This window comes from Ailuropoda melanoleuca, chromosome 2, assembly GCF_002007445.2.
Source record: "Ailuropoda melanoleuca isolate Jingjing chromosome 2, ASM200744v2, whole genome shotgun sequence".
Taxonomy (NCBI): domain Eukaryota; kingdom Metazoa; phylum Chordata; class Mammalia; order Carnivora; family Ursidae; genus Ailuropoda; species Ailuropoda melanoleuca.
In genome coordinates, this window is record NC_048219.1 from 179,406,945 (window position 1) to 179,551,123 (window position 144,179).

Consider the following 144,179-nt stretch of genomic DNA (forward strand, 5'->3'; position numbering starts at 1 on the left):
TTTATCTTTTTTTTTAAATAATATTTTTTTATTATATTATGTTAGTCACCATACAGTACATCCCTGGTTTCTGATGTAAATTTCAATGATTCATTACTTCTGTATAACACCCAGTGCACCATGCAATACATGCCCTCCTTAATACCCATCACCGGCCTATCCCACTCCCCCACCGCCCTCCCCTCTGAAGCCCTCAGTTTACCTCCCAGAGTCCACAGTCTCCTGTCTATCTTTTGCTCAACTCCGACAATCTCCATGGTACTTGGGTTGAAAATGCAATACATACTGGTCAGAAGATGGAGCTGAATATATTTAAACCTCAACCACAGTGTAGAACAATCAAGAAGAAGATCTCTCTGTTCTTCCCCTTGGCATATAAGGGTTTATGATACAATGTACCCTGAAAGATGGTACATGATATCACCTAAGTTGTAGGCAGAAGACAAGAACTATGGGAGGCACACAGGTGTAGGGAGGAGAAACGGGCAAATTTACAAGAACTATAACTTCTCTAAATTCTTCGTAATAACTCTCAGAATGCTTTAATTCCTTAAAACTTTGAAGAGGGTCCTTCTAACTACTCTAGGTTGATAGGCCTATTCTAGGACTCCTGAAATTCGTGGTGGTTTGGATCCATCTCAACAGGTGGAAATTCAAAACCACATACTGATTGACTACCTGAGAAGCTGTGTGACAATTCTAATTGAAGATGCTTCCTAGTTTTCCTTTGGTACCATTTGGCACATGTTGAGATTGGGGGAACAGGTGCTTCTGCCACAACCTCATACCCTTCCTTCACATTCAGCCTTTCTCTTATGCTTCCCAGTTGAGATGAATATACTGCCTTGGCCTGTACTTTGGTAGGAAGTCTACTTTCACCAAAGTCCAAATATATGTGCCTGTATACATCCAGGTGCATACACTTGCAAATAAGCATAATCATCAGTAAGTGGTCTCACCTGGATTTTGCTCTCACTTTTGAATGAACAGAATTATAATTCCATGCTTTTATCTCTACTCCAGCTGGAAACTAATTGATACTTATGCTGGTTGGATTCCCTGTGCTTGTATAGATTGGAGTTAGAAGAGATTTCAAATTCGGTTTGGGGAATTGTAAGCAGTATTTGTATTCTAGACTGGAAAAGGGAATTTGATCATAGATCTATAATGCCTGCTTTCATTTGTTTTAGCAAGAACACAATTCATAAGCCTTAATATTTCAGACACTACGTGAGTACCCACCTCCTCTTCCAGAATTCCTACTTCCTAAGCCAGTGAAGTGTCACGATGTCGATGCTTTCAACTGATATTAAAGATTCCGGTCAGTAATGTGACTTGGATGCATCTCTAAACGATGTCTTTTTCCAAATATTCATTTACCTGGTATCCAATATCCAGAAAGCTGCTCTTCATTTTTTTTCTTTTCTTTTTTTCTTTTTTTTTTTTTTTGGTGAAAAAGAACTGTGTATTTCTGTTGAAGCAGTCTCTCACAGGAGGCCAAACTATTGAAGCAGGGGTTGGAATGTTTTCTGTTTTCATCTGATGTAGGAGGAAAGACCGTGAGAGGAAGGTGGTAAGGGAAGTCCTCAACCTGGCCCAGGTCTGGTGTCATTTTAGATAGAATAATTAGAGTTTGACAACTACACTGTGGACCATTGTTACTGTGTTGAGATCCAAGTCTTGGGGTGTGGAGGGTGTGGCTGTGGGGAGCCATGGAGTTTCCTGTGAAGGAGATAGACATTCCTACAGAATGATTTACTATTTTTACTTACACTAGTTCCCAAGGAACTAGTAGTAGCCCATTTAGGGAAATCAGATTCCTTACGGAGAGTTATGCATTCAGAAGCAGAACCAGACAGGCTAGGTCATAATCGTCTGGTGAGTTATCTCATAAGCTGAAGTCCCATTCCTTCTGTATCCTCAATTCTGCACTGAAACAAAATGGGCTCTTCTGGGTATGATTCATTTTTTTAAAAAAGATTTTATTTATTTATTTGACAGGGATAGAGACAGCCAGCGAGAGAGGGAACACAAGCAGGGGGAGTGGGAGAGGAAGAAGCAGGCTCATAGCGGAGGAGCCTGATGTGGGGCTCGATCCCATAACACCAGGATCATGCCCTGAGCCGAAGGCAGACGCTTAACCACTGAGCCACCCAGGCGCCCCTGGGTATGATTCATTTAACACAAAAAAGTAGAGCCTGTGTCAGAACACAAACCAAAGCTTACTTTCAACAAGCTTTCCATGTAGATAGCAGGACTCCAAACACGGTAAATAGAGGGCATAGCTCCTGTAGGTGTCCTTCCTTTGTTCAAAAGTACCTCCATAACAATTAGGGGATATTTGGGGTGGGAGGGAGAGAATTGATTAGTGAGGCCGTTTTCTACTCAGCGTACTCTATAAAGATTTGATCATCCCTGCACAAGAAATGGAATCAAAATGTTAACACACCTAAATTTTATGAAACAAATTTCTATCTATAATCACAATCTAGATACATGCCGTGTTCCGTTAGCAGAGATCCATCCATGTGTTCTGTATTCCATGAAAAGAGAGAAAACCATTGTATCTCTCCCCCTGCCTTCACGTGAGAGGGTAAGTGAGAGAGAGAGACAGAGACAAAGGATCAGTGATAAACCAGCTGCATTGATACTGAAGTATTTGAACAGCCATTAACAACGGAACATCTCTGCAGATAAATGTCAGCTTCTCCATGAAGGATGGGGCCGGGTTTCATTCATCCCACTCTCCTCCACAGTGCCTAACACAATGTATATTATATGCTGTTTAAACAGCTGCTCAGTAAATGTTGGGTGTTGAACGAAGTCTTCTAGGAACAAAAGTGGCTGTTTGGTGGGTGGGTGGAGAGGTGCTGGGAGAAGGGTATCAGTGAGTAGGCTGACATACTTAGAGGAAGGAGGGATAACAGGATGACATTTTAGCTTTTCCTTTCCCCTTCCCTGCATGTGCACTGCTTGCTTTGGTATTTTTATATAATTATACCCCTACTCCGTGTGCTGCTTTGTAGGGGATTCCCCCCCATACCTGTTTTCGAGGTTTTGCCATGCCTTCATAAAAATCTGTCTCATTCAAAAGAAAAAGCTACATTGCACTCTGGCTTATGGAGTTTTCATAACCTATTATTTCAGCAACAAGACCTTTCCCTTTTCATTCAAACTATCACAGGATACATCCTCTGCTGTTCTCTCCCTCATCTCATCTCTGCAGTGGGAGCTCTTAGGACAGGAAGGAAAGCTCAACAAGGAACCCAACAAAGCTGAGAAAGGTGGAGAGAACCACTGGAGCCTGCCTCATGGATTGAGAATGCTTCATCCATTTTCGTTTTCTGGTTAGAGTCCTCCAACGAAATACACCCCATACTTGTTGTATGTTTGCAATTGATCTTGCTCTCAACCCAGTCACGCGCTCCCTGGGGGCAAGGGGTGAAGTCTGCATTCACATCTAAAATGCATAACACCTAGCATCTCGCAAGCCCCTGACAGGTGAACAAAGTGCAAAGATGGGGCAGGTGCGTTTAATCAAAGGTTGTAGACGTGATGTAATTTGTGATCCTCTTTCTGGGGAAAGAAGCTGAAGTCAGTTTTTCTGGGATCAGGCTTAACATCTGGAGCAGAGGTGGAGGTCTTAGGGAGAGAAGAGGTATGTTAGTCAGAATAGAGGCCTTCCCCATTGCTCCCAGACAGTTCAAGGTCACATCAGAAACAGAATCTAAGATTGTGTCTCCAGGACAGTGGCTCTGAGTGTGAGTGTGCACAGAATCCCCTGGGAGTTGTGTTTAACCTAAAAAATCCTGGACCCTACCCACAGGGCTCCATCTGGTTGACTAGAGCTGGGGGGCGGGGGGGGGCGGCCTGGGACACTACACTCTGAAAGGTGCCCTGGGGGATTGTGATATGGGCAACGTATTTGTCACACTCTGAGAGTGTGTGAGAGCAGAGCGAGGACAGCCACCTCTTCTCTCTGTGGCAAACCACCCTTCACAGTCACCACATGATAAACCTTGTTCGTAGTCCCTTCCTGCCAATGGCTCCCTTTCTCACTCTTAGTTTTCCTGTAGCTGTAAGAATTAAATAGAGTCTCCAGGCAGGCAATGAGGATAGGCCAGGCAGCATAAAGAAGAGTGGGGAAGGGTGGGTGAGGACAGATACAAGGGCCAAAGGGAGGAGACAAGTCATGCATCTGGATTATTGGTTTGAAATGGGAAATTTGGATAAGAGGTGGTTGCCTCTTATCTGAAAGGGTGTAAGGGCCTCAGGCACTTAGAAGATGGAGTTCCAAGTTCCAAAATTATGCAATTGAAGCTGTTGGCTAAAACTTGTAGAATTAAATTGAAAAGGAAAAAAATACCCATTCTAAGGCTCTGGGCAGAAATACGGGCAGAATCAATGTCCCAGTCCCTGTGGTTGAGTGGAGGTCAGTCCGGTCCTGAGGCAGACAGGCAGAGAAATGATTACAGTAACAGGGGCTGACGTTTATTGAGCATGTACTGTATGCCAGATAGTGTTCCTAGCATTTACTCATTTAATTCTGACAATAACCCCTGGATGGGTATGATTTTTTTTTTAATCTCTCATTTTACAGATGAATAAAGCAAGGAGTAAAGAATTAGATAACTCTCCCAAATTATACAACTAAAGCAAGTTGCAAATCCAAGCCATCTGACTCCAGAGTTCATGACTTAATTACTAAGCCATTATGTTTTAATTAAACATATAAAATCCAGCGATAGAGTGACTATAAGGAGCAGAGAAAACAGAGATGTGGAAAGATCAGATGTGGTGAGGAATTAAAGAACAGGTGATGTCTCAGTTGGGTTTTGAAGAGTGAATAGGAGTTTTATGGGAAGAAACGAGGGGGTTCATGGCATTCCCTGGAAGAGGTAGGTTACAAACACCCAGAGATTGTGTTGGAGGAACCACAAAAGATGAGAATGAACACATAGCCCAAGAAAGACAGGAGAAGAGAGCTGAGATGGATAGGAGTAGGGAGGGGAATGGCAGGAGCAGAGGATAGAGGGTCTGTGCGTTGACTAAGTGCATGCGAATTGGGTTTAGGCAAAGTGAACCTGTGAACCGTTTTAAGTAGGGGAGTGAATGATGAGATTTGCTTTTAAAATTTGTTTGATGGAGTGGAGGAATGATTAGCTCAGGAAAAAGACTAGAAGCAAAGAACTGTTATGTAGTCTATATTGATGCTGACCAGGGCAAGCAGACCTCTGGGGAATGAAAGAAACCCAATAATGGGCCTTTCTTACTTCCTCGTTCTTTCTGAATTATCCAGTTTTATGCCTTAAGTGTTCCCTTCATTTAGTCATTGTAGACACAACCTGTGAGGTGACCTGTGGACATTCGGAAAGTATAAGAGCTCACACTCATCAGAGAGAACTCATTTTCAGGCTTGCTGCTTTCATTGACACTTAATGTCCCTGTGGGAGTAGGGGGTAAACCTTTTACATTTTGTGACAGGGAGTGATCAATAGTCATGCCTGTCTTTGCATCCTGAGCTCTTGGACTCAATTCTCTCTAACAGATACAGATCTAGGAAATGGGGATGCTGTCAATGGGAGAGGGAAATGGACCCTTTTCCTTGGGGACAAGAGAGGTGATCCTTTCCCTATGCCATGTCTGCTGTGTGTATAAGGCAGTGAGCTTCAGAGTTGTACAATAGCCACCTCCTGCATTTGTCTAATCAAGGTTTTATCATTTTAGAGAGAGTTCACATGCATGATCTCATCTGAGTTGGGTGGAAGTTGCCGTTCACACCTCTGTCATCAGGACCAAAATACCTTGTGACTTCACTCAGCAGCAGCTGGCTGAGGGGTGTGCGGAGCTCAGCCGCCCAGGTGGCTGGCAAAGTGGAGAGTAGGGAGGGGGCCCTGGAACTTTCTCTGTATTCTGGGAGGAGGAGGGGCAACTGTCATGAGTGAGTGGGAAAGAAGATGAGCAAAGCCTGGGAAACTGTCAAATGGAAAACTCGCGCAGCTTCTTAAACTGCTCACTTGGTGCACCTCTTTAAGTCATGTCCAATGGAGTTGGAAGGGGAAGGGGAGGCACTGCAGATCCCGGGGCTCCCTTGGGGAGCAAGTTGATTTTGCTTCCGTAAGGAGTTTTAATGCCTAACAAATTCACGGATTTTTTTTTTTTTTTTGCCTGATTTGACTTCCCCTGCTCTTATAATTCTAGTTTGATTTCTTCTTCAAGATAATATCCTTTGGGGGAAAAAAAAGTTGATTTCTCCCGAAACCCTTTCCTAAATAAATGTTCATATCTTATACCTTGTGGTTATATGTACAGACTAAGAACTGGAGATGAAAGTGAAGGACCAAAAGAGAGACAAGAATATGAACCCCTTGAGGTTAGGGAGGGTCCATAATCATCTTTGTACTCTTCACACAGAGTCTGGGACCTAGCACATTTTTGCTGAATGTATATATGTTAAATGGGAAGCGAATGAATGGAGAGAAACAGAGAAGTGGATCAGGGATGAGAGAACACAGACATTAATATTTAAGCTCATACTGCTTCTCTTTCCACAGTTTTTAACTAATTGGATTATCTCATCCATCACCCCACACCGAGATACTCTAAATGCCATCCACACAGTGCTGGAAACAAGAAAATAAGAAACCCAATACAACACAGCCCCACCTCTTAAGACCCAAAGCATGACGAGGAATCCAAATAAATACAAGCTTTCTTTGGCCTTTAGAAGTTGAAGGCCAATCCCTAGTGTGCCCACGTGCCTTCCTAGTGTGGGGGATGCACCACTGTCAAAAGGAACCTTTCCATATCTTGCAGCGGAGAGGAATTTATCCCCACGGACTCGAGTGTGGAATCAACATGGAAGGTTCTTCTCAGGGCAAGTCAGGACACAATTGAGGGAACGGGGGCATGCCCTTGAGGAAGTGACATCCCCCCCATGAGGGTGGAGGTGACACTCCAAGATCACTGGGACTTCTCCCATCTCTAGGTTCTGGTTTAGAATTCTTGGAGCACTGTCCTGAGAACCCCAGCAAGGCTTAAAACACCTCTAGGGACTCTTATTTTGCAAAGGACCCTCAAAATCCGAAACAAATTCCTTTGAATTTCTTTGCTAGTGGAATGTTTTCATACCTTTCAGGTGAGACTTCAGGGGAGAAAAGTCATTCAGAACCAAAGTTGATGAATAACATCAATGACTAAGCTGTGAGTAGCACTTTTGACCAAACACAGAGTGTGTGTGCATGCACACACACACGCACACTTATTTCATACTTTAGTGAAAGATTTTGAAAGTTTCCAAAACAAATTGCACCATACCACCATGGAAAAAATATGCGTAGAAATCCCCATGTGAAATAGAAGCACGATACTTATTTGGAACAACACGTTAAAAAAAGCCAAAGTAATCTCATAACCCGGTATAAGCACAAGGGAACAGTGGTGACTCCAGTATCAATTATTTTGCACACTTAGCACTGTTCATGCATGAATCTAGCTGCTTTCAAAATTTCACAACTGTGCTTGTCTTGAATGTGATTCAGTCCCTTCTTTCCCTGATATGATAATGTCTGTGAATATAAGCCTACCATCACTGAGCCTTTCCCTTCTTTGTGTTCCAAATACATATATACATTGAAAGTCATATACATATATATGCAAGTCCTAAAGAAAATATTAGGAATTTCCACTGGAAAGCTACAAGTATAATTTCTTCAACAGCATCTTTTCCCGACCCTCTTCATAACTCATTTTCTCTTCTCTGAGAAGTGCCAGAAAGGTTAGATTATTATTATATTAAATAATAATTCCTGACTCTCAATTCCTGCTTTATGATCATCTTGGATGTATAACTATGTTTGCTCTGGGAAAGTGGGTCACAGATCGCTAGACTAGCTTCTCACCGTGCAGTGGTTAAGAGCTGTTTGTTTTTCAAATACCTTAATTGTATGGTCTACCAGAAAAGAGCAGCCCTGGAAATTATACCTTTGGACTAAATGCAACCAGATGGACAAAAACAACAAGGCGTTTGAAAAGATAAATGCCCCTCAATCCCCCTGTGGTTGGTTTTATCGCCAGTTAATTTTATAATGGCTTCTTCTGGGGCAGGGGGATATTCCCCAGGGCTAGGAGTGGTCCTTCAGCAAAAATCAGGCGGCCTTCAGAGAGAAGGGTCCTCTTTGCTGCCTATTTGGGTACGACTGCAGTAAACGTTTTGGTCTGGGGCCTGGGGTAATGGGTGGAGCTGGTGGGAGGGTGGAATTCTAAGCACAAGAAGAGTAACACGTCCCTCTTTGTTTTCCATTTCTCCTTGATTTTTCATTCTGCAGTGCCTTTTGGTAGATATAAAGCACGAGTTTTAGTCCAGAGTTGGTGACTAGAGCTGAGGATGTGGGAAGCGTGGCATTAAATGACCTCATTGGTTATCTGCAGGTTAAAGTTTCAAAAGCTAGAGTTGCTACTGGAAAAATATCTCATGTTGGATGAGGGTCATGTGAACTCATCAACAGACTCAGGGTGAGGCTGACTTCTGGATCTTTGTTGCTCTTCCCAGGACCAAAGTGTCCAGGCTAAAATCTAGCCTTTGTGGATGTGCCTTAAAATCCAGGCAATCAGGCTGCCAGGCCATAAGTAATTATATACCGTTTCTTGTAGTATATAATAAGCACATTGGATTCATGGTTAGGCAGTGATGGAGATGTGGGGAGAAAATCCAGAAAGAAATGTAGATAGACGTCCTCATTGACCCCTTTCTCATGAAATGGTTGGGATTGTTGAAAAAAGTATCCCCTGTCCCACCCCATCTCCAACTCTGCCACCACTTCCACCAAATACAAGTTCTTAAAAATGGAGGACAAGGAATTTAACGTACTCCAAATATCTGTATTATAAAAGAGAAAAGAGATGAGTTTAAAGAGTGAGACCTGGGGTCTCCTGAGGCTTGAGTACTCTGATGGAGTTAAAATAAAAGCAGTTAACATTTCTTCCTCTCTCCTTCTAGAGAAGTTTCAGCTGTACCCTGTGGTCTCTGTGCCTGCGTAATTTAATATTAAGTCCCAGCCTCCCGTGATTACTTCATGTAAACTCTTTATTTCCTCATCAGATCTTTTGTTTCCCTGACATCTCCCTTGAAGTCCTTCATCATGAGTTCACCTCCACCAGAAAACATCAAATTATATACTTTAAATATCTTCACTTCAGTGTATGTCAATTAAATATTAATAAAGCTGTTAAAAATAAACCTCTGACTTTCCTGTTGGCTTTGGGTTGGATTGCAGTTATTTTAAAATAAAATATTAACTTAAAAAGTTGTGTAAAATTTACATACAATGAATTGCATAGCTCTTCACTATCAAATTTGATGAGTTTTGGTAAATGTATACATGCATCTGGTTATCATTACAGTCAATATTCAGAACATTTCAATCACCTTAAACATTTCCCTTACGCCCCTTCCAGTGAAACCCCACACCACATGTGTTAATTTTTCAGGAAAGTTTACTAATTATGTTTATTGTTTTCAGCTTGTCCTCTTTCATTCAGTTTAATGGTTGTTGAATTTATTCACATTACTGTAGTTAATTATTTTTTATTGCTGCATCACATACCACTGTATGACTATCTCATAATTTGCTTAGTCATTCTCCTGGTCATGGACTTTTGGATCAGTTCCGTTTTTGGATTATATGAACGAAGTGGACATGAACATTCTCACACAAGTCTTTTCGTAGATGTATGCTTTATTTTCCCTCAAATGATTTTATGACTGGAATTGCTGAGTCAAACTTAAGATATATGTTCAATTTTTTTTAATGAGATATAATTTACATACCTTAAAATTCACCCTTTCAAATTATTCAATTTTTACTATATTCACAAGACTGTGTAATGATCACCACTATCTAATTCAGAATATCTTTATTATCCCAAATAAGAAACCCTATACTTGGTCATTCCCTATTCCCCCCCATCTCAGTCCTTGACAACTACTAATCTACTTTCTAAACCTATCTATTTGACCTTTCTGGATATTTCATATAAATGGAATAATACAATATGTGAGGTTTTGTGTCTGGTTTCTTTCACTTCACAGGTTTTCAAGATTTACCCATGTTGTAATATGGATAAATATGTCATTCATTTAATGGCTGAATAATATTTCATTTCATGAATACACTGTATTTGTTTATCCAGTCGTCAGTTGATGAACATTTGTGTTGTGCCACTTTTTGGCTGTTAGGAAGTATACAGGAATGAATATTTATGTATGGTTAATCTATTTTTTCAGTTCTCTTGGATATATAACTCTGAGTGGAATTGTGGGTCATATGGCAAGTCTATATTTAACTTTTTGAGGAGATGCCAAACTGTTTTCCAAAGCAGCTGTACCAGTTTACATTCCTACCAGCAATGTATGAGGGCTCAAAAATTTTGGTTATAGCCAACCTAAAGGGTGTGAGTTGTATTTCATTATCCCTTTGATTTGCATTTCTCTAATGACTAATGACAAGCATTCTTTTATGTGCAAATTGGCCACTTATGTATCTTCTTTGGAGAAATGTGTGTGTCTCCAAATACTTTACCCTATTTTAATTAGGTTATTTGCCTTTTTATTGTTGAGTTGTAAAAGTTTGTTCCATATTCTGGATACTAGACCTTAATCAGATACATGATTTGTAAAAATTTCTCACAGTCTCTGGATTGTCATTGTATTTTGTTGATAGTGTACTAAGCACAAAAGTTTTGGGGCACCTGGGTGGCTCAGTGAGTTAAGCATCAGACTCTTGATTTCAGCTTGGCTCATGGTCTCAGGGTTGTGAGATCAAGTCCCATGTTGGGTTGAGTGAGGAGCCTGCTTAAGATTCTCTCTCTCTGGGTGCCTGGGTGGTTTAGTCTATTGAGCACCTTTCTTCAGCTCAGGTAGTGATCTCAGGGCCCTTGGATTGAGCCCCACCTCAGGCTCCCTGCTCAGCAGGGACTCTACTTCTCCCTCTCCCTCTGCCCCTCCCCCTGCTTCTGTCTCTCTCTCTCTCTCTCTCTCTCCCCCTCTCAAATAAATAAATAAAATCCTAAAAAAAACCCAAAAAGATTCCGCTTTCCCTCTGCCCCTCCCCCAACTTGTGCTCGCTCTCTCTCTCTCAAAAATAAATAAATAAATAAATAAATCACCAAAGTTTTCAATTTTCATGAAGTCTAATTTATGTTCTCTTTTGTTACCCATGCCTTTGGTGTCATATCTAAAAAATAATTGCCTAATCCAAGATTTTAAAGATTTATTCCTATGTTTTGTTCTAAGAGTTTTTAAAAATTATTTTTTAGCTCTTACATTTAAGTTTCTGATCTGTTTCGAGTTAATTTTTGGATATGTTGTGAAGAAGAGACCCAGTTTTATTCTTTCACATGTGGTTATCCAGTTGTTCCAACATTATTTGTTGAGAAGACTATTCTTTCTTCCATTGAATTGCTTTGGCATAGTTGCTGAATACCAGTTCATCACGTATGGTTTTATTTCTGGACTCTCAATTTATTTCATGATTTATATGCCTATCCTAATGCCAGTATCATACAGTCTTAATTACTGTAGCTATGTAGTAATTTTTGAAGTTGGGAACTGTGAGTCCTCCAACTTTGTTCTTTTTCAAGATTGTTTTGGCTATTCTGGGTCTCTTGTATTTTAATATGAATTTTATGATCATCTTGTTGATTTCAACAAAAAGGCAGCTGTGATTTTGATAAGAACTGCACTGAATCTGCAGATCAGTTTGGAGACTATTGCCATCTTAACAATATTAAGTTCTCCAACACATGAACATAAGTATCTTTTTACTAATTTAGATCTTTTTTTAATCTTTCAGTGATATTTTTGTAGTTTTTGAGTCTCACACTTTTTTATTAAATTTATTCCTATGAGACTTACTTTGTATCACAAATGGAATAACTTTCTTAGTTTTATTTTCAGATTATTTATTGCTAGTGTGCAGCAATACAGTGGATTTTATATATTGATCTTAGATCCTGCAACATTTGGGAATCCATTGATTATTCAAATCATTTTTTTCCTCTGTGTGTGTATTTTTTTTTTTAAAGATTCTTTTTTTTATTTATTTATGTGACAGAGAGACAGCCAGCGAGAGAGGGAACACAGCAGGGGAGTGGCAGAGGAAGAAGTAGGCTCCCAGCGGAGGAGCCCGATGTGGGACTCGATTCCAGAACGCCGGGATCACGCCCTGAACCGAAGGCAGACACTTAACGACTGCGCCACCCAGGCGCCCCTGTGTGTGTATTTTTTAAAAATATTCTGTGTATAAGATTATGCCATCCACAAATATAGATTGTTTTACTTCCTCCTCTCTGATGCGGCTGCATTTTATTTCTTTTACTTGATTAGTTCCCCTGGCTAGAACTCATGCTACAGTTTTGAACAGAGGTAGCAGCATTGTTACCTCTTGTCTTGTTTCTGATTTGAGAATAAAAGCTTTCATATTTCACTATTAGTGTAATGTAGTCTTTGGGTTTTTGTAGAGCTCTTGATCAGGTTAGGTTCCTTTTATCCCTAGTTTGTTAAGTGTTTTTCTTTAAATCATAAAAATGTGTTGGATCTTGTCAAATGATTTTTCATCTATTTACGTGATGTGAGGTTTTTGTTCTTTATTCTATTGATACCATGTGTTATATGGATTTTTATGTTCAATCAAGCTTGAATTCTTGGGATAAGTTCTCTCTCATCATGGTGTATGATCCTTCTCATATGTCTCTGGATTCAGTTTGCTAGTGTTTTGTCGAGTACTTTTGGTATCTATATTCATAAAGGGTAATGGTCTGTGCATTTCTTTCCTTGTGATGTCTTTGGTTGAGTTTGTATTAAGTTAACACTCACCTCATAACATATGTTGAGAAGTATTCTATTCTCTTCCATTTTTTTTGTGACAGATTAGTGTTAATTCTTTAAACATTGGGTAAAATTTACCAATTTACCAGTGAAACAATCTTGCTCTGGGCTTTTATTAGTGAAGAAATTTTCTTGGTTACTAATTATATCTCTTCACTTGTTATAAGTCTATTCAGATTTTCTATTTCTTCTTGAGTCAGTTTAGTAGTTTTCATATTTCCAGGAATTTTTCCATCTCATCTAGACTATCTAATTTGTTGGCATAAAATTGTCCATCTTGCTCACTTATAATTGATTTTATTTCTGCAAAGTTGACAGTAATGTCACCTCTTCCATTCCTGATTTTATCAATTTGACTCTTCTGTCTTTTTCTTAATCGGTGGAGCCACTGGCTTGTCAATTGCATTGATCTTTTCAAAGAATTAACTTTTGGTTTTGATAATTTTCTGTCTTGTATTATACCCTGTATTTCATTTATTTCCACTCAAGCATTTATTATTGCCTTCCTTCTGCTTGCTTTAGATCTAGTTTACTCTAATTTTTCTAGTTTCATATGTTGGAAGATTAGGTTACTGATTTAAGATTTTAGCAAAATGTACTTTTTAAGGTATTTGTCCATTTCTCATAAGTTGTAGAATTATTGACTTAAATTTGTTCATAATATTCTTATTGTCTAATATTTGTAATCTCCATAGGATGTTATCTCTTTCATTCCTGGTATAGCACTTTGTGTTTTCTCTCTTTATTTTCTTCAGTTTTGCCAAGGTTTACCAATTTCACAAATATCTTCAAAGAATAAGTTTTTTGCTCTAATAATTTTATCTATTGTTTATGATTTGTTTATGTCATTATATTTGCTCTTACTAAATGGAATGGGTCTCATATCAGTTGGTTAATTGTACGAACAACCCTAAATGAATTTCTAGGATTACTTTTGTTTTATTTAATGTAACTACACCTCAGTTTGTCATACTGAATTCTTTTTTTGTCTTTGCTAGCAATTTATTTATTTTCTTTTTTTAAATTATTAGTTTCAAGAGTAGAATTTAGTGATTCTTCAGTTGCATATAACATCCAACGCTCATTACATCAAGTGCCCTCCTTAATGCCCATCACCCAATCATCCCATCTCTCCACCCATCACCCCTCCAGCAACCCTGTTTGTTTCCTATAGTTTAGAGTCTTTTATGGTTTGCCTCCCTCTCTGTTTTCATTTTATTTTATTTTTCCCCTTCCCTTTCCTTATGTTCATCTGTTTTGTTTCTTTCTTTTCTTTTTTAACATTTTATTTATTTGTTTGACAGAGAGAAAGAGAAAGAAAGCACAAGCATGGGGAGCAGCAGGCAGAGGAAAAGGGTGAAGCAGGCTCCCCACCAAGCAGGGAGTCCAATTTGGGGCTCGAGCTCAGGACCTTGGGATCATGACATGAGCTGAAGGCAGACACTCAACTAACTGAGCCACCCAGGGGCCCCTGTTTTGTTTCTTAAATTCCACATAGGAGTGAAATCATATGGTATTTGTCTTTCTCTGACTTATTTTTCTTAGCATAATATCCTCTAGTTCCATCCATGTCATTACATATGACAAGATCTCATTCTTTTTGATGGCTGGGTAATATTCCATTACCTAAATATATACACCACATCTTTACCCATTCATCCGTCAGTGAGGAACTTCTCTGGCCCCTAAGGTCAACTATCACAGAATGACCACTATGTTCCAGCCTCTCCAGATAAATTTATGTAATCACTATTATCTTGTTTTAAATATAAATAAATTGAGGCTAAAGAAATGACAATTTTGAAATACTGGATCCAAGATCAGAGGACTTTCTACTATACCATATTGCCTCTCCATGTCCTGAGTCAAAGAAAGTGACAAGCAAAAAAGAATTCAGTATATATGATAAACTTGCTTCCTTATGTCCTAAACCAAAGAAGGTGATAAACAAAACAAAAAAAATGGATACTGAAGTTCCTCATTATCTATGTAGCTTATTGACCAATATCCTTTTTTAATTGAGGTATAATTGACATATAGTCTTATATCAATTTCAGATATACAACAAACATATTTGATATTTGTATACACTACAAAACGATCATTGCAGTAATTCTGGTTATCATCCATTACATACATAGTTACAAAAATGTTTTTTCTTGTGATGAGATATTTTAAGATATACTGTCTTAGAAACTTTCAAATATGCCATACAGTATTACTAACTAGTTGCTGTGCTGTATATTACAACTCCATGACTTATTTATTTTATAAATATTTTTATATTTATTTAGTTTATTCCTTTTGACCCCCTTTTACCATTTCACTCTCTCCCCAACCCCAGTAGATTTTATTTAATGTATAACCTGATCATACACATTTCAGATCTATCTAATCTATGATGGAAATAGTTCCCAAGTGGAAAGCTTCCCAAGGGTATTTAAAAATACTCTCACAAGTACTTATCTTTTTCTAAATGTCATCTGGAGGATGCTAAAGTAAACTATACTGAAAATTTAATAAACTACAGCCTGTAATTCAAAATTAAATTCTGCCTTTTTAAATTTAATTTTTGTGGTAATCTCTTGCCTTGGAAAAGCTGTAAGCTGGCTGTTTCAGTTAGCCTTTCACCTCCAAACTCAGTAGAATGAAACAATAAATATTTATTTAACTGAACTGCAGCTCAGCTGTTTAGGTTAAACTCAGCTAGGTGTTTTTTCTGCTGCTCTGAGCTGGGTTTACTATGGACTTCAGTCAGCTGTTAGCTTAGTTTTCTGTTTATCTATTAGTTAGTCTGTTTCTGGAGGATGGCTGATGATTGATTGGCGCAATGAAAAATTGCGCTATTTGCCTCTCACCTTCCGGCAGAATAACCCTTGTTATTTGGTGGCTTGTTTATATGGTGGCTTTGCATTCCAATACAGGGAGAAGGCAAGTTCCTATATACAAGGTCTTTCTAGCCTCTGCTTATATCACATTTGCTAAAGTCTCATCAATGAAAGAAAGTCACCTGGCCAATCCTAACTTAAAGGAGTGGAAAATGGATTCCACCATTTGATGGGAGTGAAGTGCAAAGGACATTGCCCATTTTTGTTATCTACTGAATTGGCTCTGGATGCAGTAAAAAGAATATGAGGCCAAGAAAGAGGTGCTCTCGTCAGTATCTCTAGGATATTAACAAAGGTATGCCCTGCGTCAGAAGGATGATTGGGACACACCCACATCACCACCCAGCTAAGGCTTTAATCTGTGAAGCGCTTTCCTGGCAAATGAACAAATGCATTCCACTTAGAGACTGCTAGAAAAGCATTTGATTCTCCAGATAGCAGCAATATAAACTTTTCTTTGTTATCTTTCCTGTGTTCTTCCTTTTTCCCTCAACCACCCTACTCTCCAATCCATTTGATATCTTTTATAAAAGCCTGCCACTGGCTGTCCTGGACTTGGTCCCTGTGAATGGTCAGGAAAAGTGCCAAATACCTGCTGCTTTATCTGAAATAGGGCATGAGGCTCATAAGCCCAGAAAATAGGATCAAAGGGATCTGACAGGCCAGGCTCAATTCTCAGATCCAATTTTAGATCCTTTTAGGTTGAACCCACAGCATGAGAGCAAGTGAACATACTTGAACATTCACCACACCTCTGGCTTTGAGTACCTTGAAACACACGCAAACTGAAACATTAATTTCAGCAAATATGCTGTCTGGAAGGTGGGGGGTGGACCAACAAGAGGGAAACAAAGGGAGATGTTTTCTCTAGTAGCACAATGTCACATTTCCTTCTCTCACAGAGACACTGAGGCAGCTGTCTTGCTAGCATTTGTGCCTACTCTCTTAATATTTCTCCCCCAAATTAACTCACCATTATCAGAAGGTTTATCAGTCAGCTATTGTTAAACACACCACACCAAAACCCAGTGGCTTAAAGCAACAAACATTTATCGTGTGTCATGACTCTGTGGGCTGGATGGGCATTTCTGTCGATCTGAGCCAGCTTCAGAAAGCTTCCTTGGACTCACTCATGGAATTATCACCTGCAGATCTCAAGGGGACTGGCTAGTCTAGGATGCCCCTGCTGGAAAAACTTAGCCTTCCTCCATACACCTTTCACATTTCTCCAGCCAGCTAGCTGAGGTTTATCCTCATATTCATGGCCCAGGAACAAATGGGGCAGGAAAGCAAACAGTAGTTGTTTTCAGGACTCTGCTTGGATCTTGTTTGCTCACTCCATTGGCCAAAGCAAGTCACACAGCTGAGCCCAGAGAGACGGAGTCAGTCAGAATATCTTGCCCGCAGTGGTTGTAGTGAAAAACTGGAGACATCAATGCAATCAATTTACCACCTTAGTTGTGTAAAAGTGTGGGAATTAAAAAAATAGTCACACTCAATTGTCATATATTGAATGGTCCGCAGTCCTAGCATTGTCCTTGTTGGTGTTCATCTGGTCCAGTCATTCCTGGAATTTTGTTTTGCTTTGTTGTGTTTTGTTTCAACATCTCAATATCGATGAGTTTTTCTCAGACTCAAGTCAACCTGGGTTGGTGGGAGATGGGAAGGAGAGAGGTAAATGTGACTGATAATCTGTTAGTATTCCCTTGTGCAGGGCCCAGTGTATGAGTCCTGCTTGATGTTGGTTCTGTGTCTTCTCTCCTTTGACCACATGACAGATTGTACCCCCAAGGACTCACTTATAGAAGAAAGGCTTTCTGTTTTTGAGCAGCAGAAAGAAGCCTTATGATTCACAGATTTCTTGATTCAGCCTAGGGTTTCCTTTCTCAGTGTCCAGTTTCCCTGTGTGGATAATAGAAAGAATTAGCTCCCAGAGAGAGCTTGAGATATGTACGTGTGTGGAGGGGGTGCTAACCTGAATATAAGATAGTGTGCTAAAAGTGTATAAGAATGAGTCACCCACTAAAATTTACCCTCTTAACTGGTTCTCCAACTTATCACTGGCTAAAAGACGTAGCTGTGACGTAATCAAGTATGGATGCAACAAGAAGGATTTAGATTTGATGGCAGAAATAATCTTGTGGTAAAAAATAAACAGTACAAAGTGATTCTCCTTTCCTCTTCCAAAGCACACAAAGCCTCCAGGGCCCCACTCCAGCCCTCACATCAACTGTGCAGCAGTTAAGATCCTCACACCCTCAGCCTGCCTCTGGAGTGAGGTCACAAGGTATTTCAGTCCTGTGACCGAGGTGTGAACCACAGCCAAAGGGGGGGAAGTGCTTCCAGAGCCTAAGTACCAAGGTGTGATAGGACTTCAAGGTTTTGCAAGTGTTTCGGGTTTTTTTCCTCCTATTTTTCTTTTTTTTATCTCTCTCTCTTTTGCTCATGTGAAAATAGTGGTCCTATTACTTTCAGGAAACTATTTCCTCCGGGAAGTATTAAAGTTTTAAATTGATCTTCATCTTTGAAATAAATGTGTTTCAAAAGTTTGCTGAGAGTGTAAGCATACCTTTCTCATCTTCTTGTACAATGGGCATAGGGAAGTGCTTAAGAGCATATTCTCTTTGGGACTCTTCAGTGTCCTGAGATAGAGATTTCATGACAACAGCCATCATCTATAAACAACACATAATTACCGAGCCTTTTATGGGTTCCATTTTCTGTTGGATTCCATGAGAGATACAGAGAAGGTCAATACATGGATGCCAAATCCACTGGATACATTATTGGACAGTGCAAAATACAATAAGGTCATAGGATTCTAGAGCTGAAAGGCATCTTTCAGAGTTCAAAGCACTCATTGTACAGATGAGGAAGCAGAGGCCCAGAAACACATTCTCCAAAAAGCTGATAAAATCCCAGCTGCAAATTCACCAATACGAGTTTAACGTAACTTAGACGAACAAATACAAAATGCTTCTCTCATTTATATCCAGGGAATAGATTATATTTTATATCCTGATATTGAGCTGTTGGATTTAACTTCAAATCTGCTCTCATATATCATCATGTAGAAGCAAATGTGGGTGCAGGTCTCATTATCCTATTTAAAGGAGTTGATACAATGATACCACAAAACAAGAGATGCAGCATTTCCATAGCGAAGAATTTTTCATTATGTATTTTATCTAGGGTTTCAGTGGGAATTCATGCGGTGTGGATACAGGATGGAGATGAGGATATTATTAAGAAGGCTTCAGTTTTGGAGTCAGACACAAAAGTCTTCATCCGAGGCCGAGCGCTGTCCGAGAGTTACGGCTACTCCATGGAGAGGAAACAATAAGACTCTGGGTAGCAAGGAGAGTCACCATGGAAATCTTTCCCTAATTTCATACATAGAAGGTTCTGTGCTGGACTCTATGCTAGGTCTTAACAGTGAGGACAGTTGATACAATTATAGGGCTTAGGAACATCATGGACACCTTGGCAGAATGGGCCCCCTACTCACTCTAGTCTGTACCTCCCCAGCTGATTTTCTAATCAAGGGATTACCATGAAAACATATGAATGTGACCAAATGTGGCCTCTAGGCCAGAGTGATTGGCTCAGAGGTGGACACATGAACCCAGTGCTTTCAGAGGCCCATTGGAACTGGAACTAAACATCCAGTTTATCTCCATCACACATTACTCAGATGTTGTTAGTTGGAAATATCTATATTTTGCTTTGTGGCTGAAAGGTGAGAAAAGTTCCACCAAGTGAAAGAATAAAGAAGCAGGTGTTTGGAGAAAAACAGAGACGAAGGACAGGGAGACAAACATATGCATTAAAGTTCTTGCTTTCGATTGTTTTTAATGCTTAACCATATTCTTATTTTCAGGGTTTTATGAGATACCCCAGTATATATATATGATAAATGACCTTTTATGCTTAAGCTGGTGTGAAGTGAGTTTCTAATATAAATAATGAATACATGGCAGTGAAAGATTATTGAATTCCACTGAGGTCTTAGATTAAATTAATACATTGTAGGAAACCAGGCAGTGAGGGTTAGCGTATGGGCCTAAAGCAGGTTAAGACATAAAAACCAGTTTGTTTCAATAAGCCTCAGCCAGACAAATACAGGGAGCCTTCCTGATGCTGTTAGTGTCCCTTGGAAGGGGGCAACTATGGCTTTGGATCCCTGAGCACCGAGGGAACTAGAAGATACTTTTCCACATGGTCACTGGGTCTGAAGCTGAGGACATCCATGCAAGGAAAATCCAAATCTAGAATGGTTCAGGTTAAAAGAAGTAAAGAAAGTCTTTCAAAAGGCTAGGGCCATCTTTATATGGAATGGAGGGTTGGAAGTTAGTGAGCTCTTGAAAATGGTGGTTGAGTCAAGCCAGGGCAGCCTCGTGGCAGGGCTACTATAGAAGTGATGGAAATATCGGTTGGGACACAAGAAAATAAGCTTCCACACTCCTTTTCCTCAAGATTTTTGCATTTTGCTTTAGACTCGAAGAGATAAGAGAGATGAGCTGGATGGGAAACTGGCCTCCAAAGGATCTGATTCCTCAGCTGGGACTAATCACATTTCATTTCCACAATCCCATATGACCACCCTCACTCCTTGTCCCTCTCCTGGCCCCTTCCTCTTCTCAGCTCCTCTGCTCCTCTCCAACAAAATCATCACCCTCTCCTCTCTGTAAGCTTTACTAGGCAGGCTACCATCCCCGAGACATTGCTCTTGTACGTTCTCCTTAAAAGGTCTAACCTCTGCCATTTTCCTAGCAACTTCCAAATAGAACCTTCTTCCACAAAATCTTTCTCCTAGGATGATCAGGGAAATAAAAGGCAACAAAATCCCCCCTTGCTCTTTCCTGTATGAATATACTATTCCTTCCTTAGTGTTCTATCCCATCTAAACCTAAACCATTGACTTAGACAACAGTGTAAGTAATCTGCTTTACCTACTTACAGATACGTTTAACTTGAGTTATATCATTGTCTGTCCTTGTGTGTTGAGGTTTTAGGGTCTCAGAGGCTTTTAGGATCATGTGACTTCAAGAAGAAACTGTTCTTTTGGACAATCCATGTGAATCCACCTTGGATGCTTCTGGGGACTGCCATATGCCATAAGATAGTTTCTGGTTCTAATGTAAACTCTAGTGATTTTACACACATAGTTGCTGTTTCTATCTGCCTGACACTTTGCTGGTTTCTACTGCAGGTCTCATGTTGTTTCAGAGAGTAATTAGATACACTAGATTAGAAAGCAGGTCCCTTGGCCACAGGCAAAAAGTAGGAGCAGTAGACCTTAAAGAGATTTAACAGGCTCTGTGTTTTATCTCAATGATGTATTTTTTAAAGTTTCCTTGAATTGTTTATTTGATATGATGTTCATTATAGAGCCTCATCAACCAGCTTCCAGTCTCCAGGAAATATCTTTAGTACTGCTTTTGAGTGTAGATTTCGATGTTTATGAGAGAGAGGATTTCATCAGTTAGTGATAATATACATGCCAACAATTTGGCTCATTCAAGAGTGTAGATTACAGGGACGCCTGGGTGGCACAGCGGTGAAGCGTCTGCCTTCGGCTCAGGGCGTGATCCCGGCGTTACGGGATCGAGCCCCACATCAGGCTCCTCCGCTAGGAGCCTGCTTCTCCCTCTCCCACTCCCCCTGCTTGTGTTCCCTTTCTCGCTGGCTGTCTCTCTGTCACATAAATAAATAAAATCTTTAAAAAAAAAAAAAAGAAAAAAAGAGTGTAGATTACAGTAGCTCATTCATTTCCTTTTTAGCAATTCACACACACACACAGACACACAATTTCATGACCACATAATTTTAGAGATTTCTTCCCACCTTAAATAAATGTCATTTTTTTCAATATCTAGCCAATATACTTTACCTGACACCTCCATAGAAGCTCTTATGAAACCCATATAGGCCTTATAACATAATCCATTAATTTTGCAGGAAAATCCCAGTGAACACAACTTGATAATGATTGTCAGATATACTGTCAAGATTCCTGTCACCTCTTCAATTGGCTTTTGAGCAAGTAAGAGTGAAATACTCATAGTCATTCTTTTCACATCTATTGTATTAGCAGAAATTCTAGAAATAAATTATACAAACATATTTAGGAAATATTTAATTTCACTAAGATAGAATAGAGATTGATTTCTTTTCAGCAGTAATAATTTTATAATTATGAGTCTGTAGCTCTTCAAGATAAATATTTGTTAATAAAATTTACCCAATATCTATATTGATAAAATCCAGATCTTTTTAACAGTGTGATAATACACATTCTGCGAAACCTGATAAAATCCGAGCCACAAATTCACCAACACATTTTAATGTAACTGAAACAAGTAAAAAATCCCTCTCTCATTTATAGCCAAGGAATATTTTATATTCTGTTGATATTAAGTTGTTGGACCTAATAAACTTCAAACCTGCTTTCATATATCATCATGTAGGATAAGAGAAACAAATGTGGATGCAGATCTCATTATCCCATTTGAAGGAGCTGATACAATGACACCACAAGCCAGGAGTTGCAATATTTTCACAGTGAAATATTTTTCATTGTGTATTTTACCTAGGATTTTGATGGGAATTTATGTGGTGTGGATATAGGATGGGTATGGGGGATGTTATTAAGAAGACTGATGATGGACGAAAGGAAGTAACTGACTAGCTTTGCCTAAAGACTCCAAGGCTTCCAAATGCTCTCCCCGACAGAAGAGAATAGCCATCTGTTCTTCTTGTCCACTGGGGACTGAGCAAGGGGATATTGGTTAATAACGTGGCTAAGGAGATTCAGGGTACACAATGAATTTCACAACTGACAAGTTTCTTGGACACTGGACCCATTGACCAAGTGCTCTGTGAGCGGGGTGGAATGCCCTTCTCTGGAGGCCATCAGACACATCTGTCTGGCAGAATATAAATGCGGAACTCCCGGAGGGTTAAGAATGGACAGTTGATGGCTGGATTCCTGCATTCCAGCCTGGCAATATTTATTTTAAATCCCATTTCTGTTCTTAGGATGAGATCTAGATTTCCCACCATGATTCTGAAGATGTCTTCTCTTTTTGCTTTACTCTGAAAAAAAGAGAAAAATGGAGGAACTTCTTAGAGAAGAACATGTGATTTCTTTATAGAAAAGGACATGTGGCTTGTACTCTGGCTATTCACGTGAACACCATGTATTTAAAGATATGAACATTCATCTGGTAATGAACAGCTATCTTTGTTCTTTCCTCTCATAAATTGTGTGTGATGAAGAGAGTTTTGAGTTTTCTCTTGACACATTTTAGTGATGACCTAAGAAAACAGATTTAATGATACTTAACTCAGAGCCATAGCCTGGAATGACTTGAAAGCATCTCTCTCTCTCTCCTTTTCTCTATTTTTTTAAGATTTCATTTTTAAAGTAATTTCTACACCCAACATGGGGCTTGAACTCTCCACCCCAAGATCAAGAGTTGCACGCTCCACCGACTAAGCCAGCCAGGCACCCCTGAAAACATCTTGAAATTTATAAGGTGGATATGAAACTAAGTCACAGAAATATGGAATAAACTGAGAGTCACAAGAATGGTTCAAGTTTGGTGGAAAGGCATTAATAAGGGAAAAACTTAACTGTTTTTATTCAGGGTGAGGAAGAGTAGTAGAGAAGTCTAGTCTCAGAGGAAGAGTTAAACTGCTAACTTGAAAGGAACAAAAGGGATAAATGGTTTTCGAGGCAGGCAGTGACTTGCAAACACAGCGGACATAATTTCCCAATCAAAGATGCAAGATGGATAGCGAAGGAGTGATAGGAACAATTAAGTCATGTGCCACTTACAATTGGTAGATGGCATCTCTTTGATCAAGACAGACCCACGCAGCCTCTGTTTCTTTGGGAAATGATCATGGTTACATCATTATGTGCAAATTTAACTCCAAAGCTGGGGGTAAAAAGTAACTGTTACAGCACACTGGTCTCTGATCTCTTATGAAGAGACTCTCCAGATGATTTTCTTTGCTACTTTTACTTTACACCTTTTTTTTTTTTTTAATGACAGCAAAAGTTTCACAACTACACTAGTTCCCCTTATCTGTAGGGACACGTTCCAAGAATCCCAGTGGTTGCCTGAAACTGTGGATAGTACCAAACCCTATACAGATGGCCCCAGACTTAAATTGTTCCACTTATATATATTTTTTTGACTTTGCAATGGTGCAAAAGCGATATGCTTTCAGTAGAAACTGTACTTCGAAGTTTGAATTTGGATCTTTTCCTGGGCTGGTGATATTCAGTAGATACTGTCTCATGATACTGGCAGCTCCCTGTCAGCTACATGCTCATGAGGGTAAACAACCAATACCCTAGACACCCATTCTGTACCCAGACAATTATGCTGGTTTACACTTCCAATATTCAACCGATTACATGAGATACTCAACACTTTATTACAAAATAAACATTGTATTAGATGATTTTGCAATGTAGGCTAATGTAAGCATTCTGAGCACGTTTAAGATAAGCTGGCCTAAGCTATGGTGTTTGGTAAGTTAGCTGTATTAAATGCATTTTTGACTTAATATTGTCAATTTATGTGAGTTTATTGGAATGTAACCCTATCGTAAGTCAAGGAAGATCTGTGCATACTGTTTTTTTTTTCCTATACATACATCACTATGATAAAGTTTAATTTATAAATTAGGCACAATAAGAGGTTAATAATAACTAACAATAAAATAGAACAATTACAACAATATACTTTCATAAAAGTTACGTGAATGTGGTCTCTGTCCTCCTTGTGTTGATGTGAGATGACATGCCTCCATGATGAGATGAAGTTTGGTGAGTGACATAGGCTTTATGACATAGCATTAGGCTACCAGTGGACTTCTGACCTTATGTCAGAGGAGGAAGTAGTGGTTGACTGTGAGTAAATGAAACCTCAGGAAGTGAAATCTCAGATAAAGGGGGAAACCTGCAAACTTTTTAAAGCCTGTGCAGGATATGATTTCACTCCAATAGCTAATTTCTCCAACGGAACTGNCGATGCGGGGTTCTATCCCGCAACGCCGGGATCACGCCCCGAGCCGAAGGCAGACGCCCAAGCGCTGTGCCACCCAGGCGCCCCTACCCAGTGGACTTCTGACCTTATGTCAGAGGAGGAAGTAGTGGTTGACTGTGAGTAAATGAAACCTCAGGAAGTGAAATCTCAGATAAAGGGGGAAACCTGCAAACTTTTTAAAGCCTGTGCAGGATATGATTTCACTCCAATAGCTAATTTCTCCAACGGAACTGATTGCCAAATAGCCAACACCAATCCGTTCAATATAAAATTAAAACAAGAAATTATTTCTACTTAAAAAATCTCTAGTCTGCCCACTATATTCAAAGGGCTACACTGAGGATATTAGTCTGTGTTGACTGGTGTTCTGATTTGTATTTGACAATAAGGCACCCCCTTGCCTAGTGAGGGGCACCAGCTCATTACTGGATCTCAGCTGTAGCATAGACAGCACCTGAAACTCTTTCTGTGATGTGATGGCTGAAGACTCAGGAGATCTGGCCTCCAGGCCAGGCTCAATCATCAACCCCTTGTGTGATTCAGGCAAACAATTAACCTGAAGAAGGGCTTCTCTTTGCCTACCCACCATCTAAAAAGAATCTTCACGCATTTTGAAAAAGCTCTAGCTGATTATTAGAGCCCTCTATTAGAGGCCACTTTAGGGCCCATTCAACTTTGGTTTCTAAGAATCTGGGTGATTTAAGATTCGAATGCAAAGCAAAACCAGAGGCTGTGTAGCAATACTGGTCAGGGAATAAGCTTTGCAATCAGATCTTCCTTTTGTCACTAACTAGCTGTGCTACTGAGGGTAAAGGTTTTATTCCCTTTAAGCCAATTTCCTTTTTTTTTTCTTAATAGTAATTTTTTATTATGTTATGTTAGTCACCATACAGTATATCCTTAGTTTTTGATGTAATGTTCCATGATTCATTATTTGTGTACCTTAACTGTAACTTGGAATAGTAATCTCTCTTCACTGATTTGATGTATGTTTTAACTGAGATCTTGTTTAAAAAGTGCTTAGCATAAAGTCTAGCATGTTGTAAATGTCCAGTAAAGTTTTGGTATTATTCTGATAGTTAACTGATAGATAGAAGTATATTACTGCAATGCCCCCCTAGTGTCCATTCTCAATACAACAACAGCCTTTAAAACATGATTCAGGCCAGTCAAGCCTCTGAACCAGTTCACAGGAAGCTGTGAGGACAGAGAAGCAAGCTAAACAGCACTACACATACGCAAACAAGAACATCCAGACTAGGAGAAACTATAGGTCAAATGCCTGGGACCTTAACAGACAAATGATAAAGGAAGGAAGAGGGGGAGGGTTAAAAGAGACAAGACACTTTGAATTGTGAAAAGCACCAAGTGTGAGTCTGGATCATAATGTTCAGCGATGCTCTTTGCATGATGAAACTATAAGGAAACATAGATGTGATTGTTATGAAATCAGTTGGTGGTCACTTGGTTGGGGGAGGCAGTTGTGACTGAGGTGGACACATAGAGGGGTTGCTGGATGATTGGCAGTGTTCTATTTTTCACCTGGATGGTGGTTACAGGGGTGACATCTCATAAAATGCACTAAGTCATACATGGGTTTTCTGTGTCTACGTTTTGTTTTGCAATGAAAGTAATTTTGAAATTAAAAAAAAACGTAATTCAGGTCATATTGGTCCTTAGATCAGATCTCTCCAACAAGTCTCCATCTCATGGTGGAAACCAAAATCCTTACAAAAGCCTCTCACTCCCTTTCTGTCCTCTGAGCACATGTCCTACCTCCTTCTCTTTGGGTCCTTGCATTCCACCTACCTTGACCTCATTACTTCTGGTCCTTCTCCCCCTCCTGGACATCTTTCACCAGATATCTTCAAGGGCATTACCCTCAATCCTGTCAGGAATCAGTTTAAAAGTCTAATTATCAGTGAGGTCATTAATAAGCCCTTGTAAAATAGCAGGACTTATCTATTCTAGCACTCTTTATCCCCTTATCCTGTTTATCTTTCTCTAAATTACTTATCACCATCTAAAATATTCTATCTTATCTATTTTGTTTCTGGTCTCCTCAGCTTAAAAGTAACTCTATAAGGACACTCACTTTATTCACTGCTGTATTCCCAGTGCCTTGAACATGCCTGATATATTCTGGCCATTCCATATATTTTTTTACAAAGAGTATTAAGTGATTTTTCTAGCAGGAGTGTGGTCCATCCTTGCCTCAAGACTTTGAAAGGCTGATATCCAACTTACTTCTGAGGAGATACCACCCCCAACACTCCTGCCTAGCAGTTGTGATAACTCAAAGTGCTAGAGGGAAAGAAAGGGGGGCCATAAATACCTAGTCTGTAAGCTGTGATGGGGAGAGGAAAAGTGTCCGATAGCTGTCACATAAGACTCACTCTTCTCCATCTCCCTGTCACCTGTGACTTTTAACATCATTTGCCTTGTCTATTTTTTTAATGTTTTTTTATTATATTATGTTAGTCACCATACAGTACATCCCTGGTTTCTGATGCAAAGTTCGATGATTCATTAGTTGCGTATAACGCCCAGTGCACCATGCAATATTACACCAGGCCCTTATTGGTCTCCATTCTGTCCTTGCTTGAATCCACCCTGCGTACTACCCTTGGATTTCCTTTTTTAAACCGTTTTATTACTTCTCTCCTCTGTCTGAGAGTTGCAGTTCCTCCCTATTGCTTACAGCTTCATATCCAGACTTCATGCTATATTCATGAACCTTCTCTGCCAGCTTCTGTGATGTCCTACACACACACACACACACACACACACAATATGTATTTTATATTTTATATATATTTAATAAATATATGTCATACAAATAACTATTTATTTATTTTAGTTATATTAATCTTGCAAAACAGGAATTATTTTTCCCATTTTGTAGATTAAAATCTAAAAGTCAGCAATGCAATTGAATAAAAAAAATTAAAAAAAAACTTCCAATAACAAAAAAAGTCCAGGACCAGACATCTTCACAAGTGAGCTCTACCAAACATTTAAAGAAGAGCTAGTACCTATTCTTTTCAAACTATTAAAAAAAGTAATAAAAGAGGAAGAAAATCTTCCATTCATTCTGAGACCAGCATTACCTTGATACTAAAACTAGATAAAGCACTACAAAAAAAAAAAAAAAAAGAAAGAAAGAAAAGAAAAGAAAGAGAGAGAGAGAGAGAACTACAGGCCACTATCTCTGATGATCGTAGATGTAAAAATCCTCACCAAAATATTAACAAACCAAATCCAACAATATATTTTAAAAAATCATCCACCATGATCAAGTAGGATTTATTCCTGAAATGCAAGAGTTGTTCAGTATTTTTAAGTCAATTGCTATAACACATCACATCAACGAGAGAAAGGATAAGAACCATATGATCACATCAATAGATGCAGAAAAGCCATTTAAAAAAATACAACATCCATTCATAATAAAAACTCTCAACAAAGGAGATTTAGAGGGAACATACCTCAACATAATAAAGACCATATATAAAAAACCCATAACTAACATCATATTTGGTTTTTTTCCTTACATGCACTTTATTTTTTTAATAATAATATTTTTTATTATATTATGTTAGTCATCCTACAGTACATCATATCTGATGGTGAGAAACTGAGAGATTTTCTCCTAAGATCAAGAATAAGACAAAGATGTCTACTCTCACCATTTTTATTCAACATAGTATTGGAATCAGACAACAAAAAGAAATAAAAGGCATCCAGACTGGTAATAAAGAAGTAAAACTTTCACTATTTGGAGATTACATGATACTATATTTAGAAAACCCTAAAGACCACCAAAAAACTACTAGAACTGATAAATGAATTCACTAAGGTCATAGGATACAAAATCAATATACAGAAATCTGTTGCATTTCCTTTTTTTAAAAAATATTTTATTTATCTTTTTGAGAGAGAGAGAGAATGCATGAGAGAGAGGGAGAGAGAGAGCATGAGTAGGGGGAGGGAGAGGGAGAAGCAGACTTCCTGCTAAGCAGGAAGACCAATGTGGGACTTGATCCCAGGACCCTGGGGTCATGACCTTAGGTGAAGGCAGAAACTCAACCAACTGAGCCATCTAGGAACCCAAATCCATTGCATTTCTATACACTGATAATGAAGTAGCAGAAAGGGAAATTAAGAAAATAATCCCATTTATAATTGCACAAAAAATAACAAAATACCTAGGAATAAATTTAACCAAGGAATTGAAAGACATATACTCTGAAACTAAAACATTGATGAAGGAAATTGAAGGTGACAGCAACAAGTGGAAATATATTTCATGCTCATGGATTGGAGAACAAATACTGTCAAAATGACCACACTACACAAAGTAATCTACAGATTTAATGCAATCCCTATCAAAATACGAATATTTTTCACAGAACTAGAACAAATAATAAAATTTGTATGGAACCACAAAAGACCCCTAATAGCCAAAGCAATCTTGAAAAAGAACAAAACTAGAGAAATCACAATGCCAGATTTCAATATATACTACAAAGTTATAGTAATCAAAACAGCACAGTACAGCATAAAAATAGACACATAGTTTAACAGAACAGAATAGAAAGCCCAGAAAAATAAACTCACTATTATATGTCAATTAATCTTTGACAAAGGAACAAGCATATGCAATGGAACAAAGACAGTCTCTTCAACAAATATATTGGTAAAACTGGACAGCTACATGCAGAAGAATGAAACTGGACTGCCTTCCTACCCTTTACATACAAAAAAATAAGCTCAAAATGGATTAAGGACCTAAATGTGAGACCTGAAGCCATAAAAATCCTAGAAGAGAACATAGGCAGTAATTTCTCTGACACTGGCCATAGCAACATTTGTCTAACTATGTCTCCTGAAGCAAGGGAAGCAAAAGCAAAAATAAACTATTGGGACTGCATCAAAATAAAAAAGTTTCCACACAGAAAAAACAAAACAAAACAAAAAACAAACAAACAAACAAAAAACAACCAACAAAACTAAAAGACAACTTACTGCAGGGAAGAAGGTATTTCAAATGACATATCCAATAAAGGGTTAGTATCCAAAATACACAAAGAACTTATACAACTGAACACCAAACCAAACCAAACAAATAATCCAAATTAAAAATGGGCAGAAGACATGAACAGACATTTCTCCAAAGAAGACATACCAACGGCCAGCAGACACAGGAAAAGATGCTCATCACTCATCATCAGGGAAATGCAAATCAAAACCACAGTGATATATCACCTCACACATGTCAGAATGGCTAAAATAAAAAATACAAGAAACAACAAATGTTAGCAAGGATGTGGAGAAAAAGGAACCCTTGTGCACTGTTGGTGGAAATGTGAACTAGAGAAGCTACTGTGGAAAAGAGTATAAAGGTTTCTCAAAAAATTAAAAATAATATTACCATATGATCCAATAATTCCACTACTGAGTATTTACCCAAAGAATATAAAAACACTAATTTGAAAAGATATATGCACACCCATGTTTATAGCAGCATTATTTTCAATAGCCAAATTATAGAAGCAGCCCAAGTGGTCATCAATAGATGAATGGATAGAGAAGATATATACCTAAACACAATGGAATATTACTCAGCCATCAAATGAATGAAATCTTGCCATTTGCATCAACATGGATGGATTTAGAGAGTATGATGCTAAGTGAATAAGTCAATCAGAGAAAGACAAATACCATGATTTCACTCATATGTGGAACTTAAGAAACAAAAAAATAAACAAAGAACAAAAGAGTCAAACCAAAAAACAGACTCTTAACTATAAAGAACGAACTGATGGCTACCAGAGGGGAGGTGGGTGGGGGATGGATGAAATAAGTGAAGGGAATTAAGAGTGATGAGCACTGAATAATGTATAAAAATACTGAATCACTATATTGTACACCTGAAACTAATATAACTCTGTATGTTAACTATACTGAAATTAAAATTTAAAAACCCCAAAATAATAAATAAAAAATAACTCATAGTGGTTAAGTAGTTTCTCCCAAATCATATTGTTAGCAAATATTAGAGCCAAGATTCAAATCCCAATATGCCTTATTATGTTATGCTGTCTTTTTTCCCCCTCATATATGTGTAAACTCTTGGGAGAATTAGCAAACTCAAAGAAAATGAAAACATTAATTTGAAAAGATATATGCACCCCTAAAGAAGAAAATATCCAGTCAAGAAATGGGCAGAAGACATGAACAGACATTTCTCCAAGGAAGACCTACAAATGGCCAACAGACACATGAAAAGATGCTAAACATCACTCAGCATCAGTGAACTACAAACCAAAACCACAATGAGATACCGCCTCACACCAGTCAGAATGGCTAACGTTAACAAGTCAGGAAATGACAGATACTGGTGAGGATACAGAGAAAGGGGAACACTCTTACGTTGTTGGTGGAAATGCAAACTGGTGCAGCCACTCTGGAAAACAGTATGGAGTTTCCTCAAAAAGCTAAAAATAGAACTACCCTACAATCCAGCAATTGAACTACTAGGTATTTATCCTAAGGATACAAAAATAGTGATTTGGAGGGGCACATGTGCCCCAATGTTTATAGCAGCAATGTCCACGGTAGCCAAAATATGGAAGAAGCCCAGGTGCTCTTCAACTGATGAATGGATAAAGAAGATGTGCCATATATATAGATATATATCTATATATATATATAGATATATATCTATATATATGGAAATCTATCCATATCTATCTATCTATCTATCTATCTATCTATCTATCTATCTATCATCGTGGAATATTACTCAGCCATCAAAAAGAATGCAATCTTGCCATTTGCCACTATGTGGATGGAACTAGAGTGTATTATGCTAAGCGAAATAAGTCAGTCAGATAAAGACAGTTACCGTATGATTCACTCCTATGTGGAATTTAAGAAACAAAACAGATGAACATATGGGAAGGGAAGGAAAAAATAAAATAAGATGAAAACAGAGAGGGAGGCAAATCATAAGAGACTCTTAACTATAGGAAACACACAGGGTTGCTGGAGGGGAGGTGGGTCAAGAGATAGGGCAACTGGGTGATGGGCCTAAAGGAGGGCATGGGATATAATGAGCAGTGGGTGTTATATTTAACTGATGAATCACTAAATTCCACTCCTGAAATTAATAATACACTATATGTTAACTAACTTGAATGTAAATGAAATTTTAAAATTTTAAAATTAAAAAAAAAGAAAAGATGTATGTACTCCTATGTTTATTGCAGCATTATTTACAATAGCCAAGATATGGAAGCAGCCTGATGTGTATCGATAGACAAATAGATAAGGAAGATGTGGTAGACATATACAATGGAACAGCATGCAGCCATAACAAAAGGTGAGACCTTGCCATTTGTGACAAAATGTTTGGACCTAGAGGGTATTATGCTAAATGAAACAAGTCAGACACAGAAAGACATATACCATATGATTTTACTCATATGTGGACTCCAAAAATGAATGAATGAATAAACAAACAAAAAGCAGAATCAAGTTTATAATACAGAGAACAAGCTAATGTTTGCTCAAGGGAGGGGGCAGGAGGTGAGCCAAATAGGTGAAGGGGAGTGGGGGATCCAGGTTTCCAGTTATGGAATGAATAAATCGTGGGAATAAAAGGCACAGCATAAGGAATACAGTCAGTGATATTATAATAGCGTTGTGCGGCGACGGATGGTAGCTATGCTTGGGGTGAGCACAGCGTAACGTATAAACTTGTTGAATCACTATGCTGTACACCTGAAACTAATGTAACATTACACATCAATTATACTCAAATAAAAAAAAAGGAAAAAGAAGAAAGTGCATATAATATACCTAACCGGACATTATAGCTTAGCTTAGCCTACCTTCAACATGTTCAGAGCATTCACCTTAGCCTACAGTTGAGCAAAATCATCAGGAAGCCTATTTTATAAAAAGTGTTGAATATTTCAAGTTAAAAAAAAAAAAAAAGCAGCACTCCCTTTCCCTCACTTCTTCCTTTCTTCTGTGCCAGAGGAGATAATGGCTCCAGAACAATGAGGTCAAGGCTGTTTCAAGCCTCAGAAGAGGAAGATGTATTCTCTAGACCCTGTTTCTTTTTTTTTAAATTAATTAACACACAATGTTACACTAATTTCAGGTGTCCATCATCTTGATTTGGCAATGCTGTATGTTACTCAGTGTTCCCCACAGTTAAGTGTGGTCACCCTCTGTCACCATACAACCTTATTACAATATTGACTATATTCCCTGTGCTATACTTTTCATCTTTGTGACTTATTTATTTTCTAATTGAAACTTTGTACCTCTTAATCCCCTTCTGTCCAAAAACTGTAAAACACACATTCTTTCCAAGCACACATGGAACTTTCTCCAATATAAATCACACGTTAGGTCACAAAATGAGTCTCAGTAAATTTAAGAAGATTGAAATCATATCAATCCTCTTTTCTGCCCACAATGCTATGAAACCAGAAATCAATCACAAGAAAAAATATGGAAAGAACACAAATACATGGAGGCTAACCAATTGCTACTAAAAAATGAATGGGTCAACCAAAGGAAATAAACCAATACAAGGAGACAAATGAAAATGAACACACGAGTCCAAAATCTTTGGGTCGCAGCAAAAACAGTTCCAAAAGGGATGTTTGTAATAATACAAGCCGACCTCAAGAAACAAGAAAAACCTCAAATGAACGACCTAATGCCACACCTACACAAACCTCTTTTCCTTTCCAAGAGCCTGGCTTTGCACTCCCCCTTCCGTGGCTATGTCCAAGGTCCAGGTCAGCTACGTCATTGCCACCTCGGACTGAGAGCTTTCCAGGCAGCCCCGGGCTTGCTGAGGTTACCAGTAACATACTTTTGGACTCCAAGCCAAGAGATGGAAGACAGACACCTGGTGGAAAGAAGAGCAGGGCAGAGCATGCCAGGGTGTGTCCGAGCTGCCCTTCCCCAGCAGGCTTTCACCCCATGTCCTGAGGCTTCAGAAGGAGCTGACGCATTGTAGCACATTGTCAGGCGTCGTGTGAGACGCTTCCCACACAATGTCTCTTTCCCAAATCCTCACCACACAACGGACCTGCGCCCACTGACTCTTCTGTGGAATGAAAATATTAGATCACATCCTACTCACAGTCACTCAGACAAGACAGGAGATTCTAATACAGGCTCGTCCTCCTCTGGAGTCCACGGGCTTTCAACTGCGCCATACTACCTGCCTGTCCTAGGAGCCAAGAGACTGGGGTCTCTATTCTAGCTCAGCACACCTCATCTTGGGAACCTTCAGTGTCTCTCACAATCAGATGCATATGCAAAGCCACCCCACCACGTCCAGTTCCTTCCCGCCTCACATTCCTTTTGAACTGTGTGTACCTTAATGTGCAAATGCATCAAACATTTCATGGGAACAAGTCTTGAGAGAAAGTATTGCTATTTTTCTGTTCATGTGTCTGCACGTTTTCATCTTATTTCCTCAACTACCCTAAGACTGTTGAGGTAGAGACCTTATGTTTACAAGTGTTCATGGTGCTCTTTTTATCACCTACAAGTAAATCTCTTACAGCTTGAGGAATACAGGAGGTGCTCAATAAAACCAAAGATGTAGCATACTCAGAGTAAGGTGGAGGGTAGAGGTCTTTCAGACCAACCTCCTCTTCTTGGAAATCAATGTTCAGTGTGGCCCAGAGCAGCCAGGCTCGGGTCAGAGTCCTTGTCTACTGTCTCTCAGTAAAGGGCTCTGCGTACAACCATATTTGTCTGTAGAGTTTTCCAGATAGCAGAAGCCAAGGTGTGTAGGGATACAGCTAATGTCAGGTGTGGGCTGGTTTGTTGCTCTCAGCCAACAAATCTTTCATTTTATAAATTTTTGTAATACTTACTACTATTTTTGTAATATTTTATAACATAGTACCAGTTAAGATGTCCAAGGAATATTGGTAAGGAAGCCAAATAAAACCAAATACCTTTATCTTGTTGTTGAAATTCCAATCCATCTTGGCCCAAAAAGTTAAAGTTAACTAAGGTCTGATAAGATGATGATCATACTTTGAACACTGGAGTATTTTTTAACATCATGAGGTGATTTGTAGAGTATTAATTTGCTCTTTCCCGCTGCATAGGGCATGGAGTATCTTCATTTCACAGATAAATATCCCCAGGCTCAGACAGTGGTGTAGCCCCCCACACATGGCAGGCCTGTCTTCTGATCTCCAGCCCAGGTCCTCAGGCAGGCAGCAGAACAGGCCAGGTAGGGCTTGGTGGGGGCAGATCAGAGAATGTGGGTAGGATGTACCGGAGAAAATATGGGAGTGCTACAGTGTGAATGCTGCAGGCCAGCCAGGACTCCTGCTCTGCGTGAGCCACATCCCAGGACCTCTCTGTCCCAGTCTGCTCGTCTGCTTTGAGCTGAGTGCAGAAGGATTCTGCTGGCTTCCAAGCTGGCCCTTTCTACTGGTGGGGATTAGGTGCCAGCGTTTTCTGCTGCTGACTGCTCTTTCCTGATACTCTCTTGTGGTATCATATTTTCTCAGCTTGTTCTTAAATTGATCTTCCTGACCCTCCCAGTCCTCACTGACCCTTTCTCAGGTCACGGAAAGTGAGTTCACGGAGGGACTTCAATTCCTCCTTGCCTATGCATCTCACTGGAGAGGGAAGCTTCTTGTCTGGTTCATGCCCACACCCGTCTTTGGAAAAGAGACTCAGTTCTGGACATCCAGCACCTTTCACACCCCCTCACATGCCCCTTCTATATACTGGGCCTCATCAGAATAGCCAGGACTGTCTATTCACCATAACTTCAGGTCCTAGTTCTGTAACCAAATCAACTTTGTAGGTTGATTTGGCCCATACTCCTACATCTTACAGCTGAAGTATCAGAGACTTGGGGATTTCTGCCCAAGTTCTAACAGTCAGTCAGTGGTTGAGCTAGTAGAGAACCACTCAGCTCCCACATTAGTTCTCTCACCGTGACCCCTCCCTCCCCCCACCACTGTCACCATCCTCTCCTCTGTCTTGGTTCAGGTCCTCATCCTTTCTCAGTAGGACCTCAGTGAAATCCTCCTAATGTTGCCCTACTTCTGGGTTCACCCCCTTTCAAATGATTCCACTGGGAAGCGTGACTGGATCACATTTGAGATCAAGACACATCATTCTATATCAAACTTCTTAAACATGCCCTGTGGACCACAGGATAGGGTGGTCCTGACTTACAGCCTGACTTACAAGACACGCCCTCCCCATGCCTTCCTGTCCCTGTGCATGTACAGCTCCATCTCATGCCACTTCCCATCATGTGTCTGGAGCCCCAGCCATGCCAGCTTCTTTGTGAGAGCGCCTGGTGTATCCCGGATATGATATTCCCAGTGCCTTTGCACACTTCCTTCTCGGCCTGGAATGTCCTTCTCCATATCTTCTTCATAGAAAATTCCTGCTTAAAAATTAGTCTGGCACCACAGCTTCTCTGAAGTCTTCACTTACAGGCAGAATCCTGCGAATGTCTCTAGCTTTTTAGTGCGTACTTTTTGTTGCACATGTAACATTTTATCATAGTGCATTTTGTGCAGGGTTGGCTTATGTCTCATTACATTATAAGCACCTTGAAGGCAGATTTTGCATTCTTTTTTCTTCTTTATGTCCCCCACTGTGTCTAGGTCAAGGTTACACTAATGTTAGGAGCTCCAGATATACTGCTAAGGCTGGGCAAGGCACAGAGGCTGCACAGTAGCCAGTCTCTGCACAGTTCCAGAGACTTTCCATTAAAGGAAGAAAATTCACTCATGACCAAAGCTTTCATCCTTATCCTATTAAGAATATTCTATTTACTACTTACCTTAGTAGTTAACACACAACAACTGCAAATGACATATAGGAAAATCACTCCAGTGTGCGTTCTATCAATTAGCAAATTTAATTCAATAATCACTGTTTGGTATAGTGTAAGTAATTTTGTATAATAACAATTGTATTTATTATATTATATAACAGTCATATTTATTGGACTCTTTCTAAGAAATATGTAGGTGTGATTTCATTACGGCAACCACTTTGCAAGATAAAAGCTATTATCCTTTTTTTATTATGCAATTTTAGTTACTATACAGTACATCATTGTTTTTTGATGCAGCGTTCCATGCTTCATTGTTTGCGTATAACACCCAGTGCTCCATGCAATACTTACTTTATAGTTGAAGGAACTGGGGCTCAAGAAATACAGGCAAATTCGGAGAGACATAGCTGAACTATAAGGAACTGGCCAATAATTTTACCCAAGACTCTGGGGCTCTGAGTGAACAGATCAGGTTATTAGCTCCCCTTACCATATACTGCCCCAAAAGGGCTCACTTCTGTTATCTATGCAATGTTCTATGAGCAGCACACTTACAGCATTTTATTTAATTATTTACTATTCCCAAATAGAGATGAATTTTGTTGATTATAAAAGTAGCACATGTTCGCTGTAAAGTATCCCAACAATACGGGAAAGTAGAAAGAGGATTGCTATATAATGATTTCAACACTTTGAGAAAACCACTGTTAATATTATGAGGAGTGTCCATTCAGACTTTTTCCAGTGCATGTGTACTTATGCACATGACACACATTTTCCTTAAGTAGAGTAGTACTACACATGTTTTATGCCCTTTTCTCTTTTTTCTTAATATATGGCAGCCATATTTCCATTGTTAAGCCATACAGATCCATATAATCATTTTTGAATAGATGGTAGTATTCCAATACGTGAGTATACCATAATAAGGCATATGTGTTATTTCCATGTCCCATGTTCTATGATTATAACAATGCTATGACGAAAATATTTTGAAAATTTATCTTTTCCCTTTTGACCAGGCTCTGAAGTAACCATGAGAGCCTATGTTTTCATTTGTATTTCTTTGACCATTAACAAGGTTGAGTATTTGTTCATAAGTTCTGACCTGATGTAGTATTTCTTTTGTAAATTATTTCTTTTTATTCCCTTGTCTATTTCCTCATTTGGGTGTTTCCCATTTTCTTCTTGGTTTCTAGGAGCAATTTAAATGAAATAGTCATCTTTGTTCTGTCACATATGTTACAAAACATGGGTAGAAGTAACCCCAGACATATTTTTGTGTAACCCTCCCATTGTACAGATTAAACTGTCTAGAGAAAAGAAGTGATTCATCGTGGTCTCATGGTTCTATTCCCAATTTTTCCAGTGACTCAGTAAGATTTATTGACTCAGATTAGTTATATTTCTATTAAACCACCCAGCCTTTCTTTAGAAAGTAAAATACATTTCCAAATTCACCATTATTTGATATCATAGAGAGCTTCCTTGAAAAAATGATAATAAAAAACAGCATTTCAGCTCATTTTTTGGTCTACTCTGCCTTGTGCCCTTTTCTACTCAAGGATTCTTTTTACTAGAGAACAGTTGAAGAAGACACTAGGGAGGAGATACCAGTGTCACAAATATTGCTGTTTGGAGAAAGAGAAATAGAGAAATAGATGCAGTGCCCTCCGGTAGTCTTTGTAAACCTGATGGAAATTTCTTAAATTTCACAATTCCTTTTTATTTAATTTTTAAAAAATTGACTTTCTTTGTGCACTTATGTAGATGGTTTCTTGGCTACCATTTTTCAGCAGTGGATCCACCTCCAAGAAGGTGCTAATTGCACAGCGCCCCTGGGTGGGAGGATATTTGAGGGCTGCTATCTTGAAGTGTTGCATACTTGTGTCTGTTTTTTATGCCTTTCCAGAATGGGATCCCATTTGCTTCCCTTTCCTTAGGGGGAGGGAAATGGCAGAACCCTAAATTAAGAATCACGATAAATAAAATGAACTCTTGCCTATCAGATTTTTCCGGTCGACTTCTTATGCCTCATATATCTTGGGGGAAGAATATTATTAGTGTAGAGCAAAAAAGCTGGGTTGAAGAAGCAGTCATAATGATCAGTTGGAAGAGGAGGGAGAAAAAAAAAAACAACAACGAATAAAGTAAGGGATAAGGAAGCCATTGAAGTGCATCATTTGCTAATAGATGGTTCCAGACTTCCTCTCTTAAGGAAAATTGGGACATGTGGAAAATTTGCTTGTCCATTTGTTCACTGCAGAAAGGGGGTAGGAGGGGACTCCCTAAACGGAAAGAAATCAGGGAAGTGAAGCAGGTGTTTCCTGCTACTTGTGTCTCAGAGGAAAGCTCAGAGCCCTTGGAGGGAGGTTTCCACAATGGCCCAAATCAGAGGAAGCCATACTTCTCCATCAGCCTTAACTCAGGTGTCAGACGCATCAGCCGGCACCTCGCAGACTTCCTCTCCCTGTCTCTCAATCTCTGACAGAGTGTCCCTCTTCTCAAACTAGTGGAAAGTTAATACATATGTACCATATAGGTTTTTGTAGGATCAATTCTTTCTACCTTCCTTTCTCAGCTTATCTGCTCTTTTGTTTATCTGTATCCATCTTTTTTTCTTTCTCTATCTGTCATTAATGGGAGTGTTGCTACTAGTGCTTAACATGCTTCATTTTTTTCTCCTAAATTAAAATTAAAAAAATAAAGTAAAATATACAAGTGAAATATTACCTTGAACTTGTACACTATGACACTAAAAGATACTTTGTCATTTAGCTCTAAAAAGAGGTCATTTACTTCTCTACAAAATTCGTTTGAAGGGGCGCCTGTGTGGTTCAGTTGTTAAGCGTCTGCCTTCGGCCCAGGGCGTGGTCCCAGGGTCCTGGGCTCGAGCCCCACATCGGGCTCCCTGCTCCCTGGGAGCCTGCTTCTTCCTCTCCCACTCCCCCTGCTTGTGTTCTCTTTCTCGCTGGCTGTCTCTTTCTCTGTCAAATAAATAAATAAAATATTTAAAAAAAATTAGTTTGAAAACCAAAACATACGTGGGAAGCAAATTTAAATATGCTAATATATCAGCTACATCTTTTTTAATGTTTCTCTTGCCCTTCTCTCTTCTTGTTTTTGTAGCTCTCTCTCTTTTTCTCTTTAGCAGTGAAGTATCCAGGGGAAGAAGAAGAAAGCTGATGTGTGTGGGTGTGCATGTGGGTGTGTGTATGTGTGCACATCCCATGCACCCAAATACTGGAAAGCAATGAAAAGATTTAAAAATATATATTTTCATATTTTAGATTAAGAGAAAGTAAAACGGGAAGAAGAAAAGGGAAGCAGAAGGATAAAGGGAGTGAAGAAGGGAGAAAACGAGAGAGGGAGAGAGGAAGGGAAGGAGAAAGGAAGAGCAAGACGGATGAGTTGGGACACTCGCTACAAAGAGAAAATGCCATATATCATCCAGATGTTTTGTCTACAGCAGACCAAACATCAGGCTTTCGGGAAACATTTGGAAGATACAATGCTCCTTTCACTGCGCAGACAACTGTTGACAGTCCTATCGCCTCTTTCTCTGTGTGTATGTGTCTATCCCTTTCAAGCCTTTTTGTGGTCAAATTATAAAGGCCTGTTTAGTGGGTGGGTGACGTCACACTGACCACAAAAGCTTATATTTCCTGCTACTAAATACACAGCCCCTGCTGACGAAGTAATCATTACAGAGCGAGCTTGTTCTGCGAGGTCACCCCAAGTGGGGATAAAGGCACTGGGGGAGGGGCCCTGGTTGAGAGAGCAGAGCCATTATTCCCAAGTGTGTCTGTCTGCCTGCTGATCCTCATCTTGTTAGAGCCGAACGGTGAAAATAGAAGGCCCTTTGTGCTTCCTTCAGACCTTTGTCTCTAGGGATGCTGGGGTATACTGGGACTCAACATGGCGGGGAGAGAAGAACAGAGGAAATCCAGGTCTGATTCCAATCTTCCCATTTATATGCTGAGTGATTTTTACCTCTCCTGGCCTAATCATTATAATCGCCATTTTGCTAAAGAAGAAAGAGCCCCATGTAGGGAACAAATGAGATCATGCATTTTAAAATGATTGATTTCATTTTTAGGGTGTTACTCAAATCTTAATATCATTTCTTTGTGCTCCCACCCCCTTCCTTTGTGATGAGTAGGAACTGCACTTCTCGATTTTGAGAGGAGACAGTATAAGGTAGGTTTTATTTTTGCAAATTCCTTTTTATCTTACTTTTTATTTTTGCAGAGGTCTCTAGGAAAGAAAAAGAAAAAAAAATTTTGAATGAAGAGAAATAAATGAACTTAAATGATAAGAAGAAGGGTTGTCCAGTGGAACACAGGCAGCCACACCACCTACCAGACAACTACAAGGTAAGAGGAGAGGACCCAGGTGAGATCTCCTGGAAGAAATACCATTTGGGTTGGGTCTAGGGCCTGACGGGTCATGCTCACGAACTCCTAGGTACCACCCAGCATTAAACTGCACTGATCTAAGGGCTTATACCGTACGTCTTCGGCACCACAAACCTCAGATGACACGAAACCATGTGATGGTGCTTTGTGAGCATTTCATGCAGTCAGGTTCATTTCAACATTGAGAGAAGTGGAAAACCACTGCTTAGCCAAGATCATACAGAATTTTTCTACTCTCAGTTCTGAGATTTTGACAAAGCAGGATTCAAATTCCCTACATTTTTCTTTCTTTCTTTTTTTCCCCTTCTGGTGAAAGACTATTACACATAGTGCCTCAAACCCAAAAAGCACTTTGGAATGAGTCCACGTGACATTCAGCAAAAGGAAACGTTTGCTATTATCCATATAATTTAGGTGGTCTGGACAAACAGTCAGAATATTCCAGCTGCTGACAAATTCCTGTAGGCCAGGGTTGACTAGGTTGGTTCTCTATATAAAGCAAAAAATCAGAAAATTGCCATGTTCCTTTGGGCCATGTGTGCCCACCAGGCCCTTACTGGGGCAACCTTTCAGCCAGAGCTACTGGCTAACTTAAGGCCTCCGGTAGGCCCAAAGCCAGTTCTGTTCACCTGATCCGAGGCTATGGTGGAGTTGGCGCGTCTCAGTTATTCCCCACAAGCTGCCGCCCCCTGGCTCAGGCATAAAGCCTTAGCTCCATTAATCATCCTTTTCCTGGAGCACGTTAGACGAACTCCTGGCTAGAAGTAGAACTATCATTTTCATTTCCTAATTTTAAAAAGTGTGTGTTTGGTAACAGAGGGAAGACAGGCCAGAAAGGCAGTTTCAAAGTCCCGCCATATGGAAAAAAATGCAGAGAGAAGGTTCTGGACCACTTTCCTCTGAATTCACCTCTCCTCTAGTGTTGGGGAGCATGCCAGAAGATGAGGTCTGTGCTGGGAGGGGAGTCTGAACTTGCAAAGACGACGGCCACCGTCACTTTGGGGTAGGTTTAGCTGTTAAAATTAGAGCTCTGAAAACAGAACTGAAGGAGTCAAGATAGAAGTTCAAGGGCAGGGGCGCCTGGGTGGCACAGCAGTTAAGCATCTGCCTTTGGCTCAGGGCGTGATCCCAGTGCTCTGGGATTGAGCCCCACATCGGGCTCCTCTGCTATGAGCCTGCTTCTTCCTCTCCCACTCCCCCTGCTTGTGTCCTCTCTCGCTGGCTGTCTCTATCTCTGTCAAATAAATAAAATCTTTAAAAAAAAAAAAAAAAAAGAAGTTCAAGGGCAGTGTTAAGCTAAAGAAAGGAGTAAAACAAAAAACAAAAAAACCCCAAAAAACAAAAAACAGAATTTGCAGAAATTGGTGGCCAGAATTTAGGAAAACAGAAAATCATGAGAAAAAGAAATGTCACTTAAAAGATAGCAGCCAAGCAAGCAAGTTGATCAAAGCCAACTCAAGTAGTCAAGATATCTTTAACAGGCTCAATATATCTAACATTAAAAAGGACCTAAAAATGGAGGCAATGTCATATATAGATCAATTCTAGGAAAAGCAACATTTCTGAGGAGAAAGGTCAGGATGGAGTCAGAAAGCAGAAGGTGAGGGCTCTGTTTGGTCCACGATAGAGGAAAGGAACCACAGGGCAATGCTTGGTGAAATGGTAGAAGCAGAGTGGAAGCAAAAGGATCAAAATCAGGAAGGTTCTGACACAGTACGAAAATGAAAGTCATCAATCCAGAACTAAGAATATAGGTAAATTAGCAAGAGAGTAGGAGGAAGAGAACATCCTCCGTGATTTCAGCTGGCTTTGCAAATCCACTTCCATGACTAGAGAGACTTCTTTCACAGGGACTAATTGCTGGGGGGTGGGAGGGTGGAGTTCAATGCCACCAAGGAGCTAAATGCTACTGCAGAAAAATGACCCTCTCCTGTCTTTCCTGTTGCAGCAAGCACCTCTGCCTTAACCAAGCAAGTAACTCATTTCTATGAGACTCAATCTGAGTTATTCTCTTTATCTATCTACACTCTATCAATTATCTATCTATCTTTCTATTTATCTACCTAGTTATTTTTATGGATAAGTATATTCCATACACAGTTATGATACCAAAACAGTCCTTTCCTACAAAATATTCAACATAATTTTTACAAGTGAAAATCTCACGTCTTCCATCTAGGGTTTAATGTCCATGATTCCAAGCAACCTGTTTGACTGATTATTTTTTCCTTTTTTGATTCACATTTGGCTGAATTAACTCAATTGACTGTTTGGCATTATGTGTAGACACTTCTTCCCTGACACACACACTCTGTTGGTTGGTGTTTTTCAGATTAACCTACAACGTGATCGGCTGACTTTTTTGTCTCTTTCCCATGGTGTGATGACATTGTGTAGGCTCGTATTTGTGAGAGGTTCTTCGGTGTATTTTATTTAGCCTGAGACTAGTTTTCCTGGAACCTTAAGTACAGAGAACTTCAGGAGCAGAGACAATATCTTGGGTGATGCCCAATGTAAATCTCATGGTCCAGAGACAATCTTGTGGCCAAACATGAGCCTCATCAGATGTCAGGCTTTCCAAAAGTAGATGCAGAAGGCTCCCATCTGTCTAACTCCTGCTGTCTGTCCCTGACAATCACCATGGCGCCCGTGTTGTTTTCAGAACTCACAGCCTAAAGATCCACCTTACTTTTTCTTAAAACTTGGGAAGCAGACCTTACTCCTTTTCATTTTTCAAATTGCATGTGAATTCTACTGTATTTAGCATAACCCAAGCTTAGCATCTGAATACATGTTTCATAGCCAATAGCTCCGTATATCATCCATGATTACATACTGTATCTCAGACATAGGCTTAGGACATACAACCCATGTGGCCATCTAGTATTGTCAGTCAATGTAACCTCAATAGTGACCCTTGCTTTGTGCTTTGGGTGAGAAGTAGAGCTAGGTCCATGTAGTAGTCTAGCGCCCTCTTGTGGCTTTCAAACCAAGAGTCTTAAGCTCCTTTGTAGAATCAGAGTGGTTGTTAGAATCACAGGCTTGAGAAGGGCATCTTGAAGTTAACTCTTATCATCTGCCTTCTTTCTCTCAGTAATACTACCCTCCTCCTGCAAAGTATAGTAATTAATGGTAGACCCATTCTACTCTGATCTTAGAAGAGCCCTTTGGAGTGTGGGGATTAGGTCAGGGCGTTGGACTTCTAAAGGGACCTTTAGAACTTGGTACACTATGGACACATACTACGTGACCAGTAAATGTTAGTTGAGATCTCTTTACCAACCTGCCAGTTTTTCCACTTACCCATACACTTATTCACTTCAAATAATGTAGTATGCTTAATCTGAAATCCAAAGAATTATGAAGGATATAACAAGTGACCCAAAAGTCTGAAGATTTGTCATGGTAACAAATCAGATATTCTCCATAGCTCCAGAGGGGCAAAAGTGAAAATTATAGATACTGATTTAATATAAGGAAGGATCTTTTAATGATTGCAACTGTATGACACCGGATCATGTCTTGGGATGTGTTTCCATCCCTTGAAACAGTCTAGCAAGTGTGGGTTAATTTGATATGGAAATTTTACAAGAGAATTTCTCCACTGGACTAAAAATCTTAGATTTTTAGAATCTGAAAAGTCCACATCTATATCCAAGAAAGAATACAGCTTCCTTCAACTACTCAATTAAATCATTCTCATAGGTAAAATTCCTTTAATGTTCAATATGGAACCTTCCCAATATAGTGCAAGTTTGTATCTACCATCACCATTTCTAGGAAATCAAAATGTGTATGTATGTTTGTATGCACACATATGTGGGCTTATCCAATCTTGTTTTCATAACCTACCTGGTTCTCATTATCTAGAATGTAGTAAGACCTTTGGTATTTTCTTCCAAACCTAACAAGCTGTCACCTGCTTTCTGTTTTAAGCAAACTTTTTATATTTGTGCCTAATTGCATATGATGGCAATTTACATATTAGAGAAAAATAGGCACATTTGTTTGATACTAGTTATGTGCCATATGACAGGTATATTAATACATATTAATTATGTATGAATTAATTAATACATATTAAAGCAATTATTCATAGCATAACAAAAAGAGGAGTCAAAAATTTAATTTGACAAAATTACTCATGAAATACAGGCATTTAATTTTGGCATCACAAATTGCAGGGACAATGAACGTTACCAGCCTTCCCTAGTTCATACTGGCTTAAACTAGAGGACAGAAAAGATGACTTACATTTCTTTCCAACATAATTTCTTCCTCTTTTAAAAAAGTAGAATTATTTTAGAGGTGCTGATTGATTTGGACTTCTTTTGCTGCTATTGTTTTGATTATATTTCATATTTAGTCTATGCAATCTTCCCTATACTTTTTTTTTCCTGTACCCTAAACATCAGAGAGGGGAAACAGCTAATCCATCCCAACTTGCCAAAATGAGGTTAACACTAGAAGCCACTGAGTGGTAATCCCTTGGACCCACAGTTTAAAGCTAGGACACAGAGCTGCCTCCCCCTTGTTCCTTCTCTCCCCCAAAGACCTCATCACAGTTACTAGATTGAAATTGGATGGGAAGGGTTTTGAGGGTTTTCTAGGGTAAGAGGCAGATCTCCCCTTGTCAAGACAAAACTTCAAAAATCTTGAGGTTCAAGGAAAATTCAGGCCCAGGCCTCAAGTTGGTTTGAGATTTTTCTTCCCTTCTTCCTCACAGTGGTTTGTCCACCCTTTGTCTTGACAGAAGAGCCAATGGTCCATGTCACAGACTTTGCTAACAGTCCTAGGTTATAGGGAAGAATTCTCTCCCCTCTTCATCTCCATGGGAGAGACACACTGGATCGTCACTAGCCTGTGAAATAAACCACCCGCCTGGTTCATGGAACCATTTCAAGGCCAGAAGAACCAGTGTTACTCAGCTGTGCCATATGGGAGAGAAGAAGTGGTGTTTCTCTCCATATGGATTTGTCACACATTAATAAGAGGCATTTGCTCTTTGTCTCAGCCAAATGCCTTGATTCCTAAAACACATGAGAAGACGTGCTTGGCTTAACTTGCCAGGGAATTAGATACGTACTTCATAAAGCGAATCAAAACTAAAACCGTGTTGGGCCATTCTGTCCCTACCTCATTGGAGAGACATCCCTGCAAATGGACAGCTAATCCTTTTAATGAGCAAAATACCTGAAGGCTTTTCTGGGGAGAAGCCAGTGTTTAACCACTTCTTGCCACACAGCTACAGAATACAGAATTTTTGAGCCAGGAAGAATTTTAGAGATCATCAAATCCCTCTCCCCAACTTCATTTAGCATGGGAGAACTGAGGCCCAGAGAGGGGAGGTGACTTATACAAGACTGCTTAACCGTGTTGTGACATACTAGACTCATGTCCAGGTCCTTCACTCTTAACTCTCTTCTCACATGTCACGGTTCCTTTCATCCTTTCTTCTAAAAACCCCTTATAGTGCACTTACCGCTGTTTCCTTTCCAGACTCTGACCCATTGTTAACAAATTCAGTGGATAAAGGATTATGATTTTCTTACTACCTTTCCATTAGTGATAAAATTTGTATTGATGTCTCTGTTCTTCTCTTAGCTACCACCATTTTTATTCACCACCATGAAACTAGAGTACAAGACAATGAGACAAAGCTCAGTATCAGTAGTAAAGGCCTGTGTCCTGGCCCCTGATTTTTCACCAAATGATGTAAGAAGGCCCCATCCTTTGACCAACAGAAAGAACAAATTTCCAGGTTGGGCACCGCATCCTACATTCTTTTCTTTGTGTCATATAGGCATGGGAAAGTATTATATCCATCCAAAAGTCATGCTAAAAGTACAAAATGACTCAAGGCCTCCATAGCTATGGTTTTCTCAAGGAAACAAGATAGAATTTTCCAAAAGTCCCTATCAGGTGTGGTCTCTAAATACCAGTCTGAGCATTCTCCTTTGGCATCAGAGGCTGCCATATTTGGCCATGCTCCTGAGGCAGTGTCCATACGGAGGAGACAGCCCATGGATCCACCATAAAAACCCCTGACTTGAATCTATTGTGCTGTATGAGCCTGTCTTTATTTGTAGAATAAGAATAATAGTATCTACTTCTTAAGGTAGTTGTGATTAAAGCAATTATAATATATAAAATGATCAGCACAGAGTAACTGCTCAAAAGAGGTTATCTACCATCTTTTTCTTCTTTCTAGAGTAATCTAAGCTTAGTGACTGCACTGCTGAGGCAGTTTCCTTTGCTAAGGGACCCCAAAGAAATTATCTCATAAGACTAGTGGAAAAGAGGGGCACCTGGGTGGCTCTGTCGCTTAAGTGTCTGCCTTTGGCTCAGGTCATGATCTCCAAGTCATGGGAGATGGAGCCCTGCATCAGGCTTCCTGCTCAACAGGGAGCCTGCTTCTCTCTCTCTCTGTCTCTCCCTCTGCCCCTCCCCACCACTTGTTCTCTCTCTCTCAAATAAATAAAATCTTTAAAAAAAAGACTAGTGGAAAAGAGGGCTGAATGCCAATGAATTGCCCCAGAGAGTTCATTATCTCTAGAATTATTATGATTATTATATTAATCCAGAATTCCTACAGTAACTCCTATAAGCAGGTTAGTGGAAGGGAGAAGTAAGCTATGAAGGCAGAAAGAGAGCCATAGCAGTAAAGGGAACTATTTCCCATAAAAATTAGGGCTGCCCACTGACAGGTTGTGTATGTATGTGTGTGTGTGTGTTGTGTGTGTGTGTGTGTGTGTGTGTGTGTGTTGCACATACATGAGTATAGGTAGCTGTGTATATGTGAGTGTTTCTCATCTGCCCCTCTTAAACCTGCTCTCAGAAAGAATCATTTTTTTTTCTCTTTCATTGTAACATATTTGACTTATACTAAATCAGAGGTAGTGGCCGTATTCAGCCTCTAGAAAGAGTTGGAAAGGTTAAGTAGTTAAATACAAATGTAAAGTCTTAGATGTCCAGTTAGTCAAGAATCTAAAATTAAAAGGCAAAAGACGCAGAACGGGACATGAAGCTTAATCTTTGGAAGCATGACCGGATGCATTAGCTCTCCACTTTACTCAGAAATGCTTCGGTCTGTGATCTCAGAGAACCTCTAGTACCCAGATTCCTCCTCACTCCTACTCCTACCAAGTGTGCCAACAGGAGAGCAAAATGGATTCCTGGATCAAGCTTTGAGGTGCAGTACAGAATCTCTAGTTTTTTTGTTTCGTTTTGTTTTGTTTATTAATAATTTTTATTTTGTTACATTAGTCGCCATAGAGTACATCCCCAGTTTTTGATGCAATGTTCCATGAATCTCTAGTTTTATAAATCAATCTATCCTGAAAGGGACATCATTTTCTGCTATATGTCCCCCATGATAGGAAAGACTGAGTTAAAGGAGAGAGCTAAAAGAAAGAGAGAAATTCAGCATAATTGTTGAGGTGACACCTTTAATTTTCTTATTTTTATCCACATTCTTTTCAGGTACTGAGGACATAGCTGAGGCTGTGCACGTGCCCCTACTAATGCAGTTGGTAGATGAAGGTGGATGGATGAAGTACACCCAGGAGCTGGGGTCCATCTATGGTGTTCCAATTAGCTGATTGTAGTTGTGCTGGAAATTGAGCCCTCCCGCAAGTGATGTTTTAATTTTGAAATAATGACAATTCTGTATTGGAGTTTTGTCTTGGAAATAGAAGAATGATAACATTCCAATGCCTCACATTTCAAGTTATCTCTGTATTTCTCACTTCTAAAAATGAAACTGGGAGAGGGGTGCCTGGGTAGCTTGGTTGATTAAGCATCCAACTCTTGGTTTTGGCTGAGGTCATGATCTCAGGGTTGTGAGATCAAGCCCCCTGTGGGATTCTTCTCTGCCTCTCCCTAAGCATCTCTCCCCCCCCCACCCCTGGTCATGCTCCCTCTTTCTCTCAAATAAATAAATAGATCTTTTAAAAAAATGAAGCTGGGAGAGGTTAAGTGAGTAACTTGTCCAAGGTCACACCACTAGTACGGAGCCATCTGTCAGCATCCAGAGCTGTCTTTACTACTTACAAAGAAGCTGAGTTGTCAATCAATGTAAAAATAGAACTAGAATTGAGTCAGGATAGTATATAGTTTAGGCATCAAGTAGAATAGGAGAGATAATTTGTTTGGAATCTGGTTTGTGTCATTTCCCCCAAAATTCAGGGAAAAAACTTTAGAAGAACATGGTCTAAAACATTGCTTCTCAAATGTTAAGGTATGTAGAAATCAGCTGTAGATTCTGATTCAGTAGTTTTAGAATAAGGCCTGAAAGTTGCATTCCCAACAAGCTCCCAAGTCATGCTGAAGTTACCAGTCTACACTGCACACTTTGAGTAGCAAGAGTCTAAGAGACATCTCAGGGGCATAGAGGAGACTGCTCAGAATCGCAGGAGAGTAAACCATTTCTGGAGTTCTGGCAATATTTCAAACCAATTCAGCTTGTTGTTTAGCTACCTAGACTTGTGGGTAGGGTGGCATGTAGTCCCTCTCACCTGTTTCTCCCTTTGCCTCAGCTCCAAGGCCTTGGTTCTGGAATCTAGAGAATCAGCCAGCAAAAGCTGAAGAAAGGGCATGTTTCTCCTTCAGGGAACTTGATCAGGACTTTTTTTTTTAAGGTGATAGTTGGGAGAATATCAGTGAAAATACACTTGGTTCCATTGTTTTATGTTTTAGGAGAGCAACAGCTGCAACCATGATGAGAAGTGACCTATTGGCCTCATGTATATCAAACATCAGCAAAGTGGAGAACATGGTGAGAAGTGGAGAACGTGGTGAGCTCCTTTTGTCCACAGTACCTGAAAGACAGGGTTGTGAGCACACCTGAGACTTTGCAGCACTCCCAATTAACCTCTGAGTCAATGGATGGGAGTTGATCAGTTCTGATGTATCTCAGGTGACATAGAAAGTAGTAGATGGAAAAAAAGGTTGGCAAACATATTAAAATGCTAATAATGAGTATGTTTGAATGGGGCCATTATGCATGGGTCTTTTTTGTTGTTGTTCATGAACTTTTACTGAGTTGTCATTATTTCTTACATATAATGATTGCACTTTTTTTTTAAATTTAAAAACCACTTGGGTATTCCCATAAGCAGCGTTTTATATGCTACATAATGTTCTATCAAATGAATATATCCAAACTGTCTAGCAAAAGGAAATTCATTAACTAATGATTTGTTTCCAATTTTTTGCTCTTAAAATCAACATTGCAATGAATATCTTTGTGCAAGACACTTTGCAGGTCCCAGGGGTGGGATTGATGGGGTTTAAAGAAGGACTCAAATATTTACCTCCATGTTGCTTTCCTTTACTGGTGGCAATGTAAGCTGATGTATGCCATTTGGAAAAGATGTCCTGTTTTATCACACCCACTCTTTCAAATCAAAAGTTCTAAGTGGTTGTCTTATTTGAGGTCTCACTTTACTCGTCATGAGTGTAAGGCCCAGGAAGTTGGAGATACCCAGCTGGATGGTGACAGAGCTGCAACCTGAATCTGTTTGAGCCCCTGCGCTTGTTTTTGGAAACTACAAATCAACACCTATCAATGGTTGAAGGTCCCTTGGGTTTTGGAGCCCTGAGAATAATATGATGCCCACTTTTTTTGTTTTCCTGCCATCATTACTAGTATCTCTTACTAAGTTCCAGGTTGAAGGATGCAGTGAAATGTGCAAGATCAGAAATATACAAAAGATAATACCAGCTCCATTTAATTCTACCTGCAAGAACTTGAACATGTCGCTTAATGTCTCAGAGTTCATTGGATTTATTTGTAAAAATGATGCTACCCTCCTTGCAGAATGCTCATGAGGAATAAATGAAATAGAGAATTTGGCTCTGTCTGGCACAGTTACTGGCTGCATAAAATGTAGATGACATAGCACTCATAATAAAGAATGTTCTTGAAAATTGAATGGCAACATGCTTAAAGAGCTAAATATTGCCTTCTTTGTCTTCTTCTTACTACTATAGCTATTTTTCCCACTGATTTTTCTACACCCCAGGTTTCTTCTTGTTTGTTCGCACACATCTTCATTATAAATAAACTAACATAAAAATTCAATGAGAGACTATGGACTCTGGGAAACAAACAGGGCTTCATAGGGAAGGGAGTGGGGGAATGGGATAGGCTGGTGACGGGTAGTAAGGAGGGCACGTATTGCATGGTGCACTGGGTGTTATACGCAAGTAATGAATCATCGAACTTTGCATCGAAAACTAGGAATGTACTGTGTGGTGACTAACATAATATAAAAGAAATAAATAAATAAATAGTAAAAAAATAATTCAGTGAAACAGCAAAATCACTAAAATCCATGCATTCATGGTCAGAAAATCAAACTGTAAGGAAACCAAACTGTTATCTTACGGTTTGGTTTTTTAAGGATATTTAATAGTGGTATTTGATAAGGACACTTTATTTTTTTTTTAACTTAGATGTTTCTTACCTATGTCATCCCAAATAGACTCTGGCAAAACTTCACCATATTTTTTTCTTATTATTTGAGCTTTCCTAACAAAGGTGATACTGGAACTGATCCGTAAAAAGCCCACATAAAGTACAATAGACAAGCAATAAAAAGTTTTGCTTTTGTGGTCATGTCCTTATCTGTAAAATAAAGAAAACAGCAGCCTATAGGATTATCGTCAGCTTTAAAAGATGTGCTATGAATGAAGTACTTTGCATGGGGCCCAGCACATAATAAGCATTGCATCAAAACCAGTCATTATTAATACTGTTTTGCTCCTATGTCTTCTCTTTCTTCAGATGTCTAAGACTTTGGAGGTTGTAATTCAAAATTGCATAGTTTTTTTTAAAAAAGATTTATTTATTTACTTGAGAGAGAGAGAGCATGAGCAGGGGGAGGGGCAAAGGAAGAGAGAGAATCCTCAGTTAGAGTCCCTGCTGAGGGCAGAGTCCAATGTGGGGCTTGATCCCATGACCCTGAAATCATGAGCTGGGCTGAAATCAAGAGTCCGATTGCTTATCTGACTGAACCATACCCAGGCACCCCCAAAACTGCATGTTTTTTAAACTACTTCATTGCAGTATAATTGATACCCAAAAAATTGTATGTATTTGATGCATACAATTTGACTAGTTTGAACATATTACATACATTCCTTAAACCATCATTACAATTGAAGTAATAAAATATACATTTCGTCCAAAAGCCTCCTCCTGTTTCCTCCTTTTTGGTAGTAAGAACACTTAACTTGAGATATACTCTCTTAAATTTTTCAATGTACAATGTAGTATTGTTAACTATAGGCACTATATTGCATGGAAGATCTCTAGAACTTACTCATCTTGCATAACTGAAACTTTATACCAATTGAATGATCCTCTTTTTTCCTTATCCACCCCTTGATAACCACTATTCTTCTCTCTGTTTCTATGAATTTGATTATTCAAAAAACCTCAAATAAGAGGGATTATGGAGTATTCATCTTCTGTGACTGGTTTATTTCACTTAGCATAATGTCCTCCAGGTTCGTGCATGTTGTTGCATACGCAAGGATTTCTTTTTTTTTTAGTACTTTTTTCTCCCAGTTTTATTGAGAAATAATGGATATACATCACTGTATAAACTTAAGGTGTATAGCTTGATTTGCATATATTATGAAATGATTACCACCATGGGTTTAGTTAACATCCATCATCTCATATAGACCATTGTATGGTATTTGCCAGTTTTTTTAATCAGTCAATGAACGTTTAGGTTGTTTCCATATCTTGGCTATTATGAAAAATACTGTAATGAACATGGGAGTATATTTCTTCAAGATCCTGACTTCAGTTCTTTTGGATATATATCCAAAGTGGGACTTCAGGATCACATGGTAGTTCTATTTTTAATTTTTTTTGAGGAAACTTTGTAATAAACATTTCTCTAAAGAAGACATACAAATGGCCAACAGGTATATGGAAAGGTGCTCAACATCACTGATCATAAGGGAAATGCAAATCAAACCTGCAGTGAGATTATCCTCTCAGTTCCTGAGATGGCTATTTTCAAAATAAAAGAGAACAAGTGTTGGAGAGGATATGGAGAAATTTGAATCCTTGAATGCTATTGGTAGGAATGCATGGTGTGTGTGTGTGTGTGTGTGTGTGTACATGTGTACATGTGACTGCAGAGCTTATAGTTTTATGTAGTTATTTAGGGGGAAAACACCTTGATTTAGGCTCATTTGAATTGCCACAATGTTAAAACCCAAGATGCAAGGATGTCTGTTTCTTTTTTATTTTTTTTAAATAATAATTTTTTATTATGTTATGTTAGTCACCATACAGTACATCCATAGTTTTTGATGTAAAGTTCCATGATTCATTACTTGCGTATAACACCCAGTGCACCGTGCAATACGTGCCCTCCTTACTGCCCATCACCAGCCTATCCCATTCCCCCACCCCCCTCCCCTCTGAAGCCTTCAGTTTGTTTCCCAGAGTCCATAGTCTGTCATGGTTCATTCCCCCTTCTGTTTACCCCCCCTTCATTGTCTGTTTCTTTAAATTGATGATTGATGCATATTCCCAATTTACTTCTGTTCTCGTTGGGAGAGTGCTCCCATCTTTGCTGTCAATTTTGTCACAAGGAGTTTCTGTGACAACACTGTGTCCATCAAACCTTTGGAAGGTTTCTGGTTTCTCTGCTTCTTTTTCATTATCTGGTGTATTTTCATTTCTTAAAAACCTACTTTTTAAACCATCTGTTTTTAATTACTGACTTATGTTCCAGTTGAAATATACTTATTTTTTTAATTTTTTGATTTTTTTTTTTACTTTTTAAGGACAGATGAATTATGATAGCAAAATGACTAAGAGTGTTCCATACATTTGGGTAATCAAGGAAATCACCAGGTCAGGGAAAGCAAATATACATAGGCATATGTCTACAAGCAACATATTAAATCAAGTATGATGCTGGCAGGAAGCTGAAATGATTTGTGGAAGCCAATAGTATTATTTTGTACTCAAAAGTAAAGAAAAACAATTCTGGTTTATAAGGTGAAAAATCCAAAATGTGCACAAACACGCACATACAATGAGGTAAGCAGCTGTATCGGCTAGGTTTTAGTACATAACAAAACACCCCCAAACAGTGGTTTAAAACAGCAATTGTTTGTTTAGCTTGTGATTCTGATTTGAGCTGGGCTCAATGAGACAGTACTGCTGATCTTGCTTGGGGTCTCTCATGAGGTTACAGTCAAATGGAAGCTTAACTGAGACATTGAGGATTCTCTCCCTCTTCATCTGGCCTCTCCACATGGTTTTTCCACATTGTCTCCCCAGCAGCAGGTAGTCGAATCTCTGACATGCAGGCTCAGGGTTCAACAAATTGTGACAATGGATGCTACCATGGCTTCTTCATGGCAGGACTCAGAAGTCCTGCATGGTCACTTCTGCTGCATTCCACTGATTAATGCAAATTACAGGCCACCTCAAGTTCAATGTGGGGGGAGGAGGTGCTATATAAGGGCATGGATACCGACAGGCATGGCTCATCTCAGCGGGGCCATTTTTGGATACTAGCAGTCACATTCCCCATTTTGAGTTAAAATCTGTTTCTTTTTCCTTTGATTCTGTTCTACATTCTATGCAACACAGAATAAGTCCATTTTATATGACAGGCATTAAGATGATTTGAAACAGCTATTATGCTTCCCTTCACTCCCAAATTTCTAGGGAAAATGTTCCCAGCTTCTTCCAACACTCCTCACATGATACAATTTTGAATTTTTTAACCACTGTGGTCACTTTCCCATAGATCTGCCCCAGATTACCAAGGGTGGCACTCAGCACTGAGCAGAACAGTTCAAATAAGAGGATACTATAATGGCCCCCTAAAGGTGCCCATGCCCCAATCCTCAATACTCTGAATATGCTACCTTATTATGTGGCAAAGGGACATTAGATGTATCTAAGGTGACAGACCTTAATATGAGGTGATTACCCTGGATTATCCAGGAAGGCCCAATCTGATAGCACGAGTCCTTAAAAGCAGAGAATCTTTCCTGGTGGTACAAAAAGAAATGCAATGATGGAAGAAAGGTCAGAGAGATGTGGCATGCGAAAGATTCAACTTGCCATCGCTGGCTGTGAAAATGGAGGAAGGGGGTCATGAGCCAAGGAATGTGGTGGCCTCTAGCAGCTAGGGGTGGCCCTCAGCTTACAGCCAGCAAAAGAACAGGGACGTTGGTCCTTCAAACCCAGGAAACAGAATTCCACCAACAGTCTGAACAAATAGGAAGTGGGTTCTCCCATAGAGCCCCAGAAAACAATGTAGTCTGCCAATGCCTGGATTTCAGTCTGGTGAGAACTATTACTAGCGTTCAGACCTTCAGAACTATAAAAAAATAACTTTGTAAAAAATAAAAATAATAATTTGTGTTGTTTTAAGCCTCTAAGTTTGTGGCAATTTATTATGGTGGCAATAGAAAACTAATACAGTCTATTATGATAACTTTTGAACAAAAAGGTAAAGTCATCCTGTATGTTTGGAGAGAAATATGACCTAGGCGTACCTCAGCTTTTTTGACAATGCTATGTTGATTCATATGTAGCTTACATTCAACAAAAACAAGAGGGTTTTTTTTCCCATAAGCAATGGTGATTGTGAACATTTTCCCCTTTAATAATTAAATATAAAATGGTACATTTAGTCCAGTTCATTTCCATCATGTTAGATTCAATCTATCGTTCTAGCCTGCCAAGATATTTTGCACCTAGTTTCTGTCAGTGAATATTTCAACCATACCCTCCCAGTTCTGTCATTTCAATGACTGATCAGCCCTATGGGTGAACAGGTCTTGCAGATTGCTTCTGCCACCCTGGGTTGATACTGTTCTGTCCATTATAGTGCTCATACTTAGATTCCCATTGTTTTTTGAAAGCCTACATGTTTTTCAAGGTACAAGTCAAATTCCATGTCTTCCATTAAGCCTTGCCTGATGGAACCAACCAGAAGTGGTTTGTCACACTCTGCCCCTTTATGAGTACCTCATTCATGCTGTTGGTAGAATATAAATTGACTGATATGGCAACTATCTGTTTACGTGTTTCTTCTCTCTTGATGAAAAGGATTGCCTTTAAAAATTTTACATCCACAAAGCCACTGGCATTGTGTCTAGTCCATAACAGGTGCTAAGTGGAAAACAATAATCTGTTTAACAAGTCCTAGTTATGCCAAGATGCAGTGCTCCAAACATCCCTTTATACTTCAAATGGATCGAGAAAAACATATATGCAGTGAGTACATCATTGTAAATAAGCAATGTGAGACACCAAGAATCAGAGGGTCTTTTGTGGGAGAAATGATGACTCAGGGCCATAAGTGTAATGTGCATCCTTCATGGTTTGTAAGAATACAGTGCCATGTACTTGAAATTATGGGAGCATTAGACCTTGGGCTCCTGAAGAACAGAAAGTGGGTCTTAACTCAAGAACCTAGCATGATGCCTGAGATGGAGAATGCATTCGATCCATTTGACAAGTCATTCAACTGTGATTTAATCACGTTTTTCTACACGGCACCCACTCTGCCCACTTACATACATTCAGTGTCATTTCTATACCATCAAACAGCATTAACTTTTAAACATAGGTGGAGAATGAACCTATTAAAATACCATTGGCTGCCAACTTGTAGGAACCCCCAATTCACCTGACTTAACTTATTACACTATTTCTAGCTCACACGAGAAGAAATCCAGAGGGAAGGCACTGGGATTGTCTATTTGGTCACCTAATAATGTCATGAAAATTTCTTTACTTTATCATAGGAGTCCCTTTCCTCTTCTGAGTAGGCTTCTGAGTACTCTTCTCAGGCTACCTCCTCTCAATTCATGACAAGGCTGTCTCATTTCCTCCATGACACCTTCCAGCAGAACAAAAGGCTACATCATGAAATAAATGAAGGTATCATTTCCACAAACTTCCCAGAAGACTTCCTTTCATATATCAGTGTCTAACCAAATGTGGGGGCACATGCCCTCTCAAACCCAGTCACTGGCAAGGCAATGGCACCTCCATGCTTGTGATGGGAAATGCATGGTTTTGCGGAGAAGGGTATAATTCCTGTTCCACAGCAGGGTTCCATTAGTAATGAGGAAAGGGTGAAATGGTGGAAAGACGAACAACAAAATCTACAGTCACTGAAGCCAGTAACTAAACCCAAACTCTATATACGCTCCTTTTTTTTTTTTCTTTTAATTTTTCTTGGTGTCCTTTTCTCTGAAGCCAGCCATGCTTTTCTGGAACTGTGTTGGGAAAGTAAAAATTACTAATTGCTTTCACATCACTATTATTTACTTTCATTCTAAAATGGAAAAACACACTAGCCTGCACACTCGCACGCACACACACACACACAACACACGAGCTTTGTTGTTTGCCAATATAATTCTCACCACAGCTTTTTGAAAATAAAGAATCTTTGTGAGTTGCCAACCTCTTGAATTTCAGTCCTTGTCAGGATTTATCCCTCTGCCTTCCAAGTAGAGAAAGATGGCTTATGGCTCAGATGAGGTCTTTGAAATTGGGATCCCTTAATGGAAACAGACATTTACCCTTCCAGATAGAGTCAAAATGTTTATCCCACAACTGAAATTTAACTTCTTTTTGTAATTTTCAAAGAGTCTGCAAAATGGAATGTGAGATGAAGGAAATGCTCTGGGAAAGTGTGTGTTTGGGTTTTTTTAAAAATTTATTTCCGGTAAAGAGATTTGTAGGAGGTTATGTACTATTTTTAAAAATTTCTATAAAAGTGGATCTTTCAGTTTAATGATTAAATCAGTCATGGGCTAGTCTTTGTCACTCTTAAGACATAAATCTAGTTTGCATTTGGAAACACATTTTATACATTCCAAATCATTTTTATATCATTTATATTGGGTTCTCAAGATAGTCATATAAGGTTGGTGGGAGCCGTCTTGCCATCCTTATAACTGGGGAGACTGAGTTTCAGAGATGTGAACTGACTTCCCCTAAGTCACAACATGCTAGTGACAAAACACAGTCTGATTTTTTAGTTATCATAATTTTTTAAATGTATCCTCTGAATTATAAGTAGCCATAGGACAAATTATTCTCCTTTTATTTTTTTCATCTAGTCGAGTGAGATGTGATGGAATAAAATATAGAGCAAATCACTTATCAGAGAAAAACTTTCAACTAGTGAGCATTAGGAAATCTCAAAGTGAGTTATCAAAGTTATAGTAATCACCTTCCTTACTGGTAGGTATGAATATTGAAAGTACTCATCTGACAAAGAGGACAATTTCACTCCTGTTTAGAGAGATAAGATGACCCTTACAGGATAATGAATATAATAGGGGAAAGTGCGTGATGGACATTTTCTCACACTTTCTGTGAGACCACATGCACTGTGCACTCTGGGGTGGGTGTTTTCTCTTTTCTTCTTTCCCTCTAACCATTTCCTCGCTGTGTGCTCAATTCTGGACCCTCTTTCAATCTGCAGAGTTTCAACCTGCAGCCTTTTGGACAGGAGCCTGGTTCTCTGTCTGTTTTACCAGCCTGTGCACCTTAACTCCAAGAGTCCTTGTTTGTTCACCTTACTCATAGTTTCCATGTGAAGTCACCCAATTCGCAGTTCGTGTCTTTCTGCAGTAATTAGCTCCCCACTCAGTGAGAGCACAGCTGCACATTAAGTCTAACCGATCCAATGGCAACACGTTGCTCACGGCTGTGCTGGCAGGCAGATGCTTCCTACTGCACCTACCAGCAAACACACAGATCCACTTTATTTCCCAGAAATTAGCCTGGATACAGCCTCCTGTTTGTCAAGACCTGGAATGGGCTGGAAGCACCAAATCGGATGTTATTCTTGGTCTCTTCTCTATTCCCCCTCCCTTTTCTTCCCTCCACATTTGCTTAGAAGACATACCATATCATGAACAGGGTCTGCTCTTTGCTGACATTCCACTGGGGTTTTTAATCCTTATTATTATTAATATTTTTGATCTCTGGTAGCATTTGGCTCTGGTGACTTTCGCTCATTTGGAGAGGCATACAGAGATCCAGGCGGATCGGCTCCATCTTACAGAAGCGTCAGAGGAAGAGGAACTCAGGATGGGCAGGGCAGTCTGAGTCTCACCTGCAATGCCCCGGCCCAGAGGTGAATGAGGGCCATGTGTCCGAGGTGAGCTGACTGGCTTTGTGCAGAACGGCTCACTGACAAAGAGACTAAACACTGTAGTCCATAAACCAGACTAGGAAGCTCATGGAACTGGGCTCAAATCAAAAATGATGAGAAAAGGTGTTGAAGTTAATGGAAGCACACATGCATGGGGTGGAGGGGCATCAAGTTATATAGAAAGCACCATGTGGAAGACTAATAGTGGAAGTTAGTGAGCTATATATTCTAGAATCATGCCATACTGATTATAATCCCCATCTTCCATATCAAAATATGTCATCTGGCTGTCCTGCGCAACCTAACGGTGCCTTGGCTTCATTCAAAGGGCAAAAACATGGTCTGCTACCAAAAATCCTCTTGAGCAGGCTGAAGTCTCCACGCAGATAGATGTACAGGGCATTTTCTCTTTTTTGCTGATCATTGTGGACAGGCATCTATACCGCTATATTTCCCTAACTTGGGGATTTCTCCCGTTAGCATTTCCTGGTTAGCCATTCATGCCTGAATCACGTGGTATAAAATGCCATGTTGGATTCTTCAAGAATCTACCATTTGTCATACCTTTCATTCTTGGCCACATATGTGTTATCCCCCAGAGCATTCTGGGATGTTCGAGGCTTTGCCTAAGGGATCTAAGTGACTTCCTTAGAAAGAAATGTGGAGAAAAATAAAAGTTGGACCCTGCCAATAGATCCAGGATGGGGTGGTTTCTACATCACTTCTTTCTGATCTCAAAAGTGTTCCTCCCAACACAAAGGGGTAGAAAGTATGCCTTTGGCTTAAGAAGGGGGGATAGAAAGAGGGAAAGATGAGCGAAAGCTGAGCACTTTGGGGAAAATGTGTCTGTAATAAATGCCATTGCTTCAGAAGAACCCTCTAGTGAACAATTAAAAAAGTGAATCACGTTGAATTCTGAGTCATAAGGATGGCCATAAAACTCATCACCCAAATGGAACACTTATTAGAGGAAAGTAGATACACTGGTTATAATTATTCTAGACAACAGGCATCAACTGGCCTGTCCCTGGTCACCCATTGAAGATACTGGATGGATGAGCTTTAACTGAGAACCCACTTTGTGTTAGTGGCTGTGTCAGACTCTGTCAACTCTGCTACCATGTGTAACAGTCACCAAAGGCTTGTGACGCCGATTTCCTAATGTCCTGTGTAAGGAATTGACACAGTTGGGACCTCAACTTCTAGTATCAAAAACTCAAATCTTGGACTTGGTCTTTCAACAGTTCACAGTTGGGGGGAAAGCAGGATCCTTCATGATTCTGGAACATACTTGAAGAGAAAAGTACATATGTGAAGAAAGCTAACGTATTTATTGGGAGGAGAAATGACAAGGTAACATTTACCTTCAGTGACCAGGTCTTTCTTACATGTGTCACCTAACCCAGTTTCTATGAATAAGTCAGGTCGGGGAAGAAGAAGGAAAGCTGATTTATGGACTGCATTTAAGTTGATGCTTCCACTCAGCAGGCCTAAGGCTACCCACTTATATTACAGGATACATCCAGATTGCTTCCTCAGGGGAATGCCTGCAGCAGAAAGAAGCTCAGTTATGACATATCTCGTGACTTTCCTTAATCTGCTTCATCCTAATCTGTTCTCAGGATATTAAAAAATAATAATCAGGGAGCAACCAGAGGCCAAGAATATCAAATCCGGCTTCCTCCAAGCTCCACTTTTCTGCTAGAACTGGCTCAGAAACTGCAGGACTCAATATCCCCCCTGCATCCAGGGCCAGGGACAAGCTGGACAGGCTGGGACAGGCTTTTGGAAGCAGGAGAGAGACTGATCTTCGAAAACAGAATGTACTCAAAGCAGTTCTTGGAAAGTCAAAGGAGGTTAAAACTGCAGTCAGCATCCTTTTTCCCCTGGTGGAGTTAATGACCTCTCTCACTGACAATTCATGGGTCAGATGTGAACATCTGTCCCACGGTGGGAAAGAGATAAATAAATATCTGAATTTAAAAATTAAGACCAGAAGCAAATGATCATCAGTTTTGAGCTGTTTCTTTGTTGGTTTATGTCACATTTGCTCATCAATTAATTCATCCAGGTGTCAATTTTTAAGTTCTTACCATGTGTCCATGCTCTTCCAGAAATGATTGTCTGGGAAGTGAGGGTTGAGGATGCAGACAATTAAATGAGCAAATACGTAAAGTGAGATGCAGTCTTTGACGGTACAGAATGCCATGGAAGTGCCCAGTAGGGACTATCAACTTAATCCATGGGGTCCCATTCCTTAAGGAAAGGAACATATAAGTTGACATTCATGGGATTCATAGGAGTTGATCAGCCCAAGAGAAAGTGACTTGAGAAAGGATGGGAGCAAAAGAACATGGCTCACTTGAGAAAGTGTAAGATACCCAATAATACTATATCCTGAAGGACAAGGGGGCAGGAAAATGGGAAACGATGGCAATGGGTAAGCTTCCACTTCCTCTTTCCTTTTCCTACCGTCACAGACCATTAGGGCTGACAGGAACAGTAGTGCTTATCAACCCTTCCTCTTAGAAATGGGCAAATACAAATTCAGAGGAAAAAGTCAACTTGCTCAAAGGCATAATGTTTCAAATTGGAAGAATACACAAACCTGACTTCAGTTCCCTGCTCTATGTCGGCTGTTCTTGTCATGGTCTGGTTGTTTTCCTTTTTTTTTTTTTTTTTTTTTTTTTTTTTTTAAGAATAGTTGAAACCATAAAAACATTTGACTTGACATTCTTGGACTAGAAAACTTTTAAAAATTGGGTGCTTGAAGCTTATTGAAAATCAAGCTAAAAGACCTAAACTCTTATATCCACAACCTTTGATTGTTTTCACAGAATTTTGACTTAGTGAGTAATTTGGAAGTGTTTATATTTTAAGTAACTACATCTTTTGCTTTTTTCACAAATGGTTAGACCCTGGTCATATGCTAACACTTCTGGCCAAGATACTCCATGCACAAAACAGAGGGGAAAGAGAGAGAGAGAGTGTGTGTGTGTGTGTGTGTGTATGTTTAAAGGGGGGTAGATAGAGGTGGGAAGTGGGGGTTGGAAGGGAGCATATATGTTACCAGAAGAAACGGGGAAGTTGTAGGCAGTCAAAAAATTTTAAATTGTCCATTGCATGTACCTTAAGGGATGGTGAGAGATTGAAGAGAGAGAAGGTGAGGGCCAGTTGACCCAAGATGAAAGGTAAAGTAGAGGTTAGTCATGGGAAAAGGATAGCTGTCCAGTTCGGCTGGAACAAAAGCAACATATAAGAAAGTAGTAGGAAATCAGTCTAGAAGTATAGTTCAAGTGTAGGCTGCTGAATGCCAACCTCTTTGCTAAACAGTGGGATGCCCGGTTTTACCTAAGGGAGACGTGCTCACTGCAGCCCGGCTGGCAGCAAGGCTACAGTGAAGCCTGTACGGTGTTGCCCAGACCCTTTCAGGACCCAGCACGAATCCCCAGCTGCTGAGATTGCTGGCGCTGGAGAGCACACAGCCAGCCCCTGGGTTCGGCTTCACGGGTGGCCACATCCCTCCCAGGGCCTGGTAGCCCCACCCCCACGTGGGGCACACGTGCAGGGCCTCCTCAAGGCCCGAGCTCCACATGGGGGCAGCTAAAGCCTTTGTCCTGACTGCATCACAGCTCAATTTTCCTTCTGCCCCACCCTGCATCCTTCACCGCCCCACATGTTGATCCTCAGTGTATCCCACAGTAACCTGCCCCCCGCAATACCTCAGCCTGTCTCCTGAGGAAGCAGATCCGCTATGGAGGGGTAAACAGTGTAGGGAGAATGTTAGCCCCGATTCTGAATAGTAAGCACGGAATGATGAAGGCTTTGGCCTGGAGGTGACATGGGGCATCTAAAAAGAGAAAAAGGACAGGGGTAATGGGGAATCTTGATCTCAACCCTCTTATCTGTAAACACCTGAGGAGCCTCTATCACTGCTCCAAATTCTTGCCAACAACCTCTCAAGTTACTTTTTTTTTTCCCTTTCTAGAGACTTTTGGAGGTATAGCTTTCAAAACTGGCAACATATCAAAATACCACTGGTAGCTTTCAAAAAACATTGTTCTGTGTCCCCACTCCCAGAGATTCTGATTCAGTATTTCTCTGGGGAGAGCTCCAGAAAAATGAAATATATACCCTTGCTTTAGTTTCCAAAACACACTTTTGAGTGCATTTTCTTATTTGATTCACACACACACACACACACACACACACACAAACACTACAAAGTAAGTTAATTATTATTATCTTCAGTTAACGAATGAGGATATCAGGGCTGAGAGAAGTTTAGCAACTTGCCATAGGGCACCCAGGTAAGTAAAGAGACAGAATCAAGATTAAAGACAAGATCTGACAGCCTCCTGATTTCTTTCCATGATGCTGCCCAGCCTCTTTCAGCTTTGGGGAGGCCAGAATTCTCAAGGCCTGTCCTAGTGTGTGATTATTCCATTCTCCCTATCTTTGCGGAAGCTCTCCCCCTGACCTACCCCATTCCTCTCCATAATGCAGACCCCAAGAAATCCTCAAGACCAGCCCAAGTGGTTTATAAAGTCATTCTGTGCAAACTGGTGCAGCCACTCTGGAGAACAGCATGGAGGTTCCCCAAAAAGTTAAAAATAGAACTACCCTAAAATCCAGCAATTGCTTTACTAGGTATTTACCCAAAGAACACAAAAATAAGACTCTAATGGGTACGTGCACTCCGATGTTTATAGTGGCATCATCAACAACAGCCAGACTATGGAGAGAGCCCAGACATCCACTGACAGATGAATGGATAAAGAAGATGTGGTGTATCGAGATCTAGGTCTGGGTCTATCTACCATGGAATATTACTCAGCCATAAAAAAAATGAAATCTTGCCATTTGCAATGACAAGGATGGTGCTAGAGTGTATTATGCTAAGTTAAATAAGTCAGAGAAAGACAAATACCATATGATCTCGCTCACTCTCGATTTCACTCATATGTGGAATTTAAGAAAGAAAACAGATGAACATATGGGAAGGGGGAAAAGAAAAAAAGGATAGAGGGAAACAAACCATAAGAGACTCTTAATGATAGAGAACAAACTGAGGGTTGATGGAGGGAGGTGGGTGGGGGATGGGCTAGATGGGTGATGGCTATTAAGGAGGTCACTTGTGACGAGCACTGCGTGTGGTATGTAAGTGATGAATCACTGAGGGGCACCTTGGTGGCTCAGATGGTTAAGCATCTGCGTTTGGCTCAGTTCATGATCTCCAGGTCCTGGGGTCCAGCCCCAGTCGGGCTTCTGGCTCAGCCGGAAGTCTGCTTCTCCCTCTCCCTTAATTTCTCCCTCTGTCTCTCACCCCTGCTCATGCTCTCTCTCTGTCTCTTTTTCTCTCAAATGAATAAACAAAATCTTTTAAGAAGTGATGAATCACTGAATTCTACTCCAGAAACCAATATTGTGCTGTATGTTCACTAACTAAAATTTATATAAAAAAAAAGAAAGAAAGAAGTGGTGGAGTAGATGATGGGAGGAAGCTCATAGAGGCTCCAACAAGCTATTAAAATAAAAAAGTCATTCTAAATAGGGTTACACAGAGCACTGCCAAAGTTGGGAACATCCACAGGGAGCTCTCCACGCAATGCTCACAAACTGTCCTTAGGTAACTTTGAACCCCAAAGAATGCTTTTGTCATAACTTCTATCACATCTCTCAGACTTTGGTCATGCTCAGTTCCTTAGTTGGATATTTAAAAAAAATATTTTTAGAATGTCTTTTTGTCTTATTTTCCCAACTAAACTAGAAGCTCTGAAAGGAGAGATGCAGGCTTCCAACTCAATTTAACAAAGTTAACAAACTTTTCTGGCCCCTTTTATGTACCAGATACTGGACTAGGAAACTAGTGAAATGGGGGCGAGTACGATACAGCCCCTGCCCTAAAAGTGTTTATAATCTCTCCATTTCATCTACAGCTAGTCATCCATCTCATAAACATAAATTTATTTGTATGAACAGTGTTACATGGATATGGAGGAGGGAGTTATGAGGGTTTCTCAGAAGACGAGCTATTTGAGCAGAGCCTTGACAGTAAATTGGAAAAGTAATCAGTGAGCCTTAAATTCATGCCTTAAAAGGAAGATGTCTAAGGATGTCCATGGATTCCGACTGAGGGGCAGGGATTCATGAAATGATTCAACAATATTTATTGGATACCAATAATCCTAGGAGTTTCTGTTTACACCTCCCTCTTTCTCACTCCTCACGTTCAATCCAAACTCTTCTATCCTTCCAGCATCTTTCCAACCATCTGGCTTTTCTTCATCTCCATTACTACCACCTTGTCAATAGCCTACTGACTGATTTCTTCATCTAGTATCCACTCCTGTTAACTGCGAGCTACTTTCTACTTTGCAATTGGAGATCTATCTTGAATATGTAAATCTGAATGGTATCTCCCCACTATCCTTCTGAAGACTCTTAGGATAAAAGGCAACATTTTAACTTGGCCCTACAAGGCTCTACACACTTTGGTCCTTCTTATTTTTCCAACCTCATCTGGACCTTTACTTCCTGTCACCTCTATGCTCTAGCCACATTAGCTTTCTTTCATGTTCCCTTCTGTCACATGACCTTTGTGTGTGCTGTTCTCTCTGCTGAAGATGCTCTTCCCCACACATACTCTGACCATATCTACACCCCAGTACTTGCAAGTATGATGGATCCCTCTCCTGCTGCTATGCAGCATTTATCACGGTTACAATTTTACATTTATTTGACTTTTAAAAATTAAAGTCCATCCCTTATCCCACCCTTATATTAAATTCTATAAGGGCAAGGACTGTGTCTGTCTTTGCATACCATTGGATCCCTAGAACTCAGGTGGAGAATGCTCTCAAATACTTGTTAGGTAAATGAATGAGTGAATCAATGGCTGAATGAATGAACTGACAGATGTTTAACTTGTTGGGTCTTGGGCATTACAAAGGTGAAAAAAAGAGACCTAGTTTCTGCCAGCGTGGAGTTTCTAGTATAGTGCTGGTTAAGCATAGAGATTGAAAAGTCAGGGTGTGGTTGTTTGGAATTTAGACAAGCTCTCTCCAGGACTCTTCCCTGACCCCATTTCACACTTCTTGTGCTGGAGATTTCAGGATCTAGGTTAGCAGTTGAAATTGCTGCTGAGTCTAGAGTTGTTTTATTAGTTTTCGAACATTCTGTATAAGGCACCAATGCCAGGATTCAGAAAGAACATGTCCCTTTATATTCAGAAAGATTTTGTAAAGGATGGAGATGCATTATTATTTTTTTTTTTTCTGGTGGCCCCACATCCATTTTCTCTTCTTGCTAGAGCTCCTCAGCTTTTGAGTGGGGACTAGTTTCCCCTCCCTTCTGTTCACTCATGATGGGACTGTCTATTAAGTGGTGGGCTTATGGCCCAAATTAAGCCAAAGAGACTCCTTGTTAGAACTTATTGATTTTCCCTTAATCAGGATACCCCAGAGAAGGGGCATATGGATCCCTGGAGCTTCCCAAGGGCCTTTCCTTTCTGAGTCATTCTATGAGATCTTGAATAATTCTCTTTCTTCTTCAGTATATTCTGTTGCTTGCACCCAACCCTCTTCAATTACAGTTCCACTAAAGCAGAAGGGGGCAAACTACGGCCTGCAGACCAAATCTAGCCACTGCCTATTTTAGTGTATAAAGTTTGACTGAAGCACAGCCACGTCCATTCATTCATGTACTATCTGTTGCTGCTTTCATGCTTTAAAGGCAAGGTTGAGAGGTGAGACCAAACTACAGGTCTACAAAGTTGGAAATATTTACAAAGAAACTTTGTTAGCCCCTACACTAGAATATGAATCCCTAATACCCTAACACATGTACTGTATGTGACTGACTTTTCTTCTAGAATGGTACCAGATATGTGCCAACTCTGGGAGAATTGAGAAAAGAGTTAAATCACTTTGGGTAGGGCTTAAGTTTGCATAGGTTGCTATGAACCTAAGAAATACTAAATGTTCCACCAACATGGACCATTCTGTGGTCCTCTGATTCTCTATGCTGGATCTTTTTTTTTTCTTTTTAAAGATTTTATTTATTTATTTGACAGAGATAGAGACAGCCAGTGAGAGAGGGAACACAAGCAGGGGGAGTGGGAGAGGAGGAAGCAGGCTCCTAGCAGAGGAGCCTGATGTGGGGCTCGATCCCATAACGCCGGGATCACGCCCTGAGCCGAAGGCAGACGCTTAACCGCTGCGCCACCCAGGCGCCCCTATGCTGGCTCTTTATTATACATAAGTAGAGGATGCTGTTGGGAGTTAACCAAAGAACTGGCAGTAGACCCAAATATTCTAAGTCCCTCTGAGTTTTGAAAAAATTCTTCATCATCCCTGTGCCTCAGCTTCCTCTTCTATGTAGCTAGGAGCTTGATAATTCTCTTCTCAAATTCTGTAATTCCTCTAAAGGAAGGTAAAGGCAACCCAATATATAAGTAACAGTCAAGGGCACAGTTGTGAAATGGACCTGGGAAGAAAAGGGGCAGTATGTACCATGGGGAACAGCAAGAACTAGTGTGTGCTTGTGTGCAAAATTACGTGCATGTGTGTGTGTGTGTGTGTGTGTGTGTGTGTGTGTTTTAAGGAGCAGCCAACATATGCCTTGGTTTGAATACTGTCCTGTCTGGAGACAGTGGGAAAAACCAGATGGCCTGCAATTCTCATTTACGTTCCAAACTTAAATCCATGGTAAATAGCCTATTTGTGGGAAATTTGGGGACAGTCCCTAAGCAAAGTTTGTTTTGCTTTTTACTCTCAGACTTGCTCCAAAAGCTCAGCTGAAATTACACCCTAGAAAGTGCCTACTTAAATTCCTTTAACAAGCAATCCCCTCTCAGTAGACACAAGTTTGGGCCTGTCCACTCACCTCAAACAGACCATCCATCTGAATTGTTTGCAAGGGCCCCAGGGTACAGGTAGTTGAAAGAGCCACTATCAGATTGCTTCTCAATCTTCGCCTCTAGACTAAATAGTCCTGATTTTTGTCAGCAGCTTTTCATATTCTAGGGCTCCCTTATTAACTATGTTTGCACTCAGCTGGATTTTCATCCTACCCCATGCTGTGCTGGCTTTTGCCCCTGTTAGGAGCTCAGGGGCCAGACCTGGGACTTGCTGGCTCCAGGCCCCCTTTCTTCCCTTTAAAACTGTTTTGATGATCATGTGTTAAGAACTAATGACAATTGTCTGCCCAGAAAGCTCAAGCATAAACTTGCATCGAGTCAGGGAGATTGATGAAATCAGCCTCAAAATCCAGAACATCTATCCTATAATTAAGATCCACTAATATATGGACAAACAGGTCAGCAAGACCTACTTATGGTCTCCACAAATTAAAAGGGTACAAAGAAAATATTCCTTTCTTCCAGAGAGTGATTTTTTTAAGGAGCACGTTAAATAAACATTTATTGAGCATCTATGTTGTGACAGGTACCCTGCGCTGGCTTCGGGGATACAGCAGTGAGGCCTCTGCCCCCCCTGAGCTGAGTGGCCATGGGAGGGCATTAGAGAGGGAACATGTCACAGAAAAATATACAGGCAGTTATCATGAAGGGAGTAAGTACTGTGGTAGGAGGCCTATCAAGGCCCCTAACTCAGGGTTGGATGGGGTAGAGGTGAAGGAGCCCTGGTCAAGGAACTGAAATAATTTCCACATGGCTGGTTCACAGAGCAGAGAGGCAGTGTTGAGAGAGAAGCCTACAGAAAAATGTGGGATCGAAGCAGCCAGGACCTTGTAAGCCGGGTAAGAAGATGAATGTGCCCTAGAATGGTGGCTTTTAACCAGAGGACATTGGATGATGTCTCTTCAGACAGTGTCAGCTGTCACACCCAGGAGGTGCTACTAGCATCTCAGGGGTAGAGGCCAGGGAGGCTGCCGAGCCCTCCACAACACGCAGGACAATGCCACAGCGCAGAGTTATGGGGCCCAGAATGTCAATGCCTAATGTCAGTAACCCTAGCTCCAAAGCAGCTGGAATCACTGAGAGCACCAAGAATGGAGTTAAGGTTTAGAACTTTCCCTCCAGACATGGAGAGGTGGTCAGGGTGTATTGGAAAGAGCCTAGGTGAGGAGAAATAATTTATGCAGCTTGCCTGGGAAAAGAGGAGCTATGAGAAAAACCCTCTTCCACGTCTCGTTTTGTGATGCGGAATAAAAACGCCATGGTTGGAGTTTCTAGGCACTACCCTTCCTCAACTAGTGAGGGATGGAACACTGAAAAGCAAATGCAGTAAAATAACTATTTTCATCTGGGCATTTGTGTACCTCACTATTTCATTGCCCTCGAGCTACTGGCATGTAAATTAAAAGGTTCTGGATTAAAGTGTAAGCTGACTTTGACATAAAACAGTAGAGTTGAGATATTTTCAACACACCCTCATACACATGCACACACAGAGGGCATGATTCTAGGTATTTGGGGAGCATGTTTTGCATTCTTTGTGACAGGTGGGGTCCTATAAATGAAGAGAGTGACAGCTGCTTAGCATGATAATGTGCTCCATATTGTCAGACCAATTTGGAAAAACTTGGAGTATCTATTATGAAGACTGGTATAATATATATGGAAAGTCTCTTTGCACAGGGTAAAGCATATCATTTCTTACCTGCTTCCTCCCTGATCACTCCCAATGCCTTAACTAAGCATCTAATAATATTTATTGAACACTTGCCATATACCAGGCCCTGTGCTAAGCACTCTGTATATGTTTTCTCACACGATCGTCACAATCCTATAAAGTAGGTATTTTCCTTCCGATTTTACATGTAAGAGCACTGAGGCTTGGAGAGGTTAAGAGTAATTTGTCTGAAGTTGAAAAGCTAGGAGAAATCGGAGCCTAGATTTCAACCCAGGAATGAAGTTTGGCCCCAAGAGCGTGTTTCCCTGGTCAACAGCAATGAGCGATTTCAAGAGGCCATCTGGAGCGTCTGCCCCTTGGAGGTAAGGCCGACTGATCGTTGAACTCTGGCCATCTTCATGTTGTTCGAGGAATATTCAGGCCCAGCAGGATCCAGCTGTCTGAGCTGCAGCCACTTCAGGGCTACACACCCTCTTCCCCCCACACAACCACCACCAATCTATCCATAGCATTCTAGTAAAGTCAGTAACTTGACATCTCTTTCCAGACATTACTACAACAAAGAGATGACTGCTGATCTCCCAATACCAAATTGGCAAAGCCCATGGTTCTTCCGTGGGTTGTTTTAAAAACATTCTAGTCCCAGGTTCAACTAAGACAGGCAGGAGAAGAAGAAGGGATTCCGGCCAGAGGTGCAGACCCAGGACAGACCACAGAGTCTCTGCTTATTTGTTCCCCTGTAATAACCATGGAATGTTTTCTTGTTACTCAACAGATAAGAACTTCTTATCACTCTTGGCACTTACACATGTTTTCCTATTTTTCATTTGGAAGCATGCATTTTCCTGTTGTTGGCCACCCATCCCCAGAGCACAGCAAAATGTCCGAAGGCTTTCAAAGAAATGTGCAGCCATCCCTTGGGATTCAATCTCTTCACAAGATATTTCCAAAGGACCCCAAATGACTGACCTTCCAGAAGACACACACAGCCACATGAAATACATTTCTTTCTCTGAACCAAAAGCTTATTTCCCCCAATCCTATGACCTAAGCTCTAGATAGGACCACATGGCATGAAGCCTCCTGTCCCCTCTGAGCCAGTTCACCAGCTACAGCTGAGTTGACTCACAATTGCTAGGAGGTGAGCATAACTAGGCCTCCATTTATGCAACTTTTCCCCCAAGTTCTAGGCTTCACAGTGCCTACACATACACACATGATTCCTATTAAAATTGTAGGGTGATCTGAGAAGTTGCTTATTTTTCCACTACAGATCATTACGGAGCTCAAAATCCATCACCAGAAATACCCTGCATTGTGACACAAAGATGAGTATCAACAAAGGCCACATTGCCTCTGGTTCCCTGTCTTGGATCTAGTAGGCCGTGTTTGTTCTAACGCTGGTACACACCCTCCTGGAAGGAGTGGACTCTGGCTTTGATCCTCGGGAGAACACTGTAGTAATTTCCTGGGGCTGCTGTAACAAATTATCACAAACTTGGTGGCTGAAACAGCAGAAGTGTACTCTCTCACACTTCCAGAGGCCAGAAGTCTGAAATGAGTTTCACTGAGCTGAAACCAAGGTGTGGGAAGGCTGCTCTCCCTGCAGAGGCTCCATGGCCCATGGGTTCCTGGCCTTTCCCAGTTTGTGACGGCTGCTGGCTGTGGCTGCATTGTTCCAAAATAGAACCCAGCCTCCTCACTGCTCGCTCCACTTTCACCATGTTGCCTTCTCCTCTGAGCTTCCCAAATCTCTCTCTGATGCCATTTGGAGCCCAATAGATAATCCAAAATGATCTTCCTTAATATAATCCCATCTGTGGAGACCCCTTTTCCTAAAGAGGTAACATTGATTAGGGATTAGGCCCTGATATCTTTAGGGACCTTTACTCAGCTGACCACAAACACCTCTGCAGGAAAAGAGGGAGCACAGGCTAATGATGCCCTTTCTCAAAGGGTTCAAGTTAGAGGTGAAACATACATACATGAGTATTAAGCACCCTGTAAAGGCTGTGTATTCATTTGACATGTGTCATGTTGGGCATTATCTGTTCCAAATTTGGAATCCTCTGGTTTCTAGCATCCGAATCGTGCTTCTGCTACCACTTACCGTCAGGTTTCTCAGCCTCAGCATCATGGATGCTTGGGCTGAATGTTCTTTGTGGGCAGGAGGGCACTATTCTGCGCATTTACGATGTCTAGCAGCATCCAGCAAATAAACATACAGGAAGGCCACTTGAAACTGAGTTTCAGATAAGTGATATATACTTTTTTTTTTAAGAGTAAGTGTAATGTGTACACTATTTGGAACATTCTAATCCTAAACAATAACAACAACCCCCCCCAAAACCCACCGAGTTCTTTGTTTATCTCAACTTTAAATGTAACTGGGTGTCCTGTATTTTATCTGTCAACTCCACACTAGGTGCCAGCAGCCCACACCCACCCACACCCCCAATTGCAACAAACAAAAATGTCTCCAAACGTTGCCAAATGTTTCTTGGGAGCAAAATCACCCTTGGTTGAGAACCACTGATGTGCTAAAAAAAAAACAAAAAACAAAAAAAAAACAAAACAAAAAAAACACCAAAACAACCTTGTAAAATAGGAAAGACTGAGAAAAAAATGTGGAACTGTTTTGAATATGTACAAGCTGGCAGTTGTTGCTACTTCCCCTCAAAGCTACCAGATCCTAGAGCCATAGGCTGAATGGGCAGTGACATTGCTCTGAGAGGAGAAGTGGGTATCATTGAAATGAGGACATGGTTTGGGGAAGATGTCTCCTGGGAATAATCCTACCTGGCCCTGCCCCTTTCAAGACTTGAAGCCCCAGGCTGAGCAGCAGGACCAGGCATGATCTCCCATCCCCCATTCACCCTCTAATTTATTTTAATTATTCTCCTTTTCCTTCTGAGTCCTTGGGCTTTGCTTAGGAGCAAGTGGCTCTCTCATTTATGCAGCTAAGTTTGAAGGTACCAGGAGACAATTGTCTGGCAGAGTTGGGCTGTGAGGTCCCTTCACTAAGACTTTTGATTTTGAGCATGTCCCTACGGGTAGAAAATGCTAAACAAAAGAGGGGCTGAATGATTGTGTGCCTGCCTGTCTCTCCCCCTTTTCTTTAGTGTATCCTCAGGCTCACTGTCCCCGGTGAATACTGGACACTTGGCATTCAGAACATCCACGCCTCACCCAGGCTTTCTATACTGATAACCAGCGACGCTCCCTCCAGGCCCCTCTCACCCACCAGCTGCCTCTGCACTGTATCAAATTTGGCTCTGAAAAGGACTCTCCAGATATAAGCCTGGTGCTCAGATAGCAATCGGGAGTGCGTATTGTATGTCTTTATCAACAAAGCAGTGCGTATTTATAGACCCATATCAATGACAGATCTATACGGAGAGATGATGGGAGTTTCACAGACCCCCCCCAAAAAAATGTGAGGTTTTGAAGCCTTGACCCCAAATAAAATTAAATTCCAAATAGTACTCAGCAACAAATCCCTTATTAAGAGAGGGCTGTTATCTATCCCAGGACTGGTAGAGTCTAAATGGGAGATTTGTTTGCGAGGAGTCAGACCCTCACAGGAGGGAAACAAGGTTTAGGTTCTGTTCCAGAGTCATCTGCTGAAGGATGAGTATTTCAGTATTTGCTGCTTTGCTTCTGGTTGCTTGGAGTCATTAACACCGTCTTCAAAGGGTTTGTATTAACCAGCTACACATGGCCTCACAGAGCAGTCCAAAAACAAAGCTGCCATTTATCAAGAGTTTTAAGAATGAATGAATGAAATCAGCGAAGCATCATTTGTTGCTCCTGGAAGTCAGAGACTAGGACAAAAATGCCTACGGAGGAAAATTACAGAGAATGTGAAGTAAGAATAACGCTGGAAGGAGAAATGGGTCCCAGGATGATGGCCCCAGTTACTGGCCTGACTGGGGGAGGGCCAACTCCATCGAGGGCTCTCCATCCAGTCTGAGAGATGGGGCCAATTTAGTTTTTAGGATTGATTGAGGTATGTACATAATCAGACCAACTATAGGGAGAGCAAAAGAGACTTACAAAGAGGACAGATGCTAAGTGGAAGGCTCCACCCCTGCTCAGGCATGGCAGCCATACCCCACGTACTCTGACTCCAACATCCCCCCGGGTCACCTCTTATGCCTGCCATTTACAAGGAGATGGACATTCCACTGGTTAAGGTGCGTCTGTCTTCTAAATGCTCCTATCCTGGGGATAACCCCTTGAGTCTCATGGAAAGATATATATATAAGTATATATGTAATACAGTGTTGTCAAGTAGTCACTACATGTTATCTTAGAGCCCCGGCCTTATTCTTTTTCATGGAGATGGAATTTACATGCAGTGAACTACACAGATTTTAATTATACAGTGCCGTGAGTTTTGACAAATGTGTACACCGATATCATTGCCACTTCTGCCGAAATACAGAACGTTTCTATCACCTGGAAAAGTCCCATGGGGCCAGTGGTGAGCTGGAGCCAGCTTCTACCTGGACAGTTCCGTACCTCTCATCCCCAAGTCATGTTGTTACTCTAAGGATGGCCATGGTGGGAAATCAGCAAACACTATGAACAAGGGATATTTTCCCCCCTGGTGCACCAGGTTACCAGCACACCACTGCTCATGCCCCTTTCCAGACAATCCTCTGTGCCCATGGAGGGCAAATCCCCACCGATTTCCTCTCACTTGTTCTTGAACTTCATGAAAATGAAATCACATTTTGTATCTTGCTTCTTTCCGTCAACATGATGCCTGTGTGTTTCACCAGTGATCAATCTATCTGCAGTTTGTTTCATTTTTATCGCTGAGAACTATCCCACTGTACAAATAAACTGTATATTATCTCATTTCTTATTGAAGGACATTTGTTTGCTTCCTGTTTTGGACTATTATATTTTCTTTCTTCCTTTCTTTCTTTCTCTTTCTTTCTTTCTTTCTTTCTTCCTTAATTGAGGAGTAATTGACAAATAAAATTATACATATTTGAAGTATACAACATGATGGTTTAATATACATATACACTATGAAATGAGAACCAAAGTCAAATTAATTAACATCTATCACCTCACAGAGTTAACTTGATTGTGTGTGGTAAGAACACATAAGATCTATCCTCAGCAAATTTCAGGCATATAATACCATATTCTCAAAGCTGTAACTTAGATCCTCAGAACTCATTTATCTTATGACTAGAAGTTTGCCCCCGCTTTTTAAAATGCTCCTACAGGCACTCTTGTGTTAGGATTTTATGATCGTGTTTTCATGTCTCTGGGGTAAATCCTTAGGAGCGGAATTGATGAGTCACAGAATACATTTATGTTTAACTTTATAAAAAAGTGTCAAAAAGCTTTCCAAAGGCGTAGTGCACAAGCAATATATGAAAGTTTCAGTGGCTCCAAATACTTGCCAGCAGTTGGTGTTTTCACTTCCATTCTAACGTGTATGAAGTAGTGTAGGATTTTGATCTGCACGTCCCTGAGGACTAATTGTATTAAGCATCTTTCCATGGACTTATTATCTACCTACCTATCATCTATCTATCATCTATCTATCTATCTATCTATCTATCTATCTATCTATCTATCTTTATATTTTAATTACCCTTTGTGATTTTCTTTATTCATGGATTATTTAGAAATGTGCTGTTTTATTTCCATAATATTTTGGGATTTTTTGGCATCATATGCTTTCTAATTTAATTATACTGTGCCCAGAGAGCATGCACCACAAGACCTTAATCCTTCTAAATTTATCGAGACTTATGTTATTGCCCAGTGTTTGGCCTACCTTGGTCAATGTTCCTTGTGTACTTGAAAAGAATACGTGTTGTACTTTTGTTGGGTGAAACGTTCTATAACCTTCAGTCAAGATCGTGTTCGTTTTTTTGACTGTTTCCTTGGCTGTGCAGAAGATTTTTATCTTGATGAAGTCCCATAAGTTCATTTTATCTTTTGTTTCTCTTGCCTGAAGATGTGTCATGAAAAAGGTTGCTGTGGTCGATGTCATAGAGGTTGCTGCCTATGTTCTCTTCTAGGATTTTGATGGGATTCCTGTCTCACATTGAGGTCTTTCGTCCATTTGGAGTTTATCTTTGTGTATGGTGTGAGAGAGTGGTCAAGTTTCATTCTTTTGCACGTAGCTGTCCAATTTTCCCAGCACCATTTATTGAAGAGACTTTTTCCACCGGATGTTTTTTCTTGCTGTATCAAAGATTAGTTGCCCAAAGAGCCGAGGGTCCATTTCTGGGTTCTCTATTCTGTTCCATTGGTCTATGTGTCTGTTTTTGTGCCAGTACCATGCTGTCTTGGTGATCACAGCTTTGCATCAAACCTTACATCAGAAACCAGGGATGTACTGGATGGTGACTAACATAATATAATAAAAAAAATTTAAAAAAAAGATCGTGTTCGTTGATGGTGTGATTTGGATCTGCTATATCCATGCTGACTTTATGTCAAGTTGATCTATCAATTAATGAGAGAAGAGTGTTAAAATATCAAACTCCAGTTATCGATTTATCTGCTTCTCCCTTTAATTCTGTTGCTTTTTGCTTCTTGAATTTTAAAGCTCTCTTATTAGGTACATATGCATGTAAGATTGTTATAGCTTTCTGATAATGGACTCTTTCATCTGATTGTCAATCTTGTGTTAAAGTCTACTTTTCCCAACACAAATACAGCTGCACCATCTCTTTGTGCTTATTCTTTACATGATGACTTTGCCTCATTGTTTTACTTTCAGCTTCTCTGTGCCTTTATATTTAAAGTGCATCTCTTGCTTTTTTATCCAGTCTGACAATCTTGCCTATTAATTGGAGTATTTAGTTCATTTACAATTTCATATAATTTTATTTGAGTCTAATTCTGTCATCTTGCTATTAGTTTACTATTTTTCCCATTTTTTTTCTGTTCCTCCATTCCTCTTTTCCTTCCTTCTTTTGAGTTAATTGAATATTTCTAGTATTCTCTTTATGTCCCCTATTGTCTTTTTAGCCAAACTTCTTTGTACTTTTATTCAGTGGCTCCTCTAAGAATTACAGCATACGGGCGCCTGGGTGGCTCAATCATTAAGCGTCTGCCTTCAGCTCAGGGCATGATCCCAGGGTCCTGGGATCGACCCCCACATCAGGCTCCTCCGCTGGGAGGCTGCTTCTTCCTCTCCCACTCCCCCTGCTTGTGTTCCCTCTCTTGCCGGCTCTCTCTCTCTGTCAAATAAATAAATAAAATCTTAAAAAAAAAGAATTACAGCATAAAATGTTAACTTATTATTGAGTACCTAGAGTTGATAATGTACCACTTCGCTTTACATAAAATGTGAAAGACTTGCCACTGTGAAATTCCATGCACCCAACCCCCACTTTTTCTGTGACTTTTGGCATCTCGTCTCTGTCTACTTATGTAGCAAGCCCTATAACTTCATCTTATCACTTTTATTTAAATAGTCCGTTGTTTTTTACAGAAGTTAAGAGAACAAGAAAAAAGTATTCTTTATATTTTCCCATGTGTTTTTATCTCTGGTACTCTTTATCCTTCCCCTAGATTGTTTTCATTTGATGTCACTTCCCTTAAGCCAGAGGAACCTTCTTCAACATTTCTTGTATTGCAGATCTGCTGGCGACGAATTCTTTCCACTTTTATTTGTCTCATGTGTTTGTCTTCTCTCAAGGATCACAAGCCTTCACTGCCTGTTGTCCAAATCTCTACAAACAGTTCCCTCATAAATTCTGTCCAGTTTTATAGTTGTTTTCAGTAGGAGGGTTCTAGAACTGCCAAAGCACCACAAACTAGGTGGCTTAAGAAACAAATTTATTGCTTCATAGTTTTGGAGGCTGGAAGTCCAAAACTAAATTGTTAGCAAGGTTGGTTCTTTCTGGAGGCTAAGAAGGAAATTCTATTCCTTGCCTGTCTCCTAGCTGCTGGTAGCCTTAAGCATTCCTTGCTTTGAAGATGAAGTACTTCCTGTGTCTGTGCAGCTCTTCCCTCTGGGAGTGCCTCTGGTTCCAATTGTCCCCCACCCCCCTTTGTTTTTTTCATTAGTTTCAGAGGTAAATTTCAGTGATTCATCAGTTGCTTGTAACACCCAGCACTCATTACATCAAATGCCCTCCTTATAAGAACACAGCCATATTGGATTAAGGTCCACCCCACTGAACTCGCCTTAACTTGATGAACTGTAAGGACTCTCTTTCCAAATAATGTCACATTCACAGGTACTAGTGGTCACGAACACAGCATCTTTTTTGGGGGGACACAATTCAATCCATAACAGAGAGTAAGTCTAGTGCGACTTACTCTGTCATGACTAGGAGCAGAGCTAGCCTTGAGTCTTTTTTGCCTATGTTATTTTGCTATGAATTTCTTCATCTTTACATACTTTCAATTTAGATACTTTCAAGTTCAGTGGGAAAGAGGAGATGGATTATGAAAGGATGGAGGATAGAGACAGGAGCTTTGGGCCAAAGGAAGAACTTAAAGAAAAAAGATTGAGAACCTCCAGAGGAGAAGTATTTCCACTCAGCCAATTTTCCTGTAGGTCTGTGCTGGGGACCATGCCTATGGTGATGGACTGAGGAGGGAGACAGAGATGGTTATGTCTATTTGCTCATTCATTTATGGAAAGACAAAACACAACATATATTAAGCTCTTCGGTGTGTCAGACGTGCATCTCGTAGCAAGAGACAGAGTAGTGCAGGAAGCACACATGGCCCCTGCCTGGGGAAGTTTCATTTTAGTAGAAATTCAGAGTCTATCTGCTTAAGCTTTAGTTGAATTGCAGTTTTAAAAGATTAACAAGAGAAGAAATTTTAATTTAGTTTTTGCTCAAGATACAGTGTAGAAAATGATTGAGAGGGAGCAATTTTCTATTCATTCCTTTGTTCAGCAAATATTCTTTTTTTAATTAATTAATTTTTAAAAATTTTTTAATGATTTTTTTTATTATATTATGTTGGTCACCATACAGTACATCCCCAGATTCCGATGCAAAGTTCGATGCTTCATTAGTTGCGCATAACACCCAGTGCACCATGCAATACGTGCCCTCGCAAATATTCTTGAACACACATTGAACCTGAGGATAGAAATTTCAAAAGGTTTGTTTGTCTATGAAGAGATAAGGTATTTTTCGGGTAATAATTTCAGCTAATACTTCTGTAACAATTTCTGTGTGGCAGGCACTGTTCTAAACCCTGTACCAGTCTTAACTTCTTTTGTCCTCCTGATAATTAAACACCGCTATCATCCACATGATGAGGTTAAATTATTTGCCCAAAGTTAGCAGCTAGTAAGTGGTAGAGGCATTATATGAACCCTAGTACTGTGCCTTTAGAGTCTGTGCACTTGGCCTCTATTCTAGTCTAACCACGAAATGTAGAGTGCCCGTATATCCTGGATTTTTTTAGACCCAGAAGTCTCTGTTTTTAAATTATTTCCCATCAACTGTTTCCCCTAAAGACACTTATATTAATTTGATCTGCAATTTTGGAAAAATAGTTGCAGTAGATATAAGAAAATACATTTCTCCGTATTTCCTAAATGTTCTCTCTGGAGCTTTCTGAATGTGTGCAGTAATGCAGACTATTAGGACTCTTCCAATATGAAACGTGCCAGACACTATTGGTTGTCTTGAAAGAATCCTTTTTTTTCTCTCTCTCTTTCTCTAATTTCCAAGTTTCTAGAGACTTGGCTACTTTTTAAATCTACCCTCCACCACAAAGTCGTATGTTTCAGGAGGATCACAATTAGTCTAAGACTGTCATGGTGGTTTCATGATCCTGGCCATGTAATAAAAATATGATGAAACTCTGTCTTATAAATCATAGAGGAAGTATATGGAGACTTCTGGAAAAGGTTTCCTTGCTTTACAAAATAGTTACACAGGAAAAGAAAGCTGCTTCTGCTTGAAGTTGTAACATCTGCATGTGATGTCTGGAGCTTCAGCAGCCATCTTGTGATCACGAGGAGGAGGAGCCTGAGGACAGAAATGATAGAATGAGTATGACGAAGCAGAAAGAAAAAACAAAAACAAAAAAACAAAACCTGGATCCATAATGATATCTTCGAGCCACTGAATGAGCCAATTTTGAAACCATCCTAATGAACTTCTTGTTTGATGAGAAGGAAACTAGATAAATTTATATTTTTAAGCCATTTAGAGTTAGCTTTTCTACTTACGATCTTAACCGAGTCAAAAGTAAGAAACGAGAAACCCTAAGAACTTTATTTTTTACTCCATTCCCTCCATTTCTCTCTAGAAACTAGAAGAACTTTCTGCTATTAGAATATGTTCATTCTCCACCAGATAAATGTGATGTCTCATATCTAGGGAGAGAAAAGTGGAAATGTACTTCTTTGAAATATCCAAAGGCAGCTGAAAGGTTAGCCACTATCTAAAGCCCATGATAAATGTCTAAATTCCTCAGCAGCATACTTCTGTGTTTGCAGATTCAGAGACAAGAGATTTTAATCACAGCTGCTAAATCTCTCTTTTAAAATTGAATTTAAAGTAACATTTAAGGCTGTGTATATTGGCTGCAGATTCCTTCCCATATTCTTCCTGGGAATTTCCCACCCTATAATAAGGTAGCTTTTTCTCTTTTTTTTTTTCTTTTTTAAATAGCTGCTTATTAAGGCAGAGGTTCTAATATTAGCCTGCTATTCCACTGAGTGAAGGAACTGGATCTCTTCTGCACAAACTTGGGACTCTGGATGTATTTCTGCACTTTTCCTCACTGCTTTACAGAAACTGAAAATAGCACTTTTCCCCTTTTCCCTCAACCCCTATTCAACCACAAGCGAATGGGAGGCACTGGTTTGGGTCTGGAGTTGGCATACGCTGTGTGCAGTTTTATTTTCCATGCTTAAATGAAGTTAGTTCCTTCCTCTTTCGCTTTGGATGTAAGGAGGGAAATGAATGTTATTTTTATAAATATGACTTGGTGTCGTCTTGCCCAAACCTGGACATCATGAATAAGGGTCCCCTGGGCGGGGGGTGTGGAAAAGGAGTACCCCAGGAAAGCATTTTGGTGATCCCTTTTTTCCCATTGGTAACCTTAAACAGCTTTGGTTGTATTACCAAAGGGCAAGGGCAGTGAGCAGTGGATGTGAGGGGGTTGGAGTGACAACCTAGAGGAAAAGTTCTGCTTTTGTGGTGGTCTAGGAATGCTAAGCAATGTGGACTCGCGCTAGCTTTCCTGAGAATTGAAAAGTGGGCTTTCTTTAATCTCCCTCTGCACTGGCAAGCTGAAGGAGTTGTGAAGAGATAAAGGTAGAAGGAAACATGGAGCCCCTGCCACCCACAGCTTCACACAGTAGACAAGGTGAGATGCAGAGCCAGGAAGCGGGTGGTCCAGGGTCACACTGAGATGACTGCTGAGGAGGCGGGGTGGTGCGATGGTCAGAGCATGGCCCGCCTACCCTGAATGATACACCCCTGCCGTGACTCAGCTGTGTGTCCAGGGGTTCAGTCCACAGCCTGGTCAGGCCCCACGTCCTCCTGTCTACCGTGGGGGCCACCACAGCACCTCTCTCATGGGCTTGCTGCAAACACTGGCTTAGTTATCACCTCTAAGGAGCCGAGCGCCTGACAGATAACACACACTCAGTAGAGAGAATTTGTGTGAAGCCCAGACTCAAGAGAAAGTCCCAGAACACAGGTTGCTAACTGTGGGTTCCTCTTCCTGCTGTTCATCCTCACCCTACCAAAAGTCCCGTTTATGGGTCGTTGAGATGGTGGAGGCCCCTCCCGGGAGAAAGAGTGGACAGAGCCTTCAGCTTGGGGACTTCAGACGTGAGGGAAAAAGTAACAACTCAGTTGGTTTATTCAGCATTTATTAAGCACCTTGTTGTACCTCCCCACATCCCTTGTATTTTGCTGGATTTGAACTTCCCCAAGGGTTTTCTCCATTGTCCTAGTTTCTTCTTCTCTCACTTTAGTTCATTTCTTCACAAGAAGAATGTAGCTCGCCAGATGCTGGCTTAAGTGATGTGTGACTGGAGAATGCCTCTGCTCCGGGGATAGATTTTAAGATCCATCTGTACGTTAATGGACTTGGTGAAAGAGCTAGGTAAGATATCACTCATTCTGGGAACAGGAGACAGAGATCAGACTGCGGGGAGGCGATGAGAGATCCCTCTGTAAGCAGAGCTGCAGACTCCCGTGTATCAGATGTCTTGTGACTGGCAGTCTCCACAAATCCACAAGTATGTGCCTCCTTCTCTCCATGACAGCCCCTAATAGGTTAGCGAACAAAAGCACAAGTCACGTCTCAGAAGGCCATCTCTGCAAGAAAGCAGTACCGACACCTGACTCTCCTGTTAAGCCCTGCCTCGGGTTGAGCTTGAGGCATGAGCAAAGGGATGTGAAGGAATGACCAGACAGCAAGCTCTGCTGGAAATGAAGGAATGACCAGACAGCAAGCTCTGCTGGAGATGAAGGAATGACCAGACAGCAAGCTCTGGTGGAAATGAAATCCTGGGAAGAGCTGATACGGAGGGTCAGCCGTGTGCCCTATGCTGATTCATCACCTCTCCACTCTCCCCTGTGAGCAGTAATTCTCACACTCATCTTACAAGTGGACAAGAGGCCATGGCATGTCCCGGGTCCTCTGGCTACTCACCCTGATGGCCCTGATGCTCCCTTCCCCCACTGCCTTCAGGGGAAATCCAGAAGAGTGACTTGTGCAAATTCGCAGACCTCATGGGCTGTCTGCCTGCAGGGCCTTGGTGCTACACCCCACTTTTCTAGGCAAGTTTCAGTAGGAGTGGAAGAGGAAGGATCTCTGGATTGCTGGGCAGAGACAAAGAGGCACGGCCAGGCAAATGAAGTGCCCAGGGTCATCCAGGAGAGGGCCAGAGGGCTTGTGAAGGGAGGCAGGGCTGGAACCAAAAGCAAACACAACCCCTTCATCATGCTGCCTGGCCCGGTCCTGACTCAGCAGTATCTGGGTGCGGTGGAGGAAACTAGTGCTTTGGGCAGCTGGGAAGCTCTTTAAGATCCCAAGCTGAAGAGCTCAGCCCTCATCCTCAAACCCCCACGTGGGTCTGTTTCGCACTAGGCCAGGAGCTGGCGGGCAGGATCTGAGGCCCTGCTTTTCCTTCCCTTCAGGGGTTTTCAGCCTGAAAGGAAACTCTCCTCTGTTATCTGTGGTTTTTCGTTCTTTCCCCCTTTGGAAGTGGAGGGGAAATGATAATAATAATAATCTTCTGTGGGTTTGGGAGTATCCTTGGTCTGGTGGGGCCAGAGTAAGCAGAACGAAGTTAAGTTGTAGTGATCATGCCTTGTCTTGATGAAATCAGTGGCCTGGAGAGAAGAGCCCAGAGGTGAGCCCAAATGGAAGGTAAAACGGGCAAGTAGGGAAAGGATTTTTCAATAAATCATCAGGGTTTCTGCATGGGTGGGCACAAACGCACAATAATTAGAACTTTTCTTTCCTCCTTATTCTTTTCTCTTTTCTTTGTTTTTTCTTGACCTTTCTTTCTTTTTCCTTTATTGACTTTCTTAATAACAAAAGTAAAACTTTACATACTTGAGGCAACAACAAGTTCCATCCTCCTGAGGAAACCAATGCTAACAGAATGACAGGTATCCTTTCATATCTTTCTATTATCTAGAATTTCAGGACTTATCCCTGCTTTGGGGGGAACTTATTCTTCTTAGAGGAAAGAACGCATCTATAGAGAAATAATTCTAGTGTATGTAAGAGCTTTAGGAGTGGCCGCCATGACAGGACCTCTGTAAGGCAGGCTGTGGATGTGCGGGAGATTTGGGGACTGCCCAGGAACACTAAGCAAGAAACAGACATTTTGAGGAGAGGGAAATAGGTTAGGGGTATTCCAAGTTACTGTTATTTAAATTCCCTTCGTCCTTGAGGAATCTCAGAATTGGGAAGGTCCTTCGAGATCGGCGGTCTAACCCTTCACACATGTTGTCCACATTAATGGCCATCCAAAGGGATTTCCAGGTCCAGAGACCTTAAGGAGAACGTGTTCATGAACAGCCCACTTCAACCCTAACGTCTGGTCAACAGACCACCTGGACTCTTTAAAATACTTTTTATGTTTGATGGTTATGTATGTTTATATATATATATATATATATATATATATATATTACAACTTTTATGCAATTCTCTTCCCTTATGGCTTAGTGTAAGCAACCTGAGGGCAGGTTGTATGGTTTATTTTTGTTGCCCAATTACATGTGAATTACTAAGTTAACTCAAGAAAATAAAACCCAGCACATTTTGGACGCTCCTACTTGAGGACATTGGACCAAGCATGGAAAAGGATTCAAACTGGAACTTCTTCATGGCGCTTCGGTTTCCTCTGTATGGGGCAAACTCCTACATTCCTCCTGTGATCTTTTTTCCAGCTGAAGGAAACAATTTCACATTCTCCCCTAAAGCTGTGTCTATGTGGTCTCTCTAGCAACTCTGAATATATCCACATAAACCCAGGTGAAATACAGTGAGTTGTAAAAAGTAAAATTTTAACCGAGATTCTATATGAAAACCAACTTTTACCAGGATGATAGTAAAACAAAAACAGCAACAACCTTAGTCCTTCTAGTGGGTTCCCACCTCTCACTTCCATCTTGGTGTGACAGGGAGAGGGTAGGGAGGCATCTGACCCACACTCACAAACAAACAAAACAAAACACAGGGCCAGAACTTATGTCTACTGCAGAATTATCTTCAGTACTGCAAGCCAGACCCCACTAGGGCAAGGTCTTCAGAGTTCTGGACAAAGGGTTGTAGTGTAAGGACGTCATACTTGGTCACTTGTCTTTGGTGTAAAAACATTTCCAGGTATATTAGGGTTTAAAAAATAGATGTCCTTTATATTTTCATCTTGAAGATTTTTCTTGATGACATACTCCAGGAAGCTGAAAAGTAAGTGAAAAAGATAAAGTTAAAAATTTGGACATAATGGTTTACTAAGACTGGTGGTTGGTATTAAGTCTGCTACACACAGAGTTGTCTCTAAGTAATTAAAAATATAGTTATAAAACAAAGCAAATGTTATATTTTATGAAGAAACTATACAAATATACAAATAACAACTTAGTATAAAAGAATTATCAATGGAAACCACAGGTTACATAAATAAAGATTGGGGAGGCAAAGGAGGGTGGCAAGTAAAGACATCATGAACTCCATGTATTACATAAAGGGAAGTGATTTTTGGTTGTGATAATCACAGAAAAAAGATTCAAATAATGCCTTTGGAAAATATAAAGATGACCACTAGTCAATTAAAAACAATTGTTTGCCTTTCAAATAATTAGTGAAGATAAAAGCAAACAAAGCTAGTCCACCTATCAAAAGATAGAAAATAAGGAATACAAGGAATGACAAACACAAAACTTAAAATAATGGGATCTATATATAGAACCGTATAATATTTATATTTATCACTATATCTAAAAGGCTGGTCAACATTTATTGAGTGCCTATGATGTGTCAGACACTGTTAGGTGCTTTAGGTGCTTTGCTCAGTTATTTTCTATTGACTCATTTTAGCAACCTTAGTAATATTATTATTTCAATGCTACAGATGAATTAACGGGCTGGCAGAGGATACACCTCTTTCCTGAGGTCTCTCAAATGTAAGAGGCAGATTCAAGAGCTCAACCCAGGCTTATCTGACCCACAGATTTATTTCCAGTCACTGCACCATCCCACATTTATGTAGCAGGGTGGGATGAGGGAGACCAGATGTATCCGCTGTGAATTCCCCAGTTTAAAATCAAAGATGTGGATTGGATTATAATACAAAAGATAGTATGTTGCTTTTAAGAGAAATGCCTTAAAGATGGCATGAGAAATGCCCAAACACACACTGTATTTATCAGGCAAACAAAGAACAAAAATCAAAAGCAGAGGTACCAATATAAATTTCAAACAAAATATAAAATTAAAGGCAAGCGGCATTAACATGATTTGAAAAATATGTTGATCAATGATCAATGATATAATCCATGATGATGGTATCTTTGTACACTAAAAATTTTACAGCAAACTATAAATGCCAAAATAAAAACCAAAAATAGCTAGAAATACCATTTCAGAGAAAAAGGTAAGGAAAATGAACACACAGTTCCTATGAGAGATTCTAACACACTCACCTTGCCATTGATGAAGTAGATAAGAAAGTCAGTGAGCATGTAACCAATAAAATTACTGATACATTAATACATACATACCTGACCCTGTGTACGTATATATGTGTATCTGATATATATCTGTATATATGAATATATGATATATATATATATTATTTATATATTTAAATTCAATAAACAGATCTCACACCTCTTTTTCACTTGTCCATACTATACCCTCAAATACTGGTAATATACTCTACCAGAAAGAATATCTTAATAATGGCAACATTTACTCGCTAACACATAGTTATCCATCAATTAATGGAGAGATTAATTTGAGAGACCTCAGGAAAAAGCTCTATCGTCTGCCAGCCCCTGTTAATTCATCTGTAGCATTGAAACAATAATATTACTAAGGTTGCTAAAATGAGTCAATAGAAAATAACTGAGCAAAGCACCTAACAGTGTCTGAGTAAATCCATCAATTAATAATGACATTAAAATTTTAAAAATGTAGAGGCACCTGGGTGGCTCAGTCAGTTAAGCATCTGACTTTGGCTCAGGCCATGATCCTGGGGTCCTGGGATCAAGCCCCACATTAGGCTCCCTGCTCAAGCGGGGAGTCTGTTTCTCCCTGGCCCTCTGACCCTACCCCCTGCTTGTGCTCTCACTCTCTCTCTTTCTCCTTCAAATAAATAAAAATTCTTAAAAAAAATAAAATTAAAAAAATGTATAAAGCAAACTACTATAATAAAAAGAAACTCTCTCTTATATGAATATTGGATGTAAGAGATAAAAATTGCAATTAATATTCATTAGAAAATAATGGCATTAATGAACTACTAAAGTATGATGAAACATTTATATTACTAAATGCACGGAATATAACCAAAGCCTTCATGAGAGAACAAATTCATATTCTTAACTTCCTTTATTAACAAGACAGAATAAAAATATCTGGATCAAATATTCACCTTATTTGCAAAAAATAAACAAAACAAAAACAGGAAGGACGATATATAGCAAGTACAGAAATGAATGAACTGGAAAACCAATATGCAAATCCAACAAAATTGAATACTAGAACTAATTCTTTGAACAAAACCAATCTAGCATACACAATTTGGAAATCTACTAAAATGTTGGATCTCAAATACCCTCATTATTATTCTCATAGTCACAACTCATTAAAGTTCTCACTATCTCCCTTTCAGATAAACCCAGGGAACTCTGGTCTTCCTCTTCAGCTCAGTTCCACCATTTCAAAGCAGCCCCAAGGTCTAAATACCAGAGGATCACCGAAGGAAGTGGTTTACAAAGGTAAGGAGTTTCACTAACTTGTTTTGGTCTAGCTTTGGCTTATCAGTGGGGATGGTCTCATATAAGAGTTATACACCAGCAAGTCTTTTCATTTGAAATGAGTGTCTTCCTCTGTTATATGGGCTAGTGTGGGCCCATCACAGGTAAAGGAGCATTCAGTAGGCACATAAGATTATGTGACTCTATTTCCTCTCTACAAAATAGGCACTCAAATGTTAGGAAAATGAGTCTATGACAGACAGTTGCACATCTTTGCCTGCACCATCCCATTTCAACAGACTTGGATTCTTTTATTCTGTGCCACCACTGGAGCATAGAAGCATGGGTGTGAGGAAGGAAATTCAAGCATGGAAACAAAATTAAGAAAAGAAGTCCACATTCAATGGGCCCAAATAATCAACAAAAGTGAATCCGTATTTATTTAGCATTCCTCGCTGCCCAAACATTGTGGCAAGGTCTTTAATTTTTATTTCCTTCAGCTTTCACAACAACAATAGGAAAAAAACACTCATTGTCTTCATTTTACTTTTTAAGAAACTGAAGCTTTAAGAGGCTAAGAGAAACTTTACAAAGTCACCCAACCGGTGACAGAAGGAGGACTTACAAAGGCAGCAAGGGTCCAAAATCCATGCTCTATCTGATCCCCACTCCCCTCTCCCCTATCCTGTTGTTTGCCATGACGAGAAGCATAGACATGGAGTGTTTCCTTCTCCCCACACTCTGTTGGCTAAAGAGTAACTTCTTCTCTGACAAAATCACTACTGAGAACTCCCCTCAAGCTCCTTCTAGACCCAGCTGGCTTCTCCCCGTGGGGCAGAGGAGATCTGTATGATTGATGAAAGAGAGGAAAACCACAATCCATTGATCCATGTTCCTGCCGATTTGCAGTTAGCAAGTTAAATGTCAGAAACACGAGAGCTTACCATCCACACACCTCCAGCCCCCCAAGACTTCCTGTTTCACAGGGAAGCTTCCGTTTTCCCTGGGGCTGACGGAATAAGCATCAGTTATGCAACACTGATTTATATGGCCTTGGGTCCCAAGGTTTCATCCCAAGGGCAAATAGAAGGCAGCCTGTTTGACTTCATATCCAAAGTGTTTTCTGGTTTAATTCTGCAAGCATTCAAGTCCAGGATCTCAAGTCAATTCTTGAGTCTAGGTCTCGATTAGTTCAGAACCCTGAAAGAGAAGGGTGTAAATATTATCTGCCCAAAACTCCAACACAGGATATTTTGATATGCAAGACACTCCAGTGGTCTTCAGCACACACTCTTGGCTACAAGAAATGAAATCTTGAGCCTCTTACCTGACACTTTAAGATGCCGAGAACACATACCTTAATAAATGCTGGAGAAGTTGACCAAAATACTGCTCCAACAGCGCACAGGACAACTGCATTTGAGAGGCCTTTTCCAAAGGTTTGCGTAGGACCGGGCAGTAGATAAGAGTAAAAGGGACGCTCCGACGGATCTTCACACGACTTCCTCCCGTGCACATGCAGCAGGGCTCCAGGCCAGCTGATCTTCACGTGCCACGTCCTCTCCCCACCCTTTGGAGCAGTCGAACCGCCCTAGGCAAAACAGCTTTCTACCCAGGCAGAGTTCCTGGAATTACCGGCAAAATATCCATGGCGTGTATGAGATAAATTTCCAAATGGAAGAATGAGACTTTAAAACTTGTATTAAGAGCCTTACTTATAAACATGTGGAGCATCATAAAATTATAATTTTAGCCCATTTTACTCAAAGACATGGATGAGTTGATATATAAAATTAGATTGGACATTTGCTTAACAAGAAACAGATCACCGGGGGCGCCTGGGTGGCACAGCGGTTAAGCGTCTGCCTTCGGCTCAGGGCGTGATCCCAGCGTTATGGGATCGAGCCCCACATCAGGCTCCTCCGCTATGAGCCTACTTCTTCCTCTCCCACTCCCCCTGCCTGTGTTCCCTCTCTCGCTGGCTGTCTCTATCTCTGTCGAATAAATAAATAAAATTTAAAAAAAAAAAGAAACAGATCACCAAAATTACAAAGATTTGCAGTATAATTATTTCACATGGATACTTCTGCCTACCTTCACAGAAAGATGGGCATTTCCCTTCACATGTGACTGTGACACATGACACAGTCAGCTGATATGGGATGGAACCACTAGGAACACGAAGATGTTTGTATATAAAGTGTATACTGTATGTTTTGTATACAGTGGCTAAATTGCCTGGTCCGCTGCTCTAACATCGGGTTGCAAATAGATGTTGACAGCTTTATGTTCTGTTTCAAATTTATAACCCCATCAAAAAATATTTAGAATTTAAAGCTTAAGATACATGATTGTACCACAGCTATTGTTTTGAAGAAGCACATTGGAATTCACTTACTGAATGTGATTTTTATTTTCCAAAGATTTTCCTTCCCTCCTTCCTCCCTCCCTCCCTTCCTTCTTTCCTTCCTTCCATCCTTTTTTTCCTTCCTCCCTCTTTTCCTCTCCCTTCCTTCCTTCCCACTCTTTTCTTCTTTCTTTTTTTCTATTTAAATTTTTAAATTTATTTTATTTTTTATTTTTATTATTTATTTATTTATTATTATTTTTAATAATAATTTTTTATTATGTTATGTTAGTCACCATACAGTATATCCTTAGTTTTTGATGTAGTGTTCCATGATTCATTACTTGCGTATAACACCCTGTGCACCATGCCATATGTGCCCTCCTTAATACCCATCACCAGTCTATCCCAATCCCCCACCCCCCTCTCCTCTGACAAGGGACTTTGCCCTTTATCATAAAGTGATAAAGAAGCCAACAATGACCTTGAATTAGTGTTCCCCTCCAAGTTGTATTGGAATGTAGAACTCAACTCAATCTAAGAGCAGTCCCCACATAATGAGAAACATCATACCAGGCCCTGTTTTCAGCCTGAGAGTCTCCTTCCAGCCTCTCTAGAGCTTCAGAGAGCTTCCTTACTGGGACACTCAGCCTCCTATTTCCCTGGAGAGCTTGTTTTTGCATATTTCTGACAGCCTGACTTTTGACCTGAAGGTCAAGACTTTGGCCAATGAAATTGAGTTCAAATTAAGTCAGCAGTTGTATGTTCTCACTGGGTCCTTCTGCAAACAGAAAACTCGCTTCTGTAGTAATTTGCACCAGATTAAACCTCTCTTTGGATCAATTGACCTCTTCCCTGATTTCTGAATTGGTGAGAATGAGCTGTGTTGATGGGGGAAGTGGGGAAGGACTGGAATGATAAGGAGGTGCTAGGAAATATGTTGTGAACAGCACAGTGGAATGAAAGAACCCTGGGCAGAGAATCACTGCTGTTCACTAAGCCTTCAGGCCCTAAGTATGGTTGAACAGGAAGCCAACATATGTCAGCCGGAGGCACCTCTGCACTTAGACAGCCTGGAGAGAATGTTAGCACCCCATCTTTGGAAAGGATCTCAGAAATCATTTAGCCTGGAGGTTTCTGAACATGTTTCTCAGCTTGACCTTTTCTTCAAATCTAACTCAGATTACCAATTTATAAAACAGATACAACCAAAACTTCTCTGATGAGGCCCAAACAAAGGCTGAGGACCTAGCAGCTCTGCCTGCTCCCCTCTGCAGAATGGCCGTGAAACGTCTCCTCAAAACCCTAGTCTAATCAGGCTGGAGCAGAGCTTGAAGGCTGTAGGCCCAGCACAAGTCATGGCAGGGGCTCCTCAGCAGGGTCCTGATGAGGGGTGACACAGCCGCCCTCAGGGGAATTTACCCTGACACCCTTCCCCACCCCCCAACAGAGTCCTCTGGACCCCCTCAAGCAAGCCTACCCCTCCGTCCATGTCACTCTCCGTCAAACGCAGGACCATGGCCAGTATGTCTTCTTGCGTTCTGAAGCTCTCATTATTTGTTGACATCGGATGGCTTGCTCTTTGAGGTCAGGGATCTTCTGTTTTATCTTTACAGTCCCAGTGGCTCGAACAAAAGCCTGGCACATAGTAAATATGTCATAACTGCTTGTCCTTGAGAAAGTAGCCATAGCTAGGAGGCGACAGAAGGATGATTAATAATAAGCAATCCCATGATTGAACTAGGCATTGGGTTTGAGACTTTCCATACATATCTCAGTTTTTCTGAACACCTAACAGGCATTATTAACCCTGATAGAAGGGCTGCGTCGGAACTGACAAAGCCAGGCCACACAGCTCATGAGTGGAGGAGCTGGGATCGGAATACAAATGTTTCTCAGCTTTTAATCATGGTGATAGAAGTCCAGAGTTTGAGCCCAGGGCTGGCAGATGCTCAGTAGAGACAACAGCCGGGGAGGGAAGAAAGGAAGGCTCACTAGACTTCAACTGTGCCTTGATTGTGAAGGAGTCTGACTTGCTGTTGGGGAATTTTTCCTAATAAAGCTAGATATGCCCATACCGTCATCATCACCCCAAGTTCCTCTCTGCCTTTCTCTCTGCCAGTTCTCTTCCTGACCCAGACTTTTTTAATTCCAGCAGTCAATGGGTGGGTACTGTCTAGATTCCTAAAGAGTTTGTGCTACTAGAATATTCCCACCCGGAGATGTCTGGTCTCCAGTGATGTCACACATTAGGAGCAAGCGAGGCAGGAGGTGGGCTGGAGGACATGAGATGATAGATGTATGTGGAAGTGGGTGGCATAGCCTCATAGCAGGCACTTAGCACATTTGGTGTTCTCCCTCCTTTGCAAATTTCTCCTTGCCAGTTTCCCACAGTCTCCCTCTCTAATTTCCTCCTCTAGTGGCTCTTATTTTGTCCCACATCATCCATGAAAACGATGCCTCCCAGAAGGCATCCTCCTGTCTGCTCCTGCTACCATCAAGGCAATGTGTCCCTCCTGCCGCTCAGTGATCACCTTCCCTCTGCACTGTCACCCTCTCTCACCATACCCTGATGCTTCCTCCTTCTCTGTCGACCTCAAGGTGAGGATGTGAGGCTTTTGAGATTATTTCATTATTACTGGAACCTGGGATTTGGTTCCTTGCTTCTCAGCAAATGAAAGCAGTGGCAGGAAGAGAGGTTTGGTATGCTGGCTGGTGCCAAAGATTTGGCTAGGTCTTCGAGGCCAGTTTCCAAGTGACTTGGGATTAGGGTAAGAATACACATTTGAGATTCATGGAGGAAACACCCATCTCTCAGGCAGGGGGATCTCAGAGAGCAGTTTATTAACTAATGATAATCCCTTCCATGTGTTCCAGAACTTCACAGCTCAGCAAGGCTTCCTTGTATATTATCTCATTTGATTTTTACATCAGCTGTCGGGGCTTGCCAGAAAAATACCATCATCCCCATTCTACACACATGTTGCACTTCTTTTTTTTATGATTTTTTATTATATTATGTTAGCCACCATACAGTACATCCCCAGTTTCCAATGTAAAGTTCGATGATTCATTAGTTGCGTATAACACCCAGGGCACCATGCAATACATGCCCTCCTTACTACCTATGGTGCACTCTTAGTAAGAAGACTGAAGTTGCATGACTTGTCCACAGTCACTCAGCCTTTTAGAGTAAGAACCAGGACGGATGCCCGAGTTTTCTGCATTGGGAAGATCCTATGAATGAGGCAGGTAGACAAAACACCTAACAAAATATCTTGTTCAATTCTGTGTTCTGAAAGCCTTCGTGTATATCCTCATTTCCTTTCTGGATCCTGGACCTCTGCTCTGCTTCCACTCACCATGGCGGAAACATAGATGAAACAGAGTGATGTGGAGATCAGGAAAGGAGGAAGAAAGTGGCTGTTGCTCTCTAGGGGTTGCTTCTAAGACAGGCTATGGAGGACAAAACTGACGTTGTGAAACCGTGTCTAGCATGACACTAGTAGGTGTAACCAGAGGAGAGAGCGGGGAATGGTGCCCATCTCCACCTGGGCTTCACCTCCTCCCTCCCTTCCCACCCCGATTTTGTGGTTTGTTAATTACTTGAGGCAAGGGAAAGGGAGGTGTCCAAGCTCTGTCTCCTGGTTCAATCTGAACCCTCCCTGGCCATTAAACATTCCTCAGAGGCTCTGACAGTTAGAGAATAAGAGGCAGACTGGACACCTCATCCTTCCCAGGCTTGCACATAGGCGCCGGAACTGTCCCCCACAATAAACCTTCCCCAGGGTCCCACCCACCCAGCCACCCTCACCCGCCCAACTTCCTGGAAATCTCTGTTCCTCTAAAGCAGGCTTTGGCTTTGTTCCCAGAACCAGACAGAATGGAAACGCTTTCTAAGAAAAACATGAACAAGGGAATTACATTCTGAGCTGATGTTCCTTCACCAAGACATTTGTGTTTGGTCTTCATCAACATCGCCTTATCCCCTTTTCTGTAAAGACTGCTCTGCTTGGTCAGTCACTGGAATTTGCTTTTTCCCTAGTAATTAAAAAACAAAATCCAACCCATATGAATTGTTATCTTATTCTGGTAAAACGTCATTAATCATACCATTAGCATTGTGGTACAATAACCTGGATTTATGGTCCTGGGAAGTCTGTGGTATCCCTTCTTTGAGAACATTTAGAATTGAGAAACCCTCCAGAGACCCTGAATTATGGCTCTCCCTCTCTGTCCTCTACCCATAGCTGAAACTGTGTTCTTTCATAGCCTGATTATTGTATTTCACTTACTGCCGCCATCTTTGGATAATGCTATCAAGGAGCAAGACTGTTGCCCAATGTCTAGTGCTCCAAGACACTTGTTCTTTCCCCTTGCTAACTGCCTGCAGTCCAGTACATGCTGTGTTGTTTTGATGTTGACCTCGTTTGACCTTCAAATCATCATTGAAACTCACTTTCCCATAGGAAAAGAATTTCAGGCCACGCACTACAACCATTGTGTTTATCTCACACAATATTGTTCTGAAGGCTTCTGTCAACTTAATTCGAGTGTGAAGCACTAAGCCGGCACTCAACAGAAGTTGGGGAGCAGTTTAACTACAGGATATACTGTTTATTACTTTAAAATTGGAGCTACTTCCTTTAGTAGCAATCTGGGGCTATCTGCCAAGCCCTGTCTTGGATGCTGCAAATACGAAGATGGTTATGAACAGACCCAGCCTTAGACTCTAAAGAAATTCTTGCTAGGTTTTCATTTCCCCGTTTATAGACCTTTCGTCTAGACTATGCCTTTCAGATTATTCAACTGTCATATTATGATTCATTTTTGTTTCAGCCCTTACCTGTGTTCTAGACCTCTTGAAAAAGTAGCAAAAGCAATGGTGAAGACAAAGGGAAGGGCAGACTTGAGTTCTGCTCTTAATTCACTCTGTGACTATAGATTTTTCTCTTGACTTCTCTGATCTTAGTGAATCTTTATGTAATATGAAAGGAATAGGGATGGAAGGGACCCTACGGATAGGGTTGCTGGTTGAAAGTTACAAATATTTATTAAGACATGACTATTGCCAAGGTGTTGGAGATGGAAAGTAAATGAAATTTGGTCCCTGACCTTGATGGGCTTATGGTCTTGCAGTGAAACAATATTCGAGCCTGTGGCTTTTGTCTTGTGCCTAGCACATGCCTTGAACTTGGTAAGTACTGGAGGAGTGGATTTAATTTGGGCAGGGATTTAAGGTTCGCTCTTTCATCACACTTGCTATTTCTAAGTGGAACTCATCACCTTTCTACCTTCTATTTCCAGCAGAGAAAGAAATATTCTGAAATAGGTCCTGAATATTCCCATAAGATCTATAACTGGCTTTGTGATGTAGCAGAAAAAGCATTGAATTAAAGCTGGAACATCCAGTTCCATAACTTTGGGTAAGCCATGGCCCTCTTTTGCACTCTCCTGGTAATGAATGGTTTAAATTAGATGAGTTCTGGGGTCCCTCCCACTCTAGCATTCTTTGAGCTGAAGATCACGGCCACATCACTTGGCCATTCTACCGGTGTCCTGGCTCTATTCTCAGGAACATGTGTCTAAACTGAGATATTTAATCATCTCTTTTCCTGCCCTTTTCTCCCTTTGATTCCACCCCAGTCTCTGCACTTCAGATCAACTGCCGTGGGCCTGCCTTATGTATGTCTGCTTCCCAGCTTCTCAGTTCCACCGTCTCTTCTTGTTCAGCTCTCTTCTTCTTGAAATCAGAATCTCTCTCTCCTTGGATTTTACCAATCCTCCTAGTCTAGCTGATGAGTACCACCTTCTCTCCTTAGCTTGAACCGTATTTTGCTCCTGTGAATATATCTCCTTTAAAGCTGTATGGCATCCATTTTACAAGCGGTGTAAAATGAGGATGCTAATTTTTATTTCTTACACTCAACTCCTTACAAATTATCCCTTTCTATTTCAGTCATTTCTATTGCTACTCAAGGTTACATAACCTCATTCCGTGCACCTGGCCTCATGCCCTCTACTGGTAGTTAAAATGCTTCTGTAATTGGTGACTAGTATAGCACATGGGCATATTTTAGGGGGGAAAAAAAACTTTTCAAAGACATTATAGGAAGCTAACAGCTACTTAGAGTACCTGGCTGTTCACTTGGCAGCTTGCATTTTTGTTTGATGTTGATAACTGGGAATGGGTCTAAAATTTACCTAGATACTTGCTAGTTTGGAACATTGTTTCCCTCTTGGACATTTTTCTCAGAGGTATTTACATTTTTTTTGGTCACTTGATAATCAAGTTGTTATATTTTGCTTACTTCAGCCATAACAAAATAACTTAAAACTATTAAAATCAACTTTGTCTATTATTTATTTATTTATTTATTTAATATTTCTTCAGGGGAAAAAATTACCCTTGTTAATTTACACCTACTTTGTCAATAACCTGCATTTTCCTAGAGTAATGTGGTTTTGATAACATGATTTTTTATGATACTGGATTTCTTAAGAAGGCAATTAACACATTATAGCAGAAGAGACTGTCATTAAACATTGCACTATTGTTTTATTTTGCATTTTCTGTTGCCGTAATTTGGAAAGTGTAAGAGGCAGAACTCTCTGAGGGTAAGAGACAGGCAAGTTGGCCCTGAAAGGGCCGGGAGTGGCATCTCAAGGAAGACAAGGGTGCTCATGGGTAGGAGGAAATTCCCCTCTGGTCCAATCAAGTACAGGCTGTCACTGACTGGCATCAAGGGCTGCACAACGGGAAGTAGGCAATCCCAAGGACTTAGCAATGAGATAGCATCTCTTCTCAGTGGATGGCTCAGGTCAATGGATGAGATACAACTTTGAGGAGAAAAAGTAACAGTGATCAAAGTTCAGAAGTTTCCAAAGATGAATCCCAGGGCCAATTCACCTGAGATGTGGTACAATGGAGAGCAAATTTAACATTCTCAGACAAACAGGGAAAATTCCATCTCCTGGGGGAATTAAAACCCCAGCATGGTCCTTACTGGCAGAGGAGCCCCCATCTTGCCCAGACTGAGACACTTTCTGACCTAGAGTCTTTGTCTCATTTTATCTTTTGTTTGCATTCCCTCCTCCTACCCCCAGTCTTCAGACAAAAAATGTCTCACACGTACTCCCTCCTGCTTATTTTCCTCAGATTTCCCTCTCAGTTGTGAGGTGTGTGTCTTTCCTCTCAAAGTCTCCAGTCCTTCATCCTATGCTTCCACTGCCAGCAGTGCCTTCCACTCAGTCCAGCATAGAGAGTCAGCACTTAGTTTTAGTCAGTGGTCATGGCCCAGGGAAGGCTCTGGGAGGGAAGAGAGGATGGCATTTTAATGAGATTTAAAGACAAATAAAGAGAGTGGAGGGCATTTTTTCCAAATGTAGTGGAGACAACATTTGTGAACGCAAGATATACGACTACACAACGGGGATGCCATGAAACTGCAAAGCGAGCCTCGGGATTTCTAGTGGATTAGTTTCTGATTGGAAAGAATAGTGAGAGGAGTAGAGTCTGGGGGCAGATGAAATTCAAAAGGCAGTGATGTGCCACAGCAAGCAGTTGAGAATTTACCAAAATCTAAGTGAAACAGATCTTGGAACAGAGAATGCTGTGGTCAGACTCATTCAGAACTCTGGGTTGATCTTGTGTCACACTTCATCCTCTGCTTCCAACTCTATACACCTATCCCTGCACACCTCCCCATCATGTCCACCGTCACCCCACTCCAGCACCACCACCTCCCTCCCCCACCACCTCTGCCATTCCCTTCACCACCACCCCCATCACAACCTCCTCTATCACCACCTCCCTTACACCTTTTTCACCTCTGCCCTCACCTCTCCCCTCCTTGACCACCCAACTCCACCACCCCCTCTTCTAGTCCTCTACCACCACCCCTTCCCTCACCAGTGGAGATTTACATTTCCAGTGGTTACTAACGGGCCATGTTATCATTTATTCGTGGAGCATATGCCACTGCCCTCCCCACCACCAGCCCACCACCATTAGGAATATGCTGAGTTACTGCATTTGTTCTCCGAGGAATAACTGTCAGGGGTAAAAGGGAGGATCAAGGAGGCAACTGGTGTTTCTTCTCTGCACATCTCATCTACTTTTCCACTGCTTTCCAGCAGAGTTGACTATGAAAATGTAACTTATTACTGTTCTTGTGATTGCCTCTCAGTTGAACTCACTGGGAGCTAAGCAGCACAGGCACCCAAAGTGTTCTATGAAAGGGACCTAACCCTCCATCTCCCTTGAGGCAGGTGTTCTGGTCTCCTAGTTTCCAAATGAGGCCTTTAGCGCCAGTGCCTGCCAGCTGGCTTTTGTGAGAGAAAATTCTCCCATGGTGAGTTATACAGCTGAGAAGTGAAAGGGCTGAGGATAGGACTAGGAGTCAAGAATTTTCAATTAATCTTCTCCCTGAGCCTCAGTTGTCCATCTGCAAAATTAAAATATTGGAGCCATTGATTCTAAGAACTGCTTGCCTTTATTACTTGGGGGCAGGTCGTCTTGACTCTTTTTGGGCTAAGCATAGCACGAGAGCAAGAAGCTAGTGAGGATGATTTCTCTCAACGTGTCCTACCCAGGGAAGGACCCACCCATGTTCTTGAGAAATCAATGTTCCTTTCTCAGGACCAGAAGGATCTTTAGACCAGGGTACGTCAATATCCCCAGTAGTTACCAGCTGGCAATACCATCATCTATTTTTTGAGCATTTATCATTGATTTTGTTGAGCATATGTCAGCCAGACACTATGCTAAATATTTTTTTCAAGCCTCTTGTCATTTTATCCTTCTAGCAATCTCATAAGATATATACTACTGAGATCCCCATTTTATAGAAAAGGAAACTGAAGTTTGGAGAAACAAGTCATTTAGGAATAATTAGGGAACAGGGAAATAGCAGAGCAAGCCAGGACCACTGTGGCTGCCTCATTTTCAGGCTCCCTGTAAAATATGCAAAATGGAAATGTGGGATCCCTTGTTCAAAAAAACAGGAAAAAATTCTTATTAAAGGTAGTAAAATATAAAGCTATTCGCATTGTTTCACAAAGTTTTTTAACTTGTCATGATTTTTTTTGTTATGTTAGTCACCATACAGTACATCATTAGTTTTTGGTGTAGCGTTCCATGATTCATCGTTTGCGTATAACACCCAGTGCTCCTCGCAAAACGTGCCCTCCTTAATACCCATCACTGGGCTAACCTATCCCCCTACCCGCCTCCCCTCTGAAACCCTCAGATTGTTTCCCTTAGTCCATAGTCTCTCATGGTTCATCTCCCCCTTTGATTTCCCCCTTTCATTTTTCTCTTCCTTCTCCTAATGTCCTTCATGCTATTCTTTGTGCCCCACATATAAGTGAAACCATATGATAATTGTTTTTCTCTGCTTGACTTATTTCACTTAGCATAATCCCCTCCAGTTCCATCCATGTTGATGCAAATGGTGGGCATTCATCCTTTCTGATGGCTGAGTAATATTCCATTGTATATATGGACCACATCTTCTTTATCCATTCATCTGTTGAAGGGCATCTCGGCTCCTTCCATGTCATGGTATTTTTTTAATTTGCTGTTTAATGTTGTAAGTAAAGAAATATTAAAATCATATTATTAGCATAGATTTTACTGTTCTCCCTCATATTGGCAGTAACACTTTTAAATGCAAATGTAAGGGCATTCCACTCTTATGAGGAATCACTGAAATTACACATTTCATGTTTTGTAGCTCCGTGCTACATCCACATTTTTGGTTCTTTCCAGAACAGTGTAAAAACTGCAAAAAACTAGTTCAAATAATTTTACTTCACTTCTTAATATAGAAAACACTCTCTATCTTGAGCTGCTGGTGAGTACAGAGACTGAGAAGGAAAGGAACAGTGAGTTGCCCAAACTTTCCTTTTCTTTCTGTCATCTTTTTCCATGTAAGTGGTTGACGAACAGGGAAGTAACCTGAGTAATAAAGGACATGATAAGATTCCTTATTCACTGTTGTTTCTTAGAATGCCATTGCCTTCAAAGCAAGTTGCATGCGAAGCATTCTAATGGATAATGTGGCCTCTCTGGGCTGCTGGAGGCCCCATTCACTCTGTCATAGACACCACCTGCTCACCTGATACCTGCTTTGAGCCCCACTGAACTCCAGGCATTGTGGTTTCGCCAGAATCCTGTGCTCATGGGATTTCATGAACCTTGTATGCAAATCGAGTGCCAAGAAACAGCAGTGAACACTTGTTCTGTGGCTCTCTCCTGTTCTGTGGTCCCATTGAAGTTCACTTACAAAACACAAGTACAAAGATAGCAATTACTAAGGTTTTTGCCATGGCGATGGCAGTTCATTAACCCAAGCATGGGGCCCTTGTCAGGATAAGGCTCTGGGGGACAGCAGTAGCTGAATGCCCATGAAGCCAGCTTTGACCAGGACTTGCACTTGAAATCACTCGAGCACAAATCTCACTGTATTCCACTGTGCTGTATGGACTCCCGCTGAATTCAAGGAATTGTAACTGTGGACCCTTCAGACTTTTTTTTTTTTAATGTTTTTTTATTATACTATGTTAGTCACCATACAGTACATCCCTGGTTTCTGATGTAAAGTTCGATGATTCATTAGTTGCGTATAACACCCAGTGCACCGTGCAATACGTGCCCTCCTTACTACCCATTACCAGCCTATCCCATTCCCCCACCCGCCTCCCCTCTGAAGCCCTCAGTTTGTTTCTTGTATTCCATAGTCTCTCATGTTTCATTCCCCCTTCTGATTACCCCCCCTTTCTTCTTCCCTTCCTTCCCCTACCGATCTTCCTAGTTCTTATGTTCCATAGATGAGAGAAACCATATGATAATTTGTCTTTCTCTGCTTGACTTATTTCACAGATTTTATTCTTCCCGTGTGGTCAGTAGTTTTAAAATATGCCCACAGATTTTTTACTCCTCTTAAGTGTGGACTGTACTTAGTGACTTACTTATAACAAATACAATGGGGAAAGATGATGGAATATGACTTCCAAGAGTAGATGAAAGACACTGCACCTCCACTCTTCCTTTCTCGCTTCAATCACTTGGTCTGGGGGAGGCCAGCTGCCATAACATGAGGACATGGCCCTGTGGAGAGCCCCACATGCATGGAAACTGAAGCCACTTGCCAAAGGCCAGTGAAGAACTAAGCTTCTTGCCATGTGAGTGTGCCATCTCAGAGGCAGATCCCTCAGGCCTGGTCAAGGCCTTCATGTGAGTGCAATCTTGGCTAACATTTTAACTACAATCTCACGAGAGGCCCAAAGCCAAAGTCACCCAGCTCAGCTTCTCTTGAATTCCCAACCCACAGAAACTTTGAGATAATAAATGTTTTGGTTTTTAAACCTCTGTGTTTTGGGATAATTGGCTGTACAGCAGTAGATAACTAATATCCCACTGTTTTCAAGTAGACCTATACTGTTAGCACAATTCCAAGAACCAAAGCTACTTCCAGGAGTGTTTCCGGCCCTGTTAGAAGTCCTAGGAGATCTGAAAACGGATGAGAGACAAGCCTGTACTTACAGGGCACATGCTGGGGAGCGGACGCAGAAGACACTCCGATTTATAGATGCCATTTCTTTGGGGCACCATTTAGTAAGAGCAGGCCTTATTTCCTGCTCTCGATCGCTGGAGGACAATGACTAGGCACCCACCACCACCCCCATACACTCACCAGAGGGAGAAGAATTGCTGATCTGATTGGATGATAGAAGTGCCCTAGGCCGTATTCCTTGTGCCTTCTTCCAGCTTCATTGCCATCTGGAGGACCAAGCTGAGGCACGTTTAACAAAGTTCCTCAGTTGACTCCAACAATGTTACGCTTCGGCAGCTCAGACTCTTTCTCCATCCGTGCCTCACTCCACCAACCTCCTCACACGAGCTCCCCCACAATTACCCCTGGGGGGCCTGGATAGAGGCAGTGGACCAAAACCAAGACAGTTGGTCAGTCTGGCAATTGGGGAGGCCATGCTTTACAAGTGGGTGAAGTCACTGTCTCCTAAAAGAAAGGAAGTCCAGACTTCTCTTTATTTCTCTTCTCTTACACTACAGCCTGATCGACCACAGACCAAAAGGGCTCAGCTAGTTCAGACACTGAGGAAAAAATATGGTTTTTCTCATTGTTCACAACACTGTTTTTCTCTTGTCGCTTTTGAGTATGCTTCACATTGGACTTTCCTTACAGCACGAATGCTAACTAAGACTTCATCCTGAGGTTGAAGGTTAGCAGGGAGAGAAGCAGACACCTACCTAGGATGCGAGCAGCGACATACAGTTACCTAAAGTAGGATCAGAAATCCTCGCTGCGGGGCGCTTGGGTGGCACAGCGGTTAGGCGTCTGCCTTCGGCTCAGGGCGTGATCCCGGCGTTATGGGATCGAGCCCCACATCAGGCTCTTCTGCTATGAGCCTGCTTCTTCCTCTCCCACTCCCCCTGCTTGTGTTCCCTCTCTCGCTGGCTGTCTCTATCTCTGTCGAATAAATGAATAAAATTAAAAAAAAAAAAAGAAATCCTCGCTGCATCCAGTCTAGTATTAAAAAGCACAGAAGCACATGAAAGCTGCATCATTGATTTAGCGGTTGGTCTGAGGGGCTGGTCTAGAGGGGCCGGTGCCCCTAGGCAAAGAGAGGCAAATAGTATCATGGCTGGGGGTGGAATTAGATCACAGAGCAGGAGATTTATTTAGGGTACAGCTGGAATTGACAGGGTTGGTTGTGGGGGCTGGTTTTAGCAGCCATGGGGCCCAGTTGTTTTTAAGTCACTAGTGTATCTGTTGTTTTTAGCAGTGTTGACAGTGATCACCGGGCTTAACAAAAACAGGGACTGAACTGGGAAAAGGCAACTGGGACAGCATGAATCTGATATTGACGAGAATAGTTATTTCTATTCAAGACGTCAGAGGAGGGTGTTTTTTGTCTCCCCCAGAGTCTTGAAGAAGCTTCACTTCTCTGTAACTTCCGGTTGTATCCAGACAGGACAGGGCTGCAGCCAGAACTGTTCATTGCAAGCATTATCAGCATCTTTGAGGCTTGGGTCATCCTGGGCAGGTCTTGAGAGTGTAAGATTTTTGACGGTTAAGCATTGGCAAGTGTTCTGTTTTCTGTCCTGTTCTGTGGCAGGGACTGAAGACATGCCAGCCTTCTCAGGGTATAGGGAGGAACCTTTTACACTTTGCCCATCTCAGTCCAGCGAGGTAGAACTTTCCCCCAACACAATGAAAAGGGAAATTCTGACTCCATCCATTGCAGTAGAGAAGATATAACCTGAGTATTTGTGGGAGCCTGAAATTGTGGGAACTATATTTCTTGGCTGGTTAGTGCTAATGCTTTGGAGATCAGTCATGACATAGGCTCTTGCCTCTTTCATCCCCTTCTCCAAAGGATCAGATGGAGTCTGCTTATTGTATTTGATAATGTACTTGAACTTCATGTAGTAACTCCCCAGGACAGTGCCTCCCTACAGTGAGGAACATGCTATTTTCCACTTTCTCTGCCTCTAACTGACCCTGCTGTGTAGATCAGATGCCTTTATTTAGCAGGAAAGGACTAGAAGCCTCACTCTGGACACATGTTTTGTCTCTTCCATCCCAACCATTTCTAGAGATGGATGCTGAGGAATTATATTTGGGGCTATTATATATATATATACAAAAAATATTACAAACATAAATATTCATATACATATAATCTTTTTTTGATTCATTTGAAAGTCAATCGCAGACATGCTACTTTATCCCTAAACACTATGATGCCACAGAGTGTACTTCCTGAAAATGAGACATTCTCTTATATAAACACAAAACAATGATCAAAACCAGGAAATTGATATTGATTCAGTGTAGATATGATCTAATCTATAGGTCTTATTTATATTTTGCCAAATGTTCCAATGATGTTTTTCATAACAGAAGAAAATTCTGGATCATGCTTGGCTTTTGATTGCCGTGTTCCTTGAAGCTGCTTTAATTTAGACATCCCTCAGTCTTTGCCATTCATGAAATTGACAATTGAGCAGAAGCTAGCCCCAGTTATTTGGTAGAAGATTCCTCAAGTTCGGTTTGCCTGATATTTCCTCTCGATTAGGTTTAGGTCACATGACTTTGGCAAGAATACCACAGATGTGATGCTGCATTCTTCTCGGGCCATAAGTTGAGGAGGTGCCTGGCATCCATGTGTCTCATATCTGGACGTGGCAATCTTTCTTTTTTTTAAGATTTTGTTTGTTTATTTATTTATTTATTTGAGACAGAGAGGAAGAGCACGTGTATGAGCAGGGGGGAGGGGCAGAGGAAGAGGGACAAGCAGACTCTCCACTGGAGCAAGAACCCCCCCTCCCCCAATGCAGGGCTAGATCCCAGGACCCTGAGATCATGACTTGAGCAGAAGGGCAGACGCTTAACCAACTGAGCCACCCAGGTGCCCCTGGACGTGGTAATCTTGATCTTTTGGTTAAGATGGTGTCTGCCCAGTTTCTCCACTAAAAAGTCACTATTTTCTTGCTTGTAATCAACAAGTACCTTGGCGGGGGAGGTACACTGGGATTATAGAAATATCCTGGTACATCTCAAATTTTCACACGTTAGTTTTAGCATCCACTGGAGATTTTGTTTAAATCAATTATTACTACGATAGTTACTAAAAAGTAATGTTCTAATTCCATCATTCTTTCTATGATTATTGGTTAGCTTTCTACTATGAGAAAAACATTCCCTTCTCATCTATTTTATTTGTTTATTAATTCATTCATCCTTTATGTCAGTGTAGACTAATGAATTTTATTCTCTTCATTGGATTGTATTCCTTTACTCTGATTATTTGATTGCTCAGACTGTCCCAGATTTTGCCAGTCCAAGCTCTTTCAGACTGGCTCCTGTGTTCATCTGACATAGCTGCATCATTCTTTGTGCACTTTCTTACTTTTTGGCATAAAAGGATATGTTCATCTTGTTTTGTATTTTTTTCCTGCTCCAGCCCCAGAATCAGCCGTTTCTCAAAAGAGTCTTGGTTTCTTTTAGTGACAAATGGCATTTAGGTCCATGCTATGGGCATGATTGTTTCTAGGTCCTATCAGCAAAAATAGAAAACAGATGTACGTATGCACCTACACTCAGACATACAAGTTCATTTGTATGCAAATATAATGCCTCCATCTATATCTATATACTAGAAACTCCGAGTTTCTATGGATACCTCCATTCCAATTCAGTAGCACAGGATTCATTCCATTCTTCCCCGTATCCATAGCTGGAGCTTCCTTCTCTAACAGTGAGAAATATGGCATCCATTTGCCACAATATATACAATTACTTGTTCAACACATAAAAAGTATTTTCAAAATTGCTAACCCATGCTTCTTTGAATAAAACAAGCCTACTAACTAATGTTCAATGTTTGTTTAAAAACTGTTGGTTTTTTCCCTTGAGCCTTAGGGCATCTAGTTTAAATATTATGTTCAGAAGTTACCCAGTAAGATTTCTTTCCCACTTTAGTATGGTTATCTTGTTTATTTGATTTTTGGCTTGGTTCACTTGCTTTTGCTTGAATTACATTTTAGGATTTTTTTCTCCTCTCCATGCTGACTTTTTTTTTTTTTAAGCTATGTGAAATGTTAACATGATTCCCCAAGTCTGAAGTGTACGATAGATATGTGTCAAAAGATGGGATTCTCCCAATTCCATCTATTCTTTCAACCTCCTTCTCACTCACCCTTTATAAGTAACTGTAGTGGACAGAATTCTAAAATGACCATCAATGACATTGACCAATATAAATGCCCACCCTTTCGAGTGTGCATGAAACCTGTACATAGGACGAGTTACCACTCTCATGATTATGTTATGTTATAAGGCAAAAGGGAGATTTGTCTCATCACATGAGCTCTCTGAAAGCACAGTTTTCTCAGGCTGGTATCAGAAGTCAGAGCAATTCAAAAGAGCTGACAAATGATTGCTGTCTTGAAGATGGAGAGGATCATGTGGCAAGGAGCACAGGCAGAGCCAAGAAGCAGAGCAGCCTCGGGCACAGAGTCAGCAAGGACACACGGACCCGGGGTCCTACAACTGCAAGAAACCCAATTCTGTCAGCAACCTGCATACACTTGGAAGTGGATTCTTTCCCTGAGTCTCCAGATAAGAACTCAAGAATCAAGGCTGACACCTTGATTTTGTCCTCATGAGACTCAGCAAAACCCCAGTAAAGCCTATCCGGACTTCTGACCTACCGAACAGTGAGTTAATAAGTGGGTGTTGTTTTCAGCCCCTGCCATACTAGACAATAACATAGCCACCAGTCTCATTAGTTTTTGTTTATCCATATGGTATTATTATTATTTTTATGAGCAGATAGATAAATGTTTATTGGCTTCTTTATCCTTCTCTCTTAAACAGAAGGTAGCATACTCTTGTAGTTCATTTTTTTTCACTTAATATATCCTGAAAATCACTCAACCTTAGTTCAGAGAATTCTTTATTCCTTGTTTTTTCCTGCAACACAGCACTCCATTGTGTGGTTGTAACAGGATTTATGAAACAACTTTTCTATGTCTGGGTATATAAGCCATTTCCCATAGTTTGCCACTGTTAATACTGCTGCAATGAGTAACCCTTCAAATTCTCAAGGAAGTTTCTAGAAGTGATACTGCCAGGCAAAAAGGTACACATATATATGATTTTATCCAATATTGCCAAATTTCTTTCATAAGGCTTGTACCATGTGACTTTCCTACCAGCAATGAAGTTACGTCAATGAATGCATTTTGTATAGTTTATTTTTTTCCCTGGGTATAAGGGGAACACTAAATGTATGTAGGCAGCCATTACCTAAGTTCCCATTTATTAAATATTTCAGAGGATTTTTTCCCTTTTTCATAAATGTTGGCAAATAAATTTCCAGAAAAATTGTTCTCTATATTCTCCCAACCGTATATGTGAGCACCTGTCTCACTATACTCTGCCAGTGGAAGGATCCAATTTTAATCTAAGCATACACTGAGTAAACATTTTGGCCAAAAAAGAAATGTGAGAATGTTAAAATCATACTTGTCTGAAATAAAAGGTGAAGACAAATATTATCTAACGATAATAATAATACAATAAAACATGGTAATACAAAACCTGTTCTGAAATTTTGCTTAAAATTTAATTATAATGATAAATTTTATTATGAAATATTAAATTGTTTTTAAACTTTGAATTATAGCGCAAGAGTAGTATTTTCTCAGATTAATCAGTTGTTATATTGCTCATCCACTCATTCCTGAACACTAAGTGTGGTATTAAGAAGGATCGCTTTCACCTGTGATTGGTGGTAAAGTGAAGTATTTTGGGAGTACTGAGTTTTTCTCTAACATTTTCTTCCTTCACATTTGATATCCTTCTTCTTCTTCTTTTTTTTTAAATGTATCCAGTTACTTTAAAGAGAGAGAGAGAGTGCGCACAGGGTGGGAGGAGGGGCAGAGGGAGAGAATCTTCAAGCAGACTCCCTGCTGCGTGCAGAGTCCCACACAGGGCTTGATCCCACCACCCATGAGATCGTGACCTGAGCCTAAACCAAGAGTCTGATGCTCAGGGGCGCCTGGGTGGCACAGCGGTTGAGCTTCTGCCTTCGGCTCGGGGCGTGATCCCGGCGTTGTGGGATCGAGCCCCACGTCAGGCTCTTCTGCTGTGAGCCTGCTTCTTCCTCTCCCACTCCCCCTGCTTGTGTTCCCTCTCTCGCTGGCTGTCTCTGTCTCTGTCGAATAGATAAGTAAAATCTTTAAAAAAAAAAAAAAAGAGTCTGATGCTCAACCAACTGAGCCATCCGGGTGCCCTGATATTCTTTATTATGTTAACACGGAATGTATCAAGGATGTTGATCTTTTGTCCTTAATAAATTTTGAGATGACAAAGAAAACATTCTGCTTTTATATTTAGAAAGTTAATAAATTTTGTATTTTCTTGAGCGATTCATGATCTGAATCTAATTCAATAACTAAAAATTGAATATAGTGCTTAAAGGCTACTTTATATTTTGCTTCATGTTAATTTTATTTTATAAATGCAAATATACCAAAAAATTCACAAAGATCAAAATTATGATCTATTATAAGCCTATCCAGGAAGATATCCTGTTATTTTGACTTATTATTTTTGAAATGTTTGTAAGCATATTACCTCCAAAAGCATGCTCTTTCTAAATTTATCGAGCTAATACATGCTTTTAATATTACTAGACTTTTAATATTACTATTAACTGGAAATGCATTTTCCCATTTATTTTGATAATTGGAAATTCTTTTTTTTCAAGTTTCTTTATTATTATTATTATTATTGTGTTACATTAGTCACCATACAGGATATCATTAGTTTTTGATGTATTGTTCCATGATTCATTAGGTGCAGATAACACTGAGTGCTCCTTACAACATGTGCCCTCCTTAATACCCATCACAGGGCGAACCCATGCTCCCACTCCCCTCCCCTCTGAAACCCTTGATTGTTTCCCTGAGTCCATAGTCTCTCATGGTTCATCTCCCCCTCTGACTTCCCCCCTTCAGTTTTCCCTCCCTTCCTCTATGGTCCTCCAAGCTATTCCTTGTGTCCCACATATGAGTGAAACCGTATGATAATTGCCTTTCTCTGCTTGACTTATTTCACTTAGCATAATCCCCTCCAGTTCCATCCATGTCAGTGCACATGATGGGTATTCATCCTTTCTGATGGCTAATATTCCATTGTATATATGGATCACATCCTCTTTATCCATTCATCTGTTGAAGAGCATCTCGGCTTCCTCCACAGTTTGGTTATTGTGGACATTGCTGCTATGAACATGGGGGTACATCTGCCCCTTCTTTTCACTACATCTGTATCTTTGGGGTAAATACCCAGTAGTACAATTGCTGAGTCATAAGGTAGCTGTATTTTTAAATTTTTGAGGAACCTCCATACTGTTTTCCAAAGTGGCTGTACCAGCTTACATTCCCACTAGCAATGTAAGAGTGTTCCCCCTTTTCCACATCCTCACCAACATTTGTTGTTTCCTGCCTCATTTTTTGCCATTCTAACTGGTGTATTGTGGTATCTCAGTGTGGTTTTGATTTGAATTTCCCTGATGGCTAATGATGTTGAACATTTTTTCATGTGTCTGTTAGCCATTTGTATGTCTTCTTTGGAGAAGTGTCTGTTCATTTATTCTGCCTATTTTTGGACATAATTATTTGTTTTTGGGGTGTTGAGTTTGAGAAGTTCTTTATAGATCTTGGATACCAGCCCTTTATCTGTAATGTCATTTGAAAATCTTCTTAGTAATTGGTTTATGTTCATGAAATTAACAGCTTTCATAATCGTTATACTTATTCCACCATTGTCTCTTCCAATAAGCTATATACATGTCTACTTCAAATAACAAAGAATTTCAACACTTAGCGCACAGGGAACACATCATTGAAAGTTACATATAGGATACTCACCTGATTTTGCGTATCAATATGCATCGTTCACATTACTAGTGTTGTTATGTTGACTACTTCTGTTAGGAACCTATGAGATCACATGATTTTAATTACACAAAAGTTGAGAGATGGCAGAATTCATGTTGAAGAAGAAAGAAGCTGAAGCTGAAGGGCTGATTTTGTGGAGAATACCAACACTGGAGCCAAATGTATGCATCCCTAAAATATATTATTTCAACTTCATGCTCATTTCTTGAGTACTGCTGAGGTTGGCCTCTTCCATGTTTCCTTTTCTCTGAATTATATATTCATGTCTGGTTTTCAAATTTGGGTTTGTAACCTTTTCCACTGTAGTTAATAATATTAGTCTCGTATTTGTGGAGGTCTTTGTGACGTCATTGATTATAATCACTATGTGAGCCAGCAAAATGGATGTTATTATCCCTATTGATAGCCATGGGAATTGAGATTCAGAGATCTGAAGAAGCTTGCATAAAATTTTCACAGTATGAATATAAGATGTGAATGAGGCAAATCCTGTAATGTATTAGAATATTCTAAGTCTCTCTCTGCCACCACCTTATTCTGTAACCTGGACTTAATCTCCTTCTAGCAGAACACAAAGTATATGCAAATCCATCATTCATTCTTTCATCGTTCAGCAGCTCCTTAATGAGGTATATTATCAATGGAGTTTGGCTTACTGTCTTGCATATATTTGTAAAAGATGACTTAGCTGCTGTCTGATCACTTAGAGAAATTAAGGGGGAAAAATAAAACCTCTAGCAAATCCTTCCTAGATATAGAAAATTTCATGAGAAGGGGTGGTATGTGGGTTCACATGCATTAACAACATGGTCAGTATTTTAAAGAATTCAGACTTCCTTTCTATTTGTAGGAAAATATATTTGTCTTTACTGAGAATGTTCTGTGTGCAAATGGAAATCTTTCTGCCAGATGAGTTCATAGCAAAACTTTAGCCTTTGTGGTATTCTGGAATCCAGGCACGTAGGGCAAGCAGAGTTCTCAAGGGGCCCGGTTCCCCCGCTCCTTGTCCCTAGAACAACAGATTAATCAATCCAAAGTCAAGACAAGACAAGACAAGACAAGGAAAAGAGTTAGTCTAAGAAGTTGAGTGGAGGGAATAAAAGAAAGGGTGCAGGACAAGGAGAGAAGAGCCTGCGGTGGAGATGGGGACAGTATTCCTCATGACCTGGAAATCAAGAGGGTCTCTCGTTTGCAGTTAGACTCATTTAATTCTAATTATTCAAAATAGCAGCATTCCTTTCCTTCCAAGATTCTCAAGAAGTGCATATGCTGTTTTTCTTGCCCTCTTAGATGTATTAACCTTATTTATTGCAATTCCAGTTTTTGTAGACTCTCACTCAGGCACTTTTGGCATGTTTACTTTTATCCAAGAATTTGTCCTTACAACGACTGCTGCTGTTTTCCAGGAACAGGAGGATAAACAACATGACTTTGCAGGACCATTCCAGACTTCAAATTAGGACTTCCTCTCCATGTGACATATCTCTAGAAATTGTACTCATTCAAGTCCTCTGGCCCACAGTTATTGTGCACCTGAGAGGCTAGGGACAGGGTATGGTGAAGGCACGAGTTCAAGAGAGCCAATGTGACTGTCACACTAGCCTGGCTCACATTCAAGACACACACAGGGGTACTTGGAAACTAGGGTAAGCATCTGTCTTTCTATCTGTAGTATGAACTCTATAGAAAGAACTAATTGAGTCTGGTGAAGAGGGATGTGATGGGAAAAGCAATTTGGCTAATGGATTAGACATTAGAAAGCTCTGAATCAAAGGACTCCCCCCCCCCCCATTAAACCCCATGGGGAAGAGTACTGTAGCTTTCTGAGGCAGGGACCCAGGCTAATTTCTCAAAGATTCACATTTTGGGGCAGATCTACAAAAATGGTTTGAGGCTGAAGTTATCCCTGGAACATCCACAGAAAAGAACAAAACCTTTGTTGGTGAATCTAAAACTTGAACTTGATGAATAGAGCTGTGTGAAATTTCATGTGTTTGGTTTTTCTGCAAGCCCACTGTAAATAAATGTCCATCTGAACACCAGCAATTAGTGACAAGCAGTGGAAAGGCGTGTCTATAAAGGGAGGATTTCTGACTATACATATGCATGCACACATGCAGACACACAATGTGTGCTCGTGCGTGCATGCACACACACACAGACACACACACAGTTTGCCATGGTTCCAGGACTGTGCTGCATATAGATATCATAAAAATAGTGGAGTCGTTTCTTCATTAAATACTATCAATGCTTTGAGGGCCAAGATTAACACAAGTGTCTTTGCCTTCCATGGTTAGTAATGTGCTTATTTGGGACATTGAAGAATTGTAATCTCTCTCTCCAGTCAAGTATCTAAAAATACCTCTAGAAGAGGAATTTAAATTTAGGAAACTTATGGTCTTCTCTGGAGGAAAAAATAGGGCAAGAGGATAAGAGACTGGGAGATGAACCTACTTTCGTAATTGTTGTATCACAGCAGGACGAATTAGAAGCACCTCCCCGCCGCACTCCAGCTGGGAGCCACTGATGGGAATAATCCCCTGGGAAATAGCACTTTCCTGCCAGGTGCAGACCAAAGCAGCTACTTAGGACCAAAGATGCTCATTTATGATAATGGCAGCCCAAATAGGGTTACTAGGTTTAGTAAATGTAAATTTAGGACACCTAGCTAAATCTGAATTTCAGGTAAACAATGAATAATGTTTTATAATATGTAGGTCCCATGTAAACATTGAGGTTCTCCCTGGATCATTCCAAGGAAATATTTCATGGGACCTACTTACGCTAAAAAATTAATCATTGTTTATCTGAAATTCAAATTTAACTGGGCGTCCTATATTTTATCGCACCCCTAAATCAATATCCCTCTTCCGACCATTCCTCCAAAAAAAAAAAAAAATGTCCTTCATTAAGAGGAACACAGTGACTCCATGGGCAAGTCTAGGTTTTGATGATGGAAAAAATATATTTTATAAGAATATAAACATATATTTATTTATATATAAATATAATATAAAATATAATTTATAAGAATTATAAGAATTAGGAGTATATACTCAATTAAAAATTAAAAAACTACATGTCCTTCTAAAATATTGAGGGCTTCAGAGGGGAGGGGGGTGGGGGATTGGGATAGGCCGGTGATGGGTAGTAAGGAGGGCACATATTGCATGGTGCACTGGGTGTTACACGCAAATAATGAATCATTGAACTTTACATCAAAAACTAAGGATGTACTGTTTGGTGACTAACATAATAAATAATTATTATACGGGCGCCTGAGTGGCGCAGTCATTAAGCGTCTGCCTTCGGCTCAGGGCATGATCCCGGCATTATGGGATCAAGCCCCATATCAGGCTCTTCTGCTATGAGCCTGCTTCTTCCTCTCCCACTCCCCCTGCTTGTGTTCCCTTTCTCGCTGGCTGTCTCTATCTCTGTCAAATAAATAAATGAAATCTTTAAAAAATTATTATAAAAAAATAGAATAAAATATTGTTGTCATTTAAAATTATTTTTAAAAGAAATCTGCTTTTTGACAATTCAAACTGTATAGACACATAAAGAAAATCTTAAGAATCTACTAGTCACTGTTCAATATCCTATCCCCACAGTAACCAATATTCACTGTTTGTTGTGTACTTGCACACATCTTTACTACACTCATACATTTATGTACTTACGTGTAATTCTCTTTGAATGGGATCACATTACTCTGAACTAGATGTGCGTACATTAAGGCTGACTAGTTAAAGGAACTGGAACATTAGGGCTCACTCTGTGGACAATGGCAGATTAACAGACTTATTCTATCATTCTCAGCCTGGACAGCAGGCACGTGTTCCCTAGGACTTCTGTTCCTCCCAGTACCCTTCGCTCTAGCAAGGTTGAGCTGTCTCTGATCTTTCCCACCTTCTGTGATGGTCTAGTTCCCACCCCAAGGCAAATGGACCTCCCTCAACCTATCCTCCAGAGCCTCCTTGTAAGCCCTCCCTACGAGGTCCTCCTGGGGTTTTCAAGGTTACAAAGAACTGACGTTATATCACTTTGATCCTATAGGCAATGAGAAGAGAGAGAAAGCAAAAGTGCTTGTGAAGATGGATTGATCCCAGGGCTTAGACCATGGGCTGATTCTCTCTGAAATCAGTTCCCATCCAACTGAAACCAGTACTTTCTCAATTCAGACTATTGGTGCTAGAAAGAAGTTTTAAGAGTCCTTTTTCAAAAGAACACCTGTTCAGTCATTTCTTTTGGGGTTGCTAGGTTGACACTTGGACAAAAAGAGCTCCATGGGGGCTATGAGAAATATGGGATGGAAACATGGGTAGTCAGGTATTGCACAGAGAAGGTAGAGACAGGACGGAGCTTTCTTAAGGGACGTGGACCCCTATCCCCACCCATCAGTGGCTCAGGTGCACGTGCACACACGCACACACACCCCTTGCCCTGTCCCCGGGCTCCTTCTCCCGGAAACTGAAGCCTGCCTTTGCTTCTGGTAATTTGTATATTTTTTTTTCCCACTCACATACACATTCAATGCCTCACACTTATGCTCTGAAAACATTTACAGATTGAGGGCTTCTTCTGTGGAAGGCACCAAAATACAAAGAAACTCGAGTCTGATGACCACATGCAGGGTTTGCTGTCTTACTTCAAACCTTATAAGGTTGCCTATGCTAGTTTCTGACCTACAAATGGCCATTTTATACAGTTAAGCTTAACATTCTTGATGCACACACACACATATTCCGGGGTTCGTCCCAAAATAGAATATTCGATAAGGACACAGATTCTCATGCCAGACTTATTTTTTATCAGTTTTGAAAACTTCAGTAAATTTTAACTTACCTCATCTGAGCCTCATTTTCTTCATGTGAAAATATAAATAATAACAGGTCCCACTTCCTGGAGCTGTTGTGAAGATTAAAGACATAATCTGCGGGGAGTCTGCTTCTCCATCTCCCTCTATCCCTCCCTCCTGTTCGTGCACTTCTCTTTCTCTCTCTCTCTCTCTCAAGTAAATAAATAAAATCTTAAAACAAACAAACAAATGCATACTCTTCATAAGCACTTAAGAGATTGCCCAGCCCATAGTAGGTGCTCAATAAATGTTAGCTGCCGTGCCCACTGTTGCTGGGCGGTGTGATCACTAGCATGTAGGAAGCTCTAGTGTACGTATTCCTATTTGCAAAACAATAAATGAGCCCTGCTCAGACCACAGTGAAATCTCTTGCTGGTACTCACAGCCAGTAGAACTACCACCTTTATCCGCAGGGAAAAACGAACACCTAAATCATAAAAACTCAACAAAAGTTCTTCAAAGAAAGCAATTAGGGATTTTAGTGCTTGCCTTTTTGTGGAGAAGTGAGTACGGAATGGCAGTGAAGCACAGAAGGGACACAAAAGATGGGGTGGGTACAGGAAGGGAGGTGGCCTGTGGCCATGCCGGCTTGGTTTCACTTTCGGGCAGGGTTGTAGGGTCCAGAGACTTGCCTGTTTATTCTGAGTGAGCAAGGGGTGAGTGCCTTTGCGATGAGTCTACTGCGAGTTTCATGTTTGTGCAAGGAGAGTTTGGAGGGCAGAACGTGGCCACAAGGGCAGATTGACAAGGAGATAGATAGCCGTGCCTGGATCAACACTTTGGTGAAGGACACAGAGTCAATTCAACACAGGTTGCTAGACTCCAAAGCCACGAGTTGAAGAAATCATTGGTGTCATTAATAGTCTTCTGGAAGGAGGCTGCACCCAGGGCCTGGCTGTGCCAAGCTGGCTAAGTTTCTTGTGTGCAGATGCCCGAAGCACGTTGAACCTACCCCTAGAGAGAGGCTATGCATTAAGCACCCCTTCCCTGTCGCCACCAGAGGCCACTGCAATCAGCCTGGTCAGTCACTTCAGTAACCAAAAGGTTGTTTGCAAGAGAGAGAGGGAAACAAAGAAAAATCAGACAAATAGGTGTTGGATTAGATTGGCTAAGGTTTGATCCAGAGATGCCAAAAAGACGCACATGACCAAGGAGAACAGGGCACTGGGCACATGTGGGGGTGGGATTGAATCTCACCTTTAGCATTAATATTTGTGGGGCACAGGGCCAGGCCTTTTACTCTGTGCCTCAGTTTCCCCATTTAGAAACGGTGATGAAATCTGCTTTGCAGGATTGTTGCGAGGTCGAAAAGAGATGGTGAACATGCCTTGCCCGGTGCATGTTAGTTTCCTTTTCTCCCTTTTAGAAAGTCACTCTAGGAAAGAGTCAGCAGTTCTGACCCTGACAGGCACACACAGCACCCCCTGCCTTGTGAAAGCAAGATTCCCCTCCCTATCTCTCTCTGCCTCACCCTGTCCTCTCTTCCTGGCTTTTCCCCAGAAGGCCCCAGGGCTCCCAGGCCAACTGCCAAACCACAGGACGCTCTGATTGGCTTTCAAGGAGCCCCCTCTCCCTCATACCTCCCTCCTGTGTAGCGGTGGGACTCAGGGCTCCCTCCCGGGAGCATAAGGCCCCATGGCTGCACAGTTATGCCAGCACTTGCAGGGGGATTCATCTGAAACCATTATCAACAGTCTGTGTTTATTTGGGACATGCACAGGAGCCAAGGGCTGTGAATGGAGCTGCATTCCAGAACTCTCGATGATTCCCATCAGGCTATGTCAATCAGGCTCTTTACCTGGAAGGAAGCTAGGCTTTCTCTTTCCAAGTCCTCAAAAAGGGGACCACACACTAGCTGCAGACTGAAATTCTTTTCACCCCTTGACAATGCAATCCAAGCCCGTGCCTTATCAAAGACAGGCACAATCAGAGCAATGAGAAATGGTGGCACCAAATCCGACATGTCTACAGTCGCAAGGGATGGGAAGACTTCTCCATTTTCCGCTGTTTAATGTTTCAACTTTCCATCGAAGTATAACACACAGAGAGATGTGGACAAAGAATAAAGTCACAACAGGAGTGGGTGGCAGGCCAGAGCGGAACCACGCTCCGGACTCGGACTCTTTCAGCAACACCAGGAAGCCTCTTCTGGCACAAGAATGGAGAACACAGCTTAGTAACTTCTTCGAAGTCCCAGCTCCACATTCAGACGCCTCACCCTGGGACTTGAAGCCAGCGGCATACATGGGAGTGCTTACACCAGGGAAACCAGGACTTCTGTCCCCTGGAGAGACTATTGTTAAACATTTACCAACAAATCGCTGCTTGCCACCCTCCTAAACTTTGTGAACCCAACTGAAGAATGTTTTTGATCCCCCACAACTTAATCAATCCATTCACTTTCTCAGAAAAAAATCCATTCCCCAATAGCCTGACCTGAGAGCACACGGCGTGGACTATCTTCTTTCTGGAAACACTCCTACACTTAATTGCTACATCTCACCTTTTCTCCTCTTTTCTGTTTCCCGTTAAATGATTGCTGTCCTTTCTCTGAGAGTGTGTGTGTGTGTGTGTGTGTGTGTGTGTGTGTGTGTGATTCCCCAGAGACATATCCAGGGGATGCCATGCAAACCCCAGCTCGCCTTGGCAAGAAAGCCTGTGTCAGCTGGCTGCTCCGAACCCCTGTGCCTTTTTCGATTCATTGCATTCCGCATCTGACCACAGACTGCCCTGGGGACAGAGCAGAAACCCACGACCTTCGGGTAGCAAGGTAAAAACACCAAAGGGACAGCCCGTTCACTACCTGGCTCTCAGGCCCTCCTCTGTTGCCGGGGCCTTGTGGGTCAAAGGATGCCTGCGTCCCTTCTCCTTCTGTGGATTAGTCTCTAGGCACATGGTGCTCCTTTCTGCAGCTTGGCTGCACAGGGAGGCCTTTTTTTTTTTTTTTAACCCGAATGGGAGGGGGTGGGGCAAAACCCTGAAGCACTCTTTTAAAGACTCTCCACCTGACCTCTGTCTGAACATATAATTAATCTCCAGAAAAAGCAGCTCACTGATGCGTCCAGGCTGTGCCTTGCAGATTGGGGCCAGGAACAGAGCCTGTGGATTTACGAGGTGACGTCAGTTTGAAGACGGCAGGCAGGGCCTGAGCTGTGTTTTACACACTCCTCGATTGTTTTAACGGCCCTGCTCTTGAAGGGCTCCAAATCTCTCCCCAAGCTAAGCTTTATTAAAATGGCGAAGATGGAGAGGAATGCTTTCCCAGAGAAACCAGCTGATTTAGGCTCTGCTCTCTCCCCTCTCCCCCTGTCTACTGGAAAGCACTCCCAGGGGGAAGGAAAGGAAGAGCTGCGAAGTGCAGGCAGGTACACGCCTAATGCCTTAAACTCTTGCCTTGTGTTAACAGCTATTCATGGGTTGGGCTTGAAAGAAATGGATGGATTCTCGATCTGACCAATTTAAATAATGCCTGAGAGAGAGCTAACGGGAAGATTTATGTCCTTAGTAACTAAGAGACACACCGGAGTTTAGCCTGGAGGCTGGGGCTCTGCACTCAGCATATCACAGTGTGATTCCTTGAGAGGACCCAGATAAAACTAGGTTTAAAGAAAGAAGGGTGTGCCGGGCTGGGGGTTGGGGGAGGCAAAGCTTTTGTCCTGGAGATAACACTAGAGAGGGAGTGAAGGGCTTGGAGTAGAAAGTGACTTCTACTTTACGTTTATTACATGTACCATGTGTCTGTTTATTACGTCCATACACATGTGATATGCACACACGTACCCAGTCTCTCTGTATATAGACTAGATGGATACGTGTCTGTTTCTAAGACCAAAGACATGCAAGGCAGACTTAAGTATATTTAGAATTTCAGAAACATATGTTAATATTGAGGTGAAAACCTCGAAGGCATGAAATACTTCGTTTATAGGAACAGAATAAAGATTGTGGCAATTTAACAAGATTTTTGAGAGATGGTGATAGTAGAGGAATAATCTCAGGGAAAATGAGAGGGGTTAGTTGAGAAGTGAGAGAAAGGGCCCATGAGGAGTGTGTGTGTGTGTGTGTGTGTGTGTGTGTGTGTGTTGGGCACACTTGTAATAGGGCAGTAGCCAATGAAAGAATGGGGAAAGGCAAGGCAGCAATGATCTGGAACATTATGCCTCAATCCCAACAACCCTCCTATACTTATATTAGGGCTACGAAAGGTGGGTCAACCTAGCTAAGATTTAATGGGACAGATGAGTGACAAATCTGACTAGCTCAGTCTAGGCTAAATTGAATTTGAAGTCAATCATGTCTGATTCTAAGACCCACATCTCTTTTCACTATTTCACCTTCTAGTGGCACTTACTATGCAAACAACACTGACTTTGACAGATGGAAAGGTCTCCGGACTAGAACCAAGAAAGGTTGTGAGAATAATTTGGTTGAGACTTTTGTCATCTCAGTGTTTGTAGAGTGGGTCCCGGGATAGGCTGGCCCAGCTGCTTTGGCACCCCTCTCTGTCCTTGATGCTTGATAGACCATCTCGGGAACCTCCCTCAAGGTCAAAGAGGACAACCTTTCAAGACAGAGAAGGACCAGCCTCTGGAAGCCTCAAGAGCAGAGGTCATGACTGCTTCATTGGATATCTGTGACTCTGGCATGATGTCTGGCACAGTCAAAACTTTAGGAAATCTTTTATAGAATTAAACATGTCTCTGCCATGTGAAATGCCTGGCAAGATAAGGCCTGCCTTCTAGAATTTCATAATCTAAATGAAATTGGATTTCCACCCAGGGAGAGATGACTAGAAATAACATGATATATCATCAAATCGAGAGAATTTGAGAGGAACATATATCAAATAGAAAGAACCCTGACAGATAAAATCAGATTTTTTTTTTCCTCTTCAGCCCAAAGACCCTATCATCACAGACTAAAGGCAGTCTCTTTGAAGCAAATTTCATGTTCTTGGCACAGGCTCGGGTTTATTCTTCAAACCATCCCCTCCCCACCCACACATGGGGTTATGAGGGAGAACACACAGCTGATGTCTTCAAAGAACTTCGAGTCTAGCGAGAAAGCAGACACACGAATACTGCCATGAGGAGTAGCTCAATGAAATCATCGAGTTCCATGTAGAAAGAGAAAATGGCAGAACAAAGAAGTAATGCTGCCTCCAAACATTGTGAAAGGCTTAGCAGAAGAGCTCATGCTTAAACCAATACTTGATGGAATTTCTCCTGGGAAAGGGGCTCTCCTGGTAGGAGACCCTGTGTGCAGAGACACAGGGGGGTGGGAGAACCTGATTTGCCGGGATAATTGTTTAAATGTCAAACCTGGAATTAAGAGGTAAATAACACCATGGAGGCAAAAGGTGCTTGATCACCAATGGCCTTGTGAGTCATGCAAAGAGCACATTTTTATCCTGTAGCAGAAAGAATAGGAGTCTTTGGGAACTCCTCAGCAGCGCGGTGACATGACGAGACTTGCACGTCATGATGAGAACTCATTTGTTGTATGTTGTCTGCTCCGTGGCTGCAAACGGGAAGTCGTGTGGATGAGTCCCCCAGGCCTTCGGCCATGCCTGCTGGCCTTGTCATGACATGTCAAACATGACTTCCTGGTGGCCCGTTCGGGGTCATTTTCAGATATTAGAAATGCTCCAATTGAAAGCTATAATCTCATATTCTATTTAAGGGTTTCCTCTTCCCTGTTTGTGATTAAAGGGACCAGAAGAAGAGTGCCCTCTCTCTCTCTTATTTGATCCTCTTCAACCTAGGGATTGGGGAATGGTCTGCCCCAGGTCAACCTACCCTTCTTCCTATTCAAGGCCCTAGCCCATGCAAGATGTTGGAAGACAGAAAACATAAGAGCATCTGGCTTAAGTAGTCATCTCTGTTGTAGTTGTCGTTCCATGCTGTTTCTGCCTTTCTCACTGTTGTGGCTGATAGTAGACACCTTTTGTCGGCAGACACCAAATGCTTCCCCTTGACCCCTTCAGAGGAAGGAGATTCATATCAGTTGCCTGATTTAGAGAGACTGGTCTCCAGCTTATTATTTCCAACAGCACTTTCCCCTACCTGCTCGGTGTCACCACCTGTTGCCGCTGGGAGCCAGGGCACACTGGCCACCCTCCCTGGGTGGAAGAGAGCAGAAAAGAGCCGAATAGCATGAATGCAGCTCCATTCTGTGTGGACATTTGACCCAAAGAAATCTCATGCCTCATAGCAACATGAAAGGAGGGAGGGCAGATTCTCTTCTTCTCCATCCAGTCTTCTTTTTCCCTGCTGGGGATGAAGGTGGGGGCTGGGGAGAGATGCATGCAAGAAAGTTGGTCAAGTTCATCAACGGTGCTGCCCAAGAAACCTCTAATGAGAGACTGGAATCCCAGTCTTTATTTCTTGGAGCATTCAGGGTCTCAGAGAGTGGTTCTTTTGGTAGCTCTCTCACTTGGCTTAGGAACGAGGGATATATTACAGCCCCCATCCAGGCTACAAGTCACTGAAATGATGATTCCTCCCCTGTCTTCTACTTATATGGATCTGGGGTCAGGCAGGGGAAAGGGAGGAGTGTTGGGGTATTGGTGGTAGTGAGCTCATAGCGAGATGACAGGGAAAGTTCCTATTTCATAGTATCTACTATGGAGGTAATGTAGAAAATAGATGGAAGCATGTTATGGCCATAGTTCAGCTCAGAGATGATGGGAACAAGAACTAGGAAAGGCAGAAGAGAGAGACAGGAAGTAACAGGAAGGGAAGGGAAGAAATTCTTGACCCTGGGGTGCTAGAGGAGGTAACATATATTAAACCCAGAGCTATAGGTAGCCTCCAGATCACAAAGTATGGGTGAAACAGGATAAAGGGCAACAAAATGGAGTGTGCCTGCACCACATCAGCAAATGTAGTGGGACAAGGAATGTACTAGAACTAGGAAACCGCTTCTATGTCATAAGGATGTACTAGTGATATTACACTAGTACTGTTCTAGTGCAAGACAAGGCTCTTCTAGGGGATTGAGGGAACACCAGAGTTATGCTGTAAGGGAATCTTACTAAATATATCATTTTTCAAAACTGTATTCTTCATTACTGAATACCAGTACCTGATTCCTTGACCTAGACTCTGGGGGGAGGTCATGTTTAATAAAATAAAGCCAGTACTGATTGATTTAGTATCTTGAGAACTGAGTATGCCTGAATCTACCCTCCCCTAAACCTATACTTCCTTGGGAAGGACTTTTCTTGCCCTTAAAAATATGTAGGGAAGGGATATTGTTATAGGAAAAAAAATAATCAAATTTTCCTGAATTTGCCCAGGTGTTTGATTTCACATTCTGTGTTTGCAGAATATTGCCACCCACCTACCCACCTAGAATGAATATCCATGCTCTCTTTTTGCAAGAATTTCTAGTCTTACTGTCAAGATGGTAGTTAAATTGACATTGATGTTCAATCCCATAGCACAGTACCTGGCACCCCTGTGGGTGAAGCAAAGTACAGAGCCTGGTCTCAAATACTGTCTATTATTACTGGACCAGACCTCTGTAAATTGCCTCACCCACAGGGGTGAAGTGTCTCTGTTTCCCACCTGGCCTTTGCTAACCACATGGTCTGAGTCCTTGAGCATGTCAGTGAAGGGGCTTGGTGGAAGGGCTCAGATAATGTGTTTATTCTTTCCCAGAAACCCTCCTCCCATCCTTGGCTTCAAATCCATTTATCTCCCCTGTAAAGTGCTTATTGACAGAGAACTTGAGTGCTCAGATGGTGCCAGCTGAAGACGGGCCTCTCCAAACAGAGCAGTCATGCTTTCCCTTGATCTCCCCAGGCTGAATCCAAAGGAGCCGTGTTTCTGTCTCAACCTCAAGGATTAGCTCAGGGACTCCCCCTCCTCCCACCACCAACTGCTTTCTTGGGTCTTTGGTTTTTCAGAGAGGAATGCCTGCGGTAGAGGCATGAAATAGCACTGCTCAGCCTCAAGAAAGGGTTTGCAAGCTCATTCAGCCAGAAAGTAATTTCACTGGGTCTCCCAGAGAGCTGCTGCCACACCTACATTTGCAAACACTCTCTTACACACACTTGTGTTTTCAAGTCTCCAATTCTGACTCTTCTTTTGCTAGGTTAAGAAGAGTGTGAGTTTCCAGGTATGCAACAAAGAAAGTCCAGCTTAGCCCATGCTTTATGAGCGCAATGTCTGATTTCATGTAGGTTACAGCCTGATTTCTCTTGGATCCCTTCTGCCCTATCCAGATACTACTTAAATGATTTGGTAAGGTTAAAGTCTGTCATCAGACTTGATTAGGTACTATCTCCCTTCTACAGAACAGCAGGACCAAATGACTTCCAACTTCATTTTCCCCTGAATGCTATCATCAAGCAGAATCTTCATTCATTAAAACAAGAAAATCAAACAGTAGCCACTATTAGTAAGGCATTGTGCAAGAGTCACATGGTTATACAAAACAACCCCCACTTTGAGGACCTCAAAATCTAGAAAAGAAGCCAAGATGTTCAACGTAGCCCTTTGTTCATAGGAAAGACAGAGATCAGGATTCAAATTCAGGTCCTGTCACTGACTAGGTTATCTTGAGAAAGTCACTAACCTCTCTGTACCACAATTTTCTCATTTGAAATGTGACCGATAATCATTAATTACCAATGATAATTGACGATATACAGAAAAATACTATGAAGATGAGGCCCCATTTATTTTAATAGATGACAGTATAAGGAATGGGGATTTATTCTACCTCTGAAGCTAAGTAATATGTAATGAAAACCTGATCTATACTATTACTATTACTATATTAATTACTATACAATTACTACTCTATACTATTACTATACTACATTAATTACCATACTATTATTACTATACTAATTACTATACTATTACTATATTAATTACATACTATTACTACTCTATACTATTACCATACTACATTAATTACCATACTATTATTACTATACTAATTACTATACTATTACTATACTATATTAATTACTATACTATTACTATGAATATGCTAATGTGAAGAGATAGGGGTCCACCAATTTTAAGAGATATTGCAGTAGTAGAATCAACAGGTTTTGCCATCCATTAGATGGCGTGGACGGTTGGAAGGGGATGAAAGACAATTCCCAGGGTTGAGTCTTGGCAAGTTGGGGAATGATAGGATCATTACTCTAATTTAGGAAGTCAGAAAGACAACCTTGTTTGTGGAGGAGTGTGACAAGCTTGATTTTTGACCATGTTAGGTTTGAGGTGCTAGCAGTCCATCCTGGTGGGGACACCTAACTGGCAGCTGGAAGTTACATTCAAGGGAAATGATGAGTTTTGAAGATATGAATTTAAAAATCATCAGCAAAAAGGCATAGTTGCGAGTTTGAATTAAAATGTCCGGAGAAAGGGTGAATATAGAATCTTAGGCTAGGTGTGCATTTAGGGTTCTGGTCACTTTTCATTCTACAGCTATCAAAAGGATAGAGAGAAGAGTCCCTTTCTTGAAGGACAGTGCATCAACTAGCCTATCAACCTGAGTATTTGAGGGTCCATTATGAATGTCATGTGAATCATTTGTTGATCTTTTCTCTTCAGTGAAATGAATCACATCAATTCACATGGACTCTGGTCAACCCACGGTGAAGAGTTAAACTGTCTCTAAATAGGAAAGCTTAGGACCAGATGCTGAAGCGGAACTAGAACATCCAACCATGCCCAAGTCAAAGCTAGTTAGTCTGGTCCCTCTCTCCAGTGTGCTCCACCAATGTCCCTGATGCCTGGGATTAGAGTCCTTTAACACTCAGGGTCCATGATCTGGTCTAGAAATCTTTATCAGAACTGCTCTTCTCACCTGTTCTACCATGCCCATTCACATTGACTCCGGGCCTCTGAAAGAAGTATCCTCAAATTCCTGAATTATTGCCAGGGTTCCTACCTGGTTTTCCATCTTCCCCTCTCCTTTGTCAACCCAGTCGATTCACCGTTTCCTGCTCAGTGTTACTTGATTAACATTGTTTTATATTATCAGCACTCTATAGTGTTAACCAAGCCCATCTCTCATGCTCTTGCTCAAAAAGCCTCAAGAATTGCTAATTGCCCAATCTCTGTATGTAAACTCCTTACTTTGGCATTCAAAATCCTCCCCAATATTGCTTACTCTCAACTACTTGTGATTTATATTCCAGCCCAACAGGACCCTTGATGATTCTTGAAGTTCATTCCCATGTCCATACTTGAGACCAGTGCTGAATCCCAAGCTGAAATCCAATCCACACTTCATGAAGCAGGTGGTTTTTACACCCACATCTTAAAATCTATTTCTATTCCCTGAGCTAGATATAAAGTTTTCTGGGATCCAGTAGAATGAAGTGGCCAAAAGCTTGAATTCTAAAGATGAACTAACTGTATGCTGAAATCCCAGCTATACCAATAGCTGACTGTGTGACCACAAGCAAGTCACTTTGCACTCTACATCTGTTTCCTGATCTGGGAAATGGGGAATATTAATCAGATATTAAATGAGATGATACATATTTAATCTGGCACATGGAATCCTATAAGCATGCAGCAAATTTGAGCTATTATAGCAGATGCTGTTGATAGCCCACCCATATCCCCCTGGTATTCATCTCAACAGTCTCAAGGCTGTTTATGGAAAACATCTGTGACTTTGCGAAGTCATGAGAACATGCTCAGCCCTCACATAGGACAGAACAGAAGTATCTGAGACTTAATCCTCTGAGAAGCAACTCTCAACTGATGACAGATGGAGAATTAGTGGATGAATACCCCTTGTTCAGAATAACTCTGAAGTGTATTCTATATATGGACAGTGTGGTGTCTATATTGTCTCAGAGTTCCCAACCAGACTGTAATGCCAGTTGCCCTTGATGGTAACTGGCTTGATATGTACCTTTTAATAGTTTCCTTCCTTGTCTTACTCTCTACTGTTCCACATGTGTTTCCTGGGATCCCCTCCCAAATAAACCAACGGTACTTGAATTCCTGTTTTGGAGTCTGCTTGAGTGGGAATCTAAAACTGTGACAAGCTCTTACCATTAGAGGTGACTTCCGAACCCCCCAATAAACTTTGTTTGCATTGGTCTTCTGGTACTTAGACTTTACCTTCATTAGACCCCAAATCCAATCAAAAAATTAAGTAAGATGCAAACAGCTCTAAACCCCTATGCACCCTTCACACAGAAGTTACTCAGTTGACATTTAGAGAACAAAAATAACAGCAGATGAAAAGGCTATGTAGTGAATATAAAAATAGAGCAAGAACAATTGATTGGTCACTAGAAGTATTCGACAAACTTTTGTGGTCTGACACACCTTTCCTCGTAAGGATGGATCTGCGTAATTACACCTGCAGCCACTCACAATCTGCGCCTCCCCGATGTCAGGACTCCCCGCCCCCCTTCAGCTAGATTCCACTGGGCCTCCATCATTACCGCATCACATTTTCTCCTCTCAGTCTACTTATGTAACCTTTTTATTTTCCAAATATGGAAAATATTTTACAGGGATTACATTTTAGGCAGGCTCCTTCCTGAAGACCTATAGGTTCTCACTCTAATCTTATTAGCACATTCCTCAGATCGCACTGTGGGGTGGGTGACTTTTGCAGATTTTTGTGTAGCTGGCTAATCCAGCCATGGGGTGTGGCTTCTTCTAACAGCCATTCAGGGAAATCTTCTTCCCTTAACTTCTTTCTTGACCCCTTCCTGAACTTTGCCTCCTAGATCTTGGGGTCTGAGTTATGTGGAAGACAAATTCTAGAAATCAGTGAACTGTGAGCTAGAGCCCTCAGATTATCAACAGGTAATGAAGAATTACTCTCAGAAGACTGCATAAGATTTGTGATCACGAACTCAAGAATTGCTAGACTACTTCATGCTACCAGCAAAACCTTTCCGGAGTATCCTTCCACAGTAGTGTTTCTCAGAGGGTGACCCATGGACCAACTCCATTAGAAGGGTTTCTGGTGCTGCTTAAAATGCAGATTTCTAGTCTAGCTCAGGCAAACTGAATCTCAGTCTCCTGTAAATGTGCTGCAATTTGCATTTTTCATAAGATCCCCACGTTGTTAAGGTGACCAACTCATCCCAGTTTTCCCAGGACTGTCCTGATTTTAGTGTTCACAATCCCATGTTTACGAACTCCACTGGGTCATGGGACCATTGGTCACCCTGTGGGCCCATCTTTTGTACACTGAATTTTTAGAGCTTCTTACCAACTCCAAAGTAAGCCACAATGACACAGATGCCACCTTTACTCGGTAGAAGTCTCTGAGCTCTGAGCCCTTGAGGAGGTTTCAATCCAGTGTGATATTGGGTTGTGGAATCTTGGTGAGAACCTTCTGTTAGGGCATGAGTATTAGGAGACCTACAGGGTTTGTTTCATTACTTTCCCTTTCATTTGAACCTCAGATGCAGAAAGTTGAACTTGGTCCTGAGTTCCCAGTCCACCATTTTCTCCTGTGTCTGCAAGGCCCCACCCTGGATTTAGGTAGTTATTTATTTCCACATTTCCTCCACTCTCCATGCCCAGCAGGCAAACATGGCCATGGAACTGGTATATGCCCTTGAGTCTGTTGTGTCCTTGTCAAACATGTAACATTGCTACCTCTGTATTTAAATTACACAGGTTGTAAATTAAACTGCAGACTTCATCCCAGCTCTTACCCTTCTCTGTATTTAATTTGTCACTTCCTGTGGTGGGCAGCCCCTAAAGTGGCTCCAGCCTGTTAGTATTCATGTCCCATGCAATTACCTCCCCTCACGTGTGAGCTGGACCTAGTGACTTGCTCCTAATGAACAGAATGTGGCAAAAGTAATGGATGTCACTAATGAAATTCAGTTACAAAAAACCTCTATCTTCTTCTCTTGTCTTCTTATTTTATTCACTCTGATGGAAGCCAGCTGAAAGGTTGCAAGCTGCATTCTATAGAGGCCCAGCGGCAGGGGCTGGAGAGAGGCCTCCAGCCAACAGCCAGCAAGGAACTGAGGCCCACAGTTCAATAGCACAAAAAACTGAACCCTGCCAATAGCCTCTGAGTGACTTTGGAAGTAAACATTCCCTCAGTCCAGTTGAGCCTTGGGATGACTAAAGTTCCAGATACTACTTGATTGCCAGCTCATGAGAGCTCCTGAGCCAGAGGACCCCACTTGTCTATGATGGCTCCGGACCCATAGAGACCTCAAGATAATAAATGTTCATTGCTTTAAGATCCTAAATTTTGGGTCATTTGTTACACAGCAAAGATAACTGATACACTTCTAGTCATTGCATAGTATCCATAGTATGCGTCTACCACATGTACTTGTCCATTTGCCTAACTGAACACCTAACTGGGCACCTAACCGAATCTAACTCCCATTGCTACAAACATCACCACTGTGAATATCTTGAGCAAGACCCTCTTCTGGACCTGTATGAATAGTTCCCTGGGGTGTATACGCACAGTAGGACGGCTAAGGAAGACCCGGAGACCAGAGAAGCCCATGGAATAATACTTTCAGTTTCTTCAATTCCTAAATTGTTCTTCATAGTTTGTTTTTTTTTAAGGTTGTGTTTATTTGAGAGAGAGAGAGGGAAGGAGAACACAGAGGGAGAAGCAGACTCCCTGATGAGCAGACAGCCCAATGTGGAAATCGATCCCAGAACCCTGGGATCATGACCTGAGCCGGGGGCAGACACTTAACCATCTGAGCCACCCAGGTGCCCCATTATTCATAGTTTTAAAGGATTTTTCCCCTTAAATATTTTGCTCTATAGGTGGATAGCCCTTGGGGAAAATAAAGAGACCCCCTGGCTAATGGATATTTTACATGCAGAATGGTGGGTCAAGGAAGAGTCACATATGGTCTGTGGAACAACTTGAAAGGCTGGTGTTTTGTCTTGAAAAGACACTCAGATATGTTGCTTCTTTTGTGACCTAGGCTGACTGATTCATGCTGGGCTTCAGACATGAGGGGCTAAGAGTAGGAGGGAGGGCCTGTTCAAAGCCGAGTGGACACATCTATAACCATTAAAACAATGTTTCTCTGTTTGGATTTAGTAAATGGTCTCAAGTTCCTGGCAGTGTGTGCAGAGACCCTGTGGCCAGGAGAGGATCTATCATTTTGTTCTTTACAGTAGACTGAAATATATTTGGAAGTCATTGGACTGTGGCTGTCCTACATCAAAAGGCATTTCATAACAAAACATCATCATGCCCCATTTATAGAAATAGCATGCTGTGCTCTGGCTGCTGTGGGCAAATAAAATATGTTCTTGTAACATAAACAGCCTCACCTTACTTCTAAAACTAAAGGGCCATAAAAAATTTATTTAAATAGACTTTTGACATAGAGATACATATAAAAACATGTTAAATATTTACATATGTATTCATACATACATGCTGTGTGTATGGATAGATAGCATACACAGGAGACAATGTCATAAGTGGACATTAAAACATAATAGATAATATTGGGAGAAAGAATATCAAAGTCAAAGGGGACTCTGTAAAAATCTAGTCCGTGCACCTTGTTTTGCAAAGGAAGAAACAGGCCCAGAAAAAGTGACATGTCCAAGGCATATGGCATGCCTGAGGCAGAGTGTAAAACAGAACCCAAACCACCAACTGCTAGTCAGTGCCATCCCAGACACTCACAATGGACATAATTTTATTTATTTATTTATTTATTTATTTATTTATTTATTTTTATAATAATTTTTTATTATGTTATGTTAGTCACCATACAGTATATCCTTAGTTTTTGATGTAGTGTTCCATGATTCATTACTCGCATATAACACCCAGCGCTCCATGCAATACGTGCCCTCCTTAATACCCATCACTGGCCTATCCCAGTCCCCCACCCCCCTCCCCTCTGAAGCCCTCAGTTTGTTTCCCAGAGTCCATAGTCTCTCATGGTTCATTCTCCCTTCTGTTTACCCCCCCTTCATTCTTCCCTCCCCTCTTCTATCAATCTTCCTGCTATTTCTTATGTTCCATAAATGAGTGAAACCATGTGATAATTGTCTTTATCTGCTTGACTTATTTCACTTAGCATTATCTCCTCCAGTGCCGTCCATGTTGCTGCAAATGTTGGGTAATCGTTCTTTCTGAGGGCTGAGTAATATTCCATTGTGTGTATGGACCACATCTTCTTAAATTTAAATTGTTTGAATTGAAAATGATTTTTTTAAATTTCTCTTGAATTCACCAAGGTGAAATTTCAAACAAATGGATAATGCTCAGGCTGATACAGCATGTGATGATTTTTTTTATTTAATAATTTTTTTATTATGTTAGTCACCATACAGTACATCCCCAGTTTTTGATGTAATGTTACATGATTCATTATTTGCGTATAACACCCAGTGCACCATGCAATACGTGCCCTCCTTACTACCCATCACCAGCCTATCCCATTCCCCCATCCCCCTCCCCTCTGAAGCCCTCAGTTTGTTTCCCAGAGTCCATAGTCTCTCATGGTTCATTCCCCCTTCTCTTTACCCCCTCTTTCTTCTTCCCTTCCTTCTCCTACCGCTCTTCCTATTTCTTATGTTCCATAAATAAGTGAAACCATATGATAATTGTCTTTCTCTGCTTGACTTATTTCACTTAGCATTATCTCCTCCAGTCCCATCCATGTTGCAGCAAATGTTGGATAATCATTCTTTCCGATGGCTGAGTAATATTCCATTGTATATATGGACCACATCTTCATAATCCAGACATCTGTTGAAGGGCATCTCAGTTCCTTCCACGATTTCGCTATTGTGGGTAATGCTGCTATGAACATTGGGGTGCATATGGCCCTTCTCTTCACTATGTCTGTATCTTTGGAGTAAATACCCAGTAGTGCAATTGTTGGATCATAGGGTAGCTCAATTTTTAACTTTTTAAGGAACCTCCACACCATTTGATTTAAAAATATGTCCACAAATTCTTTTTTTTCTTTTTTTTAATCTAAATTCAATTAGCCAACATATAGTACATCATTAGTTTCAGATGTAGAGTTCAATAATTCATCAGTTGCATANCTTTTTTTTAATCTAAATTCAATTAGCCAACATATAGTACACCATTAGTTTCAGATGTAGAGTTCAATAATTCATCAGTTGCATATAACACCCAGTGCTTATCATATCATGTGCCTTCCTTAATGCCCATCACCCAGTTACTCCATCCCCCCACTGACCTCCCCTCCAGCAACCCTTAGTTTGTTTCCTATAGTTAAGAGTCTCTCATGGTTTTTCTCCCTCAATGACTTCCCATTCAGTTTTCCCTCCCTTCTCCTATGATCCTCTGCCCTTTCTCTTATATTCCACATATGAGTGAAACCATATGATAATTGTATTTCTCTGACTGACTTATTTCAGTCAGCATAATGCCCTCCAGTTCCATGCACTTTGATGTAAATAGTAGGTATTCATGCTTTCTGATGACTGAGTAGTATTCCATTGTGTGTGTATGTGTGTGTACACACCTTCTTTATCCATTCATCTATCAATGGACATCTGGGCCCTTTCCGCAGTTTGGCTATTGTGGACATTGCTGCTATGAACATTGGGGTGCAGGTCCCCTTCAGAACAATACACTTGTATCTTTGGGGTAAATACCTAGTAGTGCAATTGCTAGGTCATAAGGTAGCTCTCTTTTTAACTTACTGAAGAAACTCCATACTGTTTTCCAGAGTGGCTGTACCAGCTTGCATTCCCACCAACAGTGTAAGAGGGTTCCCCTTTCTTCACATCCTTGCCAACATTTGTTCTTTCTTTACTTGTTAATTTTAGCCATTCTGACTGGTATCTCATTGTGTTTTGATTTGTATTTCCCTGATGCCAAGTGATGTGAAGCTTCTGCACAGCAAAGGAAACAGTCAACATAACTAAAAGGCAACCTACAGAATGGGAGAAGATATTTGCAAATGACATATCAGATAAAGGGCTGGTATCCAAGTTCTATAAAGAACTTATTAAACTCAACACTTAAAAAAACCAAATAATCCAGTCAAGAAATGGGAGGAAGACTGGAACAGACATTTCTCCAAAGACAAACAAATGGCCAACAGACACATGAAAAAATGCTCCACAAATTCTTGATAATCCCCCTTCCATTAGTGTGAACTGGATTTAGTAACTCACTCCTAAAGATTAGAATATGGCAGAGATGACAGTTTATGGCTTCTAGATTCGATCTAAATGAGGCAGCATCAATGCCTCTGGGGCATGTCAGCTGCCAGGGCTGGCCCTTTACCTCCATATGACAAGGACCTGAGGCCTCCGGTCCATAGCTGTGGGAGTGTGCCATCTTGGAAGCAGATCCCCCAGCTCCAGTCAAGCCTTCAGGAGACTGCAGCCCCAGCTGACGTCTTGACTGCAACTTCATAAAGGATCTCAAGACAGAGCCACCCAGGCAAGTCCTTTCAAATTCCTGACACACAGAAATTCCGATAAAAGTATCATCTAAGCCATCAGGTTTAATTTGTTATACAATAGATAGGTAGTACAGAGCATTAACCTGCCTCCCTTAAATTACCATCATGAAAATACCTACCTATTTTATGTAAGGGTAAATAGTTTTACCTGTTGGAGAACAATTTCTTCTTCCAAAGTCTGAGCACTTGAGATTCAACAGCAAGAATACAGGAGTAAGGGCTTCCTGGCTTCCCACTGGCTGGCTGGCTGTGTCTGGTCTCAGCCTCATAAGCATGGTTGTTCAACCAGAGCAATCCTGCATGTATCCCTTTTCAGGGCCTCACTCTGAAGCCCTTGGGAAAACATCTTAGATTCAGATCACATTAAAACATTCATGAGACCTGGGTTTTTGTTCCAGCTCTGCCCAGATCTTGGATGTGTCACCTTAGCAAAGTTCTTTTCCCTTTGTAATTCTCAAGTTTGAGCTTTTTCAATAAGGGAACAATTATCAAAGTCCCTTCTTGTCCCCTCATATAAGCTTGTCAATGCATTATCAAAAGACCTGAACTAACAGTTGGTCAGTGTGCTAGGAGTTGAACACAGCTTGACTAGTCTCCAAGCCTCATGATTTGCCTTGGGAGGTGACTTGTCTTCTGAATTCCTCCATAAAACAAGAAGCTGAAGAGGCTGGCCACCATCAGACGACTCATGGATGATTCCCTACTTTACCAGAATTTGTAGTCTGCTTTCTCTTCATCTTCTTCCTGCCTTCCCTTGACTCTGTTTGCATATTGAATTTTTTCAGCATGGGCTCACCAGTGACATTAAATGGGAAAAAACCTGATAAGCAAATACAGTTCTGGTAGAAGTTCACCTGCGGAGCTGTGGAAACAGGATGTTATTCAAGAAGACTGAACTTTAAGCCAGATGCTTGGAGGCACACTGACTTGTCTTTGCCACTCACCGGCTATCGAGTAGATAAGTCAAGTCACCTTACCCACCTCAACCTCAGCAACTTCTTCATTAAGAAAAATTTAGTAAAAATTACAATAGTCAACATTTATTGACCACATTTTAAATAATAGTTTAAGTAAGTTGCATGCATTGCTTTTAACACAACTTTGTGACATAAAAATTATTATCTTCCATATTTTATAGATGTGGAAACTTAAGTTCAGAGGTAGTAAGTGGTGGCACCAAGATTCGAACCCAAGCTCTTAACTACCACAGTCATAGTAATTCTGAGTCTGTCTCTGTGTGAATTAGAACTATCTGAGTGCTGGGGTTTAGAAGACATGCCATATGTGGAGGGCTGATGGGGGAAGTCTGCCAGGTATTCATACAAGGAACCATGGAGTGGAGTTAGTGTCAGGGCACATGTATTGGCTTTCAGGACACGGGCCCACCAGTTCTAGAGGAAAGGGCGTCTCACCCCAGCAGATTCCCTTTCCTTGATGCCAACCACTGTGGTTTTATGGGACCAGTAGAGGAGCAAAGTAAAAAACAGAAATGCTGGGATATTCACACGTGGGGATCTGCAGCACCTTCCGTTGTACCTGGTGAGGGTGCCCCACCAAAGACAGCAATGACTTTGACGTCAGATACTGGCAAGAAATGAACTGTCTCCAGCAGGCATCAGTGACAGAGTTTCAGCAGCAGTGCAAGTCATTATCCCAAATGAGCCAGAGTGGGAAAAGATAAAAGCACCAGATGTCACACGGTAGCCCCAAGGACCGTCTTGCAGAGCACATAACGGACACTTTCTGCTCTGAGGGTCCTGATGAGACACCAAGGGAGACAGAAACCCAGGGCTGCTTGAAAGAAGTTTGAGAGGGAGCTGGAAGTTCTACAGAACACAAGTGCAGTTTCCTGGGGAAGTTCTGTGTTCGCTCTTGGGATCCTATTTTCATCCTCAGGCTTGGGTGGTCTGACAAATGTAGGTTACTGATCCAGTGAAAGGGTGCTCCTCCACAGTGCTCCCTTGGGGTCCTTTCCCCTTTGCCTTACAATCCCCAGAATTACAGAATATCAGACTGGACTGACAGAAGCATTGGAGCTGGCTGAAGACTGGGCAGGCCCAGGGGTGCGTCTGGACAGGATTTCTGATGCTACGTGGTTACCCTTGGGAACTGGTGCTGAACTGCAGTAATCCCTAATTGAGTGGTTCCAGTGGTACTTGGCGAGAAAAGTGAATAATTTCTCTAACTGGCCACAGCTCTCTCCTGGGAAAGACGTCTGTTCTGAGGCAGAGGCATTGCTCCCCCACTGACAGCTGGAAAGCACAGCTTCTCTGGGGAAATAGGGTTTGCAGCTATCTTACTGAGGTGAGTGCTGGAGGGGAGAGGATGGGGGAGATGCGGTGAGGACCACATTCCTCCTACCGGGAAAAGGAGCTGGAGTCCTGAGATGGGCTTTCTGCTGGGAACCCGCTGGGTGAACCATCTGACCCCACCTTTTGCTTGGAAATGGAGACCGTCTCACCCCAGAGGAAGGAGGGAGGAGCGAAGGGAAAGGGCTGCAGGGCATGTTCCTCCCCTTCCTTCCCAAGCAGAAAGAAAAGCTGTCTTTAATTAGGATGGGAAAGAAGATTCAAAACATCTGGCGGGAAAAGCGCTTGCTCTGGAGGGCCTTGGAAGGGGAGAGTGAGAAGAAGGGCAGCTGGGTGGGCAGTGAAGGCCTCTGGACAACTGGCCTGCCACTGTCCTCTATGTCCATCACTTCTTCCCTTCACTTCTGCTTCGTGTCCTTGTCAGGCTGAGGCTTACGGCTGCCTCCTGCCCCAGGCTGAAGGGAGAAGTAACAGCAGGCCAACCTGAGCAGCACAGCCCACAACTTCTGGGGGTCTGTGGGTAATTCACACAATAGCACAGACCACCCACGGAGTGGGTACGAGGGGTTCACAGCCTCTAGCATTCAGGCAGCTAATCAGCTTGGGTTTGCCTGTGGAAAGCCTCCTTTTCAATCTCAGATCTATCAATCTGACTTCCTCCTCCCTCTTCAAAACACTCCCAGGCTCCCATCTCCTCTAGGAAGCCTTCTTGGATTCTCTGGGCAGAAACTACACATACGTCCCTCCAAACCACACACAAAATGTCAATGCTCTGAAGTTTCTGTTCTTTGTTGCTCGCTTCGACTTTGTGCGGCCCACCCTTCCCACCTGAGGCAGAGCTGATGGCCGAGAGACATGGGGCTGCAGAATTAGCTTTGGCTAATTCCCTGGAAATCAACCTCCCCTCTCTAAGACCCCAGGTTTTGAGTCACAGGGCACCAAAGCCTGAAGGCTCCTTAAAGATTACCTACAGGATAGGATTTTCTACATTTCCCCAGAGGTCACCGCCCAGGGAGACTCTGATCAAGATTCCCCCTGAGGGTGGGTGGATTGGGTCTGGATATGGGGCCAGGAAAGGTCCTTTCTGTTTTCTCAGTTACTGACAGAGCAGAGCGGTGCGCTGAGTAGGAGCTGAGCAATCCCCAGGAACTTTGCAACCCTGGGCCCACGATCTGTTTTTCATCAGGCTCTTTCATTGGAACATGGTGGTCTCTTCCAGTTTACAGTTTGTATTGGACATCCAGACCCTAAAGAGTCCTTTGTTTCCAGGAGGGTGCATTCTCCCTCCCACTTCAAGCCACAGAGTCATGTGCCATGTCCCAAGGGAGGAGCCATTCAAAGCACATGCTAAAGCTTCATCTGTGCCCAATGGGCAACTATGGCTTCCAAGGCTTCTAGAAAGATGACAGTAATAAGTCAATTATAATTTTTAAACCTCGGCTGGTTCATGTATAAGAATTTAAATTCCGGTGATGGGTAGTAAGGAGGGCACGTATTGCATGGTGCACTGGGTGTTATACGCAACTAATGAATCATCGAACTTTACATTGGAAACCAGGGATGTACTGTTTGGTGACTAACATAATATAATAAAAAATCATTTAAAAAATAATAATTTAAATTCCTGTAAAGTTGTAGCATCATGGACTTTTAGAACTGAAAGTGATTTTAATTAAGCATTGAGATCAATTTTTGTTTGACAAGTTAAGAAATGACAGTCCAGAGAAGTTACACAATTTGAACAAGTTCATACAATCAGCTAGGACACCTAGGTGCTAGTCCTTCCCCTACAACGACTCCTGACCACGTGTTGTTTCTATGATATGTGGGGTCAGAGAAGATGCTAAGAGACCCTAGGCATGGAAATAATCAATGCGACTTTCAAAATAAATAACACCAAATTTAAGAAGACAAGACTCAAAGTTTTACTGAAATAAAAATAGTTTTTCCCTTACATATTTTTGATTGCAAAATTCTTCAAAAGGTCATCAGAGATGACTTTCTTATTTTCTGACTATTTCACGTTGAGCTGATACTGATAGCATATGTTCAGTCTTGCCAATTGAGTAGATAACCCACAATGACCTAAGTCATGTATTTTGAGGGTAAGCACATTTAACTAGCAAGGACCCCACATTCTCTTTTTCCCTTTGGTTTTCCTGGGAGGGTGCTGTGGGGGAGGAGAAATCTCAGAAGTTGTTGAAGGGCTGGAAAGGGAGCATGGGGCTGGGATCTCCCAAGCCAAGTCAGGATACAGTGACAAGTTGCTAACAGCAGCATCTGGTCACTGGATACTTATGCTATGCCATGGCCTCCTTGGGGACCTGGAGAAGAATGGAAGCCTATTTGGAGTGATGGCTTCTTCTGCCCCATTCTTGTATTGCTAGCCAGGAACCCAACCCAATGAAAGAGTGAAGAACTGAGGAGATGAGGCTGAACACTCTGGGAAATGAGCTAATTTTAGATCCAGAGACTGGGTGGGAATGAGACGTGAAGGTGGGGATCTGGGATGGGGGCCTCTGAAGATTCAAGGCTAAATGCTGGGGCCTAAGATGCTTCAGGAACGTATGAGTGGGAGACTTCATATGTTCCATGAGATAGGCATAACTAGGGGCAATGGTGATAGGCACAGGTGTGTGAACATCTGGGAAAAGCAGAAGAGATCTTTCCAGCAAATTCATATATTAATTCCCTCCAATCCCTTCCTCCATTTCAGAAGCAAACTTCCATGTTTGCATAATGCTTTTACACAGATCCTTTTAGTACTGAAAGGATCTCCTCACGGTAAGGCTGGCTGTAAAAATGATATTTCATACTTCTTTTGGCATTTTGGAGGTGTTCTTTCTCCCCCAAATCATTTTAATGTGAAGATTTATTTGCTTAAAGTGTCCAGAAAGACGACTGGAGAAGTTCGAAGCAGTATTCAGAAATTTTGAAGGCTAGTCTCATGATCAAGGTATGAGCGGAACCTGGTATTCTTTCATTCCTTCACTGGTAAGTTACAGCTGACAAGTTTAAGGTTCTTCCCCACCCCACCCCCACCCTCATCCCCATTTCTACAACAGTGAAAGCCCACAGGCATGACCTGGTATGGAGTCCACTGGTGCTTTTATAGCTTTGAAAAAAGCTGACAGTAAAAAGATGAGATGGGGAAATAAAGAAAATTCTTCCTTGGAAAAATAAACGAGTCCCTTTTATTACATATTTTTTTATTTAGGTGATCAATGCTAATCAGATCAAGTTTATTTCAAGGCCTGGAGAATCACAAATGATCTGGCTCACCGTGATGATGCCATTTGTGGAATGCTGAGCAGAGCCTGAGAAGTCCGGGAGGTATTCTGCTTGGGGAGGAGAAGAGGGTGTGTGGGGAAGAGGAGGAAGGAACCCTCATTTTCCTGTTTCCTTTAGCAAAAAAAAAAAAAAAATGTTGAGACACCCCTCTTGGGCTGGTGGAAACTGAGGCTAATCCCAGGTAGATTAAGTAGCTAGGAGTCCAGGAAATTTCTAGTCCAATGACTGTTTGACAGGTAGGGGATTGGAACTCTCAAGTCACTGCTCTGACCAGACCTCTTCATACAGAGCCAGGCATTGGACCACCTGTTTGAGCTCACCTCCCGGCGACCTCCCCACCTAACCCAGCTCCCCAGAGCCACATCTGGATCCCAGCTGCACTCAGACGCTGGAAGGGTTCATCACACCCATCCTCCTCCAACTGCCAGAGGTGTCAGGGGAGAGATGATCACCAAGGTAACAGAGGGACCCCCCACCTCCACCTCCTGGGTCACCCTTGCAGATGAGGAACACATGGAGAATGAGGTTAAGGGTTTCCAAAAGGATACTGTTCATCCGTCTCTTCAGGATTTAAGAGATCACCCTAATACTACCATCCAGTGATCCTACTAGAGGGGAGGCACTTCGAGAACCAAGACCTTCTCTATCTCATTCAAACTGCGTTTCCACAGTCTAGCCCATGCCTGGCACAAGGGGGAATTTGGTATTTGTCAACTGAACATGGGAACAGAGGATCAGTGCCCCTCGGGGTGCAATCTTCCTGAAAATGCTCACGCTCTGCACCCATCACCTTTCTTTCTTCCACTTGCCACTCCCCTTTTCTTAATCTAAACCTCCCTCCTCATTACACTTAGAATGCATAGAGCGTGTCTAAGATGGGGGGGGGGGCTCTGCACAGGATTGCACGCATTCCCAGATGTATCGTTCTACTCAGGCCACTGTAACAAAATACTATGCGCTGAATGGCTTAAACAACAGAATTAATTTTCTCATAGTTTTAGAGGTTGAAATTCCAAAATAAAGGTTCCCATGGTCTTGGGTTCTAGTGACACCTCTTTCCTAGGCTTGTAGTTTGCCACCATTCACTGTGTCCTCATACGGCCTTTTCTGTGTGAGCACAGGGAGAAAGAGAGACAGAGACAGACAGAGATATATCCGGTGTTGGGGAATAGAACAGTTAAGAGGATGGTCTAGGAGCATGAAATAGTTAGTCCAGCCCTGAGCTGGCTGCAGGGTATATAAGACATACAAGACATGATTCCTCCAAGGAGTTTGCTGATTATGCATAGGACATAAGACTTACACTTTGCTTTCTCTGGAGAACAATACAGGGAAGGGCACAGATGGCGCTGAGTGCTTAATTAACCAGGGCCCAAATATATGGTGCAGATTGTGAAAGAAATATGACTTTGTCCACAGAATTCTCCAAACTAAGGTTTCCAGGCTGGAGCCTAGAAAATGTTGGGACACTAGTTCAACCACAGGAGTAATAACACAAAAAGAACGAAAACATTTATGTAAATCTAAAGCAATAAACAAAAGACGTTCATGGAACTTCCTTAGCGCCACCCAGAGGCCTGGGTCAAGGGCTGGGCAAAGGTTTCCGGCATATTCTTTTCCTGCATCCAAGTCCTTATTTCCTTTTTTTTTTTTTAATAAAAATTTTTTATTATGTTATGTTAGTCATACAGTACATCCCAAGTTTTTGATGTAAAGTTCCATGATTCAAGTCCTTATTTCCAATTAGCACTCCTGTCACATCACTTTCTGAGGACAAGGAGCGTACAGAAGCCTGAAAACAAGTGAGGACCATATGGACAGTTGCACTGACCTAGCTTCTGCCCCTGTGGTCCCTCAACTCCCTTCTCCAGATGCTGAGGCCTATATATCTTGAGCTCATTAAGTCTCTGCAGTTTGATCACCTTCATAGCATCTCGCTCCACATGGTTTTTTTCCCTCATGAAGCACCTGCCATCTAGACACATCCGCCTTGTAGTTAGCTTCCCAATCCCAAATTGGTAGGGAGCTCCCAGGATCGACCCCTCTCTTCTTGTGCCACTATGGGGGGTAATTCCTGTTGAGATTTCCATTATTCTAATGATGTTTAATATTTAAGATTTAAGATTTTTCATTACACTAAATCTTTAATACTTTTTAAAAAATAGGTAAAAATATTCCCATAGAAGTAATAATCAAGAGGTACAAAAGAGAACACAGTAAAAAAAAATCACATCTACCGAGCTTCTCTCTAGTTCTGCGTATTGTCTTCCAGAGACTTTTGTTTTTCCCTTTTCTTCTTCTTTCTAATCTTCTGCCTCCTAGTTGCCCTTAAAACACACACACACACACACACACACACACACACACACACACAAATGGAAACACAGAAAAACATTGTGCTGCTTTTTAAAAAAAAAATATTTTAATTTTAGAATAGCTTTAAATGCATAGACTATGGACTCTGGGAAACAAACTGAGGGCTTCAGAGGGGAGGGGGATGGGGGATGGGGATAGGCCGGTGATGGGTTGTAAGGAGGGCACGTATTGCATGGTGCACTGGGTGTTATATGCAAGTAATGAATCATGGAACTTTACATCAAAAACTAGGGATGTACTGTATGCTGACTAATATAACATAATAAAAAATTACTATAAAAAAATAAAAAAGAATAAATGTATAGAAAAGTTACAAAAGCAGTACGGAGAATTCTCACAAGCCCCACACACAGTGTCTTCCACTGTTAACATCTTAACATTAGTAAGGTAAGTTTGTCACCATTAATGAACCAACATTGATACATTATCATTAATAAAAGTCTGTACCTTATTCAGATTTCCTTAGTTTTCACTTAATGTTCTTTTTTCTATTGTAAGATCCCATCCGGGAGGACACATCACATTTAGTTGTCAGGCTCCTCTTGGCTATACCAGTTTCTCAGACTTTCCTTGTTTTTGATGACCTTGACAGTTTAGAGGGGGGGCTGGTCAGGTATTTTGTAGAATGTCCCTCAGCTGGGATTTCTCCGACGATTTTCTCATGTTTAGGCCGGGGTGATGGATTTGGGGAGGAAGGCCACAGAAATCAGACCACAGAAATCAAGCGCCATTTTCATATGAAAAGTACGCACCATTAATATGACTTAACATTCTTGATTTTAACCTTGATCACCTGGCTGATGATGATCACCTGGCAGATTTCTCCACGACAAATTTACTCATTTTCCTCCCTTTTCTTACTTGTACTGTTTGGAAAAAGTCACTCTATACTTCCTCCTTGAGGACAAAGTATCTGAATAAATTATTTGGAATTCTGTGCAGGAGATTTGTCTCTTCTTCCGCATTTATTTATTTGAGCAGTCATTTATTTATAGCAGTAAGGACCCATGGATATTTATTTTATAGTTTGTATTATAATCTGTATTAGTCAGCTCAGGCTGCCATAACAAAATACCACAGACTAGGTGGCTTACACAACAGAAATTTATTTTCTCACAGTTCTGAAGGCTGGAAAGCCCAAGGTCAAGGTGTTGGTTGGTTCCATTTCTGGGGAGAGCTCATTTCCTGGCTAGCAGACATCCACCCTCTCATTGTATCCTCATAGTAGAGACCGAGCAAGCTTCCTCGGGGTTCTCCTGAGGACATAAATCCTATCAGATCAGGGCCCGGCCTATATGACCTCATTTAACCCTAATTACTTCTGAAACACCCTATTTCCAAATACAGTTACACTGAGGGTCAGGGCTCCAAATTATGAATCGAGGGGTCACACAATTCAGGCCATAGCATAATCTAATACTACTTTATTTATTTTGTTCCTCAAATCATTCCAGTGTGGACCACTGAGAACTCTTTCAGCTGACCCCTGTGTTCCTCTGACACAATCTTATCATCATGGGGTCTTTTGAGCACTTCCTTACTTTGCACTTTGCTTTCTTCCTTTAATAATCCATTTTAGAAATCACCCTCTAGTGAAATCTTTTTCATTTAACTTACAGTTACAGAGAATGCTGCTGAACAGTCATTTAGCTAACCAGTCTCTTGTTAATGGATATTTAGTTCAGTCATTTGTATTAGAATCAATACAGTGATGGGAAACATGGTATGGATGTTAGTATATTGTCAGATAAATTCCCGGATGATGAATTGTGGGGTCAGAAGGATGTACGTTTGTCCTTCTGATGAATATTACTTTAAGTACTATGAAGGACACTATGAAGTGTCCTTCAATAGGGTGACGCCTGTGGGCATTACCATAAGGAACACATAGGAAATGCCTGTTTTCCCTCCAGCTTTGCCCATATCATATGTAATTAAATGTTATGATTTTTCACAGGTCTTAAAGGTCTGTTGTTTGAATGACCCTGGAGAAAAATACCCCAGGGCTCACCTTGGTCACTTACAGCAACTTCTTTTTTTTTTTTAATGTTTTTTATTATATTATGTTAGTCACCATACAGTACATCCCTGGTTTCTGATGTAAAGTTCGATGATTCATTAGTTGCGTATAACACCCAGTGCACCATGCAATACGTGCCCTCCTTACTACCCATCACCAGCCTATCCCATTCCCCCATCCCCCTCCCCTCTGAAGCCCTCAGTTTGTTTCTCAGAGTCCATAGTCTCTCATGCTTCACTCCCCTCTCTGATTATCCCCCCTTTCTTTATCCCTTTCTTCTCCTACCGATCTTCCTAGTTCTTATGTTCCATAGATGAGAGAAACCATATGATAATTGTCTTTCCCTGCTTGACTTATTTCACTTAGCATTATCTCCTCCAGTGCCATCCATGTTGCAGCAAATGTTGAGAACTTGTTCTTTCTGATAGCTGAGTAATATTCCATTGTATATAGTTACAGCAACTTCTAAAAGGAAGTGAGACTCTTCTGGGTTCTGCTGTGCCTTAAGGAGAGAGCTCCACCTGGAACCTTCCGGTGACTACCTCCCTGTGGGATCAGGTACATTCACCAGCTGACTGGGAAGTAAAATCCATCTGACCATCACAACTTCAGGATGGTGGGGCTGAATGGCATCTCAGACATCACTTGGTCCAGATTCCTTGTTTTTGGTAACAGGCATGACGTGTCCGAGATCATACCGCTGGTTGATGCCAAAGCCTTGGCCAGAATCAGCCTCTTCCAGTTCTCAGTTGGGAGAGCTCTTCATAATGCCTGCTTTCACTTGGAATCTAGCACCTCCTTGCAGTAAAAGACTCTGGATTTCACTACAACAGAGCAACCTATTGATCTAAAACAGTGAGACCCATCCAGTGAGGATTAAGTTTCCTCTACCTAAAATAGAGAATTGCCTTCATGGGTGACCGTGGTCAGAATCTCCCTACTGTGTTAACTTGGGATAAAGTCAGAGGATGTGTGATGTTAGAGTGCGGATGCTGATAAAAATCAGAGTTGCGTCTTGCCTATCTCACAGTGTAGGTAACAATGTGAAGTAAGTTAACATAAGTATGTCTGAAATTTGACTAATAATGGCAATGATATCAATGTTTTTAATTGCGATTTCTACTTGTTTTTACTCAAACAATTGCTCCTGGGTCAAACTAGAAGGCAAGCAGTTGACAAGCTTTTCTTTGATGGGCTCTGATTTCACTTCCCCATTCTTGGGCAACTGTAAACTACTTACAACATCATTCCCATTTTGCTTTTTCATACCTGCCCTCTCCCTCCACATGTTTTCTCCTTGCTGTTCCTCTCCCAGCCTCTTTTCCCAGGGTGATTTTGTGCAGATCACTTCCCTCCCTTGGGCTTCAGTGTCCCGATTTGTATAACGAAGGGACTGCACTGGATGACTCTGAGTTCCCTTCTGGTCCTGAGATTCCATGATGACCCTGCTCACCGTTTCTACCTTATTTTCTCCAATGCCCAATAACACAAAAATTGTACTCCCAATGGGTTGGAAGCCTAGGAGTTTCTTCCTTGCAGAGATGTCTACAAAAGTACACTTTTGAACACAATGTTATAGCCTCTCTAATACATTCTGGCCAGTCACCCCTAAATTAATGGGATCAGTTCACAGGCTCCTTAATTAGAGAGTGACATTGTCCAATAAGAGAGGCTAAACAAGGGGAGTGGCAGGGATCCCAATACATTACAACCCTACCAGTTGTTCAAATACAGCTGAAATGGCTGTTAAAACTGAAATACTTCTTTACTGGTTGGTAAATACTCACCGTCCCAAGGATCCAGAGTGACATCCTGTTCTGATCACCTCTTATTCACCCCCTTGTGAAGGAGAGATCCACCCAAACCCTATCCCCCCACCCCAAAAAACCACACAAGCAGTCTGAGATGACTGAACACATAACACCCAACATTAGGGAGATAAGACACACAGCAGTGTATTAGTCACATCCACTCACCACCCAGAGGAGGACAGACATGCCTTACAGGACCACATGAGAGTTGCCCTTGGGGATAGGGTGAACAAGCCAGAGCTATGTACAGCAGGCTTTTTAGTAACAAGAGGGCAGGTGCCCCCTGGGGAGGACGCAGTTGGTTTGCTTGAATGCTTTTGTGGACTGGCAGAGAACTAAAGCCCATTAGGTTGAAGACCTGGTGGAGTGCAGTCAGTACAGCTGAGAGAGGAGCTAGCTAGGTGGAGCCTTTCCTGCTGAGTGTGGAGCATCTAACGAGAACAGAGGAACTCATGGTTGGGCCTTTGGAGCCCTGGGAGGCTCAAAGATGTCAAGGCAGGACAGGAACTCTAGGCGTTTCAATACGCACTCCCCCTCACCCCCAGACCCACTCCCAAGATGAGTGAGGACCTCCCCACGCATGACGTAGAAGCCGAAACATCAGTGCCCGGTGCAGCGGGAACCTCCAGTCCCTGATGCCACACAAAGGCTCCCTGATGTTGTATTCCTTTGGCCAGTGCCCACGCCTTACCAGTTGTGACATACCTTGAACACCATCCCTCACCCCATGAACACATGACAGAACACTTAGACTCAGTGCCCTTTTCTTCCCTTCTCCTTGCCCAAGCCTCCAGGATTTCCATTCTTCCTGCTGACTGTACAACAGGGTTGCCTGAAGCACCCCTCCCTCCCTCCTCCCTTCTTCAAAACTTGTTTCATCCAGTTGGAACTAAAAACAAGGAAAATGAACTAATTCACATTGAG